General features: G+C 38.8%; 7 protein-coding genes, 4 long non-coding RNA genes and 3 pseudogenes across 18 annotated transcripts; 4 read left to right on the top strand and 10 right to left on the bottom strand.

Annotated features, from left to right (window-relative positions):
- Positions 1–12,152: 12,152 nt before the first annotated feature.
- LOC133724843 (uncharacterized) lies at positions 12,153–14,984 on the bottom strand. Its single transcript, XR_009854076.1, has 3 exons — positions 14,578–14,984; positions 13,863–14,008; positions 12,153–12,481 (listed from the first exon to the last, which is right to left on the bottom strand). It is a non-coding gene; the product is annotated as an uncharacterized LOC133724843 (long non-coding RNA).
- A 20-nt stretch (positions 14,985–15,004) lies between these two features.
- On the bottom strand, positions 15,005–17,367 carry LOC133727477 (nudix hydrolase 14, chloroplastic-like; annotated as a pseudogene).
- Positions 17,368–20,431: 3,064 nt separating this feature from the next.
- Positions 20,432–21,609, top strand: LOC133727467 (uncharacterized). The gene is made up of 2 exons (XM_062155048.1): positions 20,432–21,186; positions 21,588–21,609. The coding sequence occupies exons 1-2, from the start codon at positions 20,432–20,434 to the stop codon at positions 21,607–21,609; spliced, it is 777 nt and encodes a 258-aa protein (XP_062011032.1).
- A 522-nt stretch (positions 21,610–22,131) lies between these two features.
- Positions 22,132–25,408, bottom strand: LOC133736838 (uncharacterized). Of its 2 annotated transcripts, XM_062164434.1 has the most exons (5): positions 23,579–25,408; positions 23,110–23,296; positions 22,779–23,006; positions 22,473–22,708; positions 22,132–22,383 (listed from the first exon to the last, which is right to left on the bottom strand). In XM_062164434.1, the coding sequence occupies exons 2-5, from the start codon at positions 23,125–23,127 to the stop codon at positions 22,227–22,229; spliced, it is 639 nt and encodes a 212-aa protein (XP_062020418.1). In that variant the 5' UTR covers positions 23,128–23,296; positions 23,579–25,408; the 3' UTR covers positions 22,132–22,226. The 2 variants fall into 2 exon arrangements, with proteins under 2 accessions (XP_062020418.1, XP_062020426.1); XM_062164442.1 differs by lacking the exon at positions 23,579–25,408 and having other exon boundaries at positions 23,110–23,348.
- A 7,667-nt stretch (positions 25,409–33,075) lies between these two features.
- On the bottom strand, positions 33,076–33,714 carry LOC133726439 (uncharacterized). Its single transcript, XR_009854805.1, has 3 exons — positions 33,630–33,714; positions 33,383–33,517; positions 33,076–33,173 (listed from the first exon to the last, which is right to left on the bottom strand). It is a non-coding gene; the product is annotated as an uncharacterized LOC133726439 (long non-coding RNA).
- Positions 33,715–43,035: 9,321 nt separating this feature from the next.
- Positions 43,036–47,076, bottom strand: LOC133736826 (probable O-methyltransferase 3; annotated as a pseudogene).
- A 10,735-nt stretch (positions 47,077–57,811) lies between these two features.
- Positions 57,812–60,188, top strand: LOC133738253 (uncharacterized). 2 transcript variants are annotated; one of them, XR_009860046.1, is made up of 5 exons: positions 57,812–57,936; positions 58,978–59,088; positions 59,585–59,650; positions 59,748–59,863; positions 59,989–60,188. It is a non-coding gene; the product is annotated as an uncharacterized LOC133738253 (long non-coding RNA). The 2 variants fall into 2 exon arrangements; XR_009860043.1 differs by having other exon boundaries at positions 59,948–60,188.
- A 1,490-nt stretch (positions 60,189–61,678) lies between these two features.
- Positions 61,679–63,156, bottom strand: LOC133724842 (probable O-methyltransferase 3). Its single transcript, XM_062151723.1, has 2 exons — positions 62,323–63,156; positions 61,679–62,102 (listed from the first exon to the last, which is right to left on the bottom strand). Exons 1-2 carry the CDS (start codon positions 63,121–63,123, stop codon positions 61,800–61,802), a joined length of 1,104 nt encoding a protein of 367 aa, XP_062007707.1. The 5' UTR covers positions 63,124–63,156; the 3' UTR covers positions 61,679–61,799.
- Positions 63,157–86,734: 23,578 nt separating this feature from the next.
- On the bottom strand, positions 86,735–87,578 carry LOC133736816 (trans-resveratrol di-O-methyltransferase-like; annotated as a pseudogene).
- Positions 87,579–87,606: 28 nt separating this feature from the next.
- Positions 87,607–90,933, bottom strand: LOC133736809 (uncharacterized). Its single transcript, XR_009859753.1, has 3 exons — positions 90,781–90,933; positions 90,577–90,627; positions 87,607–89,009 (listed from the first exon to the last, which is right to left on the bottom strand). It is a non-coding gene; the product is annotated as an uncharacterized LOC133736809 (long non-coding RNA).
- A 1,713-nt stretch (positions 90,934–92,646) lies between these two features.
- LOC133727457 (uncharacterized) lies at positions 92,647–94,671 on the top strand. The gene is made up of 3 exons (XM_062155037.1): positions 92,647–93,377; positions 93,489–93,623; positions 93,832–94,671. Exons 1-3 carry the CDS (start codon positions 92,967–92,969, stop codon positions 94,669–94,671), a joined length of 1,386 nt encoding a protein of 461 aa, XP_062011021.1. The 5' UTR covers positions 92,647–92,966.
- A 203-nt stretch (positions 94,672–94,874) lies between these two features.
- Positions 94,875–96,468, top strand: LOC133727447 (uncharacterized). The gene is made up of 5 exons (XM_062155029.1): positions 94,875–95,153; positions 95,475–95,661; positions 95,749–95,976; positions 96,065–96,297; positions 96,381–96,468. The coding sequence occupies exons 1-5, from the start codon at positions 94,894–94,896 to the stop codon at positions 96,466–96,468; spliced, it is 996 nt and encodes a 331-aa protein (XP_062011013.1). The 5' UTR covers positions 94,875–94,893.
- A 7,416-nt stretch (positions 96,469–103,884) lies between these two features.
- Positions 103,885–106,989, bottom strand: LOC133724841 (uncharacterized). 6 transcript variants are annotated; one of them, XM_062151721.1, is made up of 4 exons: positions 106,888–106,989; positions 106,362–106,509; positions 105,427–105,850; positions 103,885–105,150 (listed from the first exon to the last, which is right to left on the bottom strand). In XM_062151721.1, exons 2-4 carry the CDS (start codon positions 106,416–106,418, stop codon positions 104,099–104,101), a joined length of 1,533 nt encoding a protein of 510 aa, XP_062007705.1. In that variant the 5' UTR covers positions 106,419–106,509; positions 106,888–106,989; the 3' UTR covers positions 103,885–104,098. The 6 variants fall into 6 exon arrangements, with proteins under 6 accessions (XP_062007705.1, XP_062007703.1, XP_062007704.1 ...); XM_062151719.1 differs by having other exon boundaries at positions 105,427–106,509; XM_062151720.1 differs by lacking the exon at positions 106,888–106,989 and having other exon boundaries at positions 105,427–106,229; positions 106,362–106,684.
- A 12,137-nt stretch (positions 106,990–119,126) lies between these two features.
- Positions 119,127–120,604, bottom strand: LOC133724840 (probable O-methyltransferase 3). Its single transcript, XM_062151716.1, has 2 exons — positions 119,771–120,604; positions 119,127–119,550 (listed from the first exon to the last, which is right to left on the bottom strand). Exons 1-2 carry the CDS (start codon positions 120,569–120,571, stop codon positions 119,248–119,250), a joined length of 1,104 nt encoding a protein of 367 aa, XP_062007700.1. The 5' UTR covers positions 120,572–120,604; the 3' UTR covers positions 119,127–119,247.
- Positions 120,605–121,896: the final 1,292 nt, after the last annotated feature.

Genomic DNA, 121,896 nt, shown 5'->3' with positions numbered 1-121,896 from the left:
CCTTACAATACTGAGTACTTAGTACTTACATATCTTTTGGTCTAATATTAATTTTACCATGTTTACAACACAAATGTTGTCGGAATTGTAAAATGGTTGATAACCTTGTAAATGATGTAGTTTTTGAAGTAATTACTACAAATAGAACAAAACTTACCGCTTTTACATCAATTGTTGTGGATTGTGGTAAAATGTGTAGTCATTGTCGTAATCATTTCATTAATGATAAAAGAGGAAAAAATGCAAACAGTACCTGACCTTTCTCCCATTAGTAACTTTCGTACCTCAACTTCAAAAAATATCATTTTGGTACCTGAAGTTCGGACCCCGACCCAACATTAGTACCTGGAATACTGTTAGCCGTTACGGCGTTTGCTAGGTGGCAAACTTTGAGGGGTATTCATGTCTCTTCAACTATTTCCGCCAATTCAATCACAGTGAATCGATTTCTTGGCACCAGTTGACCAAAGTATATATCACTTTGGTACCTGATATTTGAAGCCCGATACAATACAAGTACCTTGCCTTTTGATAACCATAGTCTAAAATTGGGGAGAGAAATTAGAAACAAAATCATCCTCATATTGACCAAATTTCATTTTCTGCTACTCTCTCAATCCTCAATTGAGTCGATTTCGAGTACGTGTTGGAGTTGCAATGGACCAACTGCAGATTGATTCACCTAGCAGTTCTGCTTCTACCGAACCTTCTCTTAAACCCCTACCATCTGCTCCACTACTACCAGATCCAGATGCATACGATGACGAAGAAGAGCGGCAGATTGATGAGGTCGGCGATGGGATGGTGGGCACAATTTCTATGACACAGAGCTTCAAATACATCAGAAACCTCTACTTCGTCTTCTCAACCGAGCTCTACTTGTGCCTCACCAAAAGTCTCTCTCTCCCACTGGCCTTGCTCTCAGATCTAATGGAGACTTGGCCTCCGATGAAGTACGAGATCAAGCTGGAGTTCATAATCAACGCATAGAAACCGGAGCTCCCTCTCTCTGTCTCCGTCCGAGGATTCAATCTCAGTGACAAGTACAGAATCAGAGAGAACTGAGATTGCCTCCGGCGAATGAGCTCCAACCGGAATTAAAGCTTCTTCTTCTTCATTTCCGAGTACCACATTGTTGCAAGGTTTAGCTTCACAATCTAATAGGACTTCAATTTTAACAGAATCTGGAATTCGACATTGAATTTGAGAGGATGTGTGGAGGTTTTGTTTGAGATTCGGTTTAACAGAAAAAAGGGAGACTATGAAATCTTTCAATGGACGGAAGGAGAGACCCAAAGCCGGTCTTGTAGATGAAGTCGCCGGCGTCAATTTGAGACTGATACGATTGAGTTCTTTAGATCTGGTGCTAAAGATCAAGGACGACGTCTGTCGTCGTGAAAGAGGTCTGCCAGAGGTACGGCGGTCAGAAATATCGGATTGGATTTGCGCGGCGTGGAAGGAATTGGGAATAGAGAGATGATGGAGCTTGTTGTAGAGTATGGGGAATTTGCTGGGTATATCTGAGGAGTGAGTAGACCATTTTGCTTTCCAATCCAAATCAACCATAATTAACACACACACACACACACACACACACACACACACACACACACACACACACACACACACACACACACACACACACACACACACACACACACACACACACACACACACACACACACACACACACACACACACACACACAGAGAGAGAGAGAGAGAGAGAGAGAGAGAGAGAGAGAGTGCATGAAAAAAAAAAACATTAAAGTTGAAATTACTTATATGTCCTTCAAGTTATGTTAGTTGACTAACGCCGTAATGGAGTTAACGGTTTCAGGTACTAATGTTGGGTCGGGGTCCGAACTTCATGTACCAAAGTGATATTTTTTGAAGTTGAGGTATGAAAGTTACTAATGGGAGAAAGGTCAGGTACTGTTTGCATTTTTTTTCCATGATAAAAACCTAAAGATTTATCACTCTAATAACAAATTTGTTGTCACACTTTTTAAATTGCCCATAAACTAGTAGTACATTAGTTTAGGTAGAGTAATTACTACAAATAGAACAATAATTACCGTTTTTTATATCAATTGTCGTGGATTGTGGTAAAATGCATGGTCATTTAAGTAACCATTTCATTAATGATAAAAACATAAATATTTACCACATTGACAGGGTGCGGTTTTGCGAAACAAAAGAGGCGATCTCTTACTCGCTGTTTCAAAAGGACTGCGTGGAGCATTCAGTGCTAAGGTTATAGAGGTCTATGCGGCTGCTTTGGGTTTGCAAGTAACTTCTCAAGCAAGTTTCATTCTTCTAGCATCATTCTTGAGATGGATGCCTTGTCAGTAATCACTAATCTTTAGAAGGAGGAACTAGACTAGTCTGCTGAAAGTGTATTAATTGAAGAGGTCAAGACAATGCTTCACTTTTTCAATACAGTTATTTGTACATATTGCCCTAAGAAATGTGATCAAATAGCACATGTATTAGCTAGGAACGCGTTTTTGTTTACTGCATTTCAAGTTTGGGTAGAAGATGGGCCACAATGGCTATCAAATGTACTAATAACTGATGTATCTATCTAAATTGCTAAATGAATGCGATTCTATTTCAAAAAAAAAAAAAAAAGTAAATAAACTAATAAATATTAGTTTAATTAAAGAACGTGGCATGGTGGCTGGGCTTAATTAGTTTAGTTAAAGAATGGTGGCATGGTGTTGGGCTTAAATGCTTTTTTTTTTTTTTTTTAAGGAATTGGGCTTAAATGCTTAATTAGTCTGATTAAAGAATGGTGGCTGGGTTTAATTAAGCTATCAATCATTCAATTAATAGCCCATAATTTCTTTTTGTTAAAGAATGGTGGCATGGTGTTGGGCTTAAATGCTTTTTTTTTTTTTAGGAATTAGGCTTAAATGCTTAATTAGTCTAATTAAAGAACGGTGGTGGTGGCTGGGCTTAATTAGTTTAATTAAAGAATGGTGGCGTCGTGGTTGGGCTTAATTAGTCTAATTAAAGAATGGTGGCTGGGTTTAATTAAGCTGTCAATCATTCAATTAATAGCCCATCATTTCTTTTGGGAAAGTTGTTCAAACAGAGTCTGATTTTTTCGGACTATTAACTTTCAAATCTATACTTAAAAAAACATTTTGATGTGTTTGAGCTCGACCCAATTTTCATACCTAACAACAGTATAATCGTTAACCCCGTTAACTTTTGAGGAAAATCTGGTACTTCATGTGGTTTGGGATCAGATGCGGAGCTCCACAGAGAACCCTTTACCCGGTTCTGGCTTTCAATCTCCTCGAGCCACCCCGAAACTCCTCATCTGGCTCATCCTCTTCATCTCCGTCACTTACATCGTCTACACCCTCAAGCTCGTCTCCACCTCACAGATTAGCTGTATCCGGATTAGACTCATTTGCACATCCACTTCATACATTGGGAAGTTATTGCCAGAAATTGATTTGGACACCCAAATGTCTCTGGGTGTCTTGACTTTTCTCCTCCATTTTCCGGCCTTGCCTGTAAGTCGGATCAGCACCGTTGGACTGCTCTCGGCGGTGCGAAGCGCGACCCGGTAGTTCCGATTCCGAATGGCCGGCAACTGTGGCAGAAGGAAGCCCGAAAGCTTATCGGGTTTTCCAGTGTAGTTTCTGATTCCGGGCAAATCAAGGCATCTCACCTGTATGGATGGCTTTGTCTTGATGTTCCCTTCGTGTCTGTGGTCTCAGTTTCTTCAGAGAAGCTTCCTAGAGAGAGAATCGAATGAAAGAAGATTTTGAATTTTCCAGCGAGTTTCCATCTTTTCCGGCGACCTTCAATTTCAAGTCAAGTATGGAAGTTGGCCAGTTATCAAGATCTACCTCTCTGTGTTCACCTTCACATTGCCACCCAGTTCACCTTCAGCAGCATTGACATTGTCATTCCTGTTCTGCTTTTCAGCCGCCACCCTCATGTGGTTTGACAACATTACCTTCCTCAACACCTTTGGTATTGCATGAACTACCAACTTCAAAGTTCTTCTTACCCCCACCGGACTCTTGCACTTCAACAACTTCAACAACTTCATCCTTCACCGGCTCTTTACCCTTTTTCTTATCTCCACCGCCGTTGCCGCTACCGTGGTTTGCTTTTGCTTCCTCAGAGATTTCAGTTGGGCCAATCTATTTCTCATTGCCTTTGGGTTTACACTGTTTCTTGTCTTTGGAATTGGCTTTCGGGTCAAGCCATAACAACTCAACGTGTTTCGTTGTTTTCTTGGTTAGTGTCTTGATCAAAGTTTCAGCCTCCACATTCCCAATGACCGTCACTTTTTACTGCAATTAGTCGACATGTGTAATGTAAACCCCTGAAAACGCACAAAAAAATGAATGAGAAACAGTAATAGGTAGAATGTGCTGATGTGGATTTCATCCAGGACCAGGATACAAGGGAAGGGAAAAAAAAAATTGAAAGGACGAAAATACCCTTGAAAAGTTAACGGGGTTAACGTTTTTACTGTTGCTGGGTACAAAAATTGGATCAGATTTAAATCGTTAGGTACCATTTTGATGTTTTTTGAAATATAGGTATGAAAGTTAATAGTCCGGAAAAGTCCAGATATTGTTTGGACGATTTTCCCTTTCTTTTTTGTCTTCTCTTTATCCCCACATGCCAAACAACTCTTTCTTCGATAGCAACCACGACCCATCTATCACTCTCCTTTTATCACAATGCCACAACCAAGAGGCAAGAGGAGCCCTCACTCCTTTTTCATTTTTTCTCTTTTATCTTTTTTTCTTCTTCTTTCTTTCCTTTCTTTTATTTTTATTTTCCCTTCATAAATTCTCATCACATCTTTAAAATCTAAGGAGTAATCAAGTGGAAACAACCGAAAACAAATAGAAGTCTAGAGTGAGAAAGTCTCCCTTCTCTCTAAGAAACCCACCAGACTAATTAAGTTTCCTCTCTCCCCCTTACATTTTGATCTAGATCATTGGCTTCATAGTTGGGGGGGGGAGTCTCCAATTTTCCCTGTTCTTCCCCTACCGTAGCTCTTTTCCCCGGCGGTGGCAGTTTTGCTTATTGTCTGATTTTTGTTTCCTTGGTTTCCCCCATAACCTAAATCTTATTCATCCTTAGAGCCCAAATTACCCATCCCCATCTATCCCCTTTTTCTTCTTCATTCTCTTCGATTCTCATCCCTCTCATGTCCCCCCCCCTCCCAATCTTCTTCCTCTCCTTATGCTTTTCAAATTCCAGATTCTTCACATTTCAAGTGCACATGCTTCATACCTATCAGTGTTTTAAACAAATGTTCGCCAATTCAATTCTCTAAATACGGTGTTGTATCGGATGTCTTACATAGGCACGTCGGCAATTCCGATGCTGCTTATCTCGATTCCTCTTTATTTTTTCTATTTCATTTGGTTACCTTCATTCCTGGAAATTCCTTGTCTAGCGATCTACTGATGGGTTTTGTTGATGTTTAATTTGTATGGTTTTGGGATTTGGATTGTAGAGTTCTTCTGTTGGGATCTGGTTTGGTATTCATGTGCTGGAAAGATTTGGCTTCTCAGTCCTTGGTTGCAACTCTCATGATGTTTCTGAGTCATGCGGTGGCTCGATTGTTGGCGGCAACGACACGATCGATCTCAACTTCTACTGGGTTTGCTAGTGGGCTGGTTGTCATTGGGCTTGTTTGTTGTTGGGTTTTGTTATTTACTTCCGTGCTTATGTACTTTTGACCCATGTTTAGGTGTTTGTTTGTAAGTTTGTGTTTGTGATTTAATAAAACTCTGTTAACCGCCAAAAAAAAAAAGTAGAAATCACCAAAAGGCTTCAACATCTTCAACATTCAAGCTTGGTACAAAGGAGAAAATATAATTCCAAGACTTGTTATGTATGTTTTCTAGTATTTTGTAACTTGTTTTTGTTGTTCTCCCTCTTTTATACTTTTTAATTTCCTCTTTTATTTTGATGAAATTGTTAATGTATATGATGTATGTTTGTGAGTAGTTAGTTTTTGGGAGCTAGAGTTCTGTGCCCTAGCTTAAATCTTGTGTAAAGATGTTTAACTTACTGTAATGATGCAATTGTATATGATAGATGCTTATATCAAGTATTGTTTGGTTGAAATATATGTATGTCTAGAAGCCTAGTCAAATCTAGGGTGTGTATTTTGAGCATGTTTAGGACGGAGTTAGAGGCTTGAACCCCTCTAATTCCTATGCTAGAAACCCTTAATTTTGTATTCGTGGGGTTATAAGAATGGTTATTTACACCCGTTGCGTGATTGCGCTGGTGGATTGCTTAGTAGTCTAATTCCCGATCTTTACGCCAACTAGAGTGATTTATGACCCTTGAACTGACTATATTTCTCTCTAATTGAGTTAGTTTGACCCTTGAACCAGCACATTAATATCGTAATTGAAAATATAGTCTTGAACTGCCTTGCATTGACATTAGATTAGTTGCAAACACATAGAATTTAGGTAAAGGAACCATCATAGCACCCTAACATTCTCATTTATATCATCTTTTCATTTTTGATCTTTATTATTGTAATTTTAGTTGTCGCATTTTATTTTATTTGCTTTTTGTTAATTACAAAATCAAATAATGAAATTGAATGTGCCTTGATTTCATCAGACGTTCTATTTTAGAATCTGATTCTGTAATGTGAACAGACCTGTTTATGTATCCATGCACCATTGATATGGTTGGAGTAAGATTCTAATGGTTGTAATCCCTGAACCCTGAATCATATTTCCTTATTGTATGGATATATAAAGAGGCCCAATGGTTTTCTGCCATTAGATTATTTGTTTTTTTTTTTTGGGGCAATCATTAGATTATTTGTTTAGGGTAAAAGTTTTAACTTTGAAGAGGATAAGGGTAGGGGTGGCGGATGGAAGAAAGAGAGAATTATAAGACTTTGAGGTTGGAACCGAAAGCCTATTATGCTAAGGCTTGCTCATAGGACCAAAAAGGTGGTCCTTGACGAAAATGTATTGCAGAAGGCGTCTTGGACATATTCCCAGTGGCCAAGACGATAAAAAGTGAAAAAGGATATGTATAAAGAGGTAGAATAGAAAAAGGAAGAGAGAAGTAAAGTTCAATATTGAACAGCAAGCTGGATAAGCTTATAAACTATAAAGGAAAATCAGCTTATAAACTATAAAGGAAAATCTGCAAGCTTTCCTAGCAAGATGGCTCATCAATGTCCAAAGCCATATATACAGCATGTTAGATCATACGGTTAGGTGAGAAGAAGCAATATGGAGGCAAGGCCGTCCAGTTCTTCTAGGGGACAAAAATCGAAATGCTGTGATAAAGCCACAGAGTTCCTTTGCAGTGCTTGCTTGCTGTGCATTTCATGCCCGTTAACAGTTGTCTGGTGCTGCATCAACCTACCGTGCAAGGTTGGATGGCATGCTGCGAAGCATGCAAGGAAGAGCGTTTGCGGATCAGGGAAGAGAGTTTATGCATCATATTCTTCGTTTTCTGACATTGACTTGAATATTCTGCCTGGTAAGTCACACACATGCACCAAAAGTAGTTTGAGAGCTCCTAGCTAGAAGCAAGATGACCCATTTGGCTAATCAGTTGAAACTCTAAGTCTGCAGCAACCAAAACCCCTGTAGTGTTCCTCTGTTTCTGCTAACTAATAGTTCTATTATTGTTTGTTTTCCATGTTGAATTTGCTGCCAAGCATTTATTCCATTTAGCATATTTAACGTGTACTGTGATCCGATCATTGGTATTTAGAAAACTTATATGTCAAATTTCAGCTGGCAATACTTTGTGATTTGCGTAGTATGAAGACCTATTGGACCACTCAAACTGCTGCTTTGAGTGGCTTGGTTGCTGTGATAGGCTATACCACCACTTGTGTAAGAAAGGAGATAATAAGAGAAATATTTACCCGTGAGTCTGCATTTTCTTGTCACTTTTGTACTGTTCAACATTCGTATGCAGAAATGGAGATGAATTTTTTTCTTTCTTTTGCATCACTTTTGTACTTTTCATGCAGAAATGGAGATATTTGGACGAAATTGGATACTAAGTATGCATCCAAAGTCATTATATAAGAATTCATCGATGATTTAGTAAAAATGGTTCTCATCATTTTATAAAGGAAATAAAATAAAATATCAAAGCACCATGGTAATCATGTACGGGGCTTTAAAACAACCCCTAATTATGAGAATTAGTTACACATAATTGAAAAGAAAAAGCAAAAGAAATTCATAAAGTTTTGAAAAAACAAAACCAAAAAAAAATTGAAGTCGACAGACCAACGATCGATTGCTTGATTTCTAGCTTCTAGCTTTTGATCGTTTCTGCGGCTGCAAAAATTCTTCTTTTCTTCTATGGTTACTAAAAATAGAGTAATTGATTTACACAAGAGTTCATTAGCTCTTGTGTAGAATAAGTTGAAGCTCTTATTTATCTGCAGAGGAAATGGAGTAGTTTGAATATGTGAAGAAAATTATATTTTCATATTTTTTAATCTTGATGTGTGATTTAACTGCAATTGAATATATAGATCGAAGACACTTCCACTAAAAGATTTTTTTTTTTTTTTTTTTTTTTTTACCATTTTAGAGGATCTATTTTTCATAAGTAAATTGACCGTTAGATTTTTAGATCTCTATTAGTATATAACTTCTATAAATTTTGTGCCAAATTGAAAATCATTAGTGACTAAAGATTCAAGAAAGAGAGTTTACTAAAAATCTCACGTGCTACAGTGTGGGTTTCTTTGTTAATGACTTTGTTTGTCACGTCAATTGCTCCCCTCATGTGCACTCTTGCACGCGCACCATTTTCTCTCGTCTTTCAGCGTTTTGTTTTTCCTAATTCTCTCATCTACAGGCTAGGAAGATTAATCCTTGAAGCAATGCGCGCCGCTGCACTAGAATTCAACACTTCTGCTACCTGTCTTATACACCACAAGCTCTAAGTTCATTTTTCATCTGTTCTAAACTTTAATTGATACAAATAACTCATGAGTTATAGGGCTGCTCTCAGTGGCGGATCCAGGATTCAATTGTTGTCTAGGCTAATTAGAAGTGCACAAATTTTTTAGCCAGTAATTTATCAAGAAAGACATCAGTCGGTACAGAACTTGTGAACTCTCATGCATATTCCCCTATCCAATAAAAAATAACTGAGAATTTTTCTGGTAAGCACATCTGTACCACCTCCCATCCAACCAAAACTGCCCAAATATTATACCGTAGCCCTCAGAACTGGGAAAGGAAACAAAACCCTGACAAGAACTACTGTAACCCTAAACTAAATTGGAAAGCCTCTTGGATGCTCCTGCATCAGAATAAGAATGACAGAAGTATTAACTAGCATTGTTATAAAACAGCAAAAAAAAAAAAAAAAAAAAAAGCCTAAACATAACACAAGTACATAACGAACTCTCATACCAAGTGTCCAAGACTCCAAGTACATAACGAACTCTCATACGGTCATACCAACCGAAAGAAGCATCCACCGACTAACCGAGTGACCGACCATGATCAAGATCCTCAGACCTCAGCTAACATGGAATCTCTCTCTCTCTCTCTCTCTCTCTCTCTCTCTCTCTCTCTCTCTCTCTCTCTCTCTCTCTCTCTCTCTCTCTCTCTCTCTCTCTCTCTCTCTCTCTCTCTCTCTCTCTCTCTCTCCCCCTCCCCCTCCCCCAATCCTCAACTTATACAGAAAAGCCCAACTCACAATTAGTCAATTACATCAGAAATTCAGAATCGACGAGAGGAGATCTGAGATTTCTTTGAGAAAACCCCATTGGGAAAAACAGAGCAGGAAGAAGAACTGAAGAACAGAGATGTATCAAAAATTCAAAACAGGGGAGATCGATAGACATACCTCGTTTACGAGAAAGCGAAAGGTAGTGTGACTGTGTGAGGCTATGAGCTGCTGTCAGTGCTGTGGTCTATGGGAGACTGGGAATACAAGCGAGTGAGTCGTGGCGGACTGGCAGATTGATGGATAATTTTTTTTTTCTTTGGGCTGGTATGGGCTGAAAGGTAGATATATATATATACCTAAGGGTTTTTAGCCCAAAATCTTGTCTAGGCTTGAGCCCAGATAGCCTTCCAAGTACATCCGCTACTGGCTGCTCTCTAAGTTCTCTCTAAAAGGAACAAACGCTACCTTCAGATCGGTTTAGGTCGCGGTCGAGGGTGGAGTGCTGGGCCGGCTAAAGGCTGGGCCTAGTTGTTTTTGGACCAATATTTTTAGAGTTATTATTATTTTTTATTTTTTAATCTAGCACAGTTTAAGTTTTTTAAAATTTTTCGCTAAGGATGTCTCCTTTCATAGGGTGCTTCTTATGTTCAGTGAATAATATTAGGGTTAGTTCTTGGTTTCGTTCCGGTTCTTTGCCTAATAGTGTCAGGTTACTAGTTACTTTTGGTGATGTTTCATTTTAGGTAGCCCTATTCTATTGCTCGAATTCGGGTTCAGCCCAAGGGCTCTCTCTAAGGATGGCTCAATTTTGTCGGAGCCCTTTTATATATAATATTCTCTATATTCATCAATGGAATGACAAGCACATTCTGGCAAAAAAAAAAAAAAAAATTAATTGATACTTGTTTCAGCTGCTTCTTACAACTAGAACCCAATTTATCAGAGCATGTCGTTGGTATAGATGGCTGAATTGAAACGAACAAAGGATACGCGGGTGCTTTAGTTTAATGCAATTTTGGTATCTGATGGCTTTTCAACTCTGAGATAGGGACAACGAAATTTTCTTCAGGGTTTTGATTCTCATTCAGTGTGCAACTCTGATTGTTTGACGCTTTGATCGCAAAAAATATATAATCAGAGCTTTTCCAATGTTAGTTTCTACCTACGGCTGCATATTTTCCCCAGTTGCTAGGTCTGTGGTTAACTTTGTGGTTAAGCTACATGAAGCTAATTTACAACTTGGTGGTTAAGGTTTCATTAACCAAGGAATTATTTTGTTTGATTGGTGATTGGAATATAGAGTAAAAGTAAAGGGAAATGATGGAAAAGGTCACTTTAGAGAGTGAAATGATAATAAGGTCACCTAGTTTCCCACTTGATAAAAATGTCCATTGTGAATTGTTATTAATATTAGTTTAGTCCTTATGAATAATGAGGTCATGTTAAAAAAGGTCAGTTTTTAATTTTTATCATTCCGATTCTGCCCCTAAGGTAATACCTTTATAACCTTCCATTTCAAAATCTGGGAGCTCAAATTTTCTCTCTCCTTTGATCAGAAAGCTTCCGATTCGATTTGATCGGAGATCTCTTTCCGAGATTCACTACTAGAATTTTGTTCATAGACATCGGTTCTGGACCGATGTTAAACTAATTTTCGACCGATGTCTTAGTGGGTGTAGAGAAAAGTATAGACATCAGTATAAGCGCGTTTTCAACCGATGTCCCAGACAACAACCAACATCGATTCTAAAAAACAAATCGATGTATAATCGTTATAATCATCATATTTTTGTATGTTAGGTATGTCTAATTCTTCATATTTTCACATTTTATGCTTAAAAAAATATATGTCGAACAATACCTACTTGAACATTTGCATCGATTTCTATTCCAGAAGCGATGTCCAGTACACTTGTAGACATCAGTTCCCATGAGTATTGTTTGTTCGTGGTCATTTTTACATGTAGGTTGCTACATTATTTTCCTAGGAACGATGTCTGTATCTTTATTCTACATCGTGTTTTTATTCAGAAATGATGTTTGTTTTGAGACTGAACATCGTTTTCAATTAAATAAACCGATGTTCAACGGTATTATTTACGTCGACTATGTTTATTCAAACTGATGTGTTAGTTCATTGAAGACATCGTTTATTATTTCCAAAACCGATGTTCACCTTTTGACCACACATCGGTTTACTCTACGGTAGGTGATTTGTATGTTCATAATAGATTACGGTTTGGTGATTAGAAATCGATGTGCAGTAATTTTGATTACATCGATTTTGAGTTACAATTCGATATATTGATAATCATAGGACATCGATTTCATTTTTGATACTGATTTCTAATCTCTCAACAGACTTCGTTTTCCTTGGCATTACTGTTTTATTATGCTTTAATACACTTCACTTCACTTTGACAAGTATGATGTGAAAACTTTGCATTTAGCTATTGCTGGGAAAAAAATTGCATTTCTCATCATCCAAAATAAGGGGCTTTCCCATTAATTTTCTTTCCAAATTCATGATTTAACATAATTCACAAAATAAACCCCTAAACTTACAAAAGCTAGCTTGGAAACATACGAGCAACAATGTACAAAAGTTCCACACCAAGCTTTGCTTCAAAGCCAAAACTAGCTAGCCTTACTAAAAAAACATCTTGGCAGTCACATTCCTACATCAAACTCTGTATATAATCAGCCACTTCAATGCGCACCTCGTCAATTTGATCAGGGGATGTGACACCATTGATAGGGTCAGAAAACTCTGCTACAAGTTCATCTGCAACCTGGAATACTCTAAACTCTTAGACTTACAATAAGATTTCAATGAGAACTTGTATAATCTGAAAAATTGAATGGCTGTAACTGAGCTAATGGCACTTGCATGCCAATAATACAACTCCTCAAAGGATTGACCATGAAATGAAGGTATATTATAAGCTATAACTTCATACAGCTTATCAGTTAATAACATGCAGCAGACAACTTAACACTTAAACAACTGGTTATCTTTTGAAAATGACTGTTCATGCACAAAGGGACACAAAACTTGGATAAGATGAGTTTTTGTATCCTTAAAACCACGGATAACTCCTTGAAGAACCAAAGATGCTACAACTGCAGAAGCACCAACTTTATGAGTAATCAAACAGAGAGCTCAAAAAAGAGCAATCTCTCACTTCCCTATGACCTAAATTGATGTAGTTTAGTGACTTTATATCTTGAACATGTGGTTTGGTGTGAGTCTTAGTGACTCCCAGATCAATCAATGAGTTAGTCACTTTCCTGTTATATGGAAGATGCTACACTTTAGCAAACCCCACATTAACCAAGTGGGAATGCAATGGTGTGGTGCATATACTAGCTCTGCCTGGACCACTGTGACAATAACCAAAGGAGAAACAGACAAAAACATTACAAATTTCCCTTCTAGATATCTATTCCAACTTTACATGATAACACAGAAGCAATGCAAATTTTCTCTTAAAAAGATAAGAACAAAGGTTTTTGAGATTTGTTCAAAACAAGCTAGAGAAACAATTGGAGAAGTGAAGCAGGTTGAAAGATTTAGAATAAAGCAAATACAAGGTAGGGAGGTTCAAAATGAATAACAGTAACATATATATGGTACAATGGTAGTACAGCAACGCATTTCAAATCCTCCATGCCAGGACCTACATTGATTCAAGAAAATGGATGCTTTACATTAATGTGATTCCGACTACTCCGGAAATATGTTTACCAAGGCAGAACTTTCAGTAAATCTGATCCGTTTGAATTTTGCCCAAGCAACTAAACATATACTGCCACTTAAAAAAGAACTTATCTTTTAGCTCAGTTCATTCCCTAGTCTCAAATTGCTGATCCGTATAGCATGTGATCCAAGTACACTAATTCAACTGCTAACCCAAAAAGATTGTGCAGATCCAAAAGCATAACTCCAGGTACAACAAAGTTAAGCCAACAAATCCATAGCAAATATAAGATTCAGTCTTTTTGCTAAAAAAAAAAAAAAAAAGATTAACAGTATGACCCCAGCTACAATTGTAAACTAAAATTTGAAGGAAAAAAAAGATTAACATACCATAACTAATGATTGAACAAGAATAGAAGCGAATTGGTATACTCACAGATAAGATATTTTTATTTGGATTTAGGGGTTGTTACCTGGCCATATCCAATATCAACTCCATAAACAAACAATGCACCATACTGAAGTAAACAGTCGGTAAATCCACCAGTTGACCAGCATGAATCAAGAGCTACTTTGCCAGTAATATCGATAAATAGCAGCTTCTAACTTATGTCCTGCTCTGCATATACAAAACAGAGGAACAAATTAGCATAACAGGTCTTACCAAAGTTCGAGCATAAAATGACACAAGTAGCTGTCAAGTGTTTACAAATGAACAACATAACTGAACAATGCTCTTGAAATGAGGATCCTGAAATCCAGCTTACCTACCAATGTTGGAATAAAACACATACTACTTGTTCGTTACAAGAGTTGATTAGTCTGTAAATGTGAAAAATTAAGAAGACGTAACTGAAGGCTACAAAACTGAATATAATCATTACAAGAGTTGATTAGTCTTCTTGTTTTAGGCATATGCCAGTCTCTTCTTCCACCTGGAGTGTTATAATAAGAATAATGTAACTTAGCTTTAGGTTAAAGTTGTAAAACTTGCATCTTACACTTAGTACTTGACTGTTGATTACAAAAGAAGCAGAAAACAGTCAAACAAATAAAATTTCAAAAGATTCTAAAAAGCAACATACTCAGGATCGATAGAAATATACAAAGACAAGTAGGAAAAATAAAAGTATTGAACAAGGCATATTTGCATAAGCAAGAACAAGCAGTAATGAATCTCAAGAGTACCTTGTAAAGAAACTAGATTGGTTTTTCTGAGGACGAAACAAAAAGGAGAAAACCAGTACCAAGTTAAAGAGAGGAAAAATATATAAACAAGTAATAAAACTCTCCAAGACACAGGGGCCGGAGGAAAAGCATATTATTGATCACTAAAAAGCTTATGGTTTTGTGGTGATGATGGATATGGATGGCCATGAACTATAACCAACCACCCGTCTTTTTTGGCTCATGCAACCATCATATATTATTGGAACAATAATCTTTTTAATAAACCAAAACCATAGCTTGTGGTTTAGAAGGAATCTAAATTAATTTTCAGCTGATTACATGAACTTTCCAAAATACAAGCAGAAAGAGATATGACACAGCAAATATACATGGCATTATACATATATACATATTGAGAGAGAGAGAGAGAGAAAGAGAGAGAGAGAGAGACCTCACGGATTGTGGTGCCGAGAAAATCACCCTTGTCATCATCCAACATTCCAGCAGGCAACTCCAGTATGATCCTTCCAACAGGTACTCTAACCTTCGATATGCAACAATTTTTAATAGGGTTTGATTACATGGAAGTACAATGCCGTAATTTCTTTTTGTGATAATATAGGAATTAGGACGAACGTGATTTTCCGATTTAAGTAAAGCATCATAATGTCATAACAGATACTCTAAAACACCAAAATGAAATGAAGAGCTACCTGTTCAGTAAGAACAGCATAAGCCTTGCCCTCCGATTCCAAAAGTATAAGCACAGCTACAGCCGGTCCGCGTGCAAACACAATACCTGGAACCTAAATATGTTTTAGTTTCACAACAAACAAATCAACAACTATGGCCTCCAAAATATACCATTAGAATAAAAAAGACAAGTATGTATATGACTAGATACCTTTTCCCCTGTTTCTTTATCAATCACATCTGCTTCAAACTTCAGAAACCCAATCCTCTATCCAAACATATCCACACCCTATTATAACCCAGCTGATCAGTTCCAAGACTATGAACTTATCAAAACCAAATCAATTCAACCACTTTAAAGAAGGACTGGATCACCTGAATTAGAACTCGTTTCAGAGCCAAAGAACCGTCGCTTAGAATCCCAGTTTCACTCTCCATGTTCTTCAGCCACTGCTTAAACAAAGACGAATCAATAGCGCTCCTGCAACGTTTTACCATCATTATGAATACTTGGGTTCAGTTTATATCCGAAGTTTTAGACTTTTCTGAAGAACAAGGAAGGGAAAAGCGTGACTGGCCTGAACTGGGAGGAGGAGATGTGGGGGGCGGCGACGATCTGGACGGGCTCGGCGGCGAGTTGACTCGGGAGAGTGAGGGAGTGAGTCAACGGTGGCGGGTCGGATGACATTTTGCAGGAGAAGGATCGAAGGGCGAGGAGTGTTCTGGGGAGTGTGAGTGTGAGTGTGGTTCTGGGGATCAACGACATGGAAGCTTGAACGAGCTTGCTACAACCAACGGGGAGCAAGTGCCCATCTCAATAACAATGCAACACCCAAAACAGATCACAATGTTGGCCAAACAAGATCATAACTTAGTCCAAAAATGGCAAAATAAAACTTGGTCAGAAGAAACTTACTTGTAATCAATCCCAACCAGCACAGAGGCTCCAAGAGATACGAATACCCACCATGGCCTACAAAAATTCAAAAGTAAATAAATAATCTAAAATTAAATAAAAAATCCAACTATAAATTACAATTGGGACTATGTATGACATTTCTGGAGTAGCCAAGTTCTTGGTAGTTATGTGTATTCAACATATATAATGGTCTAAAGTATCTAAAACTAAAAAAAACCTGATATATAGAAAAATACAAGCAGTTCAAATAACAAATCTAGATTAGTGGTACCTGCAGATGTAATCAAATTTTGAGCATATATGCTTTCAATTAAAATGACCTGAGAAAAGGAAAAGTACCTGAAGAAGCAACTCGAGTTGCACAAAAAGACACTGAAGCTTTGTGAAGTAGATTTTCAAATTCAATCTTTTCTATCAAGTAACCTGCAGTTGACAAAAGAAAGTGCTAAAATAATGAAAGAACAAAACATATGTACAAATAACACATACAAATGAGCAGCTTAATCCAGCATCCTCACAATCAAAACAAAACATTTGAAATAAAAAGATTAGGTTTTGATTCAATTGAGCTAAAAGAAATCAGAAACAGAGAGAGACAGAGCCATTACGTAGTCCCTGAAAGCCAGCCCAACTTCCATGCTTCGGAGAATCTCCTCTGTCAGCTCCAAAGAGACCTTATCTTCTCTTTCTGGTCCACCTTTTCGCACCCAAAATTGGAAAATCAAATCCCTAATTCTCTACTGATTGAGATCAAATTTGAAGACGAAAGCTTTGAAATTTCGGTTATCTGCAATTTGGGGAATGCTTGACATTGCTTATTGCTCCATCTTATTTCGAGGAATCGGAAATTTCAGAGCAGCCCTTCGTCTCCTGCCACAGTCCCGCCGTCTCTAACCTCTAGACAAGGTTGGGTTTCTTTTGCCTTAAAACCCCGACTTAGCGGTTTAAGGCTGCAACGGCTACAAGCCAGGAAATCGATGTAGGTCCTCTATGTTTTCGCCCAAAATCAAACAAACTTCACAAATGAAAACATGGAAGAGCAAAAAATAAAAAGAGGGGCTCGAGTAAATGACCTGCTTGTCGATCACAACTCTGAATAGTCGCTCAACTCCCCAAATGCAATCGCTCACAAGCTAAAGAAGAACAATGAACCACAACGAACAATCAAGAGCTAAAAAGACTGAAATCAAATCCATATGAACGAACAAAAGCTATGAATAAGCTGAGAAGCCTATTCGTAAACACAACAAATCTCCCACAAGCCTGATACCATCAACAAGTAAAACGACTGAAATTGACTCTATCATTTACATATATAGAACTAGAACAATACGTACTAAGATTACTTCGTCTCCGACCGGCGACTCCTAGAATCCTTCGACAGGCAAATCCTTCGAATCCCACAACAGAGTCGTTCTCTGAAGTGAGTCTCGCCGACTGGCCGCCGCTCTCTTGCTTCGATTCTAGAGGCTAAGACGGAACGGCGCTGTTTAGAAATGCTTTGATGAATAAGCTGAGGACGGACTGGACAGAGTCGATGCCGGACTGGACGGAGTTGATGCCGAAGAAGCTGAGGACGTAGATGAAGGAAGGAAGGAAGGAAGGGAGGAGATGGAGGTAGGGTTTGGGAGGAGATCCAGTTTGGGGTGAGTTCAGAATGAAGGCGAGTTCGAGTGAGATGGAGGCCGCGCGAGAGCTTAGGGTTTTCTGTCCAACTTTTAGGATCAGGCTTTAATTTTTTTATCTAAGTGTGAAAGTTTTTAGATTTAGTACCCGCTTCTTCAATTCACTTAAAACACTTAGCGCGTTTTGCACAAATAGGTTCCCGCAAATTTTCAAACAAAACTTTTAACACCGGTCATTTTAAGACCCGATGTTAATGATATACATTTAAATCGGTATTTTTGTAAAACGATGTTAGATTAGGTTTTTACATCGTGTGCAAGTCTGACCGATTTAAAACATGCGATGTCTATGAACAGATTTCTAGTAGTGATTCTTTCTTCGCCGCCCTCTCCGTCGGAAGCTTCAGATTTCTCTTTCTGCTTCTACGACGATCTGAAAGTGGTTTTGGAGCTTCCTCAGCTCTTTTCTCTTTTTCTGGATCTCTGGCTTCGTCGGTGTTCGTCTTGATCACGTTATTGTGTTCTTCTTCTTCGTCGACTCAGTGCTTAGTTACAGTCTCTCTAATTCTTCCTCTCTCTGGTTTTCTCTGATTTGATCGGTAAGCCTTCTCTCTGTGAATTTGTTCGTTTTGGATTTTGCAGTGTATTTTTGTTGTTTGTGTTAAATTGTTGAATTGTTCGTTTTGGATTACTGTGTTCTTCTCCTTCGTCGACTCAGTGCTATGTTGAATTGTTGATGATGTTTTGTGCTATTGCGGTACTATATTTGTTCTATACTGTGATTTTTTTATCAGTGACATGGCCAGTTACATTTTTAATACTGCTGTTTTGTTCAGGAATTATCATTTATTTTGCAAGTATGATGTTGTTCTTCTGTTCAGGCATTAATAGTGACTTTGGCAGTGATAATTCTGTTGATTCCTTAGTAGTGACATGGTCAGTTACATTTATAATATTGTTCTTCTGTTCAGGCTTTAACAGTTACTTTGGCAGTGACTTGTTTGTGTTGATTCTGTTGATTTCCTTAGGAGTGACATGGATAGTGATTTGTTTTATTCTTGTGCAGTTGTTATGGATACTAGCTATGTTATCAAGTTTATTTATTCTGGTGAAGCAGCGACAGTTCCATTGTTGCATAATTGGTCGTTTGTTGACCTATGCAATTCCATACGCTCTCGTTTTCCGGATTTGATTCAAGGCAATTTCATGTTGAGGTACATTATTCCTCCGGATTCTACTTCATGTTTTCTAGAGAGTGAAGTTGATATGAGAATGATTTTTAGGAATTTGGTTCGTTACAATTCTGATTTTGTTGAAGTGTTTGTGACTGATTTGCCTTCTATTAGTGAAAGTGTGGTGAGTAATACAGTGTGTGAGGATTCTAGTACCATGCTTGAGGAGAATGATTATTTGGGGTGTTATAGGGCAGAGGCACCGAAGAGTTATATGACGAAAGGTTGGGAGAGTTATATTCATTCTGAAGGCCAAAAGTTTGAGGGTGGGGTTGTTGAGTTTAGGGATAAGCTGTGTAAGTATGCCATAGAAATTGGATTTTCATATGAGTTTGTTAGAAATGACAAGGTTCGTGTTATTGCTCAGTGTTCTAAGAAACATTCTCAGGGCTGCAATTGGCTTGTGAAGGCTCATTTATGCAGGGCTAATGGTTTCTTTATGATTAAAAGGTTGGTTAATGTTCACACTTGTCATGGTGTGATTCGTTTGCAGAAGAGTAAGATGATGGGATCCAAGGTTGTCAAGTCTATTGTGCTTGATAAGATTCGTGCCAATCCAAACAAAAAGCCAATTGATATAGCTGATGAGATCAAGAGTGATTATGGTTTGGATGTTGCTTATCGTACAGTTTGGTATGGTACGGAGTTGGCAAAAACAGCCCTACATGGTGATGAAGCTGAGTCTTATGCTCAGCTACTTTGGTTCAGTGAGTCTGTTATGAAGTCAAACCCCGACTCTAGGATAGTGGTTGAGTTTCATCGAGAAACACACAGGTTTCAGCGTATGTTTGTGACCTATGGTGCATGGATGAAGGGTTTTCAATCTTGTAGACCTATTCTTTTCATTGATGCTACATTCATTACCAACAAGTACAAGGGACAGATTATTGCTGCATCGGAAAAGGATGCCAATCAAGGTTGAATCTCCTTCATTATTTGTAGTTTTTTATTTTTCTTGTTTTCTATTTCCTGCCATGTTCTGTTTTTTTTTTGTAATGTAAGTGACATGGTTAGTTACATAGCTACTGACATGGTCACTTACATGTTCATTGACAGTTACATGTCCAATGACCTAAATGTTCTGTGATTTGAATGACATGTCTCTGGCCATGTCACTGTCAAGTAATATGCAGTTATGTCAGCGACATGGTCAGTGACATTAACATTTACATGACAGTGACATCATTTTGTTTTTCTGTTTAGGCTTGTTTCCAGTTGCTTATGCTATTGTGGATTCTGAAAATGAGAGTAATTGGAGATTTTTTCTTGAGGTTTTGGCTTAAGAGTTTGCAAAACACCCTATGAGGAGGGTGACGTTCATTTCTGATCATCATGTTGGGCTTGTTAGTGCTTTCCCTAGAGTGTTTCCCAATAATCCACATGGGTTTTGTTTTAGACATCTGATGGCTAACCTTTCTGACAAATTTCCAGCTGGTTCTTACCTTAAGGATCGGATTCCTTACTTGTTTATGTGTTGTGCTTATTCTCGAACACCGGAGATGTATGAGTTCAACATGGAAATCTTGAGGAGTGAAGGCGGTGACATAGTTGCTCAATTTCTGGAGGATCTTCCCAAGGATAACTGGTGTATGGCTTACTTTAATGGCGAAAGATTTGGTGAAATGACAAATAACTTGGCTGAGTCTTTCAATAATTGGGTGTTGCCTTTGAAGAGTCTTCCTATTCTTGATATTAATGATGGCATTAGAGTGAAGTCCATGGCTTCAATTGCTGCTCGGAAGCAGGATGCTCATGAATGGTTGTCTGAGTTGTGCCCGGTGATTGAAAAGAAGCTGAAGGACAATTTGGAAGTTGGAAGGCATGGGAGAGTGAGCAGGTCTGATACCTATGTGTATGAAGTTCACTGCCAGAAGTACAATAGCATGGTAAATTTGGAAACTCGCTTTTGTTCGTATGGAGAATGGCAGCTGTATGGCTTCCCATGTTCCCATGCCCTTGTAGTGATCCAACAACATGGTTCTTCCCCGTATTTGTATGTCAATGAGCTGTACAAGGTGGAGAAATATCGAGAAACTTATTCTTTCCCAATTAATCCTCTTCCCTCTATTTCGAAGCAAGTGCATGATTTTGGTAGAGATGCTGTGATCTTGCAGCCACCTTTGACTAGAAGACCACCGGGAAGGCCTAGAAAGAAGAGGTTCAGAAAAAGGAGCGAGAAAACCAGGGTGATCAAGTGTGGTAGGTGTGGAAAATGTGATGGTCACAACAGAAAGAGTTGTACAGCTCCGATATAGGTTCAATTCTGCCTACATGCCTTTAACAGTGACATGGCAAGTGACATAGCAAGTGACTCCAATACAGTTTGAAATTTTTTTTTGATTTTTTATTTTTTTCAATAAATGATAAGAAGTGCTTGTAAGGTGCTTACTCATTGGAATTTTTTTTTGACTATGAGACAGTGTATCTGCTTTCTTCTTTTATAAATCTTTCAGTATTCTTTGTGTCTACAGGTTTTTTAATAGTTACATGTACAGTGACATAACCATTTGTAAACTAATTGACTTGTCCATTGACATTAGTTTTTAGTTATCTTGGCAGTGACTTGTTCAATGACTTGTAGTTGGATCACTGCATATAGATTTGGTCATTGGCGGCGGAACGCTGCCGTTGCGGTGCAGCGGCACGCTGCAAATATTAATGAAAATTAAAAAATGAAGTAGCTACAACAACTTTGGTTTGTTAATGGGCAGCGGAACGCTGCCTTTGCGGTTCAGCGGCACGCTGCAAACTGAAATATAAATATCATTTTGGCTCTGACTTCTCTAGTGACTTAGAGTTTTAATGTTTTTTGTCCAGTTACATATTCGGCTACATGCTTAGTTACATATTCAGTTACATACATTGTAAGTTACATGGTCAGTTACATGGTCAGCTACATTATCAGTGACTTGGTCAGTTACTTGAGTTTTACAGTAACTTGCCTAGTGACTTGGCCAATGACATTCAGTTTTCTTTTTATTTGGCCAGTGACTTAAGCAGTTACATAATGGGCAGTAGTGAATTTAACAATGACACTTTCAATTATATGCGGCCTTCATATTTACATAGTCAGTGACTTGCCCTATGAATTCAGAAAAGATGCATTAATCTTGAATAAAAAGATCCATACAAGTCATAGTCTGAACTAAACAACAAATTTCTGAAATTCTGAACTAAACAAACAAATTTCTAAAATTCTTAATTTGCTGAGTTCCAGCTCTGCTTATGTTCTGCAAATTTTTTGAATATTTGAGCTTTGAACTTCATCATCTGAGCTTTGGTGACTTTGTTTGGCATCTTCTCCTCTTTTGCCATTCTGTCCATGTAATACATTACAAAAGGTCCGCAATCTAATCTGTTGTCAATTAAAAATTTCAAGTTAATGATTTTGACCAACTTAGTAACAGTAAAGTTATCATTTTAAATTTTTGAATATAGACTTACGATCCTTGGTCTTGTTGGGGGCAGATTCTGGCATGGTTCAAAGCGATCCTTCCACCATCATAATTTTCCTTTATCCACCTTATTGTTCTTATCTCTTCATCGCTCAAAATACTTTCAACCATCTTTAATTTTGTGTGAGTGCTTTGACTCTTGTCAAATTTCATTCGGCAGCCTTGCTGCAGCATATCGTCTGCTTGATCTTTCACTGCTCTCATCCACAGCTCGACCATTTCAACCTGTATTTTTTAACAGATTAGTGAGTGATAGTTACATGGTCAGTTACATGGTCAGTAAGAAGTTTCTTACCAATTTTTTTATACTTTTAAAGCACTCCCTTGTTCCTGCTGTTCTTGGTTTCATTGAATCAAAATGCAGCCATTGCGGTATGTCCTTGTCAAAGACCAAGAGCGTGTGGTGAAATTCTTCATTATGGGTAATTGGGAAGAAAAGCATGCTGCATTTTCCCATGTTTTGGAACAGCGGCTCACACAAGTATTGATGGAGGTTTCTCACAGTTAAATGTATTGTCGAATACTATTTAAAAAAAGAAAGAAAGAAATACATAGAACGAGTTATAAATAAACAAAGAATGAGAGATAAGGATTCAATGTTTATAGAAAGTGCTCGTCATACTTACCCAACACATGGTATGCATAAAAGCAGATCTTCCCAAACTTTGTGAACTTTCGTTTTACAGTTCATCCTTCAACATTTTCCCATAGCAATCAATCCAGTTGTTTGCTATTGATTGATCGCTTATGAACATTTTGACATCTGCCCTTGTGATTTCGCTTCCAGCCTCTTTTCCCTCCCAGAATAATACGCTGCATAACATAGAACGTTGTTAGTCCTGTGACTTAGCCAGTTACTTTTCACTTGCCAATGATCTGGACAGTGACTTGGCCAGCTACATGGCAATTGCCATGATCTGGACAGTGACTTGACCAGTGACTAGGCCAGCTACATGGCATTTGAAAATGATCTGGACAGTGACTAGGCTAGCTACATGGCAATTGCCATGATCTGAACAGTGACTTGGCCAGTGACTAGGACAGCTACATGGCAAGTTAAGTCACTATCTTGTGAGCTGTAACATGAAACATTACCTTTGTTCTGCCTTGTTCCAGTACTTCTCTAATTTGCTTTTAGTTGGGCTGTCAAGTAGCTTGTACAGTTGTCGGTTTTGCCAATCTATCACTTCAATTTCGTTTTTTTCTGTTTGTTCCTCGTCATCCACATTAATCGTCAAATCATGTATCACTTCCTCCTGTGGCTGTTGTTCAGCTGTCTGTCCTTTTTTCTTTTCCAGTGCTGTGATTCTGGTCATTTTCGCCCTCTGCCTTTGCTCTTTCACCTCGTCCCACCAGAAAATATGATGTGTTTTTTGTACTCTCTCCTTTCTCTTCGTCCTAACCACATAACAATAGAGGCCAATAGATTATGAGTCCTTGACTTGATACACAATTACGCAAGCGTACGTATCGTTGTCAAGATAGGGAAATATTGAGCCCAAAGTTTATCGTACCACGGGGATTAGTGGCTAACCCACAATCCTTAGGTAGTCGGAACTAAAGTCACTAAGCAAACAAAAGAAAAATAAAGAAAAAGAAAACAAATAAAAATGCTACTCTAAGGCACCAAGCCTTAGCAATGCTCGGCTTTGGTTTTCACCAAAGCCTAATCAAAACTAAGAGCCTAATGATGACTATTTACAATGAGGTAGAAATTGTCATTAAACATTGTGATTTAATTTTCTAAAAAGACTAAGTCAAAAACTAAATTAACAACAACAATTAAAAACAAAGAAAATAAAAATAAAAGAGAGATAGGTTTGGGTACTAGGGATCACTCTCTAGAAATTTCAATGCAACGAACACATTTCAAGCAAACAAACAATATATCTTCATGAGAACCAAATCCCGTACTTAATGCCGGTCAAGGCCACTAAGCCGAATTTCCTTAAGTGTATTCACATTTTCGGTTAGGACAAATATGAACTCTCTAACTCAGGAATTAGTACCTTATCAGGGTTACCAAAACATGAACTAAAGGCGTAGAGCTCTAGAAATTAGGGATTTAAGCATGCAATAGTTACAACCTAAAATGTAACGATTACTTAGTTCTCTACCTAATGCCGGTTAAGGCCACTAAGTCAATTTCTCTTATTTGGTATCCATTCTTCCGGTTAAGGCAAGAATGAACTCTCTAACCCTAATCATTATGCCTTGTTAGGGCCACAACGTCTAGGATTAAAGGCGAAGGGCACAAGAAAATAGAAACTTAGGCAATCATTCATTCTCGATTAAGCAACTACTTGACACACCACGCTAATTACATGAAGCTAGTGAACAAGAGAACCACCAATTGTATCACACAACACAAATCTCAACACATAACAAAGAGAGTGGTCAATTCCCTAAAATTCATGCATCAAGAATCAATTGACATAGTAATTAGAGTGCACCCATATGAAAATACATTATTTATCACTTGAAAAATATGTCAATTACATCAAAATTGAGCTAGAGTTAGAAACCCTAGCTCCCAAAAGTAACTACTCACAACCCATATTAATGAACATCAAAATTACAAAATTCAAATAGCAAAGAGTAGAGAAGTGTAAGAGAAAACAAAGATAGTCACAAATAGCTATGGAGCTAGCATGACTAGCCTTGAATTACAACCCCACAAAATACCCAAATCTTGAATCTTGTAGAGATTGAGCTCCTTGATAGATCTTTGAAGCTTTGTGTGAGTAGTTCTTCAAATCTCAAAAGAAATTATAAAGAAAAGAGGAAAAATGGAGGGGAAGGAGGGAGAAGAGAGCAGCCCAAAGGGCTGCCCTTTTTGTGCTGGTGCGGCTACTGCAGGTTCTGTAGGTTTTTCTCCCCAAAAGAATAAGATGAAGAGGGTATTTATATTAATTGTCGTGGCCACTGCTTGAGATAGAAGAGAAAAGGATGGACGATGCGGTGCGTTTTCAAAGTCAAGACAAAGGAAGAAAAAAATGCTTCTGATCGCATCCCACGTGATTAGTCATTGCATAATTTGAATGCTCAATGCCACATGTCAGCTCCTAATTGGTCATACCAATTAATGGTACCAAACGTGCATGCATGTTGAATTAAGTAGCTAATTAACCAATACTTCATTGATTAATTAAACCATGCTTAATTGGTTAATTAAGGCATCCATAATTTTGTCCTTTTGTCGAAAGTCACGAATTGCTCTCATTTTCGCGTAATTTCTTCTCGTTTCCGCAACTTCACTTATTTCCTACAAAATAAATGAAAATAGATTAATTACATATTAATTGACTTAAGGATTAGCTTAATTCTAGTATTTAGAGTGCAATTACGCGCATAAAAATGCGTGTAATCAGTCCTGCCCTGATATCTCCTCTAAAATTGGCTTGATGAACTCAGCTCTTGTCATCTGTTCTGTAGGAGAAATGTAATTGACTCGTTCGACGTCAAAAACAGGCTGAACCTCTGGTGATATAATGATCTGATACTTGTTTGGCTCTGCTTGCATATCTTCCAAACTGACTTTTCTTGTTGGTGGAGTTTGAAACACGCCCGGAGGTGGAAACACAAACAATGCATTAACCCAAGCAGTATTCGGTGTGCAAGCATCTTCCGTCATTCTCAATTTAACCTCAGGAGAGGTTGGTGAATGAACTTGTGCAGCTACTTGGGCAAGGCATTGAAGTGGTGACTGATGTCCTCGGTCGGTAGAGTGAGGTTCCGCAGATGCCATCTCAGATGTGCTTGTTGTGGAGCAGGCAGGTTATGATTGAGTTCCCTGAATTCCACCCTGAGATTTTGTGTTTTTGGAGTGCTTGCTGTCAGTTGGCTTGTCCTGAGGGGCCTTTGATTTTGGTGGAGGGAAACTAGGTGGTGGGGGAGGAGGAGTTGACTTGTTGTCATCACCTGGACGTGCTATTGGCGACTCATACTTCTCAGTTAGTGCCATCACTATGCCCTCCAATTGCTTCACTCTTTTAATCAGTGAGGCTTTCTCAATTTTCAGCACCTCATTTTCCAATAACACATCCTCATTCTCTTCGTTTATTCTGCCAATTTCCTTTTCTTTCTCCTCAACTTCTTTTTTAAAAGCACTTAGCTCTTCTTCCTTTTCCTCCAGCTTTCTCTGTAATTCGTTCTTCTCTTCATTGGTCTTCCCTATCTCTGTCTCCATCTTCTCATTGTTAATGTTTCCACTGGTTCTATTTTCAACATTATCTTCTTGCCCATCATTCTTTTTTTCTTTACTTTCTGTGTCTGTATTAGACTCAGAATCTTCTTCCTCTGCATCTTCTTTAACTTTATCAAAGATTTTCTGAAACAAAATTACAAAAGTTGTCAGTGACATAAGCAGTGACAGAAATAAAACAACAACACAATCATAGACATGGAAAGATACATGCACTGTGACATGAAAATATAACAATAACATGAGCAGTGACATAGTCAATATCTTGCTCAGTGACCTGACCAGTTGGAACTCTACGACATTAACAAGACCAGTGACAAGACCAGTGACCTAGTTTATCTACATCAAATTAACATACCTTCAACTTCCCCATGGTGTTGAAATCCCCTTTTTTTTCTATCAGGGTCTTTAATTGCCACTTTCTTATTCCGTGTTTTTCGGTTTCTCTTCCAGAGATTGGCGGCACTACTCCCGTCTTGTGGCAAAACCAATACTGTTTGGAAAATAAAATTAAAAATAGAAAACTAGTTAGTTATTTTTCAAACAGCTGCTTAGCCATATGAATATCACAAACATAACCAATGACATATGCAAATACATAAACAGTGACATTGTCAGTGACATAAACTTGACAGTAACATTAACAGTGACCTGACCAGTTACCTGTCCAGTGACCTGACCAATGACATGACACTGATCTAGTTTTTGTACTTACAACAGCATACGTAGTTAATTATGGGACAACAAAATGATGCATAAACAAATTTTTAACAAGGTACGGGAATTTACCATCACCAATATCACGCCACCTGCCATGTTTTGGGATTCTTTTGCCTTTCGTTTAATTGATTTTTTAAGGAAGTCGCCAACTTCCTTTGCCCAGCACTATTTTCCCAGACTTTCCACCTCTTCACAGACTCTTATATAGTCCCAAGATATTGTTCCTCCAGAGTTTGGGAACAGGAGTTTGATGAAAAGGTTCAAGAGTACCAATACGGCAACATTTCTGTCCCGTTTCGTTTTTTCATCTCCTGTTTCTGGAGTTTCTGCCAATGCCTTCTTCAAAGCTTCCTCTGCAGCCGCCTTGTTGATCCTCTGCTTTTTGTCAAAGTATTCAGTCACGAACTCAGATCTGTATGCCCCTTCTTTGGTTTTTGGTACTGATAACCCGGATCCCGGCACTCCTAAAATCATAGATATATCACTTGTTGACATTCTGAATTTCCTGTTCCCAAACACAAAAAGGTCTGTGTCGCTGTTGTATGCTTGTAGCAGAAGTGTGATTAAATCATCCGATTTCTTTGCATCCTTTTCTTTAATTGAACCTCCATGGAATGCATCTACCAGCGTTGCAAAGGGTGTTTTCTGCAGCAGCTCTAAAGTCCCTTCAGTCAAGTTATTTATGTTTTCTGCAATTGTTTTCAGAAAAGCAAGCATTGTGCAGCGATACTGCACATAACCCTCTTTTACATATCTTTTCCTTTTCCCTGGGACTTTTTCCTCTTCATCATCCTTTGTATCTTCTTCCTCGTCAGTTTCTTCCTTCTTCTTTGTACTCTCTTTTTTTGTCTTCCTTTTATCCATTTTCTTCTTCTTCTTGGCACGAACTTCTTCTTCATCTTCATTTTCTTCCCTGTTTCTTCTTTTCTCCTTTTTAATCTTATTCTTCTAATTACTGCGGACTTGTTCTTCATTAGATCAGTTTTGTAATGTCTTGTCTTTTGTCAGTTACTTTGCCAGTGACTTGGCCAGTTACTTTATAGGGTACATAAGGACATGAATTTTTTTACAGTTACTTTGCCAGTGACTTGGCTCATGACATTACCTTTTACAATTATTTTTGCCAAATCATGGCTTGTGACTTGTTCAATGTCTTGCTATAAGATCTGTAGACTTATTGATTGACTCGTTTAGTGTCTTGGCTAGTTACTTGGGCAGTTACGTTGTCAGTGACTTTGCCAGTTACTTGAGACGTACAGTGACTTGACCAGTGACTTTGTCTATGACATTCAGGTTGCCATATCCAGTGACATTCAGTTTCTCTGTAACTTAGCCAGTTACTTACTTTAAAAGGTACCTAAGTACATGAATTCGTTTCAGAAGATCATATCAAACAAACTTTTATATACTGAAGCAATATCTGCAAGAAAATATTAAAAAATGGAAATTCCGATTAAACAAATGAATGGATATATATGATGAATCAATTCGAAAAAACTATATAACCTATCCTATTCCCTAAACAAATTTCTACACTTCATTGTGTTTTGAGTTCCAGCTGTGCCTACTTTCTGCAAATGACTTTACAACATGAGCTCTAAATTTCAAAATATCATCCTTTGTGAGCTTCTTTGGAACTCTCCCTTTTTTCAAAATTTTCTCCATTGTGTACATTACAAAAAGTCCGCAATCCAATCTGTTCATCATATAAAAATTGAAGTAAATGAATTTGAACTTTATAATGATTATATTGACATTTTTAAAGAGCTGTGTACTTACGAATCTTCTCCTTGCTGAGGGTTGTCTTTGAGTTCTGTCACTGTCATTTTTCTTTTATAGTTATCCTTGATCCACTTTATGCTTTCTGTTTGGCTCCAATTTTGTTGCAGCTGGTCAACAGTCTCTTTTCTTGCGCGGGCGTGCCAGCACCGTTCGGGTGCGGTCGTCGGGGGTGTCCCTTGACCTGACTTCTATCAAGCGATTGTAGACGAGGAGAGCACCAACCTCGTCGTGGGATTCTTTGTGCCTCGTGGTGAGGACTTTGCTGAAGTTTCTTCTTGTTCACAAGTCGATACTCAATATTGCAGATTGAGCCGAGCGAATCACCGGGAAGTATTGAGATCTTGCTAAAGCGTGACTTTAGCTTGGCTGGGTTGCTAGGGCATTACCCTTGCTTGGCTGGTTCTGTAACCGTTGTGGTCGCGGCACTACCGTCGGCTCCCGAGGAGACTAGGACCGAAGCACGTTGACAGAGGGTTTGGTGGCACTGAAAGTCGGCTTCTGAGAAAACTAGGACTAGGAGTGTGATCATCGGTAAGAGAAAGAGAAGGAGAGGAGTTGCTCTTAGAGAGGTTTGCTCTAGAGAGAACTTAGATCATCTTAGAGATGTTGTTGTTGAATGTGAATGTGTGTGTTAGAATGAGAGGAAGAAAAATAATGAAAGTGGAGTATGAAAGTGATTTGTAAAATATGGAAAAGATAGAGAAATGATGAAATGAAAGCAAGGCATGAAGGTGCAAAAACATGGAAGTGATGATGATCTATTAAAGAGATTGTAGTAGGAAAATATATCCAAGGAAAAAAAGAAAAGCATCTAGCTTTCTTCATGTGGGTAGGAAACATGAACATGTGAATATTGAGCTGGTTTTAGGTCAGTTTCTGCCCCTTTATTCCTTCAACTATTTCTCCAACAAGCCTTCAGAATGAGCCTTCGACTTCTTCATAAAAAATGTTCCACTTTGAGTGTAGATCATCCTGACAAATTTTCAGAGCTTTATTCCATGCGGTTGGGCTGGAAATGCTGCTGGACCTCTTACAGGTCCAGTTTTCCAGTTTTGCCTCTATAGAAAATTGGACTGATTGTTTGAAGGCCTTCACTCAAATCTAGCTCTGGCACTCTTCATAAGAAATGATCCTTGGGCTTTCTAGAATTAATCTGGAAAGTTTTAGCTCATTTAGATTTCATTTGGTTAGTCTGCCGCCCCTCCTTCCTTGTTTAGCTCGGTTTCTCCTAGCCGAAGTAGGAAAATGTGCTAAAGTTAACTTTTCATGCTTCCATGCTTCCATGCTTCCATAGTAGGCTTTATTTAGCCTCTAAATATATATTTCGAGCTTGTCGACAATATATAGCTTGAGCCACTGACATTGGCTCAATTTCTCCAACACATGCCTTGTCAGGCCAAAATGTTCATTTTGGGTCAGAACACTCTCTCTCGGTTTCAGTCAATGGAACTTCAATCATTTTCAGTTCTTCTTCTGAACTGTTCTTTTCATCAAATTTCATTCTGCATCCCTGTTCCAGCATGTCATCGGCTTGTTCTTTTACTGCTGTCATCCAAAGTTCTACCATGTCAACCTGCATTTCCAACATCGCAACATAATCAATAATATGCTTTCTGCTTAAATTAAATATATGAAATTAGTATGACGAAAGTGTTCCATACCATTTTTTGTACATTTTGAAAGGATTTTCCAGTTGATGATTTTTTCGGTCTTTTTGAATCACAGTGGGACCAGTTCTTTAATTCCTTGTCAAAAATGAGCAATGTATGATGAAATCCTGATTCATGTGAGATTGGGAAGAATATATAGTTGGATCTTGCCAGATTCTGGAACAGTGGTTCGCATAGGTACAGATGTACATAATACACCGTCAAATTTTCTGCAGAATTCTGTTTGTAAGAAAAAAAGAAGACAAGTTATTATCAATTAAGAATTATTTGCTTTGATTGTAGATTGATAATCGTTCCACTACTTACCCAGCACAAGGGATTCATAAAAGTTGGGACATCCAAGCCTTGTGATTCTTTCTCCAACAGCTGATCAGTTAAGAGAATTCCATAACATTTGATGCAATTGCTTGCTATCGGTTCGTCCATGATCATGTCTTTTAAATCCTGTCTTGAAACTTGTGCTCCATACTGTCTTCCATCCCAGAAGTATACTCTGCAAAGAATGAATAGTGTAAGTAACATAGATAGTGATGTCGTTTATTTAACAATCACATGGCCAGTGACTTCACTTGCCCAACTCGTTGGCCAGTGACTTCCACAGTTACATGGACAGTGACTTGGCCAGCGACTTTACTTGTCTAGTGACTTTGTCAGTTACATGGACAGTGACTTGGCCAGTGACTTCGCCATATACATGAACGATGGTCTGGCCAGTTACTTTGATAGTTACATAAACAGTTACTTGGCCAGTGACAATAAGTTTAAAATAGAATTTTCGTCTTGGCGAGTTACTTTGATAGTTACATAAACAGTTACTTGGCCAGTTACAATAAGTTTAAAATAGAATTTTAACTTAATTAAAGCATTACCCTGATGGTGCATTTTGCCAGTATTTCTGGACTCTCCTCTTGGTGTCCTGGTCCATAAAATTGTATACTTTGCTCTCCTCCCAGTCTACGACCTCAGGAGGTAGCTGTTTCTCTTCTGGCTCTTTATTGATTTCTGCATTTTCTGCAGCGTCCATCTGTCTTATTGCTTCCAGAACATCCTCTGGTACATCGTCCAACTTCTGTTGTGTTACCATCTGTTCTAGCCTTTTAATTTCAGCCTCTGGCAGTGAGGCCTTCATCTGCTTTTCTTTTTCTTCTTTTTCTTTCTTTTCAGCCTCTTTCAATCTCTCTTCAATCTCCTTTGCTTTCTTCTTTCGTTTTGCTTTCACATCCCCCCACCAGTAAATGTTGTCCTTTTTCTGTATGCTTCTCCTATTCTTTAATCTCACAACGTTAGAGTAGAGACCCATTGATGATACCGTTTCCCCAGAATGTTGCTGTGTAAGGTGCATTGTTAACTCGCCCTTTTTGCTCTGCTCTGGTGTCTTCTTCTCTTTCTCTATGCTCAACGTACGAAGTTGAGATGCTTCTTCAACTATAGGACTTTTCACTATCTGAAACATGTCAACTTGTTGTTCCATTTCCGCCACTGTGAGCATGTGGACTGTGGGGCTCTGGAACTGTGAGTCCTTGTGTGATAAAGGTGTCGATTGAGTTTCTTCTGCCACTGTGCAGTGAGGTGGAGATTGAGCTGCTGCTGTTGCAGATTCTTCGACTGTGCAGATCCCATGGGACTGACCTTCCTCAACAGTCGATTGATCTTTCTTTTCTGTGTTTTCAGCAGCCTTAGATGCAGCTCCATTTGATTCATTTTTCTCTTCTGCTGAGTTAGGTGGTGGGGAGCTGTGCTGCTGAGCTGCTGCTGCTGCAGATTCTTCGATTGTGCAGATCCCATGGTACTGACCTTCCTCAACAGTTGATTGATCTTTCTTTTTTGTGTTGTCTTCTGCTGAGTTAGGTGGTGGGGAGCTGTACTGCTGAGCTGCTGTTGAGGTGTGAGTCTTTGGGCTCAACATTTCCTCCAATTCCTTCAATTTTATCTCTAACTCATTCACTGATGATGCAAGGCAGAAATTCTCGGTCACAAGTGTAGCATTTCGTTCCTCCAGATTCACCATGTCCTCCGTGATTTTCCTTAGTTCCTGTTCCTTTTCGTTCAGTTTTTTCTTCAAATTATCTTTCTCCAAATTCATATATCTTATCTCCTCCTCCTTTTTCTGAAGCTCTTTCTCCCACTTGTTTTTTTCTGAAGTTGTTTCCTGTTCAGCCACCTCAACTTGTAGGTTATCTTTTTTGTTTTCACAATTCTGATCATCAGCTCCTTTTTCCTCTCCTTCCGGAACTGTCTTTGCTTCATCTGATCTATTCTCCTCTTCCTCGGATTCTGATTCCTCTCTATCCTCCTTCAGGTTTTCAAAGATTTTCTGAAAGAAACATATTCAATATGTCATTGACATACTATGTGACATTTGCAATGACATGTTTACAACAGTTATGAAGGCCAGTGACATGAAGTGTGCCTTGGCCATTGAACATGCAGTGTGACAGTGACTTAATCAGTGACTTTTAACCAAGATAGTTACTTGGCCAGCGACGTGTCCAGTGACAACTACTTTGACAGAGAAGAAAATACCTCTAGTTTTTTCAAGCTGTTAAAACTTGTCCAATTCTGTATCAGCTTCTGGATGTCCCATTTTCTCATCCCATGATCTTCGTTCTCCCTTCCAGATATTGGCTTGATTTTTCCAGTCTTTTGACAGAACCAATACTGCTTGCACAAAAAAACAAAAAAAAATTAGTCATAGTGACTTGACGAATGACATGCAGTTTGTCTTGATCAGTGACTTGACCAGTTACATTTCAGTCTGACAGTAACTTACCAGTATTATCAGAACGCAGCCCCCCGTATTACCATATGGGCTGGTTGACTCCTTTTTCTTTTTCAAAGTCTTTATAGACTTTTTTAAGAAGCTTCCAACTTCCCTTGCCTAGTCATAAGATCCGATCTTATCCAAATTTTCGCAGGCTTTGACGTAGTCCCATGAAATTGTTCCTCCTGCGTTTGGGAACAGAAACTTGATGCACAAGTCCAGCAAGATTAATCTTGCCACATTTTTGTCCTTCTTCTCAATCCCTTCCTCTGTTGTTGGATTGTCCTTGAGCGCATCTTGCAGAGCTTTCTCCACGGCTCTCTTGTTAATTCTCGCTGTGTTTGAAAAAAACTGCTGGACAAAGTCGGACTGATATGCACCCTCAGAAGTCTTTGGGACCAACTGACCTTTTTCTGGCATTCCTAGGATCTTTGAAATATCTCTTGTTGAGATCCTGAATTTCTTCTTTCCAAAGAAGAAGAGGTCATTTTCATGGTCGTAGGCCTGCAGGAGGAGTGTAATGAAATCATCAGATTTCTTGGCTGACTTCTCCTCTATGTAGCCACCATGGAATGCATCGACAATATTTCCAAATGGTGACTGCCTGAGCAAATCTAATGTTCTTGCACTGAGATTCTTCTTGTTATCTATAATTGTGTTCAAGAAACTTATCAATGTGCACTTGTACTGCACATGTCCTGGTTTCACATTTCTCTTCCTCTTTGGTGCTGCTTCAGTTTTTTGAAACAGCACTAAAGAGGAACCCTTCTTTGGTGATTGTTCTACTTCTTCTTCTTCTTCTGTTTCTTCCTGTCTTTTTTTATTTTATTTCAAGCTCTTCTTGGTAATCTTCTTTGGTGATGGTTCTTCTTTTTCTTCTTCTTCTGTTTCTTCCTGTCTCCTTTTTTTTTATTTCTTCAAGCTCTTCTTCGAATTCTTCTTTCTGTGTATCGTTCGATCGTGTTCTTCATCTTCTGATTCCACCTCTTGGTAGTCTTCGTCATCATCGCTTGGTTCCCTTTCTTTTCTTTTTGTTCTTGCCATTTCTGATGTTTAAATTCTGTTGAAAAAATAAGAAGGTTAGCATTGAGTTTGCAGTTACATAATCAGTTACGTAGTCAGTTACTTGGCCAGATACATATATTGTAAGTTACATGATCAGTTACATGGTCAGTTACAGCTCATGTCAATGACAACGTCAGTTACATGATCAGTTACTTGGCCAGTTACATATGTTGTAAGTTACAACGTCAGTTACATGTTCAGTTACATGCATTGTAAGTTACATGGCCAATTACATGGCCAGTTACATGATCAGTTACATATTCAGTTACATACATTGTAAGTTACATGGCCAGTTACATGATCAGTTACATGATCATTGACAGGAGTTTAACACACGTTGCCAATGAGTTGGCCTTTTCCAGTGACTTATCTGGCTTTTAACTTGTCTAGCGACCTGGCCAGTGACCTCACTGGCCAGTTTCATTATCTGAGCCTATAAAATATGTATTTGCACTAGCAGAATTTCCATTCAAGTAAAGCCTAAAGCCTAAACAGCATGACACACAGTCATTATCTCCATATAAATGGTTATGTTACTGTCCATGTCTCTGTATCAAATCACACCAAAATGGAAACAGAGCCCCTCCAAAATCAAATGATACCCAGTCAGTAGCCTATGTCACTGGCTATGTTACAGCATCAAACTAAAATTTGAAGACAGTCATTGATCATCTCCACTCAAAAAAGCTTTAAATCTTCACTCAAACCAAAACTTGGAATCGAATTGTTTTGTTTCAGAATCAAATGCAGAAATAATTATATCATATTCGACTTATAATTCCAAAACTAAATACTATATCAATGACTCGAAATTAAGTAAGAGAAGTTTCTGAGAATCGAGGCTGAAAGATTACCCGGTCGAGGTAGACGATTCGAGTTCTGCAATTCTTCGAATCCCTAAAATTTGGGGCTTTTTCTGTGAAGTACTTTTGCAGAGTCGGCGCTGCTTCAACGTTGAGCAAAACAGTCGTCGGAGAATGTATGTGTCTCAGAATGTGGCCGCCGGAGATAAAGATGAGACGGAGTAGGTTTGAGCGGTTTTGGAACTTTGAAATTCCGAATTATAATGTGGAGAAGATAAACAGTTGTGAAATTTCCAGTTAACTGCAAACGAAATTGACGGTGGCAGTTTTTGTAATTAAGTTGAAATCTAGTGGTAGGTTCTGAACAGGTGACCTTAATTATCATGGAGACATTTGTGGTGTTTAAATTATAATAAGGCACTTCAAAATGACATTTTTTATCATTATCCCTAAAAGTAATATATTTTTCCCAGTTAATTCCATAATTTTAGTCATGTCTCCGAGTTGAGGGTAAAGACAGCCTCCATCTGGTGTCCCTCTGTACCACCCTAATAACTACCATGTAACCTAAAACATGCCAAAAAAAAGGAATGACATGCAAATTGTGACAAGCAATAAAACCTTATAATTCAGTTTTATAGAAATTGCTATTAATTAAAATATTTGCAAGGTTGCTATCCGAATAATTTATTTTGTCATCATCACGTACACGTTGTGTTTCTCATGAAACTTCTGATCTAGAGGGCAGTGCAGTAGTATTATGCATGTGAAAGAGTACAGTGAACTCAGAAAACTGTTCTTGGAAAGTGGCAACAAATTAAGCTAAACCGATTATGGTCAGTTCGGTTTCTGATCAGTTTTGGTCTCTGAAAGTGGCAAACCAAACCGATCTAAAGAGGTCAGTTCCAGTCTTGGTTCCAAGTATTTTAGTAGGGAACCAACCGTAAGTCCGTAACCGAAGCCTAGATGTTGGAGTCCTGCAGGTTAACTCCCCCGCCTTCGTCCCAAAAGAAAATGGGTCGTACGTTCTAGCGTCCGTACTGCCGGACAAATGCTGTTTTATGAACCAATTACTAATGGCGACGAAGATGGGTGGGAGGTAAGGGAAGAATATAAATGAAAAAAAGGTGGATTATCGAGGAGATAAAGATGGTGGTAGAAATCAATTATGGAAGATAGGAAAGTTTCCATGAAGACCTAGATCTAAGAGTTAGGGAGAGGGGAACAAACGAGGCTAGAGAGAAGTATCTCCTTCTCTCATTAGAGAATCGTGTCTTCAAATTCATGAATTATGCAAGCTCTCAAATTTTTGATTTCATCACATGTGTCTATATACTTTTCAATTAACGTGTGTTGGTCGATTTAGTCCGTTAAAGTGCTACTATATGTGGGTTTCTTTGTTAAACTTGCCATAACATTAATTTTGTCATATACATTTGACACTCCTTTCTCTTGTCTCGTCTACAAGAAGATTAATCCCCGAAGTAATGCGCCCTGCTGCACTGAAATCAACTCTTTGGCTACCTATCTTATACTGTTATACACCATGCACAAACTGTAAGGTCATTTTCAAATGTTAATTTCTATGTATAATTGAAGAGAATAATCAGAGCTTTTCAAATGTCAATTTCTAGCTTCGGCTCTATAATTTCCCCAGTTACTAGGTTTGAGGTTAACTTAGTAGTTAAGTTTCATGAAGCTACTTTACAACTTGGTAGTTGAGGTTTCATTAACCAAGGAATCATTACGTGTGATTGGTGAGTGGAATATAGAGTAAAAGTAATATATTCGCCCAAGTAATTTTAGTCATGTCTCCGAGTTGAGGGTGATTAAAGACAACCTCCGTACCGTCCTAACTCCCATGTAACCTGGAACATGACAAATGTGAAAAAAGCCACCATTGTTTTAAAGAGTAGCAAAAAAAAAAAAAAAAAAAAAAGAGAGAGAAGGAGAGAGACAGATTGTGACAAGAAGCTATATTGATTATTGTGATTATACTACTAAATAATGAAGTGCTGTTTTATAAAGTAGCTAGCCAGATATTTAGCTTAAGCTCATGAATGATTCTGTTTATGACGCAGTCGGAACAGTAACCTAGGTTTACAAGCAATAAACCTAAACAAAGAGTTATGAAGTCCGCCAGAGATAAAAGAAAAAATTCTCTATTTGATTGATAATAAGATAAAAGATAGTTCTGCAGCCGTTTAAGGTTGCTTATATATGAGAAAAGAAACCCTAGGGTGACTAACAATGAAACCCTAAAGCCCACGGGTAAAAATAAAACAAACCCAAAACAAACTAGGAAACCGAAAATTCTGAAAAACAGTAAATTGCATTTTTGAGGCCCTAAACGACCCCGAAAGCCTGAAAAAGCCCACACGTTGTGGCATAACTACAAGTTTTGTTCCTGGCGCGATTCCCTTTCCGGAAAGCTATGGCACGATCGAATCGGACACCAAATGCGAAAGTTGCAATAGTAACTTTCGTTTTCCTTTTCGTCCTTTTGCACAATCGAATTGTTCTTCAAATCGGGCTGTCATTCGTTCTACATCAGTCTCCTCCACCTCCGAAGAACTCGACCCCGAGTTCTCTTCAGGATAAAGAACCTCATCTTCATGAAACTCATGCAAATCAGCCACATTAAAGGTGTTAGAAATGCCCATGGAATCAGGAAGGGCAACAACATAAGCATTGTCGTTGATCTTCCTCAGCACCTTAAAAGGACCATATTTTATGGGCTTCAGCTTGTTGTAGGTACCAACAGGAAATCTCTCCTTCCTCAGAAACACCATCACGTCATCGCCCTCTTAGAACATTTTAACTCTTCGATGCTTGTCAGCTGCAGCTTTATACTTGGCATTAGTTTCTTCCAGCTTGGCCTTAACTTCTTCTCTAACAACCTGCACATCTCTAGCCATACCCTCAGTAGCAGCACTAACACCAGAAACTTTAGGAAGCTTCACCAAATCAACCACATGTCGAGGAACAGCAGTATAAACTAATGAGAATGGTGACTTCCCTGTTGCACTATGCACAGCACTGTTATAACCAAACTCCACCTGTGGTAAAGCATAATCCCACTGTTTGGGCCTATCTCCACAAACACTCCGAACCATGTTACCTAAAGTTCTGTTAGTAACCTCTTTCTGCCCATCAGTTTGAGGATGAGCTGTTCCGCTACGATTCAAAGCTGTTCCAAACATTCTCCACAATGTAATCCAGAAGTGACTAAGGAACTTTGTGTCTCTATCAAAAGTAATGGACTTGGGCACTCCATGCAAACAAACCACCTCCCTGAAAAACAGTTTGGCTATATTGGACGCATCAGCAGTCTTCTTACAAGCTATAAAGTGCGCCATCTTGGAGAACCTGTCAACTACCACAAATACAGAATCCACACCCCTTTGGGTACGGGGTAATCCCAATAAAAAGTCCATAGCAAGATCCTGCTAAATATCTTCAGGAACAGGTAAAGGTATATAAAGTCCTGTATTTTGGGACTGACCCTTAGAAACCTAGCAGGTGTAGCACTTCCTCACAATAGCTCCTACATCCTTCTTCAGCTGTGGCCAGAAATACCTCTTCTCAAGGCTAGCAATAGTTTTGTCACGGCCCAAGTGCCCACTCAAACCCCCTCCATGAAGATCTCTGATAAGTTTCTCCCTCAATGATGAACTAGGAATACAAAGCCGATTGCCTTTGAATAAATAACCATCACTCACATGGAAATCTGCAACTGCATGATTGCTACTGCACTTGGCCCAAATTTCCTTAAAATCAACATCTTCCTCGTATAAGTCCTTCAAGAGATCAAAACCCACAACCTCCTGAGCTAGAGTGATCAGCAAGGAAGCTCTCCTACTCAAAGCATCTGCCACCCTATTAAGAGTACCAGATTTATGTTGAATCACAAAAGGAAATTTCTGCAGAAAACTCGCCCATCTTGCATGTATCTTGTTTATAGTTTTCTGACTGCTAAGGTACTTCAAGGCCTGATGATCAGTGAACAATACAAACTCTCTCTCTGAATAAGGTAGTGCTCCCATTGCTTCAATGCTCGAAACACTGCATAAAATTCCTGATCATAAGTACTCCACTTTTGTCGAGCTTTACTTAGCTTTTCACAAAAGAACGCTACTGGTCTCTTTTCTTGTGACAACACAGCACCTACTCCCACGCTACTAGCATCACATTCCACCTCAAACACCTTGTCGAAATTGGGAAGAGCCAGAACTGGTGGAGTACAAATTTTCTCATTGATTAAGGCAAAGCTCTTCTCTTGCTCTTCTCCCCACTGGAATTTGCCATTCTTCAAACATTCAGTAATAGGAGCAGTAATGGTACTAAAATTCCTCACAAATCTCCTGTAGAAAGTAGCTAAACCATGAAAACTTCGCACTTCAGAAACTGTTTTTGGAGCTGGCCATTCTCTTATAGCTCGTACCTTCTCTTCATCAACCTAAATGCCTTCCTCTCCAACCACAAAACCCAGAAACAACAGCTTACTAGTGCAGAAAGTACACTTTTTTAGGTTAATGTACAGTTTATTTTCCAGTAAGGCGCCCAAAACCTGCCTCAAATGTACCAGATGTTCTTCCTTGGTCCTGCAATATATCAATATATCATCAAAATACACCACGACAAAAGAACCAATAAAAGGACGAAGAACCTGGTTCATAAGCCTCATAAAGGTGCTGGGTGTATTAGACAACCCAAATGGCATAACCATCCACTCGTATAAGCCATCCTTGCTCTTAAAAGCTGTCTTCCACTCATCCCCTGGCTTGACTCGAATCTGGTGGTAACCAATTCGAAGATCTATCTTGGTAAACACATTGGAACCCTCCTGCTCATCATCAAGCATGTCCTCCAAACGAGGAATAGGAAACCTGTATTTCACAGTTATCTTATTTATGGCTTTGCTGTCGACACACATCCGCCATTGATTGCCCTTCTTAGGAACAAGGAGGACTGGAACTGCACAAGGACTCATGCTCTCACGAATGAACCCTTTTTTCAGCAAGTTTTCAATCTGCTCCCTCAAAATCTCGTTCTCCTTGGGACTCATGCGGTAATGGGGCAGATTTGGCAAACTAGCTCCAGGCACCAAATCAATCTGATGTTGAATGTCCCTCATAGGTGGTAATTCATTGGGCAACTCATCTGAAATCAGCTCTTCAAACTCTCCCAACATATTCTGCACTTCCTTAGGGATCACCATATCTTCCTTTTCTACAGTCAACAAACCTTTAATCACCACTGGACAGAAAACTTCAGATTCTTTAAAGGCTTCCTCCATCTCAAATTCACTGCTAGACAAGGGCAGAAAACTCTCGCCTTTCTTTCCACCAGACTTCTCAAATTGTAAGACAGGAGCCATAGCAATTTTATGACTATTCCATATAAACATCATCACATTATCTCTGCCTTTGTAAGTCACATCCACATCATATTGCCAAGGTCGCCCAAATAAAATATGACAAGCATCCATATCGATAATATCACACAGAATGTCATCTTTATAATGCTTACCAATGGATACCGGTACTTTGCAGGACTCAGCAACTCGAACCTGTGGACCTTTTTTGACCCACCCAAGGGAATAAGGTGCCTCATGAGGCTGTGTAGGTAACTGCAAATACTCCACCAGCTTCTTGGCTACAAAATTTTCACAGCTTCCATTATCCACAATCAAATTGCACACTTTGTTATTAATGGAACAAAGTGACCAGAATATATTACGTCGCTGCCATCTGCTTTAGGAGACAATAAAACCCGCTGCAACACAATATTAACCTTTTCAGGAGACTCCTCGACCACAAACTCAGCCCCATCATAATCGTCACCTCTTTCAACTTCTTCTTCATCTTCATCATACTCACCTATAAGAGTAGCTTGTCTCCTCTCAGGACACACATTAGATCTATGCCCAGGCTTGTTGCATCTATAGCAAACTTATGTTGTAGGCCTAGCATAAGGATTATTGAGCCTCTGGTTTGGGGCCCTATTTGGAGCACCATTAGAACTGCTAGAACTGCCAGTCCCTTTAGAAGGGGGATTGGAAGCCCTAGAAGCACTTCCTGTATTCTGATGTAAGGCTTTACCCTTGTCAGTTGAGGCGTTTACCAAATCTGTGCTCCTTTGGTAGTTATATCTCTGGAAAGAAGAAGCTCGTGAAGACTTCTCTAACAATTCTGCCTTCAATGCTAGATTTGAAGCTTCTGCCACAGTCCACACAGTTTGCAACCCAATTTTCTCCTGAATGAAAGGCTTCAGCCCACTGATATAGCGAGCCCACTGATATAGCGAGCCACCTTCTAGCCCTCAGTTTCTCCTAGTTCATTACGCTCTGAATAACGTAAGAACTCAGCGGTGTACTCAGCCACTGTCCTAGTTCCCTGGACACATTCAATATATAACCTATACAGAATCTGCTAATAATCATCTGGCAAGAATCTTTCCATCATCAGCTGTTTCATTCTTCGCCATGTTTTAACGCTCTGCTTCATCTGCTTCTTTCGAGTGTTCTGCAACTTATCCCACCAAACTGCAGCAGTACTCTTCAATCTCCAGGAAACATGCTTAACCTGCTTGTGTTCAGGCACCTCCCTAATCTCAAAGAATCTGTCCACCTGAAGCTGCCAATCCAGGTAATCTTCCACACCCAAGTTGCCTGAAAAGAAAGGAATTTCAGCCTTGACTTTGTAATCCTGGTCAGCTTGTCCTTGTTGTTCAGGTTGCACAATTTCTTCTTCAGACTCATATTCTAAATCATTATCAACAACTTCACCACGTGGAGCCCTAACTCGCTGGCCTCCTTCTAAATCGTTCTCCCACCAATCCACGAATTTCTCCAATATGATTGTTCATGGTGTTGATGGCAGCGGTAAACACTGCGGTAAGAGCATCAAGATCTGCTTTCGTAACTTCACCCATTGCTACCAAGGTATATAGGAGAGACAGGGAAGACCTGCTCTGATACCACATGACGCAGTCAGAACAATAACCTGGGTTTACAAGCAATAAACCTAAACAAAGAGTTCTGGAGTCCACCAGAGATAAAAGAGAAAATTCTCTATTTGATTGATAATAAGATAAAAGATAGTTCTGCAGCCGTTTAAGGTTCCTTATATATGAGAAAAGAAACCGTAGGGCGACTAACAATGAAACCCTAAAGCCCACAGGTAAAAATAAAACAAACCCAAAACAAACTAGGAAACCGAAAATTCTGAAAAACAGTAAATTACATTTTTGAGGCCCTAAATGACCCCGAAAGCCCGAAAAAGCCCACACGTGCCACGAGTTTTGTTCCTGGCGCGATTCCCTTTCCGGAAAGCTATGACACGATCGAATCGGACACCAAATACGAAAGTTGCAATAGTAACTTTCATTTTCCTTTTCCTCCTTTTGCACAATCGAATTGTTCTTCAAATCGGGCTGCCATTCGTTCTACAATCTACATCAGTTCACAAAAGGAAAAATTTAAAAAAAAAAAAATCATCATCCCAATTTTATAGTTTGAAAACAATCTTATTCTTTATGCACTGCCAGTTACACAAGTAGAAGCTCAGTATCAAGGATAAACCTCAATGAGAGATCTTACACCCAAACTGGGAGTTATCTTATAGTCACTGAAACCTGCATCAGAAAAGAGCTTAGCCCATTCTTTTTCATTCCTTTCTTTTCCGGTGACCACCACCATCATCATGTCGAAGAACAGTTGTTACTCAATTGATTCCTCGTCTCCTTTCTGGTTTTCCATAATCATATCTATGATAATCACCTTGCCTTTCTTCTTATTACTTGTTATTGCCTCTTTACATCGCACAAGTATTTTCACAGATTCTTCATCACTCCAGTCATGCAATGTACACACTGCTTGTCAAACATAGCAACCAATTGTGAAGATAAAAACTGTCTGCAGGACTTATATACCAGTTCTTGGGTATATACAGTTAGACATTATAATTAATTGTTCTTCATTACCTAGTGTTAAATTATATTTATGGTATGTTTTTGTAGTTTTACATTGGTTAATTATAATTTACTAAAGAAAAGAAATGGATGATAAACTTATTTCAGTGTTAGATTGATATGTGAAATTGGACTACATACAATATGAGAACATGACTAACAACAGAGTATTGATGAGATTTACCTTCAACATAATTGCAACTGCCGGAGGAACTGCCTCAAACATGTCCCCTCCAGCATATTTCAAGTTCTTACTTCCTTGCACATGGGGTAGATCAAGTACGGTGCAGTCAATTTCTGAGAATGCATCAACAATGGCATTGGCCATTGTTCCTGTACCACCCCCAACATCAACTAATGATTTCAATCCCTCGAATACCCCTTGCACTCTTTAAGTAACACGCTGGTCATCAAACGAGTATCACTAGCCATGTCATCATTGAAAAGGTTGGCATGACTTGGCTCCTGGGTGATGTAGTCCCAAAATGTCATCCCATATGCCGTGTTAAATGGCGTAGGGTCATCATTTTGGAACCAAGTGCTCATATAATAGCATGTGTTTGTGAAGTTAGGGTTGAGCAGAGTCATTAGAAATGGTGTTATACTGAAGGCCAAGGGTGATCCTTTAGGAGGAGCTGAGAAGCGTCAGTAAGTATATAACCTTCTTCCTCATCCAGTTCATTCAGCTCTTTTTTTGCAAAGAAGCCGGAGTGGACCAATATACGCATGAGGCGGTAAACACAGGGGACTTTTGTTGCGTGAATTGGTAATGCAGATGTGAGCTCAGAAAGAGTTATGGGGCGGCCATGTAACGTCCCAAGCTGCACCTCACCAGCTTAAGCACGTCACAGTGCCGCGACCCTCTAAAACATAAACCGAACGCTCGATTTATATTCTAGAGAACCGCTAGGCAGTTTGTTTGAAAACTTTTCGTATAAACACAGCGGAAGCTACAAATATTTTTGAGGTGAAAAATCATTGAGTTGTTAAAAGTTATTTCATTCGTCTAGAACTTGAAATGAATTCCCGCACACGAGGTACGAACTTCAAGGAAATGAGAACTCAATCAAAATTGACACAAGGCTAACTATCAACAAGTCTCGGAATACGAAGTTCAAGAAATAGAATTTAAAACAAGGTCTAAATGATAAAATTTACCGAACTTGTTCCGCACACCCAGCTCCGTCTGCTATTGTCCCGTCACCAGTGCACAGTACCTGCATCAACACTGTTGTAGGGGTGAGCTTTCGTTCTTGCAGCTCTACAGGAACTCTACCACGACTAGGTTTGAAACCAGCAAATATATCTTTGGGATCCCAGTATGAAAACACGCTTAAACCAAAGATTCCAAGGAACGACAAACTTTATAAGGTTTTATAACTTAAAAACCGATGCATGATGCTTTAATAAATATGGCGTCAAATCCAAGTATTACCTGATGGCTGGTCCCATAGACCCACTACACGACCTTACCTCAAATTAATTTATCACCAGGTAAGCGTAGCGAGAGCGTCCGCTACCTAACTACACACACGGATCGGGTCGTCATTGCGATCGCTCACCGTCCGACCTGTGTAACTAACCCTCCGGAGGTTTTGGGGATCGAACCCAAGGAAGTCAGAGCCACCCTTCACTCTCAAGCCATCACATTTCTCACATGGTTTGATTAGTATGCGTTGCATTTGAACATAACCAAACCATACCATCTAACATGCATCATTCAATAACAATATAAGAAAATCACTAACCGAGGAGAGTCCTGAATCCCTACTTGGATTCCGATGCTTCCTATCACATACTCCGAGAGTCGCGAACCTTCCGTTCCTTGGGTAACTGGAGTCCTAGATTCCGACATTTCGACCGTTAATATCACATTGAACTAATAATTGAAATCTCGACGATCAACAAATCGTACAACCAACTTTTCCTAGTTTGACCAAGAGTTGACTAACTGTGACCAATGTTTGACCAATCGAGACTCGTTCGATAATTTACCCAAATTACCGAACCCTTACTTGAAATTACGATATCGACCAAAAATATATATATATTAAGTGCACCCGATTTATTAAGGCCCACACAATATATATATAATTTCTTTTCTCTACTTAATAATTTCGTCACATGGTAATTCGATGGAATTTACTATGGACACCCAACATGATTCCATCTTCATACAAGGTGTGCCCAAATTACTAAGGACACCCAAACATAACTTGATCTTTTTCACATTGTCAGAACCAATTCAACTAAACGCATACCTGCATATTTATGCTTTGTCATTTTCACCAGAATAAGAAACATACTACAACATCCATCACCAAAATCATTTAACAACTACAATCTTAGCAAACATGGACAAAACAGCAAGCTCACAACATAGCTTTCGATTTCTTCTGACTAACTACCAATTTATTCTTCTCAAACACAACATCACAGCATGCATGCCTTGTATGCTACAAGGCAGCCCAGTTTCCAGAAGTGTAAATTCTCAGACCTTCAACAGAACCCAACTCACCTTGTGATCGACTAGATCGAAAAGGAACCTCGAATTGCAGGTCTGCTTTCCAACGAAGAACACAGCAAGCCGAACCTAGCCTAACCAACCAACTCATGTCGTTAACAACCGATTTTCTCCAAGTACAAAACTGTGATTCAAGGTTGAGATTATACCTTTGTAATCAGAAATCTACGTCAATCGAGCCAAACTCAATCCCCAGAACCCCACTGCCGAGACGGAAATGGTCATGAACTGATGATTTTCACACCAGAAATTCGACAGACTTCTCGATTGGGGGCTAGGAGTGCAGCACAAGCGGCTCTGTCGGTGACCCGAGTGGCCGGAGTTTGCAGAAATCGCCGGAGGAGACCCAAGGCTTTCCGTCGTCGAATCCCCGCTTGTAGTCGCTGCATGTAAGATCTGGAACCACAGGGACGTAGACGACGCGGAGGCGAGGGAATGGTGGGTATGCGCCGTCGTGGGGTGGCCGGATGGTGGCGCGACTGCCGGGTTTCTTCTCGGGTCGCGGTCGCGTCTGGGTCGGAGAACTCTAGCTCTCTCTGTCTCGAATTCTCCCGAGTCTTCATACTGTTCCCCATGTATATAGATATGTCCAAGTGATAATGGACGGCTGGGATCAAGCGGTGGGGAAAATGGATGGCTAAGATTGCTCCACTTGTTTTCTAATTCTCTAATTTATTTTCTAAAATCTACAACTTCGAAAAATCGCTATAAATAGCTCAGTTACTCGGAAAATTTCCCGAAAATTTCCATGAACTCGTCATGTTGTGTACTTTATCATCCAACTCTTAAATCGAGTATTTCACTTCATGAAAATTTCTGAAAATATTCTCGAGCACTCTGACGTTTATCGAGATCGCTAAATAATTTCTCATACGATCTCCACTAAGCTCGATACATTTTTCTGGGGCTCACAGGCCATGTTTTTTTATGATATCTGGTATACCTAGTTCAATTGCAGATTTGAGGGTCATGAAGTTTATGAAGCTGAAAAAGTGTTTCCATATGTGGCTTGAGCTTGAAGAAGCTGGGTAGAATGCTCTCCACTAGCGTACTTATGGTTAAGGTGCTTAAAGCTATTCAGTCTTTCCATATTGATGATTGGCCAATGATTGAGATGTAATTTTGCCTTGGTTAAAGGTATGACACTGATAAATTATTGGTGTGTAATGCCCTAATAGCACCTGCAATAGAGGGGACTGATTCTTCATTAGTGGCTGCATAGTGGGAAATGAGATTAACCACTCTTATTAGTGTGTATTGGGACAAAGGAGACTAATTCAAATTGGTGTGGAATGGGGAAATTTCTAGTAGTGTGGCAGTTTTGTTTAAACCAACGAGAGCACTATATATAGACTAGCGGAGTATTTATGTATCTACTTTTCCTCTATATATTAATGAGAGGACGTAGGGGAGTATAAAGATTTGCTGTTGAACTTTGACTAGAAGGGGAGTATACGGCTTCACTATTAGAGTTGCATTGTTAGTCATCCCATCTCCAATAATCAAACTCCTATACAAATTAGGGTTTATTCAAAATTTCATTTTGATAGTTTCAAACATCCAAATTGATAAAGAAACAAACTCAACAAATAATGTTGACTGTATTAGGGCCCGTCTCATACTAGTTTGGTTCAAATATTGCTGAACATTGAATCTAACCTAGATTAGTCTAAGATGTTCCAATTGTGACCGTCTAAAATTCTCAGTTGATCAACAGTCGGTTAACTGATCAATTCAGTCCCAATGAAAGCTGACATTATGGAAATTCTCAATGTTTCAACTCTTGATAGTGGGAAAATGACGGATGAAGAGTGAAAAGAATGGTAAAAGGAGAAAAGTAAAACAAAGAGAGAAAGCAAAAGCAGAAGAAAGAAAATGAAGACCATATGACTTTTTGGACGCCTGGACAAGAAAAGAACAATGAAAAACGAAGAGAAAAGAAAAATAAGAGGAAGAAAGATTAATTTTAACTCTTGAAATAGTGGGAAAATGACGGATGAAGAGGGAAAAGAATGGTGTAAAAGGAGAAAAATAAAACAGAGAGAAACCAAAAGCAGAAGAAAGAAAACGAAGAACAGATGACAATTATGCATATACCCTAATATTACTCAAGACTAATTTGTGAATCACAAACCTTTTCCGTTTCCGAATTGTCTACATTGGTAGAGACAAGATTTTCATCTTTTCTAAAGACATCATCTGATGTTTACGCCAATGTCTTCAGTATCAACAAAGCATCCTTGGTCATTCATCATAAACTTCTTCAACATTGTCATTAGTCATGCATTTTATGACCGCATAGTGTCCGCACTTGATTCAAGCTTCTTCACTTTTTATTGCATTACATTCAAGTTTCGCTTTGAGGGGATTTCTACTTACTCGAATTTCCCTTGAAGGGATTTATCTTCACTTAGATTTTCGTTGAGGGGATTACTACTCTTCACTCATATTCGTCTTGAGGAGATTTCTCCTCATACAGATTCACCATGAGGGAATTTCGCCTCACCCAAATCAGCCTTGAGAGGTTTCACCTTACCCAAATTCGCCTTGAAGGGATTTCACCTCACCCAAAGCCGCCTTGAGATATTTCACTTCGAGACATTTTTTCTAAACAGATTGTGCAGCCTCTTTATTAGGCCATTTCCTGACTAGAAACCGTTCTTTAAATTTTACACCCACACATAACCTCCATGATATATCGGTAAGTTGTGAGAAAGTTCAAGTTGTCATATATTAAGCAATAACCTGTAGAGGTCGTCGCTTAATTGATTTTCTTGTGAGAAATTAAAGCTGTCACATAAACTTAACGGACAACTTGTATAAGTCATCATCTAATTGATTTTCAGCAAGGGAGTTCAAGTTGTCACACAAACATTAAGCGACAACCTGTAGAAGTCGTCACCTAATTAGTCTTTTGCAAGAAAATTAAAGTTGTCACATAAATATTTGTTAACCGACAACTGATAGAAGTTGTCGCCTAATTGGTTTTTAACAAGGAATTTCAAGTTGTCACATAAACATTAAACGACAGCCCTGGGTACGGCCTCTACCATTTTTAGTAAATTGCATGTCAATTAAATTAGCATCTAGAGCATTGAATTAAGGTTAGGAATCATCCCTAACTACCAATCCCATACTTATATGATCATTTCTTACTTTGCTTTCTTTATTTAGTTTAGTTGTTAGTAAAAGTCTTCATTTAAATTCTTGCACTTTAGTTATTAGAAATGCAAATTACATTTTCAGTGACACTTTCTACTTCATTGTAAATAGTCATCACTAGGCTCATAGCTTTGATTAGGCTTCGGAGCAAACCAAAGCCGAGCATTGCTAAGGCTTGTTGCCTTAGAGTAGCATTTTTTATTTTTTTTTATTATTTTTTTTTTCTTTCTTTTTATTTGTTTGCTAAGTGTCTTTATTCCTGATTACCCAAGGATTGTGGGTTAGCCACTAATCTCCGTGGTACAATAACTTTGGGCATAATATTTCCCTATCTTGACAATGATACGTATGCTTGCGTAAATGTGTATCAAGTCACCTATGCATCCCAAATTGGATTTTACTTTGAATAAATTATTTATTTGATATGTTGGTAAACCAACTATCAATGAAAAACTGAACCGCAATCGGTTTGATTTGATAATTGCCTGAAAACTATTTTGAAGAAATGAAATCAAACCAGACCAGTTCAGTCATTTGTTTGGTTTTTAGGTCCAACTTGCCAGCCCTAGATCTTATCCCGTCCCTTAGAGCAAGTCCACCCGTTGAGCTTGGCAGGTCAATACTGTTCACTGCTTTTTGCCTTTCATTTCCATCATCTAGGTTGGCTAGTCAGATACTGTTCACAAAAGGTCACCAAATGTTAGTTGGCAGGTCAAGAAATTGATAAAGAGTGACCTTTTGTGAATAGTATCTGACCAACCAACCTAGATGGTGGAAATGAAAGGCAAAAAGCAGTGAATAGTATTGACAACCCAACCTCAACGGGTGGACTTGCTCTTATTACAATGAAATCCCAACTCCTAAGGCATTAAGCGCAATTTTGGAATTCAACTAATAGAATGATAGAGAAAGTATGACAAATCAAAGAATGATTCTATGCGTGTAATTGCATCTTAAACACTATAAATAAGCTAATCCTCAAATCAAATAATTTGGTAATCAATCTATTTTTATTTATTTGTAGAGAATAAGTGGAGATGTGAATTTTGGAACAAAATGACGCACAGTTGGAGTAAATGAAAGTTTGTTGAAAAAATCGACCACAAGTCAATTTCATCGTAAAGGGCGAAAAAGAAAATTGCGGGGTGTTCATTGGCTTCGTTGGTCTATGTTATGTCAGAATAAACTGAAGGGAGGATTGGGGTTTCGGAATTTGGTTGATTTCAATCAAGCTCTATTGGCCGTGCAATGTTGGAGACTTCCAATCCAGACTCTTTGGTTTCACAGGTTTATAAAGGTAGGTATTTTCCACAATCTTTCATTACGTCTGCCCCTGTTGGGAGCTCTGCTTCACTGATCTGGAAGTCTTTACTTTGGGGTAGAGAATGCCTTTGAAGGGTCTTAGATGGAGGGTGGGGGATGGTCGCTCAATCTCAATCTATAGTGATGCTTGGGAACTAATTCCGTATTCATTTTGCATATAATCTCCTCCTAATTTACTGCTTAGCTCTTTGGTTTCTGATTTGATTATGGCAGACGGAACTTGGAACTTTGATCTCATCCTTCACTCCTTTTGGCATACTGAAGCAGTAACTATTTTTTCAATTCCTTTGCCTTTAATCCCGATGCTGAACAAACTTTGTTGGGATTATACCAATTAGCAAGGTCTCTATACAATAAAAAGTGGTTATCGGGTTGCACAAGATTTTAGAGAAAGGTTTGTTGATAGAAGTGGTAGCTCAATTTCTCAAGTTGACCCGGTTTGGAAGCTTATTTAGAGACTGAAAGTACCGCCAGTAGCAAGAACATTTATCTGAAGAGTCATGCATGATATATTGCCATGTGCAGCTGTGTTACATAAAAGGCATTTGCACTCCTCCCCAATGTGTCAAAGGTGTCGACTGGCTTCGGAGAATAACCATAATTCATGCGTTATGGTTATGCCCAAAAGCAATGGTAGTTGGAAATAAGGTTCTTTCAAAGATCTATTTAGTCATGCAATATCCATTATGTCTAACACTGAGCTAGCCCTGGTTATGTAGACGAATTTGTCAGGTCAGGAATGAGGAGCTCTTTTAAACACTTTTATTGTGGAAATCTAGTAATTTTCGCCTCGTGGGCCAACAACGCAAATTGACCCAATTTGCCAAATTGAATTCAAAATTCAGGAAAAGGAGCAAAGCCAACCTTACAGAGGTTCAAACCTTGGTCTTGCAAGGACAAGACTTTTTCCTGCTGGAGGAGGATTCGGTTATTAATTGAATATCTTTTATATATAACACTTTCTTCATAAATCTCATCTGTTTTTTTTTATGATTCTATTGAGCCTTGGGTGGACCTTTGCTTGATGGATATCCTATTTGGGCTTTGAGTTTATGGGCTGGGGTTTTACCCTAGTCCAGTAGCTTCTCAATTGGGCTAGGGTTTAGGCCCTTGGCCCAACCCTATGTTTTTAGTTTTGTCTAAATTCAATAAATTCCTTGTATTAGGAACTTAGATCTCCATTGGGTGTAGTACCAATAGAGGATCTCCGCTATCTCTACAATTTGAAATGTATAATAAGTGGGTCTATTTTTACGTACCACTGTGGGTACTACCATTACCTTCTTGTCTGTCTATGTCCTTAAATGACAGCGGAATGGTATGTAACAGCCTATTCTGGCTTGTGATGAATATATTATTTCTCCCCGTGGGCTTGATTCAAAAAAAAAAAAAAATTTGTTTTATTTGAAATAATTAGATTTATTATTTTAAATACTTTGAATCTGAATAAACTACCAATGTTATGTATGAAAATTAGTAAAGTAGTGAAATTGGAGATGTAGGAAAGATGGCAGCCCTAAACCCTAATCGCCCCGGTTTCGGGGTTTTCCAATGGTGGCCAACTCCGGCCTCGCCCCTAAGTGGAACCTTCCTCTCCACACTTTGTGGCTTCTCTTCAGCCCTGCAACGCTGGTTGTCTTCGGCGAACACCCCTCCAAAGAAACCTTTTTATCAGAATGGATCTCTCGACCATGAACCTTCTCATGGGGATTCTCGAAGGAGATCTGGCCTCCAGTGTTGGGGCGTTGAGGCCGTCCAGCGCCGGTTTGCAGAGCGGGTTACTTCGGGTCGGATCCGACCGAGTCGAGCGAGGCTAAAGGATGCAGGGCTAGAGTTGCAGGGGATGTCCAGATCCGGTGGGTTGTTCCAGCCATGGCAGGGACAATTCCTCTATACTCAGAGCAAGGCGACGAGGTGGGGTCGGCTCCGAGTTGCTGAGATGGCTGTTTGGAGAAGATTTCCAATTTGGCAGAGAAGGCGGACTGGCATTGGGGTGGCTACCTTGGTGGGAATGTCGCGATCACGAAGAACAACATCTACTGATGTGGGTTGGATCCGATCTGCACGCGCGGTGGTGGTCCGGTCTGCAGGAGTGGAGGCAGGTAGTATGGCCGCGGGACTGCTTTGCTCCCGGCCTGGATGCACTTCCCATGCTCATTGCAGGAAGGTGAAGGTCCAGCTGGTTGTATGTGCCGGGGTGCAGGCCGTGGCCTGCATAATTGATGACAGTGTACAAGCAGCGGCGTAGGCAGTAGCTATGACTGGGTTTAATGCAGAAGAGGGGGTGCCCAGATCAATTGGGAGACCCACCAATTAGAGGCCCAACTCACTTCTGTGGCCCAGGTTAGGTGGATGGCCTAAATCAGATTGGGAGTATTGGGTGTCCCAAATATTTGGAACTGTTTCTTGGATTATGACCCATTTGTGGACCGAAACGAGGGATCCTAATTCTCTAGGGTTTCGTATTTGGGATCCTGGTGGTTTGATCCATAGCAGTGTTTTTGCCCGCAGCATGCAGCAATGGAGTTTTCCAGACCTCCCAGCCCTAACTGTTATGGGAAAGGAGGAATCTAATTTTGTTTTTCTTTCTAAACTTTGCCTAATTACTATGTTTAGTTTTCATAGTTGTTAGGCTCGCTTTTGAATAAGTGAGCACTGGTTGTCTAATGGGTGGTGCTAGCATACCACGTCCTAAACTTGTCTAGAGATGGCAAGGGAATGTATGTATCAGTGCCATTCTGGCTTGAGTTGAATGAATTGATTGATTTGGTTCAAAAAAAAAAAAAATTAGTAAAGTATCAAGATTATAAATATTCATTAAATTAAATTTCAATGAATGTTTGTGACTCGATCAATATATCCTAATTTGTTACTTAATAAAATTTGCTTCATATTTGTTTTTGAAATAGAGTATATAATTGATCAAATAAAGCCTAGTATCATTTGGTCTAGAGGCATAGTCTCTCCTTCGTAGGTGGGAGGTTGTGAGTTCGACTCACGAAAGACTAGTTGTAGCGTTTGAGTTGTTTATCTGATAAAAAAAAAATTGATCAAATAAACATATCCTAAAGTTTCATTTAAAATTTTTATGTTTTTCTCCAAGTTTCCATAGTTCTATCGAATTTTTATCGATATCGATATTTTCTTTAAATTTCCTTTGGAAATTTTTTCGGATGGTCGATATTTCCTCGATTTTCTATATCTTAGTCCTTGGTCTATCATTTCTTTTTATCTTCTCTTTATCTCTACATGCCAGACCACATCCCCACATCTCTTTCTCACAAAGTCACCCACAACGCACTCAATCATGCATTGATATCTCGCTCTCTCTTTCTTCGATAGCAACCACGAGTCAATGACCCATCTATCACCCTCCTTTTACCACAGCGCCGCAACCAAGAGGGGACAGCACAAAAGGGCTGCTCTCACTCCTTTTTCATTTTTTTCTTTTATCTTTTTTTTTCTTCTTTCTTTTATTTCTTTTATTTTCATTTTCCCCTCATAAATTCTCATCACATCTTCAAAATCTAAGGAGTAATCAAGTAGAAATCACCAAAAGGCTATAACATCTTCAACATTCAAGCTTGGTACGTACAAAGGAGAAATTATAATTCCAAGACTTGTTATATATATTTTCTAGTACTTCATAACTTGTCTTGGTTGTTCTCCCCTTTTTTATACTTTTTCCTTTTCCATTTTGATGAAATTGTTAATGTATATGATGTGTTTTTGTCAGTAGTTAGTTGTTGGGGGCTAGGGTTGTGTGCCCTTAGCTTAAATCTTGTGTAAAAGATGTTCAATTTAATGTAATGATGCAATTTTATATGTTAGATGCTTATATCAATTATTGTTAGGTTGAAATGCATATCTAGAAGCCTATTCAACTCTAGGATGTGTATTAGGATGTGTATTTTGAGCATGTTTGGGAGGGAGTTAGAGGCTTGACCCCCTCTAATTCCTATGCTAGAAACCCTCAATTTTGTATTCGTCGGGTTATGAGAATGGTGATTTACGCTTGTATCGTAATTGCGTTGGTGGATTGCTTAGTAGTCCAATTCCTGATTTTTACGCCAACTAGATTGATTTAGTGATCCTTGAACCGGCTATATCTCGCTCTAGTTGAGTTAGTTTGACCGAAATGACACATTAATACCGTAATTGACAATATATAGTCATTATCCCTTGAGCTTTGAACCGCCATGCATTTACATTGGATTGCTTCAAACACATAAAATTTGGGTAAAGGAACCATCCAAGCACCCTAACAATCTAACATTCCCATTTATATCATCTTTTCATTTTTGATATTTATTTATTTACAATTTTGGTTGTCGCATTTTATTTTAGGGTTTTTTACTTCAACAGTGTCTGAACTTTTCGAGGACTTTTGAAATGATACTTGAACTTTCAAAGTTATCAATGTGATACCTGGACTCATTTTTTCGTATCAACGTCGTGCCTGCGGTCGATTTCCGTCACAGAACCGTTAACTATGACCACGTGCCCAGCATGTGAGGCACTTAATGTGGTTAAAAGACTAATTTACCCTCAAAAGTATATACTTCAACAATGTCTGAACTCTTCGAGGACTTTTGAAATGATACCTGAACTTTCAAAGTTATCAATGTGATACCTGAACTCATTTTTTCGTATCAACGTCATACCTGCGGTCGATTTCCGTCACAGAACCGTTAATTATGACCACGTGCCCAGCACGTGAGGCACAAAATAAGGGTAAAAATGACCTTTCCCACTTCCTTTAGTTCTTCACGTGTCCCGTCGTACCTTCAGTTCTTCTTCTCCATTTCTATTTCCTTTTTCATCTACAAAATGCAAGCAGATGGGGTGATGACATTTCCTAGAAAAATGCAAAACCCAAAGCAAAACTTGAATCCAATTCTCTGATGGACGGACACCGCCGGGGACTCCATCTCGTCGGAGTTCTCCAAGCACAACTTGCTCGACGGCTTTGCTTCTCTGAATTTATTGCAGGCCGGAGCGGTGTAGACGGTTTCACGACTCTTGGCCTCCAGATCTGAGACTTGGAATTTACTTGAGATTTCAGACAGAGGGATCAGAGAGAGAGAGAGAGAGAGAATATGGCCAGCGGCAATGCAGACCTTCTTGTGCGGCTTGCCGGAGATATGACGGAGGCGGGCCACGCCGTCGTGGGACTCGGCTTCCTCACCGCAACTAACATCACAACATAAGTTCATGAATTTCAAAAATAGTCCGTGTCTTTGTAATTGAATCAAAATCTGCAAAAGTGAAGGAGATTGAGAGTCTCTCTCTTTCTCTCTCTGCAACTCTCTTTCTCTCTCTCAACAGCGGCGAAAAGGCGAAGGATGGTGATGATGGGAGAAAACCCAAAACTGATTTTCGCGACTGCGTGTCTGTGTATAACTATATCTATCTGTATATGATTTATCGAACAATGGGGCAATGATCATTTCACTGATTCCAGCTTCTAATCAATTTGTCCAAAAAAGAAAAGGCCTTTGGTTATTTGCGGCTGTAATATCAGTACTTAGTGGGAGCATCGGACGAGGTACTCCGGCGAGGCAATTGGCGGCGGTCGGGGTGGGTGAGGAACAATCTGAGGGTTTTACGGCGGCGGAGGTGGATGACGGGGCTGGCGGATAGGATGCGCGTGGGGCTTCAGGCGACGATGGGGCATTGAGTGGCGAGGAGCTTAAATTTTTGCAAGGTTGCCATATCGATCTAGCTGAGTTCAATGTGGTTATAGTCAGGTAGTGCTTGGAAAGGGTTGGGTGGTTGAGAGAGAAGGTGAGATCTGATTTGCGGCCATGACTTCCAATCGGAGGGGACAAATTAGAGGGAAGAAGACGTCGAAAAAGAAAAACAAGAAACAAAAAAAGAAAGAAAGCAAAAAAAATAAAAAACAATACTTTTGAGGGTAAATTAGTCTTTTAACCTCAAGTACGTGGTCATAGTTAACGGTTCTGTGACGGAAATCGACCGCAAGTACGACGTTGATACGAAAAAAAGAGTCCAGGTATCACATTGATAACTTTGAAAGTTCAGGTATCATTTCAAAAGTCTTCGAAGAGTTCAGACGCTGTTGAAGTAAAAAAACCCCGTGAAGAACTAAAGGAAGTGGGAAAGGTCATTTTTACCCTTATTTTGTGCCTCACGTGCTGGGCACGTGGTCATAGTTAACGGTTCTGTGACGGAAATCGACCGCAGGTACGACGTTGATACGAAAAAAAGAGTTCAGGTATCACATTGGTAACTTTGAAAGTTCAGGTATCATTTCAAAAGTCCTCGAAGAGTTGAGACACTGTTGAAGTAAAAAACCCTTTATTTTATTTGCTTTTTGTTAATTATGAAATCAAATCATGAAATTGAATGAATTTCGACTCATTATAAATAACCACAACTAGGCTCTTAGTTTTGTCTCACCAAAGCCAAGTATTGCTAAGGCTTAGTGCCTTAGATTAATATTTTTATTTATTTTATTTTTATTTTTGTTTTGTTTTCTTAATGACTCTTACCAAAGCTGAGCATTGCCAAAAATTGTGGGTTAGCCACTAATCCCCAAAGTGCGATAAATTCCGGACTTAATATTTTCCTTACTTGGCTTCGACACATGCGCTTGCGTTTAGAGTAAATCATGTTCATGTTAAAGGACTACACTACAAAATCATTTCCCTAGATTGGGGTTGAACCGAGTTTCCAGGTTCGATCTGGTTCCTACCCAAAAAAACAAAACCAAATGGCATGGAACCAAGTCCTATCGATTGCTCGATTTGCCTATCAGAATGGGAATGTTTTGTAATAATAATCAAAGTGCCAAGACATTAGGGACAATTTTCGTTGCAAAATCAATGGACGGCAAAATCGTTCTCCTTTTTCCATGTATCTCATTGCATCGGTGTTTAGCATTTATGAATTCTTCCATTAGGTCCAGTCCATCTGATATATGCTCCAAAATCCAAGTGTGTGTCCAATTTTCAGCTCAGCCTAAGCATAGATACATTTGCAGGCTTGCTACTTGATGGTTTAACCATTCCATTACTCTTTTTTTTTTTTTGTTATAATGGAGGGGACACTACAAAAAAAAAAATTATTTGTTACACCTTATTTGCGACAGGAAGCGCGGCCGTCGCAAATGTCTTTAATTTTGGGCGGAATTAAGCGCCCAAAGTTGGCGCCAATATATTTGCGCCCCCTATTAAGTTCCGTCGCACAAATTGTCGTAAATAGGCATAAAACAAGGAGGGTTTGCGACACATTGTGAAATACGTCGTATCAACAACCAAAAAAAAAAAAAGAAACTGCATCGACCTAAGTCAGCACGTCTCCTATAGCTAAGACGGCAAGACTCCCTTCTCCCTCTCGCTTGCTCGCTCGCTCAAAGCTAGTTCTTAGCAATACTTTGTTGTCACGACTGCAGAATCAAGCAAGATCATTCAATTGAAATCATTCTCTTCATCGCTATCAGGTAAGGTCATTCAAAGTATCTCATTTTTTGTTTTCTATGAACTGGGTGAGTCTTCCTTTTGTGATTTCTCTACTGTGAATTGATTAGGGTTTAGTAATTGGAAGAAAGTTTGAAAATTCATATTGTCTTTGTCAAGTGATTAAAGAAAATTGAGTTGGGTGCATTAAAGAAAACCCAAGAACGGGAACTTTGATTTGTGGGTATGTTGTCAAGTATATTGTTATTTGTCTGTAATTTCCCTTTTGGCTGTTAAATTGTTAGTAATGCCTTCATGATAAATTCCACAATGTCTTTTCCCTATTGATACTGTTTTATTGAAGAGTGAAAAAGATAGTATTTGCCTGTCTTGTCTTTGGTATTGAATAGAGAGCTGGAAGATTTGCTTTGGTGGATTTTCCATGACTTGTTTTCTTGTTTAAAATTCTGGCTTGTCTGTGATTTTCCATGAATGTATTTGAAAGGCATAGGTGTTCAATTTTTAAAAAGTTATTTTCTGTAGAACCTCCTGATGATGTCACATTTGAAATCCTATAAATTGAAACCCCTGTTCTCACTCAATTTTAGAGTCCTGTTTCTGTGGATGAACTTAAAAGTGTTGTGTAGTCCATTGGTTACCTGCACATTAATATTTAAAAGCCTGCAATTTCTTTCTTGCTATAACAGGGTCTCAAAGATCGTAGAGAATCATTAACATTTATTAGATGCAGATATGAGTTTGCTTTGCAATTTAAGAAATACGGATAAGCTAGACTGTAAAATACGGCTACATATAAGACCTGCACCTAATACTCTAATAGGGGGTTCATATATATATATATGGTTGTTAGGATTTTTTTTTCCTGTACTTTATATCTACTTCTTTAATTGAAGCTGAAGATAGTTGTTGGTATTAATTTGACCCTTGTTTTAATTATAAGGAATTGGTATTTGCTGCATTTATATGCTTCTGAGGTCTCTTTAACAGTCCATAATGCTTTTATCTGAGTGGTATAATTCCTAATGGATTAATTCATACCATCATTAACCCCCAGCTCCTTCCAGATTTGTTTGAACAGAGAGCTAAGGACACTTTCTATCTAGTGAATGGGAGGCTACTAGAATTGAAGCATTGCACTGGATTTCCAACCTCTTCTGAACAGACATCGTATTGAGGTAATCTGGAACTTGTTTGCATGGTTGGACGTAATCATTTTTCAGGGAGGTACCAATTGCACTATATTTTTGACTCCCTAAAAAGAAGTTTGTATTTAATGAATCATGAATGTATGCTTCCTCTATCTCTCTTTCATTTTAATTTTGGAGATCGCATGCCTGGTTATGCTTGTATATGTATAGTGTTATTTCAAGGTACTTGGTTCTATGAATGTTTATTTAACTTCTAACTCTAGTGACAAATGGACAGATCACCTTTCATTTTTATTAAACAAGGACTAACAGTGGACGGGCTATGAATGGCGCCGATTGAATATATATATAGAGACACACACACTTTTTATTACTGCATAGAATTTAGATACAGAAGCAATATATAATATGGTCAATGATAAGCCTCTAGATGAATTGGTCCTTTGATAGTTCTTGGGCCATTGCTCGTCTTATTTTGCTTTTTGGGTAAATTCTAATTATATTTTAACTTTATGTGAAACAGGTGTTGACTTATCTAAAGGACATATTTAACACCCTTTTGGAGGCACTTTCAGATCCTTCTGATAAGGTACTATCTATATATGGGCCTGTATGTAAAAATGTAGCTTGTTAACATGTTGAACCACATTCATGTGGGTATCTAATATTTCAAGTCTGATGTCCAGGTGGTTCTCCTGATTCTAGAGGTTTATGCATGCATAGCGAAAGATCCACAACACTTCCGCCAGCTTGTTATCTTTCTTGTTCATAATTTCTGTGTAGATAATTCTCTTCTGGAGAAGTGAGTCTCTCTCTTTATCTCCAACTGTAGCTGTGTGGGTTACTTTTCTTGATTTGACTCTGCTCTTTTTTCTTTTTCCCCAAGGCTTGGTGCTTTCATAATTCTCCGACTGTGTGTGCTTTTAGATGCTGAAAGGGTCTACTCAGAACTGTCTACTATACTAGAAGGAGAGTCGGACCTGGATTTTGCATCTATTATAGTTCAGGTAGGTTGTTATTTATTGGACAGCAAAAAGCAATATGCATCAGTGACCTATTTCACTATTTTTTTCGGGCATGTATTTTCTTTTTATGTAGATGAAGTTTTTTCATCCTATCGCCTACAAGTAAACTATTTGCTATATATATATATATATATAGATCCTATCCAGAGTGGAGCTCCGCTTTGAAATTAACGTATGAAGTTCGAGTTTTGGGTCACTTTTCGGTCGCATATCCACATCTCGACCGTTCAGTTTTTAGGTACTAGTGTATAGATCATCTCTGCAACTTTTGCAGCCAAATTGATGATCGTTAAGGTATCTAACTCGCTTAAACCAATGGACAGACTGAATCTGTCAACCTGAACCGTACTACCTTTAAGGCAGTTATCAATGTCTTAACGATCATCATTTTGGCTGAAAATTTGCAGAGACGATCTATACACTAGTACCTAAAAACTGAACGGTCGAGATGTGGATGTGCGACCAAAAAGTGACCAAAAACTCGAACTTCACACGTTAATTTTCAAAGTGGAGCTCCGCTCTGGATAGGATCTGTATATATATATATATATACATATATATATATATACATATATATATATATATATATATATATATATATATATATTTACTTGTAAGTTTATGGATGTGTCCAACACATAGTGATCGCTGAACTGCCTCAATTCTTGTACATTGCAAGTTGCAAAGTCATTTATTTTTCCCCATATGTTATGATTTCAGAATTATTGTTCTGCAAATGTAAGCTAAATGTTAATGTGTTTCATGAGTCCAGTGAGTAGTGTAGTTATGACACTGTCTCAGTTTTAGTATGGATGGCATTAATTTTTTGTTTTGTTTTGTAAGTTGCTTTTTACTCTAGGAAGTGACTTGAATACTTGAATGTTTGTAAGGATATAGGAACTTGAATACTTGCTATTTACTCATCTATGAACTGACTTGAGAACTTGAATGTTTGTAAGCATAAGGGAACTTGAATACTTGCTATTTACTCATCTATGAACTTGAATACTTGCTTATTGAGGAAAGAGCCTAACACGAGATAGCCTAAGGGCAAGAAAAGTGACCTGTGAACCTTTTCAATCAATTCATTTTGTATGTTCTTGTCCTTTCATTGTTTGATTCTTCTAGTGAGTTTCCTCAACTTAATTATTCACCGGAGCTTATATCTTTGTATAGTTAATGTGAAAGGTGTGTCTTTCTGTCTTTCACTCTTTTCTTAGTTAAAATGTCAAAGATATGTAGGTATCTAACATAAACCAAATTCAATTTTATTTTTTATAAAAGAATATGCAGGTATTAATTTTTTTTTAAGGTTCTGCAGACCAAAAAAAAGAACTTTGGAAGATTCTTTTCTTTCACTTTCCACTGCTTTACTTGAGAAGATCATTGTAGTTGAAAATATATTTCTTGTCAGTGAATTTTTCAGTTTTTAGTAGAGGTTATTCTGAACAAAGCATATCCGAACATACAATTTCGTGAAAGGAAAAGAAAAATCCTAAAAGCCAGTGCAACTGGACTGGAACTTAAAAAATGAGAAATACCTACCATTGATTTGAAGCATGAGCTTCCAAAGCAAATTAGGGAATTCCTGATTAATAAGCAATAAAACCTTTTATTTATTGATAGAGAAGGAGAGCAGTACCACATTATTATTTTCTGAAGTAGCGCCAAGTAACATTTGGCTTTGCTGTTTACAGGCTGTCATTATAATTATCAAGGATAAACCTCAATGAGAGACCTTAAACCCAAAATGGGAGTTACCTTATAGTCACTGAAACCAGCATCAGTGAAGAGCTTAGCCCATTCTTTCTCATTCCTTTCTTTTCCTGTGACGAGGGCCATCATCAGCATGTCGAAGAACAGCTGCGTTTCAATTGATTCCTCATCGCCTTTCTGGTTCTCCATCATCATATCTATGATAATCACCTTGCCTTTCTTGTCCTTGCTTGTAATTGCCACTCTAGATCGCTTAAGTATTTTGATACATTCTTCATCGTTCCAGTCATGCAATATCCACTTCTCGTGACATAAAATAACGATAAGCATTAGAAGTGCTTTGGTCTTGGTCCAGAGTTTTATATTGGTCAGTGAATTAGATATAGAAGTGACTGTTACTTTGTGTTTTAAATAGTTGCCTAAAATAATGCATTTTAATCACAAGTAGAATAGCATATAGAAGAAATATACATAATATCCAAACTTTTTTAGGATAAAATTATATCTGAAATTTAATTACCTTGAGTAAAACTGTATCGGCAGGAGGAACTGCCTCAAACATGTCACCTCCAGTATATTTCAAGTTCTTACTTCCTTGCAGGTCAGCCACCACATGTGGGAGATCAAGTACAGTGCATTCAATATGTGGGAATGCATCAGCAATGGCCTTTGCCACAGTTCCTGTACCACCTCCAACATCAACCAATGACTCTAATCCCTCAAACACTCCTTTGCAATCATCGATGATCACGCTGGTGACCAACCGAGCATCGCTAGCCATGGCATCGTTGAAGAAATGGGCAATACTTGGCTGATGGTTCCCGTAATCCCAAAATGTCATCCCATGTGCTGTGTCAAATGGCGTAGGGTCATCATTTTGGAACCAAGTGCTCAAGTAATTCCATGGTTTGGTCAAAACAGGATCGAGCATGGCAGTTAAGAAGGGCGTTAGGCTTAAGGGATGATCCTTCAGAAGGAGCTGGGAAGCATCAGTAAGGGTATAACCTTCCTCATCAGTTTTACTCAGCTTTTTCTTAGCAAAGAAGCCAGAGTGCACCAATATTCGCATGAGGCGGTAGACGCTGTGGGATTTGGTTGGGTGGATTGGTAGTGCAGATGTGAGCTCAGAAAGAGTCATGGGGTAGCCATGTTTGTTGATGATATCTGGTATACCTAGTTGAATTGCAGATTTGAGGGACATGGAGTTTATGAAGCTGAAGATGTGGTTCCAGATGTGGGCTTGAGCATGAAGTAGGTCGTTGGAATGCTCTCCATTTGACCATTTTTGGTTAAGGTGTCTAAAGCTGTTTAGCCTTTCCATATTGATCAACTTAGTGTGTTGTATATCAGAACACAAGTAATGAACACTATATATAGACTTCAGAGTAGCCGGTTTAATTTTTTTTTTTTTTTTTTGGGATTATTTTTGGACCAATTTCAATACATTAATGCAAATTACCCTTAACCCTAGAAAAATGAAATCCTCTCTTAGAATCAAGGAAAAATATCACAAGGGTGCGGCTATTGCCACCCTACTAACTATTTTGTTCACCCTACAAGTTTTTGATTTATTGAAAGACTAAAATGCCTCAATATAAAATTACAATAAAGGAAAATATCTTATTAAAAAATCCTACAAAACACATACTTAAACTTCATTTTTAATCTTTTCACTCATCGTTAAACCCTAATTCTTTCTTAGCATTCATCTTCTTCAATCGTTTTCGTGTTATGCTAATAACTTTTATGCCTAAAAAATATATCATATTAACGCTAACTTGGAGCCTAAAAATGAGATAATTGCGTTTTTGTTTTCATGTTTCTTCGTTTATGATCATAGAACTTAAAATTACACATGGGCATTGTCCCTTCACTATCACTCTCACTTTGAAATTAATCACTTGCTGTCAAATTGACCTACCCTTTTCATTTACTTTGGAATCCATGCCGTGCAAACCGTGCCTTTTTCGGTATGTATATTGGTCCCTGTTATGGGTTTAAGTGGGGTTTGGTTATAGCTTACGATGGCACCCATTATGCATGTTTGTGTTCTCTTTCTAACTGCTTCCATTAAAGCTCGAAGTTTTGCCTCCTTTTGCTGTCAAATTTTGTTGTGCTTTGCTTAGTTAGCTATGGCTACTTTGGGTTTTGTTGATTAAGATGTTTGTTTGAAGATTGGAACCAAATTCTTGATTCAGAGTGGTACCCACTTGCTACTATTGAAGGAAAGTGGGTTTCTTTAATTCTGAGTTGTGATAGAAATTAGCTCTGCTAGGAAATGTGCATGAAGGGTGTTTGATATAATGCCTCTATGAATGAGTATACAACTGGAGGTTGTTGCTAATATTGAAGGAAAGTGTGCTTTTCTTAGATATTTATGGTACTTTGGGTTTTGTTGATAAAGATGTTTACTTGAAAGTTGAAACCAAATTCTTGATTCAGACTGCCGCCCACTTGCTAATATTGAAGGAAAGTGGGTGGGTTTCTTTAATTTTGAGTCATGATGAAAATTAGCTCTTTTAAGAAATGTGCATGAAGGGTGTTTGATATAATGCCTCTATGAATGAATATACAACTGGAGGTCTACACGATTAGTTTATATATTAATTCATGTTTGATTTTCAATAGAACGAGACACGACACGGGGAAACCCTATGAGAGCAGCGCCGCTCTTCCTCAACCCTAGCCCATCGAGGCTAGGCTATCTACCTCCGGCCACCAACAGCCGATCTCTAAGCCAGCCATGGCTCTGGCCATTACACAGCAACAAAGGATGGAATATGATGGTGCGGGTTCCGACTCAACACCATGGAATTGCAGAGCAACCTGATTGCCCTCTGCCTATTGCTTTACCTGATCTAGGGAACCTAGTCTTCTCCGGCGAAGGACGGAACAGGATCGATCAACCCCAAATCGAGGCACTCCTTGTCAAGATGATCTCAATCAGATCTGGCGCGGGGTGTTGGGATATGGGCGATCGCATTGGAGGTCCACTAGGATTGTGCCCTTGGCCTCTCCTCCATCATCGACGGCAACCTATTCCAATCTCTTTGTCATCGGACTCATTGAGCATGACGGCTACTTTCTCCTCCACGAGGCCAAGGCTAGGCCTCTCTCAATCCCAATTTGCTGCTGAAGCCCTGGTTTTAATGGGGACTGTGGATCGATCTACTTCGTCCTGGCCAGGGACGTCAAGGCGAGGTGAGAGGCTCCGCTTGGGCGCTGCCGGCGGTGAAGCATGCAGAGATGGAGTGGCGCTCTCGATTGCGGTGGTGCACAGTGGTGGATGGCTCCTGCTCTGGTGGATGGTTTTAACGCTATCGGCGCTGGTGCTGTTGATTTGGCTTATCAAACTCCTCATCCAGCCTTTCTCGTTAATCTAGTTCCGATCAGATTCGATGTTCAATGGCTTGGGCGGGGATGTCCTGATGGTGCAACTGTCTCTGTGGTTGCACTTGGTGGTCGTCGCAGCGTCAGGTGGCAGTGGAGTCCGAGACACAAAGCTGCTAGAAGGTTGCGCGGCGCCGAGATTGGCTGGGCCTTTTGGGCTTGCTTACTCTTTTTGGGACTGGGATGAGGTCTTTGGGCCTTATCTTGGGCCTCATGAGGAATGGGTCAGCCTTCTAGGGCTGAGTCTCATTTAGGTTTTATTTACCTAGCCTATTTACTTGTCTTTGTAACATAGTTTATAGGCTTTCTTGAATAAGTGAGCATGGGTACCGTCAAATGATCGGACCTAATCTATGTATCGCTGTGGTTTTACCACAAACTCTTTATCTGCCCAGAGATGGTAGAGGGAGGATATGTAATGGTCCTTTCTGGCCTGAGTAATATTAATATATCGACATGATATTTTTCAAAAAAAATACAACTGGAGGTTGTTGCTAATATTAAAGGAAAGTGGGTTTCTTTAATTATGAGTCGTGATGGAAATTAGTTCTGCTAGAAAATGTGCATGAATGGTGTTGGTTATAATGCCTCTATGAATGAGTATACAACTGGAGGTTGTTGCATGTTTGCTCTCAGTTTGAGTTTTTTAGATGTCCAGTTGAATATTTCAATGAAATACTGTTGGAAAGTTTAAGCTTTAACTTTCTATACTTTTTCTGATACCTGAGCGAATGTATCAGGTAAAAATTAGCTCTGCTAAGGTAAAGAGAACAAGAAGCTGCATAGTTTTCGGGTGTCGTAGTAAGCTATATTGGAAAAGGGTATTTTAGATACTGTAAATGGGTGAATAAAGTAAACTTAGAATTAAAAAAATATATTTAGGGTGAGAAGAGAATGTAGGGTGAACAAAGTAGTTAATAGGGTGGCAATAGCCGCACCCATATCACAAATGGTCACTCAGGTATGACCCATTCGACACTTAACTCACTGTATTTTCAACAATATCACTTAACTAACTCACTTTTACATCTGTTTTTCATTTAACTCACTGTCGTTAATTTTACCATTAAAACCATTAAAATTGAGGGTATATTTGTCTAAACACTAAAAAAATGCATTTCAACTTAAAAAAAAAAATTTGACAAATATTTATTTTCAAATTAAAATAAAATTCTTTTTTATTAGAAATTTCAGAAATTAAAAAAAATTGAAATTAAGTTAAAAATGTATTTTAAGCGTTTTGACAAATATACCCTCAATTTTAATGGTTTCTAACGGTAGAATTAACGGCAGTGAGTTAAGTGAAAGACGGATGTAAAAGTGAGTGAGTTAAGTGATATTGTTGAAAATACAGTGAGTTAAGTGTTGAATGAGTTATAACTCAGTGACTATTTGTGATTTTTTTCCTAGAATTAAAAAGAACAATGACAATCCTGCTGCTTTCTTTTGTGGTGCTATTTAATTATGTTGTTTTTGTTGTATATGACAACAAATGAATACATTATGTAAAGCAATGAGTGAGTTTTGGATTGTTTCTATTTTTCTAGGACTATATTGCTGGAACATACACGCTTAATCACTTGGTGGCCCTGCTGATGGTGCTAATTGGTTAAGCTATAGAAATTTATAAACAATGCATTTTTGTTTAAGCTATATACATGTCCGTTCAAAAGAGGACATCTGCAGTGTAGTAAAAGTGTAGACGTCCATCATCTCATCTCGATCAGGCATCGACGGTGGCTCTGCTCTTGCCGGATGGAGACCATGGACATCTCGAACGGCGTGACCATGAAATGAAGGCCAACATGATCGAAGTCGAAGGTCTGGGCGACGAGCCCACCTGAAACTTCAAGCGCCATCAAAGTCGACTGTACACTCGTAGCCGATGAGTCCACTGGCAAGAAAAAGCTCAAGATGGAGGCTTGGTCTTTCTTCCAACAAGAGCAGCGCCGCCATTGGCGCCTAATCAAAATGAGAGGGTGAACATCCGCACTTTTACTGCACTACAGACGTCCTCGTCTGATCCTCTCTGAAGCTATACATGCTTAAATTTGGACCATAAAATTAAACTTAGCGATATTTTGTTATTGGAAATTGGTGTATGGAACTGAGGTGGGGAATAGTCTTCAAGACATGGATGATATTGAAATCTCATCCTGTCCATTGCCCTGCCTAAGTGGGAGGAGGCAGAATTGCATCATGTAGGAAGTAAAAAATTGATTGTGGGGTATCATCTGAAATAATTGTAGAACAGAAGAAACGTAAGCATCCTTTGTCAGGACTCAGGATCACAAGTTGCATATATATATTTTTTTTGATACGAAAAGACTAACAAAACAAGCTAAAGGGAGGCTCCTCTAGATCAGCCTGCGCCAAACAGATCAAAGCTAATAGCTGAATTAACACTCGAGGGAAAGTGACTGATCCAAGAAATGAGCTCGTCTGATCCATGGCCTATGGAGGCAAGGGCATTTGCCACAAAATTAGCTTCCCGTAAAGTGTGGGTGAAAACGATTGAATTGAAGTTGGAAGCTAGCTGTTTGATGTCCTGGATGATAGACTGTAGATGCCAAGGAGTGTTGGTCTTCCCAATAAGTGAATGACCAGTTGGGAATCCCCTTCAATCAACAGGTTGGTGTAGTTAAGCTCTTAAGCTTTTAGAGGCTTTCCCGGAGAGCAACAGCTTCAGTCAGAGGGACATTAGCTTTCCCAATTTGTTTAGCACAAGCAATAACAGGACATCCAAAGCTGTCTCTGATGACAAAGCCAATAGCTGCATTGTTGTTTTGTTGGATGATTGAACCATCAAAGTTGATTTTAACATGGTCTGGAGGAGGAGGATTCCATTTGATGTGCTCCCTCTGATCTGGAGGACGCCTTACAGGAGGATTATGAATGAGGAAATCTTGAGAAGTGGAAGCTGCAATGGCCACTATAGCAGGGGAGGAGAAAGCTTCATTCCTGACAACATTGTTATTTCTTGCCTTCCAAATGTGATAGCATAGAGAAATGATCTTAGCAAAGAGATTGGCATCATAAGGAGCATCAATAAATAAATCAGTTAATTTCTGGTGCAGGCTATTTGCATTAAGTAAAACAGTGCAATTGGCAAAGTTCCAAACAAATCTTGACATAGAGCAATGACATAATAAATGGTCAATAGTTTCTTCACTACCATTGCATAACGGACATAAATTAGAGTGAATGAGGCCAAACCTGTGTAATCTGCTTCTGGTTTTAAGTCTACCTCGTAAGAGAAACCAACCAAAGACCTTCACCTTAGGAAGTACGTTCAATTGCCAGAGTTTCTTGAGCAAAGGAGATTGAACATGGCTCTCTACATTTGCATTTTGTAACCATGTGGCAGATTTAATAGTAAACGCACCATTTGGCGAGGGCCCCCAGAAATCACAAGTTGCATATTGATATAAATTATGTTTCTCATGTTTCTTATGATATTGAGGGCAATGTAGTCATGCAATGCTAATTAAACCCCATATCATTGGTGTAATTTTTAATTCTTGATGCAAATCTTTGTAAGATTTGAGGATATCCTTTACACTTTTTTTATTTCGATGAGATATATCATGCTCTGCCTTCGTGAAATGCGTGATTTTCATAATTTCATTGAAAATGTATGTACACAATCTGCTTTCTTTTGTACTTTTTGCATTAGTCAGGATCTGAATGAAGCATAACTCGAGCACGTCTGATATATAGGATTCACCACACTTTTTCAATTGTTTACACTGACAACAAACCGAAAAAAAACAAAAACAAAAAGAAAAAAAAAACTAAAAGAAATAGAGAGTATTCAGTGTATCGACGTGCACTTGCACTAACAAAAATAGACGATTAGATAACATCAAGTTATTTTTTTGTTATTAAAAAAAAAACCTATAAATATCAACGGCTGAGATCTGCTGAATGTGCTAGTTCACTTGCATTATCGGTGCATAGAACAATTTTCTAAAAAACAATTGACTTTTCAATAATAAAATATATGTACTCGATCATCCTCAACTTTGGGGGTTGGTTTTCTCAATTACTAGTGTAAAATTCTCAGATAAATTTTAATTAATCAGACCATATGCAGTTAAATTACATGAACATTTAAATTCAAGCATTAAAAAAAAAAAAACATAAACAAAATCACAAATTCACGAAATCTCATGGTGGAGAGACTGAGAGGTGCATTTTGGAAACCAAACTGGCCAAGTGAACCCCGTGATTGGAAATTACCATACTCGTAGAAGCTACAAGTACATATTTTTTTCTGGTGTCAAAGACTTCATCAAGTTTCAAACTGCCCAAAGTATAGCTCATTGATAGAGTAAAAAGACCATATACACATCGTGAAGAAATGAAAAAATAAGTTCAAACCCTAAATTGTAGGCTTATGCTATGCTATTTGATATAATCTTGTGATACACCTCTAATGTCCCGTCCAAATTTTTTTTTCATATTGATCATTAAAATGTTATTGGGACAATCTTTTTTATGATTACCTAAAAGATGAAAAATCCCAATTCATTTTTCATTCTCAAAGGAACACACTGCAAGCGCATATACTAGATTCCCCTCTCAATTGTAAATATGTTCTCGTCTAGTGGCTATCCGAGCCGAAGAGGCCTCTGGCCTTTTGATGAGCAGCGGGTGCGGCTGAATAGGTCCTTTTCATGTTTGGTGTGATGGGTCCATCATGGACTATGTTAAGATCTTTCGAAACAAACCAAGTCAGAAGGGAGGAGGTGAGGTTGACGATGTCGGTGTCTCGTCTGAGATCTCGGAGAGTTTCACGGGGAATTACGGCGGCAGGTTAAAGGATGGTGAGTGAGGAAGAATCCTTTCCTAGTGGACGGGTCATCTTAGTTGGAGTGTGGCAATGTTGGAATCTGTGGTGCTCAGATTTGATTAGAAAGCTCTTATCTAGTTTGGGATGCTAGGATCCTATCCGGGGATGGAGCTCCTTGCTTGGCGCAAAGCAAGTGATGACGGAATTGTTGTCAAGTGTTGGGAAGACTAGGGTCTTACAGGCGAGATGGTGGTGCCACGGCCTCTACCATTTTCAACTTGGACTTGCGCCTAGTGGTATTTGAGCCTGGGCTTTGGCTTTGGTCCAATTTTATTTTTCTGTTTTGATTATTGCATTTTAATTTTAGTTAAACGTGGCTTTATGACGCTAATAAGTCCCTGCCACTATTTGATAGGGCGACATGGGCTCTTTCCTTGATTGCACACTCAGTGTGCCTTGTCTGGTCTAGCAAGGTGGCGAGCCATTTACTTGATCAAATGGACGCAATTTTCTGGTGGCAAGATGAAACATAGTGCTGCCGGATCTATTTTCGTGCAGCAACATAGTAGGAAAGCTGTACTATTTGTAATTAACTAATGATGCTTCTTCATGATAGAGTTATTTTTCCATTATATCACTGCTTTGTTAAAGCAAATGGAGTAGCTAGTCGAGCACTTTTTGTTAATTGGTGCATGTTAGAATACATAGATTTTGTGGAAAAACCTGGTATTATTTCAGGATGTTCTCTTGATGCTTACTGTAATCTAGGCTCTATGTCCTCTCCTTATATTCTGCAGTTTCATTAATTAAGACTTGAGAGCAACTGCACCAGCTGTTTTTTTTTTTTTTTTTAAATGAAGATGAAAAATCACTTTTTTATATTCATGTACATATCTATTTTCATCAATGATTACGCAAATTTTATGACTATCATATTCTTTTTGTTCTCAAATAAATAAGGGTCCTTGACCCAAAGCATTAAAATCAGCTAAAATTGTCTCACTTACCCCAACAACAAATTTTTATTCCCACTTACCCAATTTCAAGCAAAATAACAATTTTACCCTTAACCAAATTGTTTATTCCCTTGATCTCTCTCCTCTTCCAGATCGCACTCTCTCTCCTTTCTCTCCTCTCTCTGCAAACACCACATCCAATTCCTCGAATTCCCATCCTCACCGGAGCGAATCGTTTAGAGTCCTGAAGCTCTGGCGACGCCACAGCATGTCGGAGACCGGAGTCTCGGAGGGGCAACTGCCGGTACCCGCCGTCACAGAGTAGCAACATCTCTTTGAAAGGCTTACTGGAGCCTCTCCTTCCTTGAAACCTTAATCTAACATCAACGAAGCTCACCTCGCGGCCGCCGCCGACCGAGCGTTTCTAGAATCTCATAAAATTATTCCGATTACAGCAATAAATCTGGTGATGCTTTGGTGGTGGAATTGATGCCTGAGGTGATCCGGTTGCTGAAGGAGAGGATCAACGAGAGCTCGATTGATAAAACGACGGACGAAGATGATAGGTCTCGGCGGCATTTACCAGAGTGCCGGTGGGGTTTGCCGTTGTGGCTGCTTATTAGTTTAGGTGGTTTGTTACACAGGTGTGGATTTTTCGGGGATGGTGATTTGGAATTTAGTTGTGGATGTGAAATTGAGATTTTGGCTGTTAAATTACTTTCTTTTTTTTTACAGGTTTGCTTTCTGTGTTGGTTCTTGCTTGCTTTGGTTTGGTTAAGCTCTTTCTGTTTCTACTTTTTCATTGGTTATTGGTTAAATTCTTGAGAGTTCATTAGTAATTTGTAATTCATTTGCCACTACTTCTCTATTGGTGAATGAGATTATGACTTGCCATGGGAGCTAGTTGCCATCCATTGTAGCATGCGCTTGCTTTTTGATTGATATTCACATCATGAAGGGTGTAAAACGACACTGGAAATAGTCTTGGGAGTTCTAAGTAGTGGCCAATTGTCCTGATTGCTTGGCAAAGCAATTTATGCATGCACCACTTTGAAAAGAATTCCATCATCTAATTTGGTCTTGTTTTCTTTATAAAATCTGTTTTTTTTTTTTTTTTGGTAAAGTGGGGGTAGAAGGCCCAGAAGGAAAGAAAAAAGAAAAAAGAAATATTTTGAATGTCTATTAGAAGGCAATAGAGGTTTGTTAAATATCTATTAGGGGGCAATAGACGTCTATTGGGTGGCAATAAATGTTTTGAATTGATGTAATCTCCTCGTTTTTTTTTCCTTAATTAAAGTTTTATTTGTCTAATTTTATAGAGATTAGTTCTCATTCTAGCGACCGATAGTTCTATTGGGGGGCAATACAAGTTTATTCAGGGAAGTAATAAACCTCTCTGGCTCCATATGAGATCTCTGACAACCTCTTTGGAGACTTCCGGCCAGGTTTTATAAACTTCTATTGCCCCTCAATAAAGGTCTATTGCCCTCCAATAGAGGTTTATTACCCCTCAATAGGGGCAATAGACGTCTATTTGGAGGCAATAAACATTTCCTGCGACCTATGAGATTTTCAACGACCTCTTTGGGGACCTCCGGCGAGGTTTTCAAAGACGTCCGGTGGGCGGCGGCCGGTGACCGGAATCCTGCGAAAGTTGGCAGAAATCCGACGACCGGTTATCGGAATCCGACGGCCGGTGACGGGAATCCGGCAGCCAGTGATGGGGCTCCGGCGAAGTCTCCTATGGTTTCTCTCTCTTCCATTCTCTCTCTCTCTCTCTCTCTCTCTCTAAGTAACAAAGAGGTGAGGTTAAAATAGTCTCAAAAATTAACAAAAAAAAAAAAAAACCTAATGGGGTATTAGGGAAGACTTCCTTAGACTGTTTTGGGTAAGGGGGAATTAAAAAAACTTAATGGGGTAAGTGGGAAAAAAATCCCTAAAAATGGGGTAAATGGACAAAATCCCAATAAATAACTAGCAATCAAAATTAACGTTTAGCTAAATTTGTATATTGTTGTAAAGAAATTGAATTTGAGAGGAATTTGCTGTGTGTTCTCATTGATAATAGGGGCCTCTTTATATAGAGGATTACAATGCATAGAATCTCAATCGTACAAGGAAAGTAATCGTACATTGAATAGAAATCTAGATCCTTCTAATTTAACCCTATTACCACTAGGTCAAGTAACCTAGAGTTTGGGCCAAACACAAATAGAGATATCCTTAAACACTCCCCCTTGTGTTGTCCAAACGCGGTGCTTCTCTCGTTGCCTCGTTAAAAACCTTGCCGAGTAACAAAAACCCAGTGGGACAAAAATAACCTCGGTCGAAGGGGAAAAAGAGCACAACACACCCTTCACGTTTCAAGGTGAACATGTAGACATCTCCCCCTGATGTCTGCGCCTCCCCCTGATGACTACGATCATGGGAGTTCAGATAATTTCCGCAAGCCAATTCTTGCCACATGTTTCTCGAACGTGGATTTGGGCAATGACTTAGTAAACAAGTCTGCCTCATTGTCCTCAGATCGAACCTGGTTCACTTTGATCTTGAGGAGCTTCTGTTGTTGCTGATTGTAGAAGAATTTGGGCGATATATGCTTGGTGTTGTTGCCTTTGATGTAGCCTTGCTTCATTTGTTCAATGCAAGCAGCATTATCCTCATAAATGCTCGTTGGCTCATCTGTGGTAGACTTCAAACCACAATTGCTTCGAATATGCGTAACTATGGATCGAAGCCATATACATTCACGAACTGCTTCGTGAAGAGCAATAATCTTTGCATGATTCGAAGAAGTAGCGACTAAGGTCTGTTTTGTAGACCTCCAAGATATCGCGGTCTTTCCCATGGTGAAAACATAACCAGTTTGGGAGCGACCTTTGTGTGGGTCAGAGAGGTACCCAGCATCAGCAAAACCTTCCAAAACACTTATATCGTTTTGGGATGGGGATAGGGGACGCAGTCCACCATGTGTGGCGTCCCTGGCACTTGATGGGTCCGAATCCATCTTCTCTCTGTAGGGATAGAACAAGCCCATATCGATCGTACCACTTAGGTATCGAAAGATATCTTTAACACCAGTCCAATGGCGTCGTGTAGGCGCAGAGCTATATCTAGCTAGCAAGTTCACAGCGGATGAGATATCCGGTCTTGTGCATTGAGCTAAGTACAATAATGCGCCTATTGCACTTAGGTAGGGCACTTCTGCCTCTAGCACTTCTTCATCGTCATCTTTTGGATGAAATTGATCCTTCTTTGGATCAAGACTACGGACGACCATTGGGGTGCTAATAGCATTGTCATCTACTATAAAAATAATATGGCAATTGCCTACATCTCTTGGAAAATAAAAAGACTTAATCAAAATCGCCAGTTTCTGGGTCTTAATCCTTGTAGTCTTCCACCCTTAGATCGAGATCTCCATCTTGATCTTCTTGTTCCATGTAATTTGCCTCCCTTGCTTCACAATACATCTTGTATGCGTTTACAACATTTTGGGATGCTTTACACGCCCTTGCCCAATGTCCTGGCAGTCCACATCTGAGACAAGCATCTTTACGGTCAGATTCCCTTGAACGAGGCGCTTTAGGAGCGCTTTGAGGGCGGTTATATCCTTTGGTGGCGTCACCACCATAACCGGAGGCTTGGCCTCTCTCTCTCTCTTCACACGTTTACCTCCACGGTTCCGTGCACGCCTATCTTGACGGTTTCCTTCCTCTTTAGGGCGAGAATATGGACCAGAACGTCCAGAATTATCCCTATTCTTAGGGTTTCGCTCCTTGCGTCCTCCCTTGGAGGCGCGACTATAGTTAGACTCCGGAATTGACTTGGTTCCCACGGGTCTAGAGTTATAGTTCTTCACAAGTATGTTGTCGTGCTTTTCAGCTACGTTCAAGGCACCAATTAGCTCATGAAATCTTGTGATGCGTCTGGCATTGACATCAATCTGAAAGTTTTTGGCTATCATCAATGCAGAGACGGGGAAGGTGGAGAGAGTCTTCTCGATCAACATCGTATCAGTGATGTTCTGTCCACAGAATTCCATCAAAGATTTGATACGAAGGGCTTCCGAATTGTAGTCAAGTACAGACTTGAAATCACAGAAGCGGAGGCTAGACCATCTCACTTCTAAGTCTGGAAGCAGGGAATCACGGACGTTGCCAAAACGCTGCTCGAGTTCTACCCATAGTCTTCTTGGGTCTTCCTCATTGAGGTACTCATTTTGGAGCGCGTCATTCATGTGCCTTGTCATGAGAATGATGGCTTTAGCTTCATTCGCCTCTCTCGTAGCTCTATTTGCTTCAAAAGCAGCAGCTTGTTGAGGAGTACGCACATCCTGACTTGGCTCTTGGATCGTACTCAGGATCCCATCAGCCTTAAGATGCTGGCGCACATCACGGACCCACTTGTGGTATCCTGCGCCTGTTGTCTCTAGTGGAGCGAAGCTCAACTTGTTCAGGTTACTCATCCTGAAAAACAACAAGAAAATAGGGTTAGTTTCGGAGCGAAAAAAGGCTACCACGAAAAACTATAAAATTTTTGAGCGTAGTCGCTTCCAAGAAATTAGGGATTTTCTGAGCATAGTCACTTCCAAGAAAATCCGATTCCAAGAGGGGGTTTTGGATTGGATCGAAACGACGATGTGAGTGGTCGATCGTTTTCTTCTCAACAAACTCTAAGTTTGGAGGACTCTACAAGCTCTAAGCTCGGAGTGAGCACGAACCCCCACAGTTCGGCTTTTGGTCTCCCCTATGAAGAAGAAAGGGGGGTAGAAGAAGGGATGTTGGAAGTCCCCGAGAAAAAGAAGAAGAAATTGAAAAACTTCAAAAACGGGAACTTTTAGAAAAGTTTACCTTGAAAAGATGCTGGAATTCTTGACCGGAAAAGATGACGGAGGTGGCCGGAAAAAGGTTGCCGGAGGTCGCCGGAAAAGTGGCCGGAAACTGGTGGCCGGAGGTGGTGGCCGGAGCTAGGCAGGGTTGCTGCAGGGGCTGTGCAGGGCTGGCAGGCAGATGCTCGGCAGGTGCTAGGCAGCTGTCGGCAGATGCAGGCACAGGGATGCGCAGGTCTCGGCAGGTGCTCGGCAGGTGTCGGCGGGGGCTATGCGGAGCTTTCGGCAGATGTCGACAGGGGCGGGCAGGTGTCTCGGCAGCTCTCGGCAGGTCTCGGCAGGTGTCTCGGCAGGTCTCGGCAGGTGTCTCGGCAGGTCTCGGCAGGTGTCTCGGCAGCTCTCGGCAGGAGCAGGCACAGGGCTCGGCAGATCTCGGCAGCTGCTCCGCAGGGCTCGCAGGGGCAGGCACAGGGCAGGGGCCGGTCCGATTTTTCCGACGGCTGGTTCCGGGGTTTTCCGGCCGGTTCCGGTGGTTCCGCCGCCGGTTTTGGGCTCCTTGGGAATAGGGCTTCGATATGTGGGGCGGTGGTTGCAGGATTTTGAAGGTTACGAAATTAGGGTTTTCAGGGTTAGGGCTTCGTGCTGATAACGTGTTGTAGAGAAACTGAATTTGAGAGGAATTTGCTGTGTGTTCTCATTGATAATAGGGGCCTCTTTATATAGAGGATTAGAATGCATAGAATCTCAATCGTACAAGGAAAGTAATCGTACATTGAATAGGAATCTAGATCCTTCTAATTTAACCCTATTACCACTAGGTCAAGTAACCTAGAGTTTGGGCCAAACATAAATAGAGATATCCTTAAACATATATTTAATTATTATTTTTTTAGTAAATGAAAAGGAATATATTGAAGTCATTAGCTAGACATGTCAAGTCAATAAAAAAAAATGAATGAAAAGGAATATGGGTGGAGATCTTCAGTCATTCGCTCCCCTCATGACAAATGGCGCCGTGGCTTTGATTGGTGCGACATTGGGAGAGATCCTATAACTTGATAAGCCGGGAATTAAGAATGGTAAGGCGATGAGAACGCATCCGACGCTTGAGGCAGTGACGGTGCAGGTTGGGTCAAACTCTCACCCTAGCTATGTTAGGCTTTCTGATGGTAGGCTTCAGGTATCCCCAGACTTTGTTGGGCTTCTATCACAAGCAATTACGCCTAATCCCTTTACTTCCACCCCGAGATCCTTCACCTTCTAAATTCCTGGAACCCGGCCGAGGTGCTGGATGCACAGCTGTCGATGTTTCAAAGCCCACTGATGGTGTCATCTTCTACACTAGTCTCAGTGTCTACTACTGCTCCTGTGGGCCATGAAGCCATCACGGGGAAGAAAGGTCTACTTCAATAGAGATCATCCAGTATTCTAAACATTCAAAGTTGGTGACGGTACCAGTCCCTGTTTGCACCCGAGCTGAGCCATCCTCATAGAGAACATCCCGAAAAATAGTAGGAGTCTCATCTAACCATACATCAGAAATGTAATTAATACTAGCCCCTTTGCTTTTTATTTTTAGTAGGTCATTTTTTTTAGTAGGTCCATCTTCATTTTCCTTTTTTGTTCTTGTCTTTTCTTAGTTGTCTTGGTTAGTTGTTTGAAAATAACTTTTTAAATTATTGAATGATCTTGTCATGACATTTGTTTTATTATATCCATTCATTTTTTAAAGTCATTATGCAACAAAAGGTCTCGGTCAAATTTTTGCACTAAATTTCTAAATTCTCAGGACCGGCCCTGCTCCAACAAAAGTCTGAATCTCTAACATGCATTCAAGTTTTAAACATAGTGAAAATTCATTGATATGAGAAACTTTTAAGACCGCAAATTGTGATGCCAATGAATAATTCCAAGAGAATTCAAATCATACTCAATTTACATGGTTGTCCACTCCCATCAGAAAACCAATGCAAATATATCAACAAATTTAGTAAGGCTCACCCATGCAACAAGAGCTGTCAATACATATTGTCTATCATCTGAACTTATGAGGCTTTTGTCTCGTTTGATTGGGAGAGTTTCTATTGGGATCTCTAAGAGCATCTTTAGCAATGCTAGCCATTTTAGAGTTAAATTTTAGCCAAAGTAGCTAAAAAGTCATTTTAGCTAGCCACTTTAGAAATACGTCTGTATCAGTGCTCTCTATTTTAGCTAGTTTTGAATTTATATAATTTTTCAAATGAAGATTAAATAGTTTAAATATATTTATAAATTACATAAAATAACTTAAAAGAAATGTTTTAAATTATAGAAAGCCTCATCTCGCTCTCTATATTTAGGAGCGAGATAGCTAAAAGTTATAATGGAGAGCCACTTAGGAGTCTGGTGCAGCTGCTAAAATAGATAAAAAGCTAAATATCCTCTCCAAAATAGCTAAGGAGTCAAAATAGAGAGTCTGCTAAAGATGCTCTAAATTTGCTCATTTGACTTCTCATACTCTCTACATCTCCTATTTGTTTTTAAATACAAACATTTGCTCACTAGACGTCCTTTTGAATTCCTAAAATAACCTTAATTATATCATTCACATATAAAAAAATAAATTGCTCATTATACTTGTAGTTCACTCACTACACCCCCTTCCTTGATTTTGTTTTTCTTTTGCATGCAAACCTAAAAACTTCCCCAAAAATTTTCTAGAACTTTTCTACATGTATCAAACGGTCATAGCTTTCTCATTTAGTTCCGTGGCAAAGAAATCCCAATAGGATATATGACCTATGCGTATTATTGTTTTCATGGCTGGAACTTTTTGGCTAGTGAAGTTGCTGGGTTTCCGTGCTTGTCATTAATTTCTCAACCATGCTCGGTTCTTTAGTTTTAGCAATGAATTGGAGGCCCTGATGTATTATTCCTGGACAATGGCGGAACTTCATGGGGGCCAGAGTGGGCCCTGGCCCCCCCCCCCCCAATGATTTTTAAAATATTAGTGCTGGGCATTTGGCACCAGAAATCCGGTTACCGAACCGACCGAACCGCAAATTCCGGTGCGGCAACCAATCCGAATTCAAAACGACGCCATTCTGAGAACACACCGAACCGAACCGCTCCACTTCGGGTCGGAATCGGGTCCAGGTGTCGAACTGACCGGATTAAAACCGACCGACCCGAATTTAAATTAATTATATATTTTCAATTATTTTTAATACCTATCAATCTCTGATTGGCCCTAAGACCAAGCTTACCTAGACTTGGCCACACTCGATCTGGCAGAAACCCTAAAGAGGGTAAGACCCCAAACCCCAAACTCGATCTCTCACTCTCTCCTTCGAGGCCAGCAGAAGCCTTCGACAACTGACCGTTGACGGCGCCGGTGCCGGTGCTTTGTCTTACTACTCAGGTGGATTTCCTTCTATTTCTGCACTCGATTTCATCTTCTCTTCTCCTCAACTTAACATCTTCGTTTTTTCATGTTTTTAAAGGAGATCGAGAACTGCAAGGTGGATTTCCTTCGAGCCCAGCCGAAGTCTTTGACCCTATCCTTTCACTATTCAGGTTCGGATACTCGATTTCTCTTCTGTTCTCGATTTCTCTTCTCGATTTCATCTGTATATGATTGGTTTTTCATTTTTTGAAGGAGTTTGAGAACTGCAAGCTGGTTTGGTGCTTAGGGTTACTGGGTATCAAATGAGAGAGGATGATTGGTTGGTGGGTTACTGGGTATCAAATGAGAGAGGATAATTGGTTGGTGGGTTACTGGAATACTGGGTTTACTTGATTAGGGTTTCTGCCGATATCAAGATGATTGGTTGCTTTGATTTCATTTTGGTTCTGTTTTGTTGATGTAAATGGGTTTTTGCAAAATGGTTTTGTTTGATTTCTCTTCTCGTTTTGATTTCCTGTTGGTTGTAGACTTGTAGTTGGTTTTGAACTGGAAATTGTAGTTGGTTGTAAACTGCATGTTAGTTGTGATTTTCTGTTTGTGTTTCATTTTTTGATTTTCTGTTTGGTGTTTCATTGTTATGCAGATTATGGAAGGGATTTCCTCAACTCCAACTTCTACACCGGCTGGAACTGTAGACTCTAGCATCAGGACAACCCCCACACCAAGTCATACTGCTGTAGTTGTTCAAAGTCCTGCTCCAGCAGCAGCCCTTCCACCACTTCCTGAAGAACAAGACGGATCAAGCAAGAGGAAGAACAACTCGATCGTGTGGCAGCATTTCGAGAAGTTGAAGAATCCAGATGGGAGTTTGATAAAGCCACTGCGTTCAAGGTGCAAGTACTACCCCCAAACCTACGCAAGCGACTCCAGAAACAATGACACAACAGCAATGAGGACACACGTGCTGTACCAGTGCAGGAAATCGCCAATCTATACCCCGAATAAGAAGCAGAAGTACTTGACCTTTGATTCAGCTGAAAGTGGAGGTAAATTAATTGCTATTGCTTATGATAAGAGGACTTCTAGGCTAGCTTGTGCGAAAATGGTGGTTCGTGATGAACTGCCATTTTCGTTTGTTGAGAATGAAGGGTTTAAGGATTTCATGAAGGTGACTCAGCCTCAATTTAAGCCACCTTCTAGGAGAACAATAGCTAGAGATATTTGGAAGCTTTATGAGGCTAAGAGGGAGAGGATTAGGGGGTTTTTAGCTGTTAATCAGCAAAGGGTTTCACTCACAACGGATACTTGGACAAGTATCCAAAACATTAATTACATGGTGTTGACTGCTCATTTCGTAGATAAGAGATAAGAGTTGGAAGTTGCACAAGAGGATTTTAAACTTTTGTGTGATTCCAAATCACAAGGGTAAAACAATAGGCAAGCTGGTTGAATCTTGTTTGATTAAGTGGGGGATTGATAAGGTTTTCACAATAGTTGTCGATAATGCAAGTCCAAATCAGGTGGCTTTAGAGTACATGAGGGAGAAGATAGGAAATTGGGATAAGGTTGTGTTGGGAGGATCGTTTCTGCATTAGCGTTGCTGCTGCCATATTCTGAACCTCATTGTGAGGGATGGAATGGAGGAGCTAGACTCCTCCATTGATGGCATACGAAATTGTGTGAAGTATATTAGGTCTTCGCCGGCAAGGCTTGAGAAGTTTAGGAAGTGTGCAGCTCAAGAAAAGATCGAGCATAAGGGAGGAATTGTTCCTTTGGAGTGTGCACACGTTGGAATTCAACATACTTTATGTTGGATTTAGCTCTAAAGTACAAGAAGGCATTTTCTAGGCTTGAGGATGAAGACCAGCAGTTTGAGGGGTATTTCCAAGAGAGGGTGGGTGGAAACAAGAGAGAAGGGCCTCCTAGAGCTGCCGATTGGGATAAGGCAGCAAGGCTTGCTAAGTTTCTTAAACAAAATTATGAAGCCACCTTGAAGTTTAGTGCCACTAAGCATGTAACCGCCAATGAACCTCTCCTTTAGATGTGCACTATTATTGGTGAGCTGGATAAATGCATTATCAGCGATGATCCTCTTCTTGTTAGCATTGGGACCTCGATGAAAAGGAAATTCGACAAGTATTGGCTTTCTCTTGAAGATTTAAACAAAATTCTGCTAATTGCCGTAGTTCTTGATCCAAGATACAAACTGTTGTATCTTGAGTTCTTCTTCCCAAAGCTGCAATCTGACCAACTTGTAGTTCCATTGATGATTCAGGAAGTGAAGAATTCATTGACCAAGCTGTTTGATGAATATGCAGGTAACAACTTTGCCAGTTTTGTTTTTTTTTTTCAGTCATTTTAACTATTGGTACACTAATTGCACTGGTTTTGTTTGTTGTGCAGATTCTGATCTAGAGGCTGCAGCAGCTTCAAGAAATGTCACTTTGCCAAGGATTGAGTCGGCATCCGTGCGAGTTGATGAGGATAGCCATGCAGCGAACCTTCATCAATTCAAGTTGTTGAGGCAGGAGAAGGATGTAGTAGTGATCAAGAATGAGATAGACAAATATCTTCTAGAGGCTGCTGAAGACCTTTCCAACGAAAAATTTGAGCTTTTGAACTGGTGGAAGGAGAATGCTCCAAGGTTTCCTATTCTTGCAAAGATTGCTAAAGATGTCTTTGCGGTACCTGCTTCAATGGTGGCTTCGGAATCTGCATTTAGCCTAGGAAAGAGAGTGGTAGACCCTTTCCGAGCTTCACTCACCCCTAAGATGGTTGAGGGGTTGGTTTGCTTGAGTGATTGGCTGAGAGGATCTGGATTCAATGCATACAAAGAACCAACTAAAGAGGAGCTGCAGCTATATGAGGAGTTGGAAAAACATGAACTTGGTAATGGACTTTTCTGTTCTAAACTTGTTCATATCTTCATTTTACTGTTTTGCTCATTTTAGCATTATCTTACTACTTTGGATCTGTTTTGAATCTATTAGATGACTTTGAATCTGTTTTGGGACTTTGATGGCTAGATGGAGGTGATGTTAGTGACTCGGAGGAAATTGAATGAAAGCTCAAAGGGTTGATGTTAGGGGCTTCCGTTAGTGACTCGATGAATGGGGCTGAATCGGCAGATTGGAACTGCATTTAGTGTACCTGTTGCAGCTTGCTTGTTGTCTGTTTTTTTTTTTTCAAATTTGTTGGTCTGTTGAACTTGCACATCTGCACTAGCTTGTTTAATTTGGTTTCATTTGAGACTTTGGGAATGGTTTTGTAATATATTTCAGACCTTGGATTTTAGTCATTTCAATTTGGTACTTTGGCAGATTGCATTTGATCATTTTAACGTTTGAAGTTCAATTTGGTATTTTGGCTGTTTGGACTTTGCCAGATTGCACTTTGAACATTTGTTAGTTTGGCATTTCAATATGGTACTTGGATAGTGATAGGAGCATAAATGCCATGTTTATAATTATTAAATCCTATATTTTGCTAAGTAATTTCCTTTATCTTGATCAATTTAACCTAGTTAGTGTTTTTCAGGTAAAATGGAATCTCAAAGTCCAAAAGTGACTAACGAAGGCACAAGTGGCGCAGAAATGGAAAGAAATGAAGAAATGGAAGTTCTTAAGGAATCCCAGTTGGAGTAGGAGTCTAAACCTAACTTGGACAAGGAAACCCAATTCTACTCAAATAAGGAATTCTAGTGTGATAAGGAGTCCCTATTGAATAAGGATTACTCAAGAAGGTTCCGGAAGAGTCCAGAGTATTTCGGCAAAAGGAAGCAGTATTTGACTAGGAAACCTACTTGCATATGGAGTTCTACTCATACTAGGAGAGCCTTGGAACGTTCATGAAGCATCTAGAAGTCTCAAGAAGATCATATTCCGTGCACATGGAAGAGCAATACACTTGGGATTCGGTTTTGAAAGAAATATGGAGTTGGAATTCGAAGTGGAAAAGGATTAAGAATTTCCGTGAGATTCTTGAAGGTTCTTGAAGGTTCTTGACGTTTCATTCCTCAACAAGGCGTGGAAGACATGTGAGAGGCATGTGAGGGCAAGGAAATTCTAAATGGACACAAGTTATGCTTTAAAGTCAAATCCATTACAGATTCGGAAATCTGCCTGTGCAGATCAGTCAACTTCAAAGGAGCGTCCAAAATAGCTCAGAGCTTGGAAAATTATGATCTTTATATGGTTGGAAATCTACGGATGTCTAGTTTCCAGAACGTTTTACGGTTCATCGATATATATTTTTTAGAGAAAGTTATGGCCGTTTTAGTGAACTTAGGCCAATTCTGCCGGAAATCTGTTTTATGTCAAAGAAGTCCTAGATCAACAAGAACTTGGAGAAGTCAAGTAGAAACGAATTGGGAGAGCCTTGGGATGTCCTGCTATATATACCTTGTGTATTTGACATTTCAAGGTGAACAATTTTCTCCACAATTTCGGTTTCTCACTTGCTTTCTCTCTAGTTTCAGGTTTTTCACAATCTTCAAGGAGCTTAGCAGTGCCATCTTCCTCCATTGTCGTGGTCTTCACTTGTTGCGACACCTTGGAGCTGCTTTGGGTCTTTGGGATGTAATTAAGGGTTGTTCATATGCTTTACCATACATATATTCACGGTTTGGTGTATTTGTTAGATAGAATTTCTGCTTTGGATTTTCTATGTGTGAATCTAAACTTTTGAGTATGCAACTTGATTTTTGGATACAATTTTGATGTTCTTTTCAATGTTTGATTTGTTTATGTGTTTTTGATATTGATTAGTTGCCGAATCGATGGAATGATAATATGGTTTTATGCTTCATTACATGTTAACGATTCGCTTGGTCTGACAAACAAATAGGATGACTTGCATGTAATCTGCTAGTAATTAGGTTTATGCTTTGTAAACCCTAATTCGAATAAGTAGTAAAGGCTTACTTTGAGTCGAAATCAGATTATGCATGTGATGATGAGTTTTGACATGCTTGGATTTGCATGTTTATCAATTCTTTCTTGAACTTAATGATTTGAAAACGAATTTTCAACGTATGTGTGATGTCGGGTTTTCAAAATAAATTGATTTGGTGCTTTGCTATTTCAATTAACATAAGAAAGAAAGTTAAAAGGGACATTGGTTGCTTTGATCTTTGTGTCTTGGTTGATGGCGTTCTTTGGTGATTAATAAAGATAAAGATGCATGAATATGTTGATCTTGAATTGTTCTTGATGAATTGTTTTCCGAAAATCCTTCTTTTCCCACCTTTGTAAATAAAACGATTTTTTGTTTTTATTTGTTTTCTGAAATTTTCGAATTCAATCTTTAAAACCCCCCCTGTTCTTGTTTCTTGATGTTCTTGTATAATTGTAAATATGTAAAATCGATTTAGGTTTTTAGTATGCATGTAATTAGTAAATAATAAAATAAATAATTTGAAAATATATTTTAATTTCGTGAATAGTATCCGTGAATAGTGTTTGTAGGAATTGTTTTGGTGTTTTTTAGGAGTTTGTTAGGGTTTTCTAATTTTTAGGGATGTTTTCCTATTTTTTTAGGGTGTGCTCCTATTTTTTAGGGATTGGTTCCTTATTTTTAGGGATTTTGTTTTCTTGTAGATTAAGTATTCCTAATTAGTGTAGAAGTAGTAATCCTTGTTGTATATGAATTTCTAATTTGACTATGACTTGTAAAATGTATTCTAGTAGGAGTAGGATTCCTAATTTAACTCTAACTTGGATTCTTTGTAAATTTCGAATTGTTGTCTATATATACTTGTTATTTTCGTTTGTCTTGTAAATTCTTTCTCTTATTTTTGTTTCACATGTAAGTACCCCCAATCCCCGGCTTGAACGATCCCTGCTTATTCTATACTAACAACTACATTTTTCAGGATTTAAATTGGCGATTGCTTTTGCTCGTATCAGATAGTTGGATTAATGGATTTCACTCATTTCAGTCATACTTGTTTTTTTTTTTTTTCCACCCATTTTTACAATTCGGTGCAGACCGAAACCGCACCGGCCCGAACCGGAAAAACGGTTACACCGAAAATGCGGCCCAGATGTTTGGAAATGCGGTTGCGGTTGGGAAAAAAGCCAAACCAAATTAAACGGTTTGGTTGCGGTTTCAGGCCCAAACCGGCCCGATCCGAACTGAGCCCAGCCCTAAAAAATATTGTTATTCTATTGGTTGGTTTGTAATTTTTTAATAATCAAGAGTTATTTAGACTAAAATTAACAATAATGGCCCCCCAAATTAAAGTCATAATAATTACTTTAATAAATTGCCTTATGTATCTTATAGAATTCTATAAAATATTAATTAAATGAGTGCATTTAAAGGAGAATATTAAAGCATGCTTGATATATGGCATCAAAAATGAAGAAAAAATAGTTTTCCTTTTTTGTTATTCAATATTTGTATTTGAATTTTATAATAAATGTCAATTGTAGAAAAAAAAAATTTATCAATATTTTTGCCCCCCCCCCCCCCCCCCCAATAAGAAGTTTAAGGTTCCGCCACTGTTCCTGGAAGTTGTAATTAATGTCACTAGGTGAATAGAAGCAAACATTATGTTGAACACAAAACACAGAAAACAATGATGAAAATATTTTGAGTGATTTGTCCTCAGATGTCATTGTTAAATGCTTTGTTAGCTTAGCAGAGACATCATGGATTGTTCTACTTTCCAGCCGATCTTTAAGCTACTTGGCATAGGTACCATAGACAAAAATTTGTCACATCCTGTTTGCTTTTGAGAAGATCAACCTTGCCTTCCAACCCAGAGACCAATTGATGAATCGCGTCAACATCAAACCCAATTTGAGAAAAGATTTGATTTCACCTCATTCACCATTTGAGAAAGGATAGTACCAATGTATCATTACAACTAGGTTAAGAGGTTTGTAAAGTAAATACTGCTAGTTGATTATAGTTTATTGTCTATAATTGTCATTTTACAAGAGGATATATATATATATATATATATATATATATATATATATATATAATTCAATAATTCAAATGAAATGGAGGTCAAATGAGCAAATTTGGAGGTGTCAATAGAAATTATATTTGATTGGATACATAAGAAATGCCATTAGCTGACAAGATAGTAACATAAAATATATCAATGATTTATTCTACTTTATTTTATGTGAATTCAACTCTTTGGCTACCTATCTTATACACCATGCACAAACTGTAAGGTCATTTTCAAATGTTAATCTATACTATTATTAAGAGAAGAGGCTTTGTTAGTCAAAATCTAAAATTTAAAACATTCTTTTTGAGTTATTGTGAAGAGGCTCTATAATTTAAAACATTCTTTTTGAGTTATTTTATATAAATTATAAATACATTTAAATTATTTAATCTTCATTTAAAAAGTAATATAAATTCAAAATTAGCTACAATAGAGAGCACTGCTACAGACGTATTTCTAAAGTGGCTAGCTAAAATGACTTTTTAGCTACTTTGGCTAAAATTTGGCTGAAAAATAGCTAGCATTGCTAAAGATGCTCTTATATACCAGTTCTTGGGTATATGCAGTTAGACATTATAATTAATTGTTCTTCATTACCTAGTGTTAAATTATATTTATGGTATGTTTTTGCAGTTTTACATTGGTTAATTATAATTTACTAAAGAAAAGAAATGGATGATAAACTCATTTCAGTGTTAGATTGATATGTGAAATTGGACTACATACAATATGAGAACATGACTAACAACAGAGTATTGATGAGATTTACCTTCAACATAATTGCAACTGCCGGAGGAACTGCCTCAAACATGTCCCCTCCAGCATATTTCAAGTTCTTACTTCCTTGCAGATCAGCCACCACATGGGGTAGATCAAGTACGGTGCAGTCAATTTCTGGGAATGCATCAACAATGGCCTTGGCCATTGTTCCTGTACCACCCCCAACATCAACTAATGATTTCAATCCCTCGAATACCCCCTTGCACTCTTTAAGTAACACGCTGGTCATCAAACGATTATCACTAGCCATGGCATCATTGAAAAGGTTGGCATGACTTGGCATCGAATACCCCCTTGCACTCTTTTTGTGCAAAGAAGCCGGAGTGGACCAATATACGCATGAGGCGGTAAACACAGGGGACTTTTGTTGGGTGAATTGGTAATGCAGATGTGAGCTCAGAAAGAGTTATGGGGCGGCCATGTTTTTTGATGACATCTGGTATACCTAGTTCAATTGCAGATTTGAGGGTCATGAAGTTTATGAAGCTGAAAAAGTGTTTCCATATGTGGCTTGAGCTCGAAGAAGCTGGGTAGAATGCTCTCCACTAGCCCACTTATGGTCAAGGTGCTTAAAGCTATTCAGTCTTTCCATATTGATGATTGGCAGTTTTGTTTAAACCAACGAGAGCACTATATATAGACTAGCGGAGTATTTATGTATATACTTTTCCTCTATATTAATGAGAGGACGTAGAGGGGAGTATAAAGATTTGCTGTTGAACTTTGACTAGAAGGGGAGTATACGGCTTCACTATTAGAGTTGCATTGTTAGTCATCCCATCTCCAATAATCAAACTCCTATACAAATTAGGGTTTATTCAAAATTTCATTTTGATAGTTTCAAACATCCAAATTGATAAAGAAACAAACTCAACAAATAATGTTGACTGTATTAGGGCCTGTCTCATACTAGTTTGGTTCAAATATTGCTGAACATTGAATCCGACCTAGATTAGTCTAAGATGTTCCAATTGTGACCGTCTAAAATTCTCAGTTGATCAACAGTCGGTTAACTGATCAATTCAGTCCCAATGAAAGCTGACATTATGGAAATTCTCAATGTTTCAACTCTTGATAGTGGGAAAATGACGGATGAAGAGAGAAAATAATGGTAAAAGGAGAAAAGTAAAACAAAGAGAGAAAGCAAAAGCAGAAGAAAGAAAATGAAGAACATATGACTTTTTGGACGCCTGGACAAGAAAAGAACAATGAAAAACGAAGAGAAAAGAAAAATAAGAGGAAGAAAGATTAATTTTAACTCTTGAAATAGTGGGAAAATGACGGATGAAGAGGGAAAAGAATGGTGTAAAAGGAGAAAAATAAAACAGAGAGAAACCAAAAGCAGAAGAAAGAATGACGGATGAACAGATGACAATTATGCATATACCCTAATTGTCAATCAAATCTTGACTCAACTTTCCAAACTCGAACACTATTCGGCCGTCATTCCTCTCTTCAAACAAATGCTTCTCTGTTCTATTTTTCTTAACGAATATACCCTAAACATTATCATCAATTGCTATTGCCGTTTGAATCAAATGGGGTTTAGTTTGTCTGTCTTGGGAAATTTCTTCAAATTGGGTCTTCTAAAATGATACACACACACACACATATATATATATAGAGAGAGAGAGAGAGATAAAAAAAAGTCCAACACAAAAGCAACCCCAAACTCAAAGCAGTATGGCTGAGAATGGCTGAGAGGCAATCAAAAAAGGGTACCACTTCAATCTAGCTAACTCATTTTCCTATATATGATTATGTGTATATCATTTTATTAATCAATCAACAAGGTGAAGATGCAGAGAGAGTAAAGAATTAAACCAATGTGAACAGACATAAACAATTAAACAGATGGAAAATCAAAATCCTGTACTCATTATCTTCATTATTCCCACAAAAGGCACCTTATAATTTCTGCATTTAAACCAAAAGAAAAGCCTAAAAACCAATCCCACACAGTAATCAAACACCAACATGACCCTTGAAAAAAAAAAATCAAGGAAAAGCCTATTACTTACGTTCTCTTCTTCTTCTTTTGAAAGAAGCATAACACGAGACCCTGCCCAAACACATTTATCATGTTTGGATTTATAACCTTCTCTACAATCCAATTCAATCATCAAATCAATTGAAGAGAACCCCAAAACTTTAAAATGATGTGCTCATATTTTCCTATATTTCTTTGCCTCTTAATCTTAGTATTTATGCTTAGTCCTCCTTATTTCGAGTCATTTATATTGTTATAGTGTTTTTGTAGGTTTGTCTCATAAAGAGAAGAAAAGAAGTTAAAATGAGCTAACTAGGATTGAAAGACGCCCAGGTCCCAGAATCTGTCTGTGCAGAACATCCAACTTCCTCTAATTACTGGGAGTTACCCACATCGAATCAGACAATGACCCTTATATGCATGGAAAGCTACGGATGTCTATTTTCTGTAGAATTTTACGGATCTCGATTTCGATACTTCTGGAGAAAGTTATAATTATTTGAGTGAAGATAGGTCGGACAGGAAATCTGCTCGGGAATTTACAACCATTCGTGGAGAACTCAAGTTTCGTGGCACAAGATCATCAATCCTAATGTTTCAAGGAAGTTAATTCAGATGAGGATTAAATGATGAACTTATTCCTACTTCTACAAGAGATATTTCAAGGTTTTCCCATTCCAAATGAAGAAATGAATCTAAATCCAAGTTTTACAAGGAAACATGAAGCCAAAGATGAGCAGAAATCTTCCCTATATAAGGGAGCACGAATTTACATGAAAAAGGGAGTCTCGGGAGCACAATGTAGATGCCTATGGAGCAGAGACGACTCATCCATCTTTCCTTTCTTTTTCCCTTCCATTCTTTTTATGTTTTTCCCATGTTTTATTTAGTTATATTTTACTAAACCTTTTTCTTGGGTTAAGATGATGTCCTATCATGATTGCTTATGTACTTTGATGATATATTGATGGATTTATAGTTTATTTATGATGAATTCTTAGTCACTGTTTGAATTGATGCTTTATGTTTATGTTCTTTGATTGATCACCTTAGGGCTTTACATCTAGTAATTAGAAGATGAATTTGAGGCGTACCTGCAATATAATTCAAATTAGCTTCTTGTGATTAAGAGTTGTGAATTACATTATTGTCATACCTGAAGTAATGGTTTGCATGATTCTCTTGTTTTCTAGAAAGTAATGAGTCCTATGTGTTAAATTTATGCCGTACCTGGATAAACTGCATGTTAGGATATACGACCTCTGCCGTACCTGGAGAGAATCATACACTTAAGGAAAACTATGGTCTAAGTGCCGTACCTGGACTTAGATACGGGAATTGTCATCAAAAGAAACAAAAGAATCTGTTAATTGCATTGAAACATAAATAGGATTGTTAGTGGTTGATTCCGAAACCCTAGGTTTTATCATTATTTGTTTCTTTCTTTATTTAATTTTCACATTATTTGTTTAGTTGAAAACCTTAAAACCATATCTTCTTTAGTTTGATTGTTTATGTGTTTTTGTGTTTGGATTAATTAGGTTAGGATTTAAATTGATTATCAATCCTCAGTTGGAACGACCTCGTATTTGCACACTATACTAACGATGATTCGTGCGCTTGCGAGTTTTAATTAAAATTTCACAACATAAAACCCAAAGATAATAAACATATCTGTACCTAATTGAGGGAGTATTTCATTCGGGAGCCCAAGTGTAGACCTATAAATACCTATAACCAAAGCCAAAATTCAATCCATGAGACACTCAAATTCAGAAATTACAAATAGATGAAATCCAAACTAGTGGCACAATTACAGAAAAGAATGATTGACTTTGAGATAAATGGAAGAACAAAATTAAAACAGTGTAAATCGATGCTCACTTTGGGCTTTGCACGGGTTTTTGGGGGAGGATGAGAGGATCAAATCAGGAGGAGGATATGTAGTGGTTGCTGGTCAGTGGTGGAGCGAATCACACAAGAACAGTGGTGGGGAATGGAGGGACGAGCAGGAGAGGAAGAGAACTGCGCTGAATATATTACGAAAATTATGTAGTGAGGAATCACTGAACTATTGTGAGGATTTCCTCACATATTTTTAAAGGAGTGACAACTATATATTCCTCGCCTATTCTAACATTCTGCGATATAATCAAATTTAATTATTTATTTAAAATAATTTTCAGTATTAAAAAATGGGATAATGATAAAAAAGGTCATTTTGAAGTGCCTTATTATAATTCAAACAGCACAAATGTCTCTATGATAATTAAGGTCACTTGTTCACGTTCTACCACTGTACTTCAATTTAATTACAAAACTGCCACCGTCAGTTTTCTCTGGCGGTTTGTAAGAGGTAGACTAAAACGGCACTATTGTTTCGTCTTCTCCACATTACTTCGGAAATTCAAACCTCAAAAAACCGCTCAAACCTACTCCGAAATAGAGAAATATTAATCTCCGGCGGCCACATTCTTAGACACATACCTTCTCCGACGACTGTTTTGCTCAACGGTGAAGCAACGCCGACTCTGAAAAGTACTTCACAGAAAAAGCCCCAAATTTTAGGGATTTGAAGAATTGCAGAACTCGAATCGTCTACCTCGACCGGGTAATCTTTCAGCCTTGATTCTCAGAAACTTCTCTTACTTAATTTCGAGTCATTGATATAGTATTTAGTTTTGGAATTATAAGTCGAATATGATATAATTATTTCTGCATTTGATTCTGAAACAAAACAATTCGATTCCAAGTTTTGGTTTGAGTGAAGATTTAAAGGTTTTTTGAGTGGAGATGATCAATGACTGTCTTCAAATTTTAGTTTGATGCTGTAACATAGCCAGTGACATAGGCTACTGACTGGGTATCATTTGATTTTGGAGGGGCTCTGTTTCCATTTTGGTGTGATTTGATACAGAGACATGGACAGTAACATAACAATTTATATGGAGATAATGACTGTGTGTCATGCTGTTTAGGCTTTAGGCTTTACTTGAATGGAAATTCTGCTAGTGCAAATACATATTTTATAGGCTCAGATAATGAAACTGGCCAGTGAGGTCACTGGCCAGGTCGCTAGACAAGTCAAAGGCCAGATAAGTCACTGGAAAAGGCCAACTCATTGGCAACGTGTGTTAAACTCCTGTCAATGATCATGTAACTGATCATGTAACTGGCCATGTAACTGGCCATGTAACTTACAATGCATGCAACTTATCATGTAACTGGTCATGTAATTGACGTTGTAACTTACAACATATGTAACTGGCCAAGTAACTGATCATGTAACTGACGTTGTCATTGAAATGAGCTGTAACTGACCATGTAACTGATCATGTAACTTACAATATATGTATCTGGCCAAGTAACTGACTACGTAACTGATTATGTAACTGCAAACTCAATCCTAACCTTCTTATTTTTTCAACAGAATTTAAACATCAGAAATGGCAAGAACAAAAAGAAAAGAAAGGGAACCAAGCGATGATGACGAAGACTACCAAGAGGTGGAATCAGAAGATGAAGAACACGATCGAACGATACACAGAAAGAAGAATTCGAAGAAGAGCTTGAAGAAATCAAAAAAAAGGAGACAGGAAGAAATAGAAGAAGAAGAAGAAGAAGAACCATCACTGAAGCAGATTCTCAAGAAGAGCTTAAAATCAAAAAAAAAAAGACAGGAAGAAACAGAAGAAGAAGAAAAAGTAGAACAATCACCAAACAAGGGTTCCTCTTTCGTGCTATTTCAAAAAACTGAAGCAGCACCAAAGAGGAAGAGAAATGTGAAACCAGGACATGTGCAGTACAGGTGCACATTAATAAGTTTCTTGAACACAATTAAAGATAACAAGAAGAATCTCAGTGCAAGAACATTAGATTTGCTCAGGCAGTCACCATTTGGAAATATTGTCGATGCATTCCATGGTGGCTACATAGAGGAGAAGTCAGCCAAGAAATCTGATGATTTCATTACACTCCTCCTGCAGGCCTACGACCATGAAACTGACCTCTTCTTCTTTGGAAAGAAGAAATTCAGGATCTCGACAAGAGATATTTCAAAGATCCTAGGAATGCCAGAAAAAGGTGACTTGGTCCCAAAGACTTCTGAGGGTGCATATCAGTCCGACTTTGTCCAGCAGTTTTTTTCAAACACAGCGAGAATTAACAAGAAAGCCGTGGAGAAAGCTCTGCAAGATGCGCTGAAAGACAATCCAACAACAGAGGATGGGATTGAGAAGAAGGACAAAAATGTGGCAAGATTAATCTTGCTGGACTTGTCCATCAAGTTTCTGTTCCCAAACGCAGGAGGAACAATTTCATGGGACTACGTCAAAGCCTGCGAAAATTTGGATAAGATCGGATCTTATGACTGGGCAAGGGAAGTTGGAAGCTTCTTAAAAAAGTCTATAAAGACTTTGAAAAAGAAAAAGGAGTCAAGCAGCCCATATGGTAATACGGGGGGCTGCGTTCTGATAATACTGGTAAGTTACTGGCAGACTGAGATGTAACTGGTCAAGTCACTAATCAAGACAAACTGCATGTCATTCGTCAAGTCACTATGACTAATTTTTTTTTGTTTTTTGTGCAAGCAGTACTGGTTCTGTCAAAAGACTGGAAAAATCAAGCCAATATCTGGAAGGGAGAACGAAGATCATGGGATGAGAAAATGGGACATCCAGAAGCTGATACAGAATTGGACAAGTTTTAACAGCTTGAAAAAACTAGAGGTATTTTCTTCTCTGTCAAAGTAGTTGTCACTGGCCAAGTAACTGGCCAAGTAGCTATCTTGGTTAAAAGTCACCGATTAAGTCACTATCACACTGCATGTCAATGGCCAATTCACACTTCATGTCACTGGCCTTCATAACTGTTGTAAACATGTCATTGCTCATGTCACATAGCATGTCACTGACATATTGAATATGTTTCTTTCAGAAAATCTTTGAAAACCTGAAGGAGGATAGAGAGGAATCAGAATCCGAGGAAGAGGAGAATAGATCAGATGAAGCAAAGACAGTTCCGGAAAGAGAGGAAAAAGGAACTGATGATCAGAATTGTGAAAACAAAGAAGATAACCTACAAGTTGAGGTGGCTGAACAAGAAACAACTTCAGAAAAAAACAAGTGGGAGAAAGAGCTTCAGAAAAAGGAGGAGGAGATAAGATATATCACTGTGGAGAAAGATAATTTGAAGACAAAACTGAACGAAAAGGAACAGGAACTAAGGAAAATCACGGAGGAAATGATGAATCTGGAGGAACGAAATGCTACACTTGTGACCGACAATTTCTGCCTTGCATCATCGGTGAAGGAGTTAGAGATAAAATTGAAGGAATTGGAGCAAATGTTGAGCCAAAAGACTCACACCTCAACAGCAGCTCAGCAGCACAGCTCCCCACCACCTACCTCTGCAGAAGAAAAAAATGAATCAAATGGAGCTGCATCTAAGGCTGCTGAAAACGCAGAAAATAAAGATCAATCGACTGTTGAGGAAGCTCAGTCCCATGGCATCTGCACAGTCGAAGAATGTGCAGCAGCAGCAGCAGCTCAATCTCCACCTCACTGCACAGTGCAAGAAGAAACTCAATCGACAACTCCATCGCAAAAGAACTCACTGTTCCAGAGCCCCACAGTCTGCATGCTCACAGTCGAAGAAATGGAAAAACAACCTGACATGTTTCAGATAGTAAAAAGTCTTGTAGCTGCGCGTGGCCTTCCACTTTGTACGTTGAGCCCAGAGAAAGAGGAGAAGACACCAGAGGAGAACAAAAAATGAGAGTTAACAATGCGCCTTACAAAGCAACATTCTGGTGAAACTGTATCATCAATGGGTCTCTACTCTTACGTTGTGAGATTAAAGAATAGGAGAAGAATACAGAAAAAGGACAACATTTACTGGTGGGGGGATGTGAAAGCAAAACGAAAGAAGAAAGCAAAGGAGATTGAAGAGAGATTGAAAGAGGCTAAAAAGAAAGAAAAAGAAGAAAAAGAAAAGGAGATGAAGGCCTCACTGCCAGATGCTGAACGTAAAAGGCTAGAACAGATGGTAGCACAACAGAAGTTGGACGATGTACCAGAGGATGTTCGGGAAGCAATAAGACAGATGGACGCTGCAGAAAATGCACAAATCAATAAAGAGCAAGAAGAGAAGCAGCTACCTCCTGAGGTCGTAGACTGGGAGGAGAGCAAAGTATACAAATTTATGGACCAGGACACCAAGAGGAGAGTCCAGAAATACTGGCAAAATGCACCATCAGGGTAATACTTTAATTAAGTCAAAATTCTATTTTAAACTTATTGTCACTGGCCAAGTAACTGTTTATGTAACTATCAAAGTAACTGGCCAAGACGAAAGTTCTATTTTAAACTTATTGTCACTGGCCAAGTCACTGTCCATGTAACTGACAAAGTAACTGGCCAAGTAAAGTCGCTGGCCAAGTCACTGTCCATGTAACTGTGGAAGTAACTGGCCAACGAGTTGGGCAAGTGAAGTCACTGGCCAGGCCAAGTCATTGGGCATGTGATTGTTAAATAAACGACATCACTATCTATGTTACTTACACTATTCATTCTTTGTAGAGTATACTTCTGGGATGGAAGACAGTATGGAGCACAAGTTTCAAGACAGGATTTAAAAGACATGATCATGGACGAACCGATAGCAAGCAATTGCATCGAATGTTATGGAATTCTCTTGACTGATCAGCTGTTGGAGAAAGAATCACAAGGCTTGGATGTCCCAACTTTTATGAATCCCTTGTGCTGGGTAAGTAGTGGAACGATTATCAATCTACAATCAAAGCAAATGATTCTTAATTGATAATAACTTGTCTTCTTTTTTTCTTACAAACAGAATTCTGCAGAAAATTTGACGGTGTATTATGTACATCTGTACCTATGCGAACCACTGTTCCAGAATCTGGCAAGATCCAACTATATATTGTTCCCAATCTCACATGAATCAGGATTTCATCATACACTGCTCATTTTTGACAAGGAATTAAAGAACTGGTCCCACTGTGATTCAAAAAGACCGAAAAAATCATCAACTGGAAAATCCTTTAAAAATGTACAAAAAATGGTATGGAACACTTTCGTCATACTAATTTCATATATTTAATTTAAGCAGAAAGCATATTATTGATTATGTTGCGATGTTGGAAATGCAGGTTGACATGGTAGAACTTTGGATGACAGCAGTAAAAGAACAAGCCGATGACATGCTGGAACAGGGATGCAGAATGAAATTTGATGAAAAGAACAGTTCAGAAGAAGAACTGAAAATGATGGAAGTTCCATTGACTGAAACCGAGAGAGAAAGCATAAAGTGGATCAAGAATAACTATAAAACAAAAATGGCAGTGACAGAACTCAAAGACAACCCTCAGCAAGGAGAAGATTCGTAAGTACACAGCTCTTTAAAAATGTCAATATAATCATTATAAAGTTCAAATTCATTTACTTCAATTTTTATATGATGAACAGATTGGATTGCGGACTTTTTGTAATGTACACAATGGAGATAGAAAATTTCGAAAAAAGGGAAAATTCCAAAGAAGCTCACAAAGGATGATATTTTGAAGTTTAGAGCTCATGTTGTAAAGTCATTTGCAGAAAGTAGGCACAGCTGGAACTCAACACATGAAGAATCGTAGAAATTTGTTTAGGGAATAGGATAGGTTATATAGTTTTTTCGAATTGATTATTCATTTGTTCAATCGGAATTTCAATTTTTTAATATTTTCTTGCAGATATTGCTTCAGTATATAAAAGTTTGTTTGATATGATCTTCTGAAACGAATTCATGTACTTAGGTACCTTTTAAAGTAAGTAACTGGCTAAGTTACAGAGACACTGAATGTCACTGGAAATGGCAACCTGTATGTCATAGACCAAGTCACTGGTCAAGTCACTGTACGTCTCAACTAACTGGCAAAGTCACTGACAACGTAACTGCCCAAGTAACTAGCCTAGACACTAAATGAGTCAATCAATAAGTCTACAGATCTTATAGCAAGACACTGAACAAGTAATCAGCCATGATTTGGCAAAAATAATTGTAAAAGCTAATGTCATGAACCAATACATAAAGCAAGTAACTGTAAAAAAAATTCATGTCCTTATGTAGCCTATAAAGTAACTGGCCAAGTCACTGGCAAAGTAACTGTAAAAAAATTCATGTCCTTATGCACCCTATAAAGTAACTGGCCAAGGCACTGGCAAAGTAACTGACAAAGTCACTCACTAGCAAAAGACAAGACATTACCAAACTGATCTTTTTATTTTTAAATGCAGCGTGCCGCTGCACCGCAACTGCAGCGTTCCGCTGCACAACAACAAACAAAGTTTAAGTTTCAATTAAAAATCTGTAAAAGCTAATGTCATGAACCAATACATAAAGCAAGTAACTGTAAAAAAAATTCATGTCCTTATGTAGCCTATAAAGTAACTGGCCAAGTCACTGGCAAAGTAACTGTAAAAAAATTCATGTCCTTATGCACCCTATAAAGTAACTGGCCAAGTCACTGGCAAAGTAACTGACAAAGTCACTCACTAGCAAAAGACAAGACATTACCAAACTGATCTTTTTATTTTTAAATGCAGCGTGCCGCTGCACAACAACAAACAAAGTTTAAGTTTCAATTAAAAATCTGTAAAAGCTAATGTCATGAACCAATACATAAAGCAAGTAACTGTAAAAAAAATTCATGTCCTTATGTACCCTATAAAGTAACTGGCCAAGTCACTGGCCAAGTAACTTTAAAAACTAATGTCATGAGCCAATAAATAGAACAAGTACAAGTACCTGTAAAAATTAAAGTCACTGCTTATGTCACTTTCTATGTTTGAAATTACCTATCTAACCATTCAACTACAAGTAAACTGCCAGTGGCAGTTATCTAACCCGAGCGCGACTATTTCTCTTGGTTCATTTTCACAATTTCAAAACTCAGAGAAACTTTATACGATTTTTGCCCTAAACTCACAGAAACTGCTCAAAGATTTTCTCTCCGGCTAAAACAGCGGACAACGACTGCTTTCCTCCACCGTAAACGGTGGGTAAGCAAGAGTGATTCACCGACTAAGCCCCAAATTCTAGGGTTCTACAAATTTACCGAAAATTTACCGGTAACTTCCTCCTCCTTCTTTCATATAATTTCGATTTGAATAGCTTGCGTTTTGTTTGAATTAGAAAAGACATATTTCAATTACATGTGGAGTCTCATCAGAAAATGAATTTGCATGCGACATTTGTTTGAATTACATGTGGAATCTGATGAGAAAATGGTGAGACTTGTTTAAATTACATGCGGAATCTAATGAGAGAAAATGATGATTTCTGTTTGAATTACATGTGGAATTTGATGACAAAATGAATTTCCATGTTAGTTTTGTTTGAATTACATGTGGGATGATGCGAGAAAATTTCAGCATTTTGTCATTGTTCAATGTCTTTGTCACTGCCCATGTCGCTGCACTGGTCACTGGCTATGGTCATGTAACTGGTCATGTAACTGGTCATGTCACTATCATAAACATGTGCATAAATATGTCACTGGTTAAGTAACTGTCAAAAATAACTATTGAATTCTAATTTTCTTAACTGTTTACAGGATTTTTTTAAAAAAGTTCGAGGAATGGACCAACTAAAAAGAAAACAAAGTAAGGAATCTGGAGAAGAACAATCTGAAGGACAAAGTCCAGAAGAAACAATTGCAGAAAAGTTGAAAGTGATAAAATGGAAGAAACTGAAAGAGAGAAAAAAGCGAAAGCAGAAAACTGAAGATGAAGAAGAATCAAGTGAAGATGAGGAAGGAACAACTGGAGATGAAGAAGAATCTGATGAAGAACAAGTCCGGCGTAACAAGACGAAGAAGGATAAAAAGAAGAAAACTGGAAACCAGAAAAGAAGAAAACCGGAAGGAACTGAAGATGAAGAACAATCTAATGAAGAACAAGTCCGCAGTAAGAAGAAGAATAAGATTAAAAAGGAGAAAAGAAGAAAAAGGGAAGAAAATGAAGATGAAGAAGAAGTTCATGCAAAGAAGAAGAAGAAAATGGATAAAAGGAAGACCAAAAAAGAGAGTACAAAGAAGAAGGAAGAAACTGACGAGGAAGAAGATACAAAGGATGATGAAGAGGAAAAAGTCCCAGGGAAAAGGAAAAGATATGTAAAAGAGGGTTATGTGCAGTATCGCTGCACAATGCTTGCTTTTCTGAAAACAATTGCAGAAAACAAAAATAACCTGACTGAAGGTACTTTAGAGCTGCTGCAGAAAACACCCTTTGCAACGCTGATAGATGCATTCCATGGAGGTTCAATTAAAGAAAAGGATGCAAAGAAATCAGATGATTTAATCACACTTCTGCTACAAGCATACAACAGTGACACAGACCTTTTTGTGTTTGGGAACAGGAAATTCAGAATGTCAACAAGTGATATATCTATGATTTTAGGAGTGCCGGCATCCGGGTTATCAGTACCAAAGACCAAAGAAGGGGCATACAAATCTGAGTTCGTGACTAAATACTTTGACAAAAAGCAGAGGATCAACAAGGCGGCTGCAGAGGAAGCTTTGAAGAAGGCATTGGCAGAAACTCCAGAAACAGGGGATGAAAAAACGAAACGGGACAGAAATGTTGTCGTATTAGTACTCTTGAACCTTTTCATCAAACTCCTGTTCCCAAACTCTGGAGGAACAATATCTTGGGACTATATAAGAGTATGTGAAGAGGTGGAAAGTCTGGGAAAATATAGCTGGGCAAAGGAAGTTGGCGACTTCCTTAAAAAATCAATTAAACGAAAGGCAAAAGAATCCCAAAACATGGCAGGTTGCGTGATATTGGTGATGGTAAATTCCTGTAACTTGTTAAAAATTTGTTTATGCATGATTTTGCTGTCGTATGCTGTTGTAACTACAAAAACTAGATCAGTGTCATGTCACTGTTAAGGTCACTGGACAGGTAACTGGCTAGGTCACTGTTAATGTTACTGTCATGTTTTTGTCACTGACAATGTCACTGTTGTATTTGCATATGTCATTGGTTATGTTTGTGATATTCATATGGGTAAGCAGCTGTTTGAAAAATAACTAACTAGTTTTCTATTTTTATTTTTTATTTTCCAAACAGTATTGGTTTTGCCACAAGACGGGAGTAGTGCCGCCAATCTCTGGAAGAGAAACCGAAAAACACGGAATAAGAAAGTGGCAATTAAAGACCCTGATAGAAAAAAAAGGGGATTTCAACACCATGGGAAAGTTGAAGGTATGTTAATTTGATGTAGATAAACTAGGTCAATGGTCTTGTCACTGGGTCTTGTCACTTGCTCAGTGACCTGGTCTTGGTCAGGTCACTGACCAAGTCATTGACTATGTAACTGCTCATGTTATTGTTATATTTTCATGTCACAGTGCATGTATCTTTGCATGTCTATGATTGTGTTGTTGTTTTTTTTCTGTCACTGCTTATGTCACTGACAACTTTTGTAATTTTGTTTCAGAAAATCTTTGATAAAGTTAAAGAAGATGCAGAGGAAGAAGATTCTGAGTCTAATACAGACACAGAAAGTAAAGAAAAAAAGAATGATGGGCAAGAAGATATTGTTGAAAATAGAACCAGTGGAAACATTAAGGATGAGAAGATGGAGACAGAGATAGGGAAGACCAATGAAGAGAAGAACAAATTACAGAGAAAGCTGGAGGGAAAGGAAGAAGAGCTAAGTGCTTTGAAAAAAGAAGTTGAGGAGAAAGACAAGGAAATTGGCAGAATAAAAGAAGAGAATGAGGATGTGTTATTGGAAAATGAGGTGCTGAAAATTGAGAAAGCCTCACTAATTAACAGAGTGAAGCACTTGGAGGGCATAGTGATGGCACTAACTGAGAAGTTTGAGTCGCCAATAGCACGTCCAGGTGATGACAACGACTCAACTCCTCCTCCCCCACCACCTAGTTTCCCTCCGCCAAAACCAAAGGCCCCTCAGGACAAGCCAACTGACAGCAAGCACTCCAAAAACACAAAATCTCAAGGTGGTAGTCAGGGAACTCAATCATAACCTGCCTGCTCCACAGCAAGCGCATCTGAGATGGCATCTGCAGCACCTCACTCAACCGACCAAGGACATCAGTCACCACTTCAATGCCTTGCCCAAGCAGCTGCACAGATTCATTCACCAACCTCTCCTGAGGTTAAATTGAGAATGACGGAAGATGCTTGCACACCGAATACTGCTTGGGTTAATGCATTGTTTGTGTTTCCACCTCCGGGCGTGTTTCAAACTCCACCTCCAAGAAAAGTCAGTTTGGAAGATATGCAAGCAGAGCCAAACAAGTATCAGATCATTATATCACCAGAGGTTCAGCCTGTTTTTGACGTCGAACCAGTCAATTACATTCCTCCTACAGAACAGATGACAAGAGCTGAGTTCATCAAGCCAATTTTAGAGGAGATATCAGGGCAGGACTCAGAATCTATTGGCCTCTATTGTTATGTGGTTAGGACGAAGAGAAAGGAGAGAGTACAAAAAACACATCATATTTTCTGGTGGGACGAGGTGAAAGAGCAAAGGCAGAGGGCGAAAATGACCAGAATCACAGCACAGGAAAAGAAAAAAGGACAGACAGCTGAACAGAAGCCACAGGAGGAAGTGATACTGGATTTGACGATTAATGTGGATGACGAGGAACAAACAGAAAAAAACGAAATTGAAGTGATAGATTGGCAAAAACGACAACTGTACAACCTACTTGACAGCCCAACTAAAAGCAAACTAGAGAAGTACTGGAACAAGGCAGAACAAAGGTAATGTTTCATGTTACAGCTCACAAGATAGTGACTTAACTTGCCATGTAGCTGTCTGAGTCACTGGACAAGTCACTGTCCAGATCATGGCAATTGCCATGTAGCTGGCCTAGTCACTGGTCAAGTCACTGTCCAAATCATGGCAATTGCCATGTAGCTGGCCAAGTCACTGTCCAGATCATGGCAATTGCCATGTAGCTGGCCTAGTCACTGTCCAGATCATGGCAATTGCCATGTAGCTGGCTAAGTCAGTGATCAACTCACTGTCCAGATCATGGCAATTGCCATGTAGCTGGCCAAGTCACTGTCCAGATCATTGGCAAGTGAAAAGTAACTGGCTAAGTCACAGGACTAACAACGTTCTATGTTATGCAGCGTATTATTCTGGGAGGGAAAAGAGCCTGGAAGCGAAATCACAAGGGCAGATGTCAAAATGTTCATAAGCGATCAATCAATAGCAAACAACTGGATTGATTGCTATGGGGAAATGTTGAAGGATGAACTGCAAAACGAAAGTTCACAAAGTTTGGGAAGATCTGCTTTTATGCATAGCATGTGTTGGGTAAGTATGACGAGCACTTTCTATAAACATTGAATCCTTATCTCTCATTCTTTGTTTATTTATAACTCGTTCTATGTATTTCTTTCTTTCTTTTTTTAAATAGTATTCGACAATACATTTAACTGTGAGAAACCTCCATCAATACTTGTGTGAGCCGCTGTTCCAAAACATGGGAAAATGTAGCATGCTTTTCTTCCCAATTACCCATAATGAAGAATTTCACCACACGCTCTTGGTCTTTGACAAGGACATACCGCAATGGCTGCATTTTGATTCAATGAAACCAAGAAGAGCAGGAACAGGGGAGTGCTTTAAAAGTATAAAAAAATTGGTAAGAAACTTCTTACTGACCATGTAACTTACCATGTAACTATCACTCACTAATCTGTTAAAAACTACAGGTTGAAATGGTCGAGCTGTGGATGAGAGCAGTGAAAGATCAAGCAGATGATATGCTGCAGCAAGGCTGCCGAATGAAATTTGACAAGAGTCAAAGCACTCACACAAAATTAAAGATGGTTGAAAGTATTTTGAGCGATGACGAAATAAGAACAATAAGCTGGATAAAGGAAAATTATGATGGTGGAAGGATCCCTTTGAACCATGCCAGAATCTGCCCCCAACAAGACCAAGGATCGTAAGTCTATATTCAAAAATTTAAAATGATAACTTTACTGTTACTAAGTTTGGTCAAAATCATTAACTTGAAATTTTTAATTGTCAACAGATTAGACTGCGGACCTTTTGTAATGTATTACATGGACAGAATGACAAAAGAGGAGAAGCTGCCAAACAAAGTCACCAAAGCTCAGATGATGAAGTTCAAAGCTCAAATATTCAAAAAATTTGCAGAACATAAGCAGAGCTGGAACTCAGCAAATTAAGAATTTTAGAAATTTGTTTGTTTAGTTCAAAATTTCAGAAATTTGTTTGTTTAGTTCAGCAAATATACTTGTATGGATCTTTTTATTCAAGTTTAATGCATCTTCTGAATTCATAGGGCAAGTCACTGACTATGTAAATATGAAGAACGCATATAATTGAAAGTGTCATTGTTAAATTCACTACTGCCCATTATGTAACTGCTTAAGTCACTGGCCAAGTAAAAAGAAAACTGAATGTCAGTGGCCAAGTCACTAGACAAGTTACTGTAAAACTCAAGTAACTGACCAAGTCACTGATAATGTAGCTGACCATGTAACTGACAATGTAACTTACAATATATGTAACTAACCATGTAACTGAACATGTAACTAAACATGTAGCTGAATATGTAACTGGACAAAAAACATTAAAACTATAAGTCACTAGAGAAGTCACAGCCAAAATGATATTCCTATTTCAGTTTGCAGCGTGCCGCTGCACCGCAACGGCAGCGTTCCGCTGCCAATTAATAAACCAAAGTTGTTGTAGCTACTTCATTTTTTAATTTTCATTAATATTTGCAGCGTGCCGCTGCATCGCAACGGCAGCGTTCCGCTGCCAATGACCAAATCTATATGCAGTAATCCAACTACAAGTCATAGAACAAGTCACCGACAAGATAACTAAAAACTAATGTCAATGGACAAATCAATTAGTTTACAAATGGTTATGTCACTGTACATGTAACTATTAAAACCTGTAGACACAAAGAATACTGAAGGATTTATAAAAGAAGAAAGCAGAAAAACTGTCTCATAGTCAAAAAAAAAAAATTCCAATGAGTAAGCACCTTACAAGCACTTCTTATCATTTATTGAAAAAAATGAAAAATCAAAACAAATATTCAAACTGTATTGGAGTCACTTGCTATGTCACTTGCCATGTCACTGTTAAAGGCATGTAGGCAGAATTGAACCTATATCGGAGCTGTACAACTCTTTCTGTTGTGACCATCACATTTTCCACACCTACCACACTTGATCACCCTGGTTTTCTCGCTCCTTTTTCTGAACCTCTTCTTTCTAGGCCTTCCCGGTGGTCTTCTAGTCAAAGGCGGCTGCAAGATCACAGCATCTCTACCAAAATCATGCACTTGCTTAGAAATAGAGGGAAGAGGATTAATTGGGAAAGAATAAGTTTCTCGATATTTATCCACCTTGTACAGCTCATTGACATACAAATACGGGGAAGAACCATGTTGTTGGATCACTACAAGTGCATGGGAACATGGGAAGCCATACAGCTGCCATTCTCCACACGAACAAAACAGACTTTCCAAATTTACCATGCTATTGTACTTCTGGCAGTGAACTTCATACACATAGGTATCAGACCTGCTCACTCTCCAATGCCTTCCGACTTCCAAATTGTCCTTCAGCTTCTTTTCAATCACTGGGCACAACTCAGAAAACCATTCATGAGCATCCTGCTTCCGAGCAGCAATTGAAGCCATGGACTTCACTCTAATGCCATCATTAATATCAAGAATAGGAAGACTCTTCAAAGGCAACACCCAATTATTGAAAGACTCAGCCAAGTTATTTGTCATTTCACCAAATCTTTCACCATTAAAGTAAGCCATACACCAGTTCTCCTTGGGAAGATCCTCCAGAAATTGAGCAACTATGTCCCCACCTTCACTCCTCAAGATTTCCATGTTGAACTCATACATCTCCGGTGTGCGAGAATAAGCACAACACATAAACAAGTAAGGAATCCGATCCTTGAGGTAAGATCCAGCTGGAAATTTGTCAGAAAGGTTAGACATCAGGTGTCTAAAACAAAACCCATGTGGATTATTAGGAAACACTCTAGGGAAAGCACTAACAAGCCCAACATGACGATCAGAAATGAATGTCACCCTCCTCATAGGGTGTTTTGCAAACTCTTCAGCCAAAACCTCAAGAAAAAATCTCCAATTACTCTCATTTTCAGAATCCACAATAGCATAAGCAACTGGATACAAGCCTGAACAGAAAAACAAAATGATGTCACTGTCATGTAACTGACCATGTCGCTGACATAACTGCATATTACTTGACAGTGACATGGCCAGAGACATGTCATTCAAATCACAGAACATTTAGGTCATTGGACATGTAACTGTCAATGAACATGTAAGTGACCATGTCAGTAGCTATGTAACTAACCATGTCACTTACATTACAAAAAAAAAAAACAAGACATGGCAGCAAATAGAAAACAAGAAAAATAAAAAACTACAAGTAATGAAGGAGATTCAACCTTGATTGGCATCCTTTGCCGATGCAGCAATAATCTGCCCCTTGTACTTGTTGGTGATGAATGTAGCATCAATGAAAAGAATAGGTCTACAAGATTGAAAACCCTTCATCCATGCACCATAGCTCACAAACATACGCTGAAACCTGTGTGTTTCTCGATGAAACTCAACCACTATCCTAGAGTCGGGGTTTGACTTCATAACAGACTCACTGAACCAAAGTAGCTGAGCATAAGACTCAGCTTCATCACCATGTAGGGCTGTTTTTGCCAACTCCGTACCATACCAAACTGTACGATAAGCAACATCCAAACCATAATCACTCTTGATCTCATCAGCTATATCAATTGGCTTTTTGTTTGGATTGGCACGAATCTTATCAAGCACAATAGACTTGACAACCTTGGATCCCATCATCTTACTCTTCTGCAAACGAATCACACCATGACAAGTGTGAACATTAACCAACCTTTTAATCATAAAGAAACCATTAGCCCTACATAAATAAGCCTTCACCAGCCAATTGCAGCCTTGAGAATGTTTCTTAGAACACTGAGCAATAACACGAACCTTGTCATTTCTAACAAACTCATATGAAAAGCCAATTTCTATAGCATACTTACGCAGCTTATCCCTAAACTCAACAACCCCACCCTCAAACTTTTGGCCTTCAGAATGAATATAACTCTCCCAACCTTTCGTCATATAACTCTTCGGTGCCTCTGCCCTATAACACCCCAAATAATCATTCTCCTCAAGCATGGTACTAGAATCCTCACACACTGTGTTACTCACCACACTTTCACTAATAGAAGGCAAATCAGTCACAAACACTTCAACAAAATCAGAATTGTAACGAACCAAATTCCTAAAAATCATTCTCATATCAACTTCACTCTCTAGAAAACATGAAGTAGAATCCGGAGGAATAATGTACCTCAACATGAAATTGCCTTGAATCAAATCCGGAAAACGAGAGCGTATGGAATTGCATAGGTCAACAAACGACCAATTATGCAACAATGGAACTGTCGCTGCTTCACCAGAATAAATAAACTTGACAACATAGCTAGTATCCATAACAACTGCACAAGAATAAAACAAATCACTATCCATGTCACTACTAAGGAAATCAACAGAATCAACACAAACAAGTCACTGCCAAAGTAACTGTTAATGCCTGAACAGAAGAACAACCTCATACTCGCAAAATAAATGATAATTCCTGAACAAAACAGCAGTATTAAAAATGTAACTGGCCATGTCACTGATAAAAAAATCATAGTATAGAACAAATATAGTACAGCAATAGCACAAAACATCATCAACAATTCAACATAGCACTGAGTCCGACGAAGGAGAAGAAAACAGTAATCCAAAACGAACAATTCAACAATTTAACACAAACAACAAAAATACACTGCAAAATCCAAAACGAACAAATTCACAGAGAGATGGCTTACCGATCAAATCAGAGAAAACCAGAGAGAGGAAGAAATAGAGAGACTGTAACTAAGCACTGAGTCAACGAAGAAGAAGAACACAATAACGTGATCAAGACGAACATCGACGAAGCCAGAGATCCAGAAAAAGAGAAAAGAGCTGAGGAAGCTCCAAAACCACTTTCAGATCGTCGCAGAGGCACAAAGAGAAATCGGAAGCTTCCGACGGAGAGAGCGGCGAAGAAAAAATCTCGGAAAGAGATCTCCGATCAAATCGAATCGGAAGCTTTTTGATCAAAGGAGAGAGAAAATTTGAGCTCCCCGATTTTGAAATGGAAGGTTATAAAGGTTTGTTACCTTAGGGGCAGAATCGGAATGATAAAAATTAAAAACTGACCTTTTTTAACATGACCTCATTATTCATAAGGACTAAACTAATATTAATAACAATTTACAATGGACCTTCTTATCAAGTGGAAAACTAGGTGACCTTATTATCATTTCACTATCTAAAGTGACCTTTTCCATCATTTCCCTTTAAAAAATTTACTTCACTAATAATATTTATTAAATCATTAATTAAATAAAGTCTACAAATAATCTATCCAAAAATAATTATAGCTAATAAAAAAGAAAAAAAATAATTTACCAAGACTAGCAAAAACCTAAACCAAATATTACTCAAAATTAAGAGGAAAGTAGGTCCGCCCTGAAGAGAGAGAAACCCTAAGGCCGGACTTCCATCTTTGCAATATCGTTCCTCGCCCGGACGTCCTGGCTGTCCTCTGGCCTCGCCGCCGTCGTGGGGCTGCTGCCGGACGAGTAAATCGACGCCAATAGCTCCTCCCGATCCGTCAGGGAAGGTTTCGCGCAAGGCTTTAGTGTGTGGTTTCCCGGCTGGGTTGGGGCGAGATGGTGGGTGTGCAGAACAGGTTCGGCAAGCGATCCCTGCTGATGGTTTTTCGCCGACGGCGCCATGGGTCGGATCGACGGTGGTGTGGGATGCGAGGATCCGGATCGGGGATGGTTTTTTTCCGTGGCGGCATCGGCTTGTGGCGGTTCGGGTCGTGGATGGTGAGTGGCCGTGGCGGCGTGGATTGTGGCTATGCAGGTCGTGGTGATGCAGGTCGTGGGTCGACAGAGCATGGCCGGATTGGTTCGTACGGCAGGGGAGGCTGACAATGGTGGACTGGCCCAAACCAGCTTGATGGGCCTTGCGTGGCTTTCTGTGGTGGCTGCACTTTTGGGCTTTTAGTTTTTGGGGAACCTAGTGGGTTTCGGCCCAATCAGGACACTTCGTGTGTTTCTAGTCTACAAGCTATGGGTTCTTTTTACACCTAGTTAATGAATCTTCCGGAGTACCACAATTGAGTGCATTGACGAAGGGAGATTCACAATAGTTTTCTTTGTGTTGATGGAATTGTCATAGTTTGTAAGCTTTCAAATAAGTGAACTTCATTGTACTAGTGGATGGTACCCGTATTCCCTTACATGCTTGACCACTGATGTAGGGTACAAGCATATAAGGCTTATTTGTATGTGCCGTTCTGGCTTTGGGATTAAATGAAATCTCTATTACTCTGTCAAAAAAAAACCAAATATTACTCAAGACTAATTTGTGAATCACAAACTATTAGCGTGAGTGATGGCATAACATTAGGGATGTAATATATTGTAATTGTATCGTAGTTAGTACTTACATTTTCTATGTATGGTAGAGAATAGAGACGTAAGTCAATTGTATTCCTGTAGATCTATTTATATACCTCCACTGTGAGATGAATCAAATATCAGAAAATTCATTCTCTGAACATTGTTTTATTTGACTTGGTATCAGAGCAAAGATCCGAAAAGGACTTTGTCTCTCTTTTCTTCTTTAGTCTTCTCTCAATCCAAGGAAGAACAGTTGACATAGAATCCATTTGGGTTAGACGACGTCGTTCTCCACTGTTGGCCGACGTCTTCTTTGTTTTCTCGATCAGCTTCATCATCTCACCGTCAATTCGATCGGCTTCATCTTCATCCCAAGACCGCCGTCGCTTCTCTAGTTCAGACCGGCCTCATCTTCATCCCAGACCACCTTCGTCTGCCTCCCATACCAGAGAGCAATATCTTCAGTTCGTCTTCCACTATCGGGCCAATCCACGACCGTGCCCAGATTCGATCCACTCCCCGTCCGGCCACCTGATCCATCTCCAGCTGTGCTCCAGTCCACAATCGTGCCCAGACTCGACTCAGTCTGGCTGCGTCTTCATCCTAAGACCACCATCTTCATGTCGCTCGCCTCACTCGGTCAGCCCGGTCAACCCGCCTCACTCGGTTCACTCGGTCAGCCAGTCAACCAAGTCGACTCAGTCAACTCGGTCGGTCAACTCAATCAGCCCAATCAACCACAACAAGCTACAAAAAAAAAAAAAAAAAAAAAAACCGCTGCACTCGTTCTGTTATTGTTTTTTCCGCTACCTACTTTGTGATTTTGTGTTTTTTGCTACTGTATTGTTGTGATGGGTGTTGATGAAATTGAAGGCCAGAGTTCCAGGATCAATGAGGTCCAAAAGGTTGAGGTTTCTGTCCGAAGTTCAGACGGTGGTTCTTTTGGGGGTACGAAACTCAATGGGACCAATTTCCGAACGTGGAAGAAGATTATGTCTGTCCACCTTCGTGGCATACACAAGATGGGGCATGTGACAGGAACAACCAAAGCACCTAGTGAGGAAGATGTGGATGCCTATACTAAGTGGGAGGGATGATGATAGATCTGTGATGGCAATTTTATTCAAAGTCATGACTGAAGATGTGCTACAATTGGTGGAAGAGTGTGAGACTGCTGAAGCAATATGGAAGACATTGGGGGATCTATATACAAATGAGTCTGATTTTATAAAGGTTCATGAATTGATGTGCAAAGCTGCCAGTATGTAACAGAATGGGCAACCAGTAGCTGTGTATTTCACCAAGCTGAAGAATGTATAGGCTGAAATTGATCAGAAGCGTCCTTGCAAGATCAAGAATCAGGAAGATCTTGTGTGGTACCAGAAGGAGAAGGAACTTGAAAGGGTTCATGTATTCTTGAGAGGGCTTGATGAGAAGCATAGCAGTGCCAAAGGAGAATTGCTCAGAATGACAGACCCTCCTAGTCTAAACACAGCATTCGCATATGTACGGAAGGATGAGTCTCAGCAGGAAAGTGTCAAACATGCACAGGTTGAAGTGTCTAGCCTAGCCATTCAGGCCAAGTCACGAGCACATTTCCTTCAGCAGCAGAATTCAGTCCCACTTCATCAACAAGGTCTTCCACCAGGCTTCACCAACCGCCCTCGTCCTCAATGCTCTTATTGCAACGACCTTGGACATGTTCGAGAGACTTGTTGGAAACTGAATGGATACCCTAAAAAGAAGGGTTATCGTCCTAAGGCGAAGGCAGCTGCGGTTTAGTTGGTTCAAGAACCAGACTTCTATGGTGTGGACGGACAGGATCATCGTACGACAGGTGGTGCTACTCATACAGCCTCTATAGCTGGTCGTAGTAAGATTGGTATGGCTTTAAAGGTTTCTAACTTTGTTGGTTCTGATACATAGATTATTGACTGTGGTGCATCCGATCATATGACTTATGATAAATCATATTTTACTGAATTGTCTTCTCTACCAGTGTCCTATGTAACCAATGCCAATGGTGAGGCCTTTCCTGTGTTAGGGTCAGGGTTAGTTCGTATTACTCCCACCTTAGCACTTCATAATGTGTTATATGTGCCTGACTTGTCTCACCATTTGACATATGTTCCCCAGTTGAATACTGAGTCTAAATGCTCCGTAACCTTTTATCTTATGTATGTGATTTTTCAGGATCTTCTCACCAGGGAGATAATTGGTCGGGGGTATCTGAGGGGCAGGTTGTTCCATCTGGATCAGACATACGCATGGGAGAAACCAGGAGCACAGTCCCACGCCGCTTTGACTTCACGTTCTGATAAGCTAAGTGAAATTTGGTTGTGGCATCCCTCTTTTAGTCTTATAAGAAAAACCATGTCTACTTTGTTTATTGGTGTGAATGAGTCTATTTTACATTGTGAAACATGTGTTTTGGCCAAGAGTCACAGAATCCAGTACAGCATGATCGTACTAAGCATGTGGAGGTTGATCGTCACTTTATAAAGGAGAAGCTAGATGCCAAAATTATTAGCTTTCCTTTTGTTCCAACTGAAGAGCAACTTGCAGACATACTCATCAAAGGAGTTTCCAAGAGGGCATTTTATGACTCACTAAGTAAGTTGGGCATGGTTGATGTATATGCGCCAACTTGAGGGGAAGTGTTAGCGTGAGTCATGGCATAACATTAGGGATGTAATATATTGTAATTGTATCGTAGTTAGTACTTACCTTTTCTATGTATGGTAGAGAATAAAGACATAAGTCAATTGTATTCCTGTAGATCTCTTTATATACCTCCACTGTGAGATGAACCAAATATCAGAAAATTCATTCTCTGAACATTGTTCTATTTGACTCAAACCTTTTCAGTTTCCGAATTGTCTACATTGGTAGAGACAAGATTTTCATCTTTTCTAAAGACATCATCTTTTTCACTGTTGGGTATTACAACGTTCATGTCAATGTCTTCAGTATCAACAAAGCATCCTTGGTTATTCATCATAAACTTCTTCAACATTGTCATTAGTCATGCATTTTATGACCGCATAGTGTCCACAGTTGATTCAAGCTTCTTCACTTTTTATTGCATTACATTCAAGTTTCGCTTTGAGGGGATTTCTACTTACTCGAATTCCCCTTGAAGGGATTTATCTTCACTTAGATTTCCGTTGAGGGGATTACTACTCTTCAGTCATATTCGTCTTGAAGAGATTTCTCCTCATACAGATTCACCTTGAGGGAATTTCGCCTCACCCAAATCAGCCTTGAGAGGTTTCACCTTACCCAAATTCGCCTTGAGGGGATTTCGCCTCACCCAAATCAGCCTTCAGAGGTTTCACCTTACCCAAATTCGCCTTGAGGGGATTTCGCCTCACCCAAATCCGCCTTGAAGGGATTTCGCCTCACCCAAATCCGCCTTGGGATATTTCACTTCGAGACATTTTTTCTAAACAGATTGTGCAGCCTCTTTATTAGGCCATTTCCTGACTAGAAACCGTTCTTTAAATTTTAAACCCACACATAACCTCCATGATATATCAGTAAGTTGTGAGAAAGTTCAAGTTGTCATATAATCATTAAGCAATAACCTGTAGAGGTCATCGCCTAATTGATTTTTTTGTGAGAAATTAAAGCTGTCACATAAACTTAACGGACAACTTGTATAAGTCATCTTCTAATTGATTTTCAGCGAGGGAGTTCAAGTTGTCACACAAACATTAAGCGACAACCTGTAGAAGTCGTCACCTAATTAGTCTTTTGCAAGAAAATTAAAGTTGTCACATAAATGTTAACCGACAACTGATAGAAGCCGTCGCCTAATTGGTTTTTAGCAAGAAATTTCAAGTTGTCACATAAACATTAAGCGACAGCCTTGGGTACGGCCTCTACCATTTTTAGTAAATTGCATGTCAATTAAATTAGCATCTAGAGAAATATTGAATTAGGGTTAGGAATCATCCCTAACTACCAATCTCATACTTATATTATCATTTCTTACTTTGCTTTCTTTATTTAGTTTAGTTGTTAGTGAAAGTCTCCATTTAAATTCTTGCACTTTAGTTATTAGAAATGCAAATTACATTTTCAGTGACACTTTCTACTTCATTGTAAATAGTCATCACTAGGCTCGTAGCTTTGATTAGGCTTCGAAGCAAGCCAAAACCGAGCATTGCTAAGGCTTGTTGCCTTAGAGTAGCATTTTTTTTTTATTTTTTTTTTCTTTCTTTTTATTTGTTTGCTAAGTGTCTTTATTCCTGATTACCCAAGGATTGTGGGTTAGCCACTAATCTCCGTGGTACGATAACTTTGGGCATAATATTTTCCTATCTTGACAATGATATGTACGCTTGCGTAAATGTGTATCAAGTCACCTATGCATCCCAAATTGGATTTTATTTTGAATAAATTATTTATTTGATATGTTGGTAAACCAGCTATCAATGAAAAACTGAACCGCAATCGATTTGATTTGATAATTGCCTGAAAACTATTTTGAAGAAATGAAATCAAACCAGACCAGTTCAATCATTTGTTTGGTTTTTAGGTCCGACTTGCCAGCCCTAGATCTTATCCCGTCCCTTAGAGCAAGTCCACCCGTTGAGGTTGGCAGGTCAATACTATTCACTGCTTTTTGCCTTTCATTTCCACCATCTAGGTTGGCTGGTCAGATACTGTTCACAAAAGGTCATCAAATGTCAGTTGGTAGGTCAAGAAATTGACCCAGAGTGACCTTTTGTGAATAGTATCTGACCAGCCAACCTAGATGGTGGAAATAAAAGGCAAAAAGAAGTGAATAGTATTGACCAACCAACCTCAACGGGTGGACTTGCTCTTATTACAATGAAATCCCAACTCCTAAGGCACTAAGCGCAATTTTGGAATTCAACTAATAGAATGATAGAGAAAGTATGACAAATCAAAGAATGATTCTATGCGTGTAATTGCATTTTAAATACTATAAATAAGCTAATTTGGTAATCAATATATTTTTATTTATTTGTAGAGAATAAGTGGAGATGTGAATTTTGGAACAAAATGACGCACAGTTGGAGTAAATGAAAGTTTTCAACAAAAAAGACTTATTTTGTCAATTTCATCGTAAAGGGCGAAAAAGAAAATTGCGGGGTGTTAATTGGCTTCGTTGGTCTATGTTATGTCGGAATAAAGGAGGATTGGGGTTTCAGAATTTGGTTGATTTCAATCAAGCTCTATTGGCCGAGCAATGTTGGAGACTTCCAATCCAGACTCTTTGGTTTCGCAAGTTTATAAAGGTAGGTATTTTCCACAATCTTTCATTATGTCTGCCCCTGTTGGGAGCTCTGATTCACTGATCTGGAAGTCTTTACTTTGGGGTAGAGAATTGATTATGAAGGGTCTTAGATGGAGGGTGGGGGATGGTCGTTCAATCTCAATCTATAGTGATGCTTGGGAACTAATTCCGTATTCATTTCGCATATAATCTCCTCCTAATTTACTGCTTAGCTCTTTGGTTTCTGATTTGATTATGGCGGACGGAACTTGGAACTTTGATCTCATCCTTCACTCCTTTGGCATACTGAAGCAGCAACTATTTTTTCAATTCCTTTGCCTTTAATCCCGGTGCTGAACAAACTTTGTTGGGATTATACCAATTAGCAAGGTCTCTATACAATAAAAAGTGGTCATCGAGTTGCACAAGATTTTAGAGAAAGGTTTGTTGATAGAAGTGGTAGCTCAATTTCTCAAGTTGACCTGGTTTGGAAGCTTATTTAGAGACTGAAAGTACCGCCAGTAGCAAGAACATTTATCTGAAGAGTCATGCATGATATATTGCCATGTGCAGCTGTGTTACATAAAAGGCATCTGCACTCCTCCCCAATGTATCAAAGGTGTCGACTGGCTTCGGAGAATAACCATAATTCATGCGTTATGGTTATGCCCAAAAGAAATGGTAGTTGGAAATAAGGTTCTTTCAAAGATCTATTTAGTCATGCAATATCCATTTTATCTAACACTGAGCTAGCCCTGGTTATGTAGACGAATTTGTCAGGTCAGGAATGAGGAGCTCTTTTAAACACTTTTATTGTGGAAATCTCTTTATTTTCGTCTCGTGGGCCAACAACGCAAATTGACCCAATTTGCCAAATTAAATTCAAAATTCAGGAAAAGGAGCAAAGCCAACCTTACAGAGGTTCAAACCTTGGTCTTGCAAGGACAAGACTTTTTCCTGCTGGAGGAGGATTCGGTTATTAATTGAATATCTTTTATATATAACACTTTCTTCATAAATCTCATCTTTTTTTATTGGGCCTTGGGTGGACCTTTGCTTGATGGATATCCTATTTGGGCTTTGAGTTTATGGGCTGGGGTTTTATCCTAGTCCAGTAGCTTCTCAATTGGGCTAGGGTTTAGGCCCTTGGCCCAACCCTATGTTTTTAGTTTTGTCTAAATTCAATAAATTCCTTGTATTAGGAACCTAGATCTCTAGCGCCTCCGGCGTAATACAAATGGAGGATCTCCACTATCTCTACAATCTGAAATGTATAATGAGTGGGTCTATTTCTACATACCACTGTGGGTACTACCACTGCCTTCTTGTCTGTCTATGTCCTTAAATGACAGCGGAATGGTATGTAACGGCATATTCTGGCTTGTGATAAATATACTATTTCGCCCTGTGGGCTTGATTCCAAAAAAATAAAATTGTTTTATTTGAAATAATTAGATTTATTATTTTAAATACTTTGAATCTGAATAAACTACCAATGTTATGTATGAAAATTAGTGAAGTATCAAGATTATAAATATTCACTAAATTAAATTTCAATGAATGTTTGTGACTCAATATATCCTAATTTGTTACTTAATAAAATTTGCTTCATTTTTTTTTTAAATAGAGTATATAATTGATCAAATAAAGCCTAGTATCATTTGGTCTAGTGGCATAGTCTCCCCTTCGTAGGTGGGAGGTTGTGAGTTCGACTCACAAAAGACTAGTTATAGCGTTTGAGTTGTTTATGTGTGTTTGGACCCAAAATAAGCATTTTGGCCTGACAAGGCGTGTCTTGGAGAAATTGAGCCAATATCAGTGGCTCAAGCTATATATTGTCGACAAGTTCGAAATATATATTTAGAGGCTAAATAAAGCCTACTATGAAAGCATGGAAGCATGGAAACATGAAAAGTCAACTTTAGCACATTTTCCTACTTCGGCTAGGAGAAACCGAGCTAAACAAGGAAGTAGGGGCGGCAGACTAACCAAATGAAATCTAAATGAGCTGAAACTCTGCAGATCCATTCTAGACAGCCCAAGAATCATTTCTTATGAAGAGTGCCAGAGATTTTTTTGAGTGAAAGGCCTTCAAACAATCAGTCCAATTTTCTACAGAAGCAAAACTGGAAAACTGGACCTGTAAGAGGTCCAGCAGCATTTCCAGCCCAAACTCATGGAATAAAGCTCTGAAACTTTTTCAGGATGATCTACACTCATAGTGGAACATTTTTTATGAAGAAGTCGAAAGCTCATTCTGAAGTCTTGTTGGAGAAATAATTGAAGGAATAAAGGGGCAGAAACTGACCTAAAACCAGCTCAATATTCACATGTTCATGTTTCCTACCCACATGAAGAAAGCTAGATGCTTTTCTCTTTTTCCTTGGATATATTTTTCTTCTACAATCTCTTTAATAGATCATCACCACTTCCATGTTGCTGCACCTTCATGCTTTGCTTTCATTTCATCTTTTCTCTATCTTTTCCATATTTTACGAGTGAACTTAGATCTACTTTCATTATTTTTCTTCCACTCATCATTTCACTTTTCTTTTTCTTCCCTATATAAACACCTTCTCCTCTCATTCACAAACACACATACACATTCAACAACAACATCTCTAAGATGATCTAAGTTCTCTCTAGAGCAACTCCTCTCCTTCTCTTTCTCTTATCGGTGATCACACTCTAAGTCCTAGTGTCCTCAAGAGCCGACTATTAGTGCCACCAAACCCTCTGTCAACGTACTTCGGTCCTAGTCTCCTCAGGAGCCGATTGTAGTACCACGACCAAACAAAGACACATTCACAACACAACATCAAAACATCTCTAAGATGATCTAAGTTCTCTCTAGAGCAACTCCTCTCCTTCTCTTTCTCTTACCGGTGATCACACTCCTAGTCCTAGTCTTCTCAGAAGCCGACTTTCAGTGCCACCAAACCCTCTGTCAACGCGCTTCGGTCCTAGTCTCCTCGGGAGCCGACGGTAGTGCCGCGACCACAACGGTTACAGAACCAGCCAAGCAAGGGTAACGCCCTAGCAACCAAGCCAAGCTAAAGTCACGCTTTAGCAAGATCTCAATACTTCCCGGTGATTTCGCTCTGCTCAATCTGCAATATTGAGTATCGATATTTCCTTGATCTTCGATATCTTAGTCCTTGGTCTATCATTTCTTTTTATCTTCTCTTTATTTCTACATGCCAGACCACATCCCCACATCTCTTTCTCACAAAGTCACCCACCACGCACTCAATCATTGATATCTCGCTTCTCTTTCTTCGATTCCAACCACGAGTCAACGACCCATCTATCACCCTCCTTTTATCACAGCACCGCAACCAAGAGGGGATAGCCCAAAAGGGCTGCTCACTCCTTTTTCATTTTTTTCTTTTATCTTTTTTTTCTTCTTTCTTTCATTCTTTTTTTTTTTCATTTTCCCCTCATAAATTCTCATCACATCTTCAAAATCTAAGGAGTAATCAAGTAGAAATCACCAAAAGGCCATAACATCTTCAACATTCAAGCTTGGTACGTACAAAGGAGAAATTATAATTCCAAGACTTGTTATGTATATTTTCTAGTACTTCATAACTTGTCTTGGTTGTTCTCCTCTTTTTTATACTTTTTCCTCTTCCATTTTAATGAAATTGTTAATGTAAATGATGTGTTTTTGTCAGTAGTTAGTTGTTGGAGGCTAGGGTTGTGTGCCCTTAGCTTAAATCTTGTGTAAAAGATGTTCAATTTAATGTAATGATGCAATTTTATATGTTAGATGCTTATATCAATTATTGTTAGGTTGAAATCCATATCTAGAAGCCTATTCAACTCTAGGATGTGTATTTTGAGCATGTTTGGGAGGGAGTTAGAGGCTTGACCCCCTCTAATTCCTATGCTAGAAACCCTCAATTTTGTATTCGTCGGGTTATGAGAATGGTGATTTACGCTTGTATCGTAATTGCGCTGGTGGATTGCTTAGTAGTCCAATTCCTGATTTTTACGCCAACTAGATTGATTTAGTGATCCTTGAACCGGCTATATCTCTCCCTAGTTGAGTTAGTTTGACCCTTGAAATGACACATTAATACCGTAATTGACAATATATGGTCATTATGCCTTGAGCTTTGAACCGCCATGCATTTACATTGGATTGCTTCAAACACATAAAATTTGGGTAAAGGAACCATCCAAGCACCCTAACAATCTAACATTCCCATTTATATCATCTTTTCATTTTTTATATTTATTTATTTACAATTTTAGTTGTCGCATTTTATTTTATTTGCTTTTTGTTAATTATTAAATCAAATCATGAAATTGAATGAATTTCGACTCATTATAAATAACCACAACTAGGCTCTTAGTTTTGTCTCACCAAAGTCAAGTATTGCTTAGGCTTAGTGCCTTAGATTAATATTTTTATTTATTTTATTTTTATTTTTGTTTTGTTTTCTTAATGACTCTTACCAAAGCCGAGCATTGCCAAAAATTGTGGGTTAGCCACTAATCCCCAAAGTACGATAAATTCCGGACTTAATATTTTCCTTACTTGGCTTCGACACGTGCGCTTGCGTTTAGAGTAAATCATGTTCAAGTTAAAGGACTACACTACAAAATCATTTCCCTAGATTGGGGTTGAACCAAGTTTCCAGGTTCGATCTGGTTCCTGCCCAAAAAAACAAAACCAAATGGAACCAAGTCCTATCGATTGCTCGATTTGCCTATCAGAATGGGAATGTTTTGTAATAATAATCAAAGTGCCAAGACATTAGGGACAATTTTCGTAGCAAAATCAATGGACGGCAAAATCATTCCCCTTTTTCCATGTATCTCATTGCATCGGTGTTTAGCATTTATGAATTCTTTCATTAGGTCCGGTCCATCTGATATATGCTCCAAAATCCAAGTGTGTGTCCAATTTTCAGCTCAGCCTAAGCATAGATACATTGCAGGCTTGCTACTTGATGGTTTAACCATTCCGTTACTCTTTTTTTTTTTTGTTATAATGGAGGGGATTCTAACATAAACCAAATTCAATTTTATTTTTTATAAAAGAATATACAGGTATTAATTTTTTTTAAGGTTCTGCAGACCAAAAAAAAGAACTTTGGAAGATTCTTTTCTTTCACTTTCCACTGCTTTACTTGAGAAGATCATAGTAGTTGAAAATATATTTCTTGTCAGTGAATTTTTCAGTTTTTAGTAGAGGTTATTCTGAACAAAGCATATCCGAACATACAATTTCGTGAAAGGAAAAGAAAAATCCAAAAAGCCAATGCAACTGGACTGGAACTTAAAAAATGAGAAATACCAACCATTGGTTTGAAGCATGAGCTTCCAAAGCAAATTAGGGAATTCCTGATTAATAAGCAATAAAACCTTTTATTTATTGATAGAGAAGGAGAGCAGTACCACATTATTATTTTTTGAAGTAGCGCCAAGTAACATTTGGCTTTGCTGTTTACAGGCTGTCATTATAATTATCAAGGATAAACCTCAATAAGAGACCTTAAACCCAAAATGGGAGTTATCTTATAGTCACTGAAACCAGCATCAGTGAAGAGCTTAGCCCATTCTTTCTCATTCCTTTCTTTTCCTGTGACGAGGGCCATCATCAGCATGTCGAAGAACAGCTGCGTTTCAATTGATTCCTCATCGCCTTTCTGGTTCTCCATCATCATATCTATGATAATCACCTTGCCTTTCTTGTCCTTGCTTGTAATTGCCTCTCTAGATCGCTTGAGTATTTTGACACATTCTTCATCGTTCCAGTCATGCAATATCCACTGCTCGTGACATAAAATAACGATAAGCATTAGAAGTGCTTTGGTCTTGGTCCAGAGTTTTATATTGGTCAGTGAATTAGATATAGGAGTGACTGTTACTTTGTGTTTTAAATAGTTGCCTAAAATAATGCATTTTAATCGCAAGTAGAATAGCATATAGAAGAAATATACATAATATCCAAACTTTTTTAGGATAAAATTATATCTGAAATTTAATTACCTTGAGTAAAACTGTATCGGCAGGAGGAACTGCCTCAAACATGTCACCTCCAGTATATTTCAAGTTCTTACTTCCTTGCAGGTCAGCCACCACATGTGGGAGATCAAGTACAGTGCATTCAATATGTGGGAATGCATCAGCAATGGCCTTTGCCACAGTTCCTGTACCACCTCCAACATCAACCAATGACTCTAATCCCTCAAACACTCCTTTGCAATCATCGATGATCACGCTGGTGACCAACCGAGCATCGCTAGCCATGGCATCGTTGAAGAAATGGGCAATACTTGGCTGATGGTTCCCGTAATCCCAAAATGTCATCCCATGTGCTGTGTCAAATGGCGTAGGGTCATCATTTTGGAACCAAGTGCTCAAGTAATTCCATGGTTTGGTCAAAACAGGATCGAGCATGGCAGTTAAGAAGGGCGTTAGGCTTAAGGGATGATCCTTCAGAAGGAGCTGGGAAGCATCAGTAAGGGTATAACCTTCCTCATCAGTTTTACTCAGCTTTTTCTTAGCAAAGAAGCCAGAGTGCACCAATATTCGCATGAGGCGGTAGACGCTGTGGGATTTGGTTGGGTGGATTGGTAGTGCAGATGTGAGCTCAGAAAGAGTCATGGGGTAGCCATGTTTGTTGATGATATCTGGTATACCTAGTTGAATTGCAGATTTGAGGGACATGGAGTTTATGAAGCTGAAGATGTGGTTCCAGATGTGGGCTTGAGCATGAAGTAGCTCGTTGGAATGCTCTCCATTTGACCATTTTTGGTTAAGGTGTCTAAAGCTGTTTAGCCTTTCCATATTGATCAACTCTTTGTGTTGTATATCAGAACACATGTAATGAGCACTATATATAGACTTTTTTTTTATTATTATATATAGACTTCAGAGTGCTCATTATAGTGCACTATATAATATCATGAAGTAGCCAGTTTAATTTTTTTTTTTTTTGGGGATTATTTTTGGACCAATTTCAATACATTAATGGAAATTACCCTTAATCCTAGAAATTAAAATCCCAAATTACCCTTAACTCTATAAAAATGAAATCCTCTCTTAGAATTAAGGAAAAATATCACAAATGGTCACTCAGGTAGGACCCATTCGACACTTAACTCACTGTATTTTCAACAATACACTTAACTCACTCACTTTTACATCCGTCTTTTATTTAACTCACTGTCGTTAATTCTACCATTAAAATTGAGGGTATATTTGTCTAAACACTAAAAAAATGCATTTCAACTTAAAAAAAATTGAAAAAAATTGACAAATATTAATTTTCAAATTAAATTTAAATTAAAATAAAAAAAAATTTATTAGAAATTTCAGAAATTAAAAAAAAATTGAAATTAAGTTAAAAAAGTATTTGAAGCGTTTTGACAAATATACCCTCAATTTTAATAGTTTCTAACGGTAGAATTAACGGCAGTGAGTTAAGTGAAAGACGGATGTAAAAGTGAGTGAGTTAAGTGATATTGTTGAAAATACAGTGTGTTAAGTGTCGAATGAGTTATAACTCAGTGACTATTTATGATTTTTTGCCTAGAATTAAAAAGAACAATGACAATCCTGCTGCTTTCTTTTGTGGTGCTATTTAATTATGTTGTTTTTGTTGTATATGACAACAGATGAATACATTCAATACTTTTATAGAGTTATGTAAAGCAATGAGTGAGTTTTGGATTGTTTCTATTTTTCTAGGACTATATTGCTGGAACATACACGCTTAATCACTTGGTGGCCCTGCTGATGGTGCTAATTGGTTAAGCTATAGAAATTTATAAACAATGCATTTTTGTTTAAGCTATATACATGCCCGTTCAGAAGATGACGTCCGCAGTGTAGTAAAAGTGTAGACATCCATAGTCCATGTTGGCGCCTAATCAAAATGAGAGGGTGAACAACCGCACTTTTATTGCACTGCAGACGTCTTCGTCTGATCCTCTCTGAAGCTATACATGCTTAAATTTGGAACATACAATTAAACTTAGCGATATTTTGTTATTGGAAATTGGTGTATGGAACTGAGGTGGGGAATAGTCTTCAAGAAATGGATGATATTGAAATCTCATCCTGTCCATTGCCCTGCCCAAGTGGGAGGAGGCAGAATTGCGTCATGTAAG

The sequence above is a fragment of the Rosa rugosa genome, chromosome 1 (genome assembly GCF_958449725.1).
Source record: "Rosa rugosa chromosome 1, drRosRugo1.1, whole genome shotgun sequence".
NCBI lineage: Eukaryota > Viridiplantae > Streptophyta > Magnoliopsida > Rosales > Rosaceae > Rosa > Rosa rugosa.
Note: the sequence above shows the minus strand (reverse complement) of the source record. Positions and strands in the feature narration are given on the sequence as shown.

Excerpts from the sequence above, each read along its gene's own strand:
- LOC133736838 (XM_062164434.1), bottom strand. Across the intron at positions 22,709-22,778 it reads TTAAAAGTATAAAAAAATTG|GTTGAAATGGTCGAGCTGTG; the intron begins GTAAGAAACTTC and ends TAAAAAATACAG. Across the intron at positions 22,384-22,472 it reads CCCCAACAAGACCAAGGATC|ATTAGATTGCGGACCTTTTG; the intron begins GTAAGTCTATAT and ends AATTGACAACAG.
- LOC133724842 (XM_062151723.1), bottom strand. The coding sequence starts at position 63,123 with ATGGAAAGGCTAAACAGCTTTAGACACCTTAACCAAAAATGGTCAAAT. Across the intron at positions 62,103-62,322 it reads CCGATACAGTTTTACTCAAG|TGGATATTGCATGACTGGAA; the intron begins GTAATTAAATTT and ends TGTCACGAGAAG.
- LOC133724841 (XM_062151717.1), bottom strand. The coding sequence starts at position 106,540 with ATGGATAGTGATTTGTTTTATTCTTGTGCAGTTGTTATGGATACTAGC. Across the intron at positions 105,151-105,426 it reads GGCAAAGGATGCCAATCAAG|GCTTGTATCCAGTTGCTTAT; the intron begins GTTGAATCTCCT and ends TTTTCTGTTCAG.
- LOC133727447 (XM_062155029.1), top strand. The coding sequence starts at position 94,894 with ATGAAGGCCTCACTGCCAGATGCTGAACGTAAAAGGCTAGAACAGATG. Across the intron at positions 95,977-96,064 it reads TTAAAAATGTACAAAAAATG|GTTGACATGGTAGAACTTTG; the intron begins GTATGGAACACT and ends TTGGAAATGCAG. Across the intron at positions 96,298-96,380 it reads CCTCAGCAAGGAGAAGATTC|ATTGGATTGCGGACTTTTTG; the intron begins GTAAGTACACAG and ends TATGATGAACAG.
- LOC133724840 (XM_062151716.1), bottom strand. The coding sequence starts at position 120,571 with ATGGAAAGGCTAAACAGCTTTAGACACCTTAACCAAAAATGGTCAAAT. Across the intron at positions 119,551-119,770 it reads CCGATACAGTTTTACTCAAG|TGGATATTGCATGACTGGAA; the intron begins GTAATTAAATTT and ends TGTCACGAGCAG.
- LOC133727457 (XM_062155037.1), top strand. The coding sequence starts at position 92,967 with ATGCCAGAAAAAGGTGACTTGGTCCCAAAGACTTCTGAGGGTGCATAT. Across the intron at positions 93,378-93,488 it reads GCTGCGTTCTGATAATACTG|TACTGGTTCTGTCAAAAGAC; the intron begins GTAAGTTACTGG and ends TTGTGCAAGCAG. Across the intron at positions 93,624-93,831 it reads ACAGCTTGAAAAAACTAGAG|AAAATCTTTGAAAACCTGAA; the intron begins GTATTTTCTTCT and ends TGTTTCTTTCAG.
- LOC133727467 (XM_062155048.1), top strand. The coding sequence starts at position 20,432 with ATGGCTAACCTTTCTGACAAATTTCCAGCTGGTTCTTACCTTAAGGAT. Across the intron at positions 21,187-21,587 it reads GGAAGGCCTAGAAAGAAGAG|TGACTTGTTCAATGACTTGT; the intron begins GTTCAGAAAAAG and ends TTATCTTGGCAG.